This window comes from Pleuronectes platessa, chromosome 8 (genome assembly GCF_947347685.1).
Source record: "Pleuronectes platessa chromosome 8, fPlePla1.1, whole genome shotgun sequence".
Lineage (NCBI taxonomy): Eukaryota > Metazoa > Chordata > Actinopteri > Pleuronectiformes > Pleuronectidae > Pleuronectes > Pleuronectes platessa.
The window spans coordinates 26,850,991-26,985,470 of record NC_070633.1 but is presented as its reverse complement, the minus strand read 5'-3'; the positions used below and the strand labels follow the sequence as shown (position 1 = coordinate 26,985,470).

Here is a 134,480-nt window from a genome sequence, read left to right as displayed (position 1 = left end):
CTTCTTTTCCTTCCCCTGGACCAGTGGCTGCACCATGAGCCCGATGACTGATGACCTCACGACACAGAGCCGGCGTCACAAAGAGGTTTTTCCTTCTCCTCGCTGTCACTGGAGTCATGTTATCACAATTTCACGCTCTCCTTTAGGTCTTCAGATACCATTAGCGTTCCCGTGTGCAGACATCATGTGAGGACAAGCCGACATGTCAGCCGAGGCCGGCTCCTTGGCAGACCGACCCACTAACCCGGACCTGCCCTTGGCTCCACTCTCGGCTACTGATGAGATTTACAACAGCCAGAAAACCGGCCACAGCTTCTCGGCCCTGAGATCGTCGAGCAGATACTCGCGCTCTGAGTCACGGCACGAGGAAAACATGTTGATTAACAGGTTTCCTATATTTTCCAAATTAAGAATTCAGAAAGGAAATGTAATATCTAGATGTTTGAATACGGAGCAGAAGAATGTCAGGCCTGAGTCTGTGTGTTTACTTTTGACCTTATCTGTCACGCCGACATCTTAATCCACATGTGCGCAGCTGGAGCGACTGTTATTACTGCGTGACACAGCGCAGCCCCCCCCCCCCTTTCCCCCCCGCCCCCCGAGAACCGACTCCAGCATCTCTAAGTGAGAAAACCTGAGTGAAGGATTTAGCTTTAATGCACAGTTGCTCGGTTGTCATCCTTCAACTTGACAAAATATTCTCCTGCCGCAGAGGAATGCACCGAGCAGCACTTTGAGAGCTCCACGGCGGAGAGGGGGGGGGGGGGGTGGTTCTGGCGAGGAGCTGCGACGCCGCGGCATCGAACAGACGTGCTGCTCCGCACTTCACAGGGGAGGAGGAGTGAATCATAAAAACCCCGTGAAATTTCAGGAAGTAACGGTGATTTATCGGGACACGGAGCCCTAGGCGGAGCCGTCACCGATGGAATGTGAAGCTGAGTTCGGTGTGAAGAGCAGATCCGAGTTGGAAACCAGAGATCGGGCTGTAGACAATCTATTATCTCTGCCGGCGGGTTCACCGAGGCCCAGAGGTCAATCCACCCGACGGAGGGTTAAAGATGGCCGTCCAAAAAACAGGCTCTTAAAACAGATTCGCTTTTTAAGTCCCAGGAAACTCGGCAGCTTAAATTAGACGTTAGATTTAATGTGCAAAGATGGACGGGGGTGCTTTTAGAAATTGAAGGAATCCTCCTTGTATCTCAACCTCATGACTGAGATCTTCGGAGGTAAAAGAAGCTTCTCTAGGCTTCCCTCTCCCCCCCCCCCCCCCCCCCCCCCCCGCCTGCTCTTCTCACTAACGTTCCCCTTGGACATTCAGGGGGGAGGTTGTGAAGTTTTTCGTGGACTCCAGGGAAAGAGCCACACGGCCCCGGACAGGGGGTGGGGGGGGCTTCTCCAAGGTGAGGGATGTGATGCATTTCCCAGAAGTGATGAACTCTGAATTCTTAAAACAGAGACGCTGACATGTATGAGACGCGGCTGCAGGTAAAGACATTACCTGGGTCGTCCCTTGTCTTCACAGTGTGTGTCTGTGTCTGTGTCTGTGTCTGTTGTTTCAAAGCTGCTGCATCGACCCGTCCTCTTACAGATCATTTCATGTTCCCACTGAACTGTATCTGCACATCTAGATCAAGAAATGCTTCATTTCAGATTCTCTCCATCCACGTACTTCATGCATTTGTGATGGTTGGAAATTGTTCAAATGGAAAACTTTATACTCTATGAGATAAATACTTGTCCTGGTGTATTTTCTGTACTTCTGTGAATATTACGACTTGTTTTTACACTTCTACTTCGTCACGTGACAGAACAACACAAGAGAAATGTCTTAGAAGGATGAAAGACACGCCCCCTCCCACCATGTGTTGAAGCAGCAGTTTAATATTATTTTATTCTCACACAACCAGCAGACTGAAACTTTTAAAATCAAATAAATACTGAACCGTTTTGAAGTCTGTTCAGTTTGAGTTCAGCCCGTCACCTTACTGGAACAAATGGAGGTTATACAGTTTATATGACAGAAGTAGGGAGAGATGATTATGATCTGAAGGGAACACAGATCATGTGGAAGCTGAGGCTGAGGAGGGAGAGCTCGGATGATGAAGGGAGTCACATGATAACAGAAAAATGTGACAGCTGTCCGTCACTTTGACAGATTGAGACCGAGGGGGATCTTGTTTATCAAGTAATTGGCACGCACCCCCGTCAATAACCGTGTAGTACACCCCCCTGTCCTGAAGAGGGCGCTGGTAATTCCAATCATTTGGATTTAAGTAAAAATTATTACATCAGTGGCAGATGCAGGAAACAGCTGCTGATTTAAGAACTAGTTTAATTCACCTGAAGGACTTTGTGGTGCTGTTTGAATTTGATTCTATTAAAAACAGAACAGACAAATAAACTGCAAGAAGGTTTCAACACAAATAACCAACAACACAAACTGCATTCACCTAAAAGCTCTGAATCACAAACTGAACACTACAACCTTGGAGAGGATTTACTGACTCTGGATCAGTCATTACTCTTTAAAAACTCTGAACTGGCTGATATTAACTCAAGTTCTGGTAAATCCGGGCTCTGGAGTTCCAGGTCGGGCAGTGACGTCGGGCCGATTGCGGTTCAACCCTGGCAGTGTCGGTGGGGGGGGTTGGCAACCAGACTGGGACGAGCTCACGGTCTATTTTCTTTTCTTGCCGGGGTCATTTTGGCACAATGACGGTTCCCTTCAGCTGCTGAACCCAGAGCAGTTTACTTGTGCCAATTCTGGGGCGTCATTCGAACTGATTCTGGCAACAGAGTCATTTCTTCAGTCCGGCCGAATACGAGCCGTTATTGGGCCAAACCATTTTATCTACCCGGGTTAGACTGCGTTAGCGTTTAGCCATTAAAACAGCCTATTGAGTGTATAACCTTCTGTTTTCTACTAGTCTGGTTATTTTCCCTTTACCGAAATATAAGTGTAAGTACATTTAACGGTTTCTTTTTTAACTCTGTGTTCTGGACTGGGTGAACTGGGCATCGGTGCAACAAGAAACCAGTAGCAAATGTGATTTTTTACTTAAGATTCGGTGGTTTGAGACAAATTACTCGGGATTACACCGACGCTGCCGAGCCAATCGTGACAAAAGTAGATGTCAGCAAATGCAACCGCCAGCGTGATGGAGCACAGATGAGATTTTACTTCATGTGATTTTGTTTTAATGTTTTTTTTTTCTGTTGCCAGTTTGCGAAGCCAGCAGCGAAGCCTTGAGAGGCCGTTAACGCACCTGAAGAGAAAATCATCATTTTGGTATTAATAACTTTTCCACCCTGCAGAGATCCTGGAGAAAACAGCGCATCCACAGAACTTGATTTTTTTTTTTTTTACTGTGGTCAGGATCATCCAGAGGTTTGGCTCCGGTGACGAGCGCCTGGCAGCTTCCACCTGAAACTATCACCGTCGGTATCATCTTACTGAAGCTGTTGGTTGAGGAGCTACTGGCTCTAACGTGCAACTTTCCTGGGTCCCTCTTTTCTATTAAGTTCCATTATCACAGTTTGGGAGTTGGAAAAAGAGCAGAGAGGCTCATGAATCCTATTGGCCGGTGGCAGAGAGGCCTCGCTGACTCTGTTGTGCCACTATTTCAGCTTCCATTAATAGTGTGGCAGCACTTCCTGCGATTGTGTGCCAGGAAAACCGGGGCCCTGCTGGCTGCTCTCTGACGTCCTGCCTCTCGTGTGCCGCCTGCAGCTCCCGGGTGATGCAGAAGAAGAAGAAGAAGAAGAAAAGCTCACATACACACCAGAGCTCTCTTGGTGGAGTGCCTCTCACCGCTAACCAGATTTGTGAAGAGGGCTCTTGCCTGGACGCAGCGAACAAAGTGCTCTCTCAAGTCGATAGAAACCGATGTTGAACCACTCAGAATCAAACCAGCAGCCAGAAGGTCCTCGACCAGGAAGCGTTGGGATAGGAAACAAAACCCCCCCGGCGGTGGATATCACAGCTGAGCCCGGCGCTGTCAGGCTCAATGCAGAGGAAGCATTTCATCGCTGCACCTCATCAATGAGTGTCGATTACAGATCCAGACTCCAGACTTCGCTCCTTTGCAGCTTGGTTCCGAGGGAACCGGCAGCACAAGCTCCTTTTGTTCTCAGACGCCAAAGCTCCTGGTTTATGGAAAAACATCAGGACACACTGTAAATCATCTGGAGTGGTTGAGTGTCGGCCAAAGTGTCCTCAATTACCGGAGAGCGTATCTGAGGATCGGAGCTGCGGTCCACCTCTAAACTGTCCACGTCTTTTAACATCTCGTCTCCGAGCCGAGGATCAGGCCGTTAAGATCAAACCCCGATTTCAAATCTGATGATTTAATTACCGTCTCTGACCGTGGAGAGAGGAGCTTTGAACTAACGGCCAATTAAAATTAAAATAAAATACATAAACGAAACGACAGTGGAAAGTTCGTTAATCATCAATATATCAACGTGAAAACGAGAAACCATGACGTCATCTCATTTTTACTTTTCAAACCGAAATCTCACTCCATACTTTCCACAGGGCGGCTGTGGCTGAGGGGTAGAGTGGTCGTCCTCCAACCTGAAGGTCGGCAGTTCAATCCCCAGTCCGAACCAACTGGATCCCCGTGGGAACAATAATGTATATTTGATTGAAAGTCATTTCTTATTTAAAACAGATAAAAAAATACATATATATACAAACAAATATATTGTTTTTCCATATTGTTACAAGCATAAAATACTAGGAATATTTAATTTGAGTAAATCCTCAAACTGCAACTTTAAATGTTTCACAACTTTATGAAAATCACACACAAGCAGATTTGTATCTTGGCGAACTGGTGACACCATCGTGATCCTTCAGAGATACTGAGTCTATTTCTTATTGAGACCATTAGTGAAACATCGGCCTCATGTCTGGACGGTGCCGGCTGAGACGTCAGCCGGAGATGAGCCGACGTCAGCCGACCTCTCCTCATCGCTCCCCGGGCCGGTGGCTTGGCGACCAGTGGAGAATGTGCACAGCTGCCATGACTGCTGACGTCCTCCCTCCATTATTCCAGTGAAAGTATTTCTCATCCACTTTAATCCTGCGTTGTCAGGACAGTGAAGTTTACCGAGGTTTGGTTTGACGGGAGCTGGACGTTGATGCAGTTCGACGTCTCCGCTGTTGAGAAAAACCCATTTTTTGGGATCGATGGCGAATGTGGCAGCAAAACGCTTCATTCGGCTTTTTCTGGTTCCGCAGAACTAGACGTGGAGTCGCTGACGACAGCATCCACTGTCTCCAACTTTGATTACTCGAATATCTTTATGTCTCTGATGAATTGTTTTGTTTTGGCCAGCGGGAGTATCTTTCCATACGTTCAGCCAGGGAGAACTTTGGAGGACCAGTAAACCTTTCAGGACGCGTTAAACGTGCCCTCACTCAAGATAATGGCACGAAGCGCAGGAATTTACTGCTATCTGTTAACCCCCCCGCCACCTCCACTTGTGATGCAGTAAAAACCTCAACGTGGACCATCCCGACTAAATATTCAAGCTCGTGTGTGTTTGTGCGTCTGTAAAGTCGCCGACACTTCTCAGCAGAGACGGGAAACGTGTGAAGAAAACCTCGGTGCCACGAGTCCTTTGAACCGACTCATAAAAATACCTGAACTGGATCCAAGCTGGTCCTGTTGGAGTGGTGGGTACAAAAAAAGAGCATTAATAGATCCCATAATCGTTTCTGTGCAGACTGTAGGTCTGTCTGTCTCCTGTGACCGTCCACTCCCTGCTGCCAAATCTCCAGAAGTCTTATCCCAACGCGCCCGTCTCTCCATCTCACCTCGCCATCCCCGCGGACGGGTTCTGAGCATCAGCATGTATTTTATATCTCAAAGAGCTGAAATCAAATAAGAGGAAGACGCGGTGTCCAAAGAAAGCAGGTTGTGAGGACGGGATCCGAACCAGGTGCGGAGTCTGGAGTGTCTTCACAAGAGTCTCACCACTGGATTTAATTGCCTGGAAATATTCAGGCAAAAGCCTCGTGAGCTGACCCGCTTGAACTCTCACATGCTGCCGCTTACGCTCTATTCTCACAGCACTTATGAGTCGGGTTGACACACATTCTGCTCAGTGGGAGATCAGGTTACCGCGGCTGTGGCTGCACACTTGTGCAGGTAATTTGAAATCAATCACCGGACGCACGTGTTCAGCTGCTGCGAGAGAAACGATGTTCTGCGTCTCGCTTTTCAGACGTTAATAACCCAAATTACCTTAAGCTGTGCAGTAAACGCAGATATGTAATTTTCAGATTTTGACTGTTTCCAAACTTTTCCAAGCGTTTTGATTTATTACCTTTACTGCAGCACACCTGCCTCTGCACAGATTGTCAGGAATCACACCTGTGAGCGAACTTAACCTCTTTTTTTTTGTTCCTACTATTATAGTTTTTCAAAAGCTCTAACTTCGGGGGCCAGCTTTTCTACTATTTGGGGAAACTTTTCTTTCTCTTGCCATTGAAGAAGCCAAAGTTCCACAAAAAATAAAAAAAAAGTAAAAGAACTGTCAAATTTTTCCATTACTGGGGAAAAAATACAAGCAACATGAGAGCAGTGCTGCTCGGAGAGAGTTCTGGTCGTGACACCGCGCTGACCCCACAGGAGATTCTGGATCAATTCTGCATAAAAAGCTAAAGATAAATCCTCTTCGGTTTATGAGATAAAATCCAGTTTTATGTACTGGTTTTATGTGCTGGTCCAAAAGTCTGAGCCAGTTTAAGTGGTCTCAGACTTTGGACCCCACTGTACTTATTGTCATTGTGCCATTTAAAGTCAAACACCAGAGTTGAGCCGAAGAGGAAAGTTGTTTTATTTGGAGGCGTCAGATTTTTAAAAGGTGTGGAATCACAGTAAAGTGATTTTCTCTGTTGAATAAACAAAACATCTTTTACTCAGAAAATATCATAAAAGTTATTGAATTAAACCGAGAGTGCAGAATGAAATACGAGTAGCACATAAAACATCACCTATAAAAGCCTCCAATTACATATTCTTCTACATTTAATACTTTTGACAGACTATAAACTAATAAATATAATGTCTGCAGACTGTTTTAATATATAATGAAACAGATTTGATGTCATATGAATTGGGTTTGGGGAACAAAATCAGAAAAGTAAAAAAAGTATAAATTCTGACACTTTACAAGTATTGATTTTTGAACTTGGTATCGGAAAACATTTCAAACGATACACAACCCTGCAGATGGAGAAAGATAATCAGTCAAACTTTAAAAAGCTGAAAGTCAGAATGTTCCTATTTTTATTCCCACATCTCTTGTGCTATCAAATCCAGTTTATTTTATGGCTGAAGAAATAAGTCACGAGATCCAAACATGAGATGCTGGACACGGTGTTTTAGAGCAAACATCTCCGAGCTCATCAGATACTTCACGTGTTGAACTCCGAGTCGCTCTCACTCGCTCCGTCTCCCGTGTCCTGATTTTGTTTATTCTTCCTCTGAATCCCTGCGATGATCCTCTGGACGTATTCCTCTGATTGCTCCGAAAGCACAACTTTTGATTTATGGCTTGCTGCACTTCAGCGGATGAGTAGGTATCCAGTTCCAGGACTTACAAGAGACTGATGCCTCCTTTCAAACTGTAAAACCCTGCATTATGGAACTTGGGGGGGGGGGAGCTGCAGCGTCAACCGGGGGGCGGGGGGGCTTTTTTATTCTGGATGCCATTTTATAGATCTTTCCAAAAGCTTCCCTCACTCCCGGAGTTTAGAGGAGTGAGCTTTCCCAGCTGGAGATATAAAGAGCTCAATCCAGCAGGGCCTGCGGTAATTGAGCTAAAGCTGTCGTGGCAAACTGTGTGGGCCGCGAGTCGACGCTCGGCAGAGGTGAGCGGGATCAGCGGAAAGAACCCGGGTGGTAAAGTAAGAGGGGAGAGAGGAGTGCTTGTTTAGCATGAATTCCATTAGTTATTGACTCCTCTCTCTCTCTCTCTTGAAGTATCACATGCAGGATAGCACTATCAGCCCGTGCATAAATAAGAGAGTGAAAGCGAAGCCCGACGAGGCATCTGCTTACATTGGCCGCGGCTGCGAGACAGAGCGGGGGGGTTCAGTGGCGGGTCAGCCACGATGGGAGCTTTGGAGAAGCCGGGCTGAACTTCGGCATCTGCACGGAGTTGAAGAATCTCCTTCTTTCTCCTCTTTGCAGGCAGGATTTCATGGTGGCTGAGGAGGGGGGGGGGGGGAGCAGTGTTTGGTTTTCTCTGACTGATCAACACAGAGAGGTGGTCTGGATTCAGTGTCCTAGACCGAGACACAATCCACCTCACACTTGAACTCGCACTTGCGCTGACTTCAGCCTCTCAGGGCGACAGAGACAACTCTCTGACTTTTATTTTCCATCACACTGTGAAGAAGACGGGTTCTTTAAGGGTTCCTTAAGGGTTCCTTAAGGGTTCTTTGAGGGTTCTTTAAAGGTTCTTCAAGGGTTCTTCGAGGGGTTTGAACACAAACATTTTTTGTTTCATATATTTTATATTTTCTCATTTTATCTTATTCTTATATCCACAGATAAGATAAGATAGAAAATGATAAGATAAGAAGAGATAACATAGGATAAGATAGAATATAAGATAAGATAATATAGAATTTAACTTAAGATAAGACAGAATATGATAAAATAAGATGTAATATGATAACATAAGAAGAGATAACACAGGATAAGAAAGAATAAGATAAGATAGAATACACGATAAGATAATATAGAATTTAAGTTAAGATAAGACAGAATATGATAAGATAAGTTAAGATATGATAGAATATGGTAAGATAAATAGAAAAATAACTAGAACATATTTGTTGGGAGCAGAATAGATGATTCAGTGTAATCATATTTCACATTAAAGTGCATCACACACTGCCTGCAGCAGATAGCAACGTGCTAATGCACGTAGCAGACACTGGACACGCAGCCCGGACAGAAGAAGAAGAAGTCAGTGGAGTCTGTATCTGGAGACTGATAGAATTTCTCTGTGGGGAGAACTGAGTCGTGACATTACTGGAAAAAGTATCGTGTCGTCCAAGAAGTAGTCCCCGCACGTAACCCCCCCCCCATAAAAAGCTCAACAGGACCAGTTCAGGATTTCAATTCAGTTTCTCTGAGCAGTAGCTCAGCACAAGGCCCTTTACACAGGGAGGTCAGGACCCAGCGATGTTATAGAGAGAAACTCAACAGTTCATAGAGGGAGAGGAACTCACTTTAACTTTATCAGGAAGAAACGTCCGACAGAACCAGACTCCGTGATTTTATAGTTTGACACAGATTTCTCTAAGTCAAAAACAGCATTAATCTCTTTTTATTGCACCAAACAACAACTAAGTACCAAACCTATCAGACACATGAACACATAAACATATAAATGACAGTAATCATCTTTAGTTATCTCTCTGCTAACATGGAGGAGGCAGAGTTTATCCACTCCAGAGGGGGACATGTCGTCCATTTTGGCTCTAACGCTCTGTAAAGCTGAATGAAGCTGCAGTTTTCTGTTGTTCCTTCTCTGTGCTTGTATCAATAAAGTTTCCCTTTCACAATATATATAAGCATTTGAAATATTTATAATAAAAAAAATATTGATATATGCTCAGCTTAAAAGTCTAAGAAACCTTCTGATTTGATGCATTTAAAATGAAAACTGCCATTTTCATTTTTTTAATAAAAATAATACTTTCCATCCGAGAGTAAAACTGTCGCAGCCGTCTTTGATTCTTCTGTTGTATGACCAGAAGCCCGAGACACAGATTCTCCAGTTCTAAAGTTTATTTAGTATCAGAACTCATTTTTCATTTTTCTTATTCCTCCTCACTCGTGCCAGAACAGATCCTCCAGACTTCAGCGCCCGACGCAGCCGCTCTAATCTATCAGGACACCCATTGGAAACCAGTGAGCTCTCCCTCCGCAACTGGGATGGAAATAACAATTAAGTCATTTTTGGCCTTTTAACGAGCAAATGACATCAGCAGTGACCGAGGGGAAACATTAAAACTAAAGAGAAGTTATGGCTTATTATTGTAACCTTCAATAAGACTGAGCCTGGCAATTATAAACTGGAATCAGATTAACCGGATCGTGAAATAAAAGCCAAACTAAAAACCGCAGGAGAACAAAAGACGTCTGGAAGTCGAGCGGCAGCACCGACCTCCGGCCCGACGTGGTGAAAGCGCGTGGGGGGGGAAGACGGCGAGTATCGGTGTTGGGATTTTTTAACCCAGAGGCGGCGGAGAAATAAAGGTCGTTTTCATGTTGCGTGGGAACGCCATCTTTAAACCTCATTATAATCATGGTCCGCTGGTCGGGGGGGGGAAACGACAGTGTAACCGATTGGTGCAGGTTTGATTGCAGGCGGACAAGTCAACGGCTTCTCAGACCAAACAGATGCAGTCGAAGCCTCGGTGGAGGGCTAATGGAGAAAAGGAGCAGGGGTGGGGGGGGATAGTGTTTCCACTTCTGGAGGATCCTGGTTCCTCTGATCAAAAACAATGTTTTCAGGAGACGCTGGGAAAGAACCGTGATCCGTCCTGATCCTCGCCTCCAGACAGGCCGTCCTCTATGAGCTGGAAGACTGAAAGACAAAACCTTCCAGGCAGACGTGTGAAACTGATTCTGGCCCCAGAGCTCGAATCCCCCCCCCCCCCCCCCCCCCCTTCTGTTCCTCGCTTCAGAAAGAGCAAAAATCAATCCTTCTTTGGTTTAATTGGCGACTATGAATCAAAAGAAACGTTTCCCGGCTAAACTATCTCTGACCCTGACGGTCGTGACATCAGAGGTAAACTTAGAATCATTAGTCAGAGACGTTGCAGACGTGATATCTCGTGATATGGATTTAAACGTGGCCCTGGTGATATCGGGATCGGCTCATTTGTGAGGTAACGCAAAAATGCTTTTTTTTTACCGCGTCCAAATAAAAAACACACACACATGAAGAAAGCAAATATTTATGCACCAGTTTTAATTAGCAAAGCAATTTCACTATGAAATGAAGCACATCCATCATAAGTTATGCAGAAGCCCGAGCAGAGAAACATCCACGAGACGGGAAGAAAGAAACCGTGTAAAAATAGCAACAATGTGGAAGCAATTTATGCTAATTAGACCTTTATATGGTCCAATAATTGGGCGCATTTGAATTGTTGATGATTCTCTTTCTCCTTATTCCCCCCCCCCTCCCACTCAGTGATGATCAAAGCTCTGAATAGATGTTAATGGTGCATGGCGGTCGTCTCAGTCCTGAGTGGTGAGATCTCAAAGAGAAGCTGCCAACTTGGGGTCTACGTGGACACAATTAGCTCAAAGCACGTGAGTCTCTGCACGGCGGCGTTGAGGACTCGGCGATCATCTCACGACGGTGATTTTCATAACCTTCACCTCCTTTTTGCCTTTTTCACTCTGAGGACTTTGGATCAAATCGCTGGCAGATGCTGCAGAGCTGAGAGAGAAGCTTATATTCTAAAATAACGCGCAGGATTCGGTAGCGCTGCGTTGTGACATAATGAAGTGTGAGGGAGAAGCTGGTGTGTAGAGGGACGAGCAAGTTGACGGAGGAAGTTTCGTCCAACACGACGATAATCACATGCAACTCATCCTTCAGATTGTCCCACCGGTCGGCCCACCCGCAGAAAGTCCTCCTCCCAGGACGGGGAGAACCAATCCCTGTTTGGTTTTGAAGGTAGAGCTGCTTTGCCTCGCTTTCCCCCCGAGGCGTCGCTCTGGCAGACCCTCTCCCCCCCCTGAATTTGAATGAGCCAACATGGTGAAGCCCAGAGTGAGTGGAGGAAACAAGGTGCATTATGTAGGTGGGAGGTAACCGTGCCATTGAGAGACAATTAGCATGAAGCCCAGACCTTTGGAAATGGTGCGGAGGCTGCCGAGAGCCGCCCTGACAGAATGAAAAGATTAAGACTTGAGAAAAGATAGCGGGGCATGGGAAAATCCAAAGGGAGCCGGGCGACTGAGGGAGCCAATGAGCAGAGGAGGGACCACGAGGCCATGAGCGTTCCTCTTTCTTCTTCTTCCTTCCCCGGGAAAATGAATGTGCTCCCACGAGCTGCCAAGTGTGTGTGTGCATTCCTGCAGCTTTGAAAAGTGCCATTTGTTTGTACGTGACTTTTGTTTCCAAGCGCGGTGACATGGAGGCTGTCAGCGGCGTGAAAGGCGATTTCCAAACTATTCAGCTACGGAATTCCACCAGGTGTTTTTGCAAGAACTGGGAAATCTGGGACCGGGCGGCGGCTCAATGGCTGTCATGTGTCAACTCGGAGCGCCGCAGTGTGGTAATGCTTCTAATGAGCCGTCCTCTTGCTTGCTGATGCCTTCTCTCTCTCTTTTCCCAGATTTCGAGTTTGGTGAAGCAGATGAATTCAATCTGTAAAGTTCTGTAGCATCGCGACGGGATCGGCTCCATCGAGAAAAAAAAAAAGACTTTGCCAACTCCCAAGTCACCCGGAGCGGCCAACTTTAGAATTAGGAAACCGATTATCCACGCCTGTGTTGTGGATAGTGACATTTAGCCTTTTGCCGTTTCCTACAAGCATCACAACTAATAATCATCCAGAGTTACAGTTTGGAAACCAGCGCATGAGGAGCAACAGGAAGGTCAAAAGAAGCAGTTACAGCTGTTTTTGTGTTTATCAGACGTACACTGTGTGTGTGTGTGGATGTGTAAACACCTGGGAGTGTGAGAGTTTATGTTCGTGCTTCACACAGACACACACACAGGCAGAAACACTCGGGTTTCATAAACATCACAACAGCAGGGCTGCAGAGAAGTATGTGGTAATTACATGTGGTGCAGCTGTTTCTGTGCTTCAAAATAAGAGCCCTGTTCAGATAGGTGCTGATTGCTCGGCCTGCGTTAATCAGCTGGAGCTTTCTTTAGAGCATCACCCACACAAACTTCAAATCACACAAATGACCAAGTACAGAAATATACCACGTGCACGGAGAGGGAGAGTCGAACCCCGGGTCCGGCAGGAAGCTGGAAGAAGAAGATCCGTGTGTGGAGGTGTGGGGCTCCGGGTTTAGACATCACACCGTTTACAAGCAGTTTGAGTTCACATGTGTAAACTGTCTCAGATGTTATAACTTCCAAGGACTTGGCTTTTAAGTTTGCGAGCATGTGTGCGTTGTAAATCATCCGTTACGCTGCACATGTCCTCGTTGTTTAGTTCTGACTTCTCCTTCGTGTGAAGCAACGTGAAGCAAAGAGATGTTTGACGAATCTCTCCTTGGGTCCTGTTCTGTCAAAGTTAAAGGCTGTCGTCCCCCTGATGGCTGTTTTGTCCATTTGTGAATGATGTGTGAGAGCAGAGGAACTTTACTTAAAGTTTTTCAATACACATACAGACCGTTGTATCCATGTGTGATGCATGTTTCTAAAACCTGCTCAGGTCGGAGGTCAGCGATTCATCGATTATTCATCAGAAAGCTGAAAAGGACGCTGGGAAACGTGAAGGACGCAGGTTAGAGAGTTTTCATCGGGCGTGAAACACACGTGTCACGTGTGTCCCGCCCGGAGGAGTCACATGGTGCGGTGGTTTGGTGGGAAACGCTGAAAACTGTGTTTGTTTACAATGAGAATCTCCGGGGAACCTTTAACGAGCTGCTGAATCCCTGTTTCTGATCCTCACGGCTTCGGCCCCGCAGGGAGACTCAGCGTGTTACACAAAGACACAAGTTTGTGTACCATGCGTAAAAAGGATCACAATAAAGAGTATTTACACACAAACTACATCACTAGATCTAGATTTATGTTTGAATCTGCACCACGTTACACACACTGAAGATGTTAGTGCCCTAAACATGCCTGACGCTTTACCTTCTCTAAGAAATCAATGATCAATGTTGTAAAACTTAGTTTTTGCAACATATCCTGATATTTAAACATGTTCAGACGAAAGCCCCTCGTTGACTCGTCTTCAGGAAACTGTGACACGACGGTGACTCTCGTCTTTTCCACAACATGTGCAGGAATAAAACGAATTCCTCGTTACAGTGTGAGCGACGTCTCAGTTGAGCGGTCGGGATATTTTATAAATTTGAGGCGAAGTTTCCCCCTGCACAACAAAACTGCACAAATACCCCCCCCCCCCCCCCCCCCCCCCCCCCCCCCCCCACACACACACTCCCTCCCCCTCCCTGCTCCTCTTCTGATGGCTTGTGATTGTGGTTTGGACGGAGCCGCTCTGGAACAACCCGCCGCTTCGTGCATGTTTGTTTTTGCTGAAGTCAGATCCCTGGCACCGGGACCAGCATTGTTTTCAGTTCTCAGTAATCGTCTCTCTAACTCAGCACAATAAAAAGAAACAGCTACTGTTCTGACCACACAGATCCAGAGTCAGTCCCAACAGTCCCATCAGGACCCGGGGCCAAATGGAACCGAGGACGCACAACTCGACTTAAAGGTGAACACGTGCTGGTGTGAGTGGAAGATACAACAACCTGAATCTTATTGGTTTTTGATGAAAGTGAAGGAATTGGAAAAATGAAGCATTCAGTTTAATTTCCTCTAGAAAACAATCAAGATGCTGCAGAAGAGAAACTCAATAATCGACTTCCTCAACCAAAGACCTAGATAATCATAATTAAGATATTTTAGTGTTTTCCTTTTGTTCTTTCTTATTTTCTGGACTCAGTATCTTACTTTTATTCCTTCAGAACATCCTTTCCACTTTCTTTTGTTTATCTTTATTGTTTGATCTTCTTATTTCTTTTTGTACTTCTTCTCTATTGGTAATATATAATTTTATCTTTGTCATTTTATCTTGCTGTACTTACATCTCTCTGTTTTTTTTTCATCATAGCAAACGTATCAGATTTACAATAATGTTTCCTCAGTTCCTTTAAATGTTTTATTTTGGTTTAGTTTAAAAACAGACTTATATAAACGTGTGTTTTATTCCATAAAGCACTTTGTCTTTCTTGCTTGTATGAGAACTGCTTTGCAAATAAAGTCAAACTCTGAAGTACAGACATGCATCTTCAAGCCTTGGAACGATAATTGCTGTAACTTTTATACAGTTTTCAAAAATACAGTTTTTATTTATTTCCATTAAGCCGCAGCCGGAGCCTCTAAAGTGTTTGTGAGGACGAGGAACAGTAAACAAGTCGCCCACAGCCGCCATGTTCGGCCACATGGAGTCGTCTGTGTGTGTTGTGTTATTTTCTGCTCTTGAGGTTTGGACCCTGACTGTGCGATTTGCTTGTTGACCATTTATCATTTATGCAGCATTTTTTCTTTTTTTAAAAATCTGTTAGCCACAGATCCTGAGTGATTGTCAGCCGAGCGCCTCGCGTCCACTGCTCCCTGGATCCTGGAGCTGTGGTCCGACAGAGAGCGGAGTTCAAGAGCAGAGTTCAAGAGCCGCACACGCTCGATTTAAAAACTTAAAAACGAAGATGAAATCAACGTGGACGCGACCAAACAGCTCGTAACGCTGGAAACGCTGAGTCAGACCTCAGTCGTAGCCTAGGATATAATAATCATAACTAATCTTCAGTTTTCAAGACAAAATTACACAGAAGAAGAGACAAGGACCTGATGTTAAAAGATTCGAGAGCAGAAACGACAGAAACAATCAATGTGACGGGAGGATGAGGCTGAATGTGCAGAAATAGACTGATGTCATAGAGAGATCCTCAAATTAAAAGTATTTATTTCTAATGTAGTTTCCATTTACACTTGAACTTTTGACGAACCTCGTGTGATATTTTCCAGATCTCCTGAACATGCGTGTAAATGGAGCCTGAGTCAAAACAGTTCCTAAGGTTGAGATTGAACTTTAGCTCCGATTCACAACGTCCCGATTTGATTTGTTTTTCCGATGTGATTCAATTAGATTTCATATCGATCTGGTTTTGAGATATTTCAGTTTCAGGACCAGTTTCTCCTGAACATGAAAGAGACTCTCAGGGAACTAATGCTGCAAATTGAAGAAGGAGCACGGCCTCGGCCTTCAGGCTTGGCTCTGCCTCCAGTGGAGCGGCTGCTGCCAGGTCACGTGTCTCCACGTGGACGTCTTCTCACGCTAAGAGACCTGGACACGAGACAGAGGGACGGACGTAGAGCTCCATGCGTCCAGGGGAAGAGGCCAGAGACTGAAGGCAGGGATAGATAATGGCTCGTTTAAATAAAGATGAATCAGAAAGTTGATGCTACTTTGAAGATGAATCTTCTATTTCTTTACTTTACTGGAAAGTGTTTCTTTAATCTAAAGCCAAATAAACCTTCTCAGCTTTTATATGATTTCATCTTTATACGCCCCAAAATATCAGGAGTGAACAATGGACAAGGAGGAGGTCTGGATCAAACTGAGACATGGTTCGGTTTCGTTTGAAGATTGAAAAGCTTGAGGTTGGTGGTAGACTACAAACTCGTCTATAAACCAATCGATGTCGAGTATCAGCCCACGTAGGTGATGAAGGCAGAAACCAAAACAAACCACATCAAACACTTCAAAGACAAGAAGCTTGGATCAAACTTTCAGGTGTGAAAACTCTCTTCAAATTAACTGAGTTTAAGCTTTTCCTCCATCAAAGGAACAAGATGAAACATGGTTTTAAACTCAGAGTGCAGTTTATCTTCTGGATCCACTTTAGCAAACAGAGTGTCAGAGTCAACAGAGTCATTAAAACCAGAGTCATTTAAACCAGAGTCATTAAAACCAGTATCGACATCTGCTGCGTCAGAGTGAGAGACACTTCAGGGGACCAGCTGAGAGAATCCTCGGCCTCCCAGAGGAGCGACAGTTCCCCCTGTTGCCAAACACTCGGTGACTCAACCGGCAGTTAAGTCGGCGGCATCTCCTCGAATTAGAAAACAAAACAAAAAAAAGAGCCAGAAGTTGCTGAAGCGGCAGAATGTGACACGGGGGACCAGAAGCAGATGTGCTGCCTCCGTGGAGCCTGACAGCGCGGTGACACCAGAGCCAGCTCGCCCCCCCCCGTGACCGTGTTGTCTGTTCAGCATCGATCACACACTTCTGTGAATGTTCTCAAGCTGGTGAAGAGCTGAGCCATCGGCCGATCCAAGCCCCTCAGTGCTGGAGCAAACACCACAGAGTGGAGGAAGGGAGGCGCCGGTTCCAAAGAAGAGACAAGTCATCGTCTTCTTCACACACACACACACACATACACACACACACACACACACACGCACCATTCCCTTCTATTTCCCAACAGCTCGGACTCCTCGTTGAGGCTTTCATGTGCGTTGAGAGGCCTCGGCTGGCTGCACTACACACAGCATTAGAGAACACTTATCCTGCTTTGATGCACATGTGAAACGGGCAGTGCCCCTCGGAGCCGGGGGGTGGTGTTAATGTTGTCTCCCACACACACACACACATACACACACCTACACACACACACACACACACACACACACACACACACGCTGAGGTGAGCGCTGCACCAGAACCTGAGTCTCCACAGGGGAGTTGCCACCAGACCAGGGAGCTTCCTGGAGCACCACAGAAGAAGAAGAAGAAGAAGAAGAAGAAGATGAAGAAGAAGAAGAAGAAGAAGAAGAAGAAGAAGAAGAAGATGAAGATGTCCTGGTTGAAGATGATCACTCTTCTCTTTGCTTCTGGCTGAAAACACTGTGAATCAGTTGAGGAGTCAGATGCAAAGCGGACGAGAGAAAAGTGAAGAAAATGTTTTTCAATCGCACCAAAACAATTCAAATGATTTATTGTCATAAACGACTAAATAAAGTAAAAAATATAGTTATTAGTGCAGTTTTAGAAAATTCCTTCTTAGGTATGTTCCTCTCCCTGTTGCTGTCAGTTATTCTCAATATAAAGTAGAAACTAGCAGCAGAGAAAGAGCCTCTGCCCCCAAAATGTCTGCACACGGCCCTGCTGCACGATCACTCAGTATAATCAATCCTTCTATAAACAAGTCTTCGGTGAAGATTAACTTTATTTCAGAGTAACTTTCTGTTTCGAGAAAGTCAATCACAGCGTCGGTGCCGCATCCTTTTTCATAAACGCAGAAGAATCTCTCGAGTCAACATGGAAATCATCTTACTGGGAATTATGGTTTTAATGACACGTGTTGATTCAGTGGAGAGAAAACTGCGTTTGACTCTTTTAATAAGTTTAATGAGTCGAGTTTGCAGATCTGTGAAACGCATTACGATTTTACGAGACACGCTCTTGATCACTCTGCTGTGCGATGCTCTTTGTGTTTTTCATGTCACGTCATTCGTAACTGAAACAACAACCATGTGCATCCACAGGAATAACACACACGTTGTGTATTTTACGAGGGGTTGATGTCAAACCCAATGTTGGCACTTGGGATATATACATTGCAATTAATCCTTAAACACATCATAAGCTCCTCGGCCGTTTCGATGAAGTCCAGCAGTCGTCTGGAAAACCTCCAAAAACAGCACTGGTGGAAAAAAAGAGAGGGGGGGGGGGGGGACACAAACTCGCCCCAGCACCACCACCCTGCCCCCCCCAAAAGAAAATCAGGAAGACAGATTCATGTCAAGGCTCATGAGTGTTTTACATCTCAGCGCACTGTAGAACAATGTGGCCTCTGTGTATACAAGCTGATCCCAGTCACCTACAGGGAGGCTGGTGGTGGTGGTGGTGGTGGTGGGGGGGGGGCCACCAGAGGAGATAGATGCTGTGAGGTTTATTTGAATTCGTCTCCTATTTACTCTGCCCGGCCGCTCACCCACGCTCACTATCACAGTGTTGTCATTATCTCTGCATCAGCGTGGTGCGGCCGCCCCAGCGAGACGTCAGTCAACAACGGTACCGCGGGTTCGAGCCCCTCCACCCGCTCGGGGTGACTGACCCAGATCTGGGCCTGTCAGTCTCCGCTTGGGTTTTACGGCTCCCTGCGTTTTCTCTCGTGGCCTCTCTCTCCTCCCGATGACGGAGCAGATAAGCATGTTGCATACCGGATCACTGAGCTATGACAAAAAAGGTTCTGCTCAATAAGCCAGATGTAAATAATTGGTGAAAGCAATATCGGGCCGAGCGTCGCGGACAGCCGCGTGATGTTTTGCTTGGCTGCGAGCGCGGTGGCTCGGTTACACTCGGGTCCTGAAATGCCTTTTTAAATGTTTTGTTCGGACTGAGTGTTATTTAAAGACGGCGCACGGAGAGAACACTGAATATGGAATACCTTCAGATCTGGGAAAAAGAGGAAATCTGAGCTGGAAGGTGGCTATTTTTAAAAATAACCAATGCTTACATGCATTTCAAGAAGCTTTCAGACCTGCTCTCAATTCCTTAGAACATTATCTGGAGGGGCAGCATGTGAGAAATGTCTGAGTCAGTGGCTGCAGATATTTTCAGGAGCTGGGAAACGTCACAGGAACCAAATGTAACATGCAACAGATGGCAACTGTGATATAAACAAAAATTCAAGAACAACAAAAATATATAATAATGAGAAAGAGACGTCACATAAAAGACGAGACTGACCTGAAATAACGCTTCTACAGCTGCATGTAAATAAATACTTTTTTTTTATTCTGTTATTGGCTTTTTACAGGTACAAAGCATACAGCATGTTATAGTTTTATCAAAAGTGGAAAATACTGATGTTACATACGTAACAAATGTAAAAAATAAGTCTTCAATCTTACTTTCCCCGAAAGCAAGGACATACATTTCAGCATATGAAAATATCCATAAAAACACAGCTTAAGTAATTTAAGTTAATAAACAGTACAAAAATGTAGAAACCATACAAATGTCAAAATAATGGACGAAGACACCAACAAATGACTCCATGATTTCTCATGAATTAAAAAAATGTACACAAGTTCATAGTGTTTTTTAGTCGGGGTCATGTTTATACGATCATCATCATCATCATCATCAACATCATCATCATCATCATCATCATCATCATCATCGTCGTCATTACTTGGCTTTGTCAGAAAATGCTAATCTGTGACAGACAGCTCTCTACCTGCCCCCCCCCCCCCACCCAGAAACAAACAACGTCTTCTTCTACTCGACTCATGACGTAAACACAAAAGAGGAAGCTCCCCCCCCATCCCCCCCCCCCCCTGTACTGAAATCCTCAAATGTCTGTAAGGCAGGAGACTTCATCAAACCCTCCGTCTTGGAGCGTTTAGCCAGTCGTCTGAGGGGAAACACACCAGGGCAGAGACGGTCCAATCAGAATGTAGGTGCAGATACACAAGTTGCTTTCAAAACTGGGAGGGGGGGGGGGGGGGGGGCACGTCCTGTCGGTAACAGGTGCAGTCAGATCAAATACACACATGCTTCGTATTTAATTGAAAATTGAACCCCTTTAAAACACAGACACCGGGAGTTTGTCTGTGAGTGTTAATGTTACCCCCCCCCCCCCCAGCCAATCGCCCAGCTGTGGATGTTAGAGGAGGTTCTTGGAGAGAAGAGGCCGTATTGGTAACGCAGAACAGAAATGTTCGATCAAGATAACGTCTGCAGTCGCTAAATTGGATTCAGACGTGGGGATTTAGATTTTCGGAGCCGAGCGGCGTCAATGGATCCGTTGTAACGAGGCCTCGGAGATGAATGAACGGTTGTACAGTCGAGTTTGGACCGAGAAGAGACTGGTAAACTATTCCAAGGTGGACAACGACAAATTCTGTCGTGTTACAGGTGCTGTTTTTCTGCCTTACTGCATTGAAAGTCGTCTTATTATTCTTGAATAATGTAAAAAACAAAAAAAAACATGGAGTCCAATGCTCTCTTGAAATGTACAGTCTTCCTTTTTTCTTGTTTTTTTTTTCAAATGGAGAATGTCACCATATTGTACATCATAATAAATAGTCTCATACATATTGCTCAGCTTCTCCTTCGTTTAAAATGGTCACTGAACCGTCACCACTGTTCATTTCAATGTCTTTCGCCGCCGCGTTCTCGGGAAGCAAAGCTAAGTCCTTGAACACGTCAACATAATGTCCGAAGCCGGGGCCCCAGTTCAACAGATTGTCCCAGTTGAAGCCCCCAGCTGGCTGGCCCAGTTTGTGGGGCAGGGTGTAGTGCTGCTCGCCAGGGGGCATCTGGGAAACACCCGGCCCCCCCTCCGCCCTCCGACTCGAGTAACGCCGCTGCTTCAGCCTCCCGCCGTAGTCCTCGTCGTCGGCGTCTGACTCGTTGACTTGTGAGAGCTTGGGGACGCGGGAGCTGTAGGAAACCGGTTTCTCCCGGTCGTACTCCATCTCCGAGCAGGTGAAGGAGTCGTGAGAGTCACTTTCTGAAGAGGACTCCGGGGCCGGGATGCCGTCGGCGGGGTTGCGGACCCTGGACAGCGGCCGGCGGCAGTCCTCCTCCGAGCTGGAGCGCCCGTGGTCGGCGCTGCAGATGCTGGGGTTGCGTGGACGTGGAGTATTCAGACGCTCCACCTCCTCGATGGACAGCCCCACGGGCGGCCCCGTCTCCAGGGGGATCTGCTCTATCGGCTGCTTCAGCCGGCTGCCCGGCCTGGACGTGTGGCCGTGACTGGCCATCGTCTGTGGACTCTTGCTGCGCCTCCCCAGCCGGGTGGCGTAGTTGAACATGGGCGGTGGCTGGCACATGTCGTTGTGCAGGTCCAGCGGGCTGCCGTCACGGCGAGCCAGGTTGAGTTCTCTGGTCGGCGTGTTGCGGTAAAAGGACGAGGGCTTGTTGAACGGGGCGGGGGAGTGTCTGGACAGAGGGTTGGGGGTGGGGCACGCTGAGTGGGAGTGGCTGAGCGGCGTGGACCTCAGTGCTTGCGTGTACTGCGGCTGGTAGTTGTAGCTGGTTGCTCCGAGCGGTAAGGGGGACTGCCTGGCGAAGCCCAGTGGGCTGTGTCTCTGGATGGAGAACTTGGGGGTGTGGCTACGGAACTGTTTGTAGTGCTGGATGATGTCAGCGTCGGATGGAGCGATGCTGCTGGCGTTGTCTATGTCGTAATGTTCGATATCCGCCTCGGGGCCGTTGCAGGGGGCGCAGGGGGCGCTGGGCACCGTCTCATTGTTGTGGGAAATGTCTGTTTCATCGTAGATCAGGTACGGGTTCTCCCTCTCTATGATGTCCGGTTTGGGGTTCCCTTCCGGCTGCTTCCGTACCGTCATGTCGTCTCCGTACGGCGGGATGTTATCTGGGTCGTCGAATGCTACGTTCTCACTCCCCTTCTTCTTTTTCTTCTTCTTCTTCTCCTTGGGCTTCTTCTCCTTGGGTTCCTTTGGCACTTTGGTCCTGTTGCGGCCCCGGCAGTGGTTGCACAGGATCAGGCTGAGGACCACCAAGGCAAGGACAGTGGCACAGCTGCCAACGATGGCGGGCACCGCCCAGATGGGGAGGACCATGGTCTCCGCCGTGGGGCTGGGGCTGCACACAAAGCCGCCATTGTTGGCTGTTTTGCAGACGGTACCCTGAGGACACTGGACACCCAGACAGGCCACCAAGGTCTCACAAGTCCTTCCTGTGTAGAACTCGGAGCAGGCGCAGGTGTAACCCGAGTGGGGATCTGGCACACAGCTGCCGTGGTTCTGGCAGGGATTAGAGGTGCAGTCGCCGGGCGGGACACACTGGTACGTGTACCACTGGTTCACGCACATCAGGCCATCCCAGCACGGACTGCTCTCACAAAGGTTGGGACCCCTGCAGCCGATCTTGACCGATGAGCTGGTCTTGGTCAAGGTCACCAGGCTGTGTTCTCCGGTGAACGGCAGGTTCTCCCTGTTGTACTTCACGTAGGCCAAGCAGCCATCGAAACCTGCGGATGAATGAGAGAGAGAACTGGGTCAAATAAATGAGAAACGAACAACAGTGGCCGGGGGGGGGAATCTTTCCCAATTGATGGCTTTTCAAAATTTCTGCCAAGGTTGGAACGCTTCCTTGAAAATAAGGAACTGGGAGTTATAATCAGGGCTAAAGGAATTTTGTTTAGACGGGTAATTGTTTCAAGCTTCGGATCAAAAAAAATAACAAGAGAAATTTCCTTGTAGGAAGCACCTCTGCAAAAAAAAATCATATTAAACAAAATGGGTCGCATTTATCAGTGGCCAATTTGAGAGGAGAAATATGATTTTCTTTTCTCAAACAGAGAATCTATCGTCAGCGCCATTATAGCTCGGAGACACACATCTGGGTTGAGTGAGCGTCTCTGTGTCTAATTCGATCCTTCGCTCTGTGTATTGCCTCACAGCGCTGCCTCACCGATGTAAATAGATTTTATTGAATTTATCCCAGTGCAGATTAAATCCATTCGTGTCTTTTCATTAGCTCTCGAAAAGTGAGTACACAAGAGCACAGGAGGGTTGAGCCGCAGACGCAGGGCCCGGTGGACGGGCAGCCGGCCACGGACCTGCGTGCTCAGGATCTGTTTGTTTTGAAACACGCCCGGGTCCTCGTGTAAACCAGGTCGAGAAATCCTTCAAATTGCTCATTTTTACCTTATTAGTCCAGAGTATCGGGTTCGACTCCCCCCTCCCCTCCCCCGCCTGAATCTCTGAAGCTTACTGTGCTTTATGACCTCCCTGTGGAAACCGTCTCCTGCACCTTCTGCAAACTGTTCTCAACTCACATTTCAGGACATCTCGTCTGTGATTTAGCTCTAAACTATGACGAGAGCCGGTGGAAAAGAGACGAGTGAAGAAAGTCCTCAAAGGCAGCGGCTCCGAGACGAGGCCAAATCAAACGAACTCGCTGGTTTGTGGGCGTAGATGATTCTCTGATGAAGAAACATTTACTCAACTGCTGTAAATCCGAAGCAGGTAAATCTCAGCAGTGTCAAACAGACACGGAGTTCCAGCCGGTTTAATGGAGTCGTGTTGGACGGACACCAAACAGGGTCAGCGGTTTAAGCTGCAGACTATTAATTCGTTTTGGTGGAAGGAGTGTAAAAGAAAAAGGGGGTTGTAGAGGATTTATAAGGGCTCACAGGATCCTGAGAGCTGTGTCTCACATGTGCACTGTATGTGAGCGTGCAGGGGAGGTTTCCATAACATGTGAAAACCGCTGCGTCGGTAATTTACAGCGGGTGAAGAGTGGGTGAGTTTCTTGGTCGGATGCCAGTTTTTGAGAGATTCAGCATGTGTGTTTGACACGGCACGTAAATACACATGTTCGTCCACACATACAAACACGTGTGTAAATAAAGTGCACGTTCAACAAGGTTTTGGAGAGAGAGAAACTTTTTAACCCCTTGGACCTCTGGTGTTATTTTAATTAGTTTTACAGAACGTCTGCGTCACAACAAGGAAACTCATTGTGTGTTTATGTGGTTTTGGAATAATTGGAAAAGTTAGTTCCTGGCTGAGAAAATTTTATATGTCCACACAGATGACAAGTTTATGAAATGTTATGTTTTAGTGACTTTAAAACGCTGTGTGCTCAACATATCTGCATTAGTGTGGACAGGGTGTTAAATATGACAGATTTCTAGTTAGGGGTGAAAAACCTCAGAGACGACATTTAGATCATCATTAGACTCGTGTCTGATGAAAGCTGTGATAATGAAGTTCTTTATGGTTGCCTCAGTCAGCAGCTCCTTAAACCAAACACAACCCTCTCCCACCACATACGTTACATACTCCACATGACGCCAAGTGGATCGTTTGATCAAAGTTTGTAATTTCTTTGGACGGAGAAAATCTCTGTTGTGAAATCTTCGTGTCTGGAGCTGACGGGTATTAAAGGGGGGGGGGGGGGGGGGGGGGGTTTGCTCATAGGCACCTCAGTTGTGGTAATGAGGGAGTGGAAAACCAGTCTCTCACCTCCCCTGCCAAGACTCATCCTCCCAGTCTGCGATCAAACTGGCAATCTTCCAGTCCCAGGCGAGAAACTAACTTTTTTAACACTGGGTTGGAGACAGAAACAGCTTCCAGCCTCACCTGCTCCAGTTTTCTGCTGCGCAGGTCCGGGTGGGATCCCTCCCAGAGAGAAGGTCACGACCCCCAGACCTCCGAAGTCCTGCGTGGGATGCTGGATGACCCGGGGGTGGCCGTTGTCCACCTGCAGCACAGTGGTGGAGCCGTTCTTCACCAGCTGGAGCGTGTGCCACTGGCCGTCGGACAGCACCGCGTCGCCCACGGTCCGCTCCACCTTCCCACCGAGGCCGGCGTCTGAGATGTACTGGATGTTCCCGTTCCTCAGCTGCAGGAGAGAGAACAGAGGTGGAGGTTTGAGTGCAGTGGTCACCAGTCAGATGAAAAACATTATACTGGGTGAAAAACACAAGGAGAATGAGCAGGGCATCAGTTCTTCTGTGATATAACATGGAATCAGAAAGGATTTATTGCCAAGTAGGTTTACACCTACCCGGAATTTTCTTTGGTAAATAGATGCATACATTGAACATAAAACATAAAAACACAATAAGAACTTCACATAAGAAAGAAATAACTATATATAAAACAAAACAAAAATATATACAAGATATAAAAAGTTAAATAAAAAGTAAAATGCAAAACAGGAGAGAAATGTGGATGTGCAATATGCAATATACTGTTATGTGTGTTAATGTAACACAGAATTGAGGCGTGGGGGCGGGTTTATAGTTGAGATTGACAGCATCTATCTCTGCTAATACACATATCAGTCAGCAGATCAATGATGAACTGGGAAAATAAATAATAAATAATCTTCCTTGTGGAGCAAAATGCATTTTATCTGATCAGTGGATTATCTTGTCAGCGTCGGTGACAAGTGACGAGAGGAAACCTTCACTCGCTTTCCACAGAACCAAACACTGCTTCCTGAATCTGCTGCTGAGGTCAGAGATAGAAAAGAAAAATGCAGCTCGACGCTCGTAAATCTTTCCCCCCAGCGGCACACACAGCACTTAATCATGTTCTCACAACTTGTGTGTGTGTGTGTGTGTGTGTGTGTGTGTGTGTGCAGATCAGAAACTTGTTGACGACAAATTCACAGAAAAATTTAAACACCCACTGGAGGAGGAGCCTCTCCAGAAAAGGAAGCACGGATCTCCATCTTTAAAACAAATGAATCAGGCTCACTTTGACATTGGGAAACAAATTTGCGGTTTACACGTGTTTGATAATCTCCTGTGTGCACTCCCCACGCCGATGGAAAAGTAATCCCCATCCCCTCCCTTTCAAAGACCCCAAAAATCAGCAATGATAAGTAGCTTCCGGAAGACATGATTTAAAATGGGAAAAGCAGAAAGTCCCCCAAGCCAAAGAATACCGAGAGCGCTAAACCTGGAAAACCAATCACGGATGTTTATCTATTAAACATCTTGTTTTTTGTCTTCATATCTCAGTATATATAGTTCTCCCCCCTCAACATATGTACACATGCACGGTTTTGAAAGCACTTGGAACAGTCCCTCGTCTGGAGGATTCATGAAGCTGTGATGGTGAGTTGATGAGCACCAGAAGCTGCTCGGAGCTGGAAACCCCCAAATAATAAAAAATCTAAAAATCATAATAAGCGAGAATGTTTGATAGTGAAATGAAAACAAAAGTGGGAAGGGGTTGAAGGTGGTGGGGGGGGGGGGGAGAGGGAGGGGAGGGTCCTAAAAGGAAAATTAAAGAGGATGAATGAGACTGCAGGACTCTTTGGTCATCTGCCCAGGATCAGTCAGAGCGAGAAGGGGGGGGTGCAAGAGGAGAAGAAAGAGGAATGGGACGACTGGGAGGAGGATGAGATGCAGTTTGCTTATAGTGGGGGGGGGGACAATCTAAGTAGACAGCGTCCAGATATGCAGTCGTGTTTGTTCTCAATCCAATAATTACAACTTACATACTTATTCACAACGTCATCGTTCTTAAGACGTCTGACGGACGATTCGCTGAAATACACGGGAGGGTTCAGCGCAATGCATTATGGGAAATGCAGTTTTCCTCATCATGCTCATTCTTTTGAAGCAGATTACAGCTTAATTTCTTTTTACAGAGTTTTATTAACGAGCCTGCTTGACGTGCATTATCAAAGAAATGCATTTAGCTGCAGAACAGTCTGTCCCCACAAACAGGAATATTAAATCAAGTCCTGGCTTTTATTTTGAAATGTACCACATGTTCCTCTGTGCGCTCTCTCACCTTCACGGTGGTGTAGTTGCTGCTCTCCTGCACGTGCAGCAGCGTGCCGCTCTTGCCGCGCGTCCTGAACTTCACCTCCAGGCTGCTGGGCCCGGTCGGGTCCGGGGACGAGCCCTGCAGCGCCTGCCGGAGCAGGACGTCCCGCTTGGGGCCCGACTTCAGGGAGTAGTCCAGCCGGCCGGTGCCGTCCAGCGACAGGGCGGTGTCGGCCGACATGTCTGCAGGAGAAAGAGAGAGAGTCTCCTCAATCCAGCTCTGACTCAAGTTTTCAGAAGGCAACTTTAGAAAAATGTAAGAATATTAAAACTTTCCACTCTGCTGCTGCTGCCCAAATGACTTCCCTCTAATCTGACTGCCATAACCTCAAATGGGTTTTAACATTCTCACTAAAGATCTGTTTATAGCTGAGACATGCAGGTCAAATCCCCGGAGCGGCCTGTGTGCCCTTGAGCAAGAACATGAATGTACATCAAATACCATCAGCCTGATAGTAAACATAGAATAATCCACAGTGGGTTGTTGTAGAAGTTCCCAGATCGCCTCAGTAATGATCTTGTTAGTTTCTAGAAGTAATGTCAGGATATTGATTAATGGTAATAATTTACTCTTGAACCTTAGAAACATTGAATCTCATCAATTATTTAAACTTTGGCAGCAAATGTTTCCTGCCTCAGTTTCATAATGACCCAAAACTATATTATAACACTTATTTACAATCCACGCAGTCAGACCTCATAGTTTCAACTGCAGTTGTGCAAGTACCCACAAGTGTTATGCCATAAGTTTTCTCTCTCACTTGAGAACTTGTGTTTCACTTTTTATTACCTGTCAATCGACATCTGTGGCACGTGAGAGAGATGTTAGTGTGTGTGTGCACGTGCGACAGATGGCATCACTGCTGATTGAATTAATTTGGTGGGAAACGCTGCAGCATCTAAAAACGTGTAACTTCTCTCGTGTGTGTATATATTTAAAAACACAAAAGCTTTACAATAAAGCCCGGACTGCAGCAGTGTGGCCTGCATTAAGCTGCATGGTGCAGTTTGATGATTCACAGGGAAGCATCATAAATAATCATGATTCTTAAATAAGTGCCACCTCAGCATCACGAAGGCGCTCGTGCTTACATTTCTCACAGAATTTGCCGGTGAATCCGTCCACACACTGGCACTGCTGCCAGGACCAGTGGTCCAAGCAGGTTCCACCGTGTCGGCAGGGGCTGGCGGTGCAGGCTCCTTCCAGTCTCGGACATCTAACGACACACAAAGTGACAATCAGACAGTCGGTTTGACACACAAGTCAGCCGCACACAGTCGGCAGCCAGGGGGGGTCCGCCGAGAAAAGAAGCGGGGGCAGATGAGCTGTGATTTCTCTCCCTATACAACAAATCCCCCATAAAGAACCCTAGAGAATTAGCATATTAAAAGATCTGTCCGAGCCTCACTATTCACCAGCAGGACAGAGAAGTACACAAAAACAAAATCTCTGCATTTCTGCGATTGGTTTCCCTCGTCAAAAATCTGCCATTTGTATTAAAAAACATCTTTTTCAGAACTCTGGAGAGGGTTTGAGAGCGTGAACAGATGTCCCACAGCGAGAGAGGACGAGGTTAGAGAAGACGGACAGATGAGGCCGGGGGGGGAGGGCGGGTGAAAGGAGGGCAGAGGAGGGGCGGGGCCGGGGGGGGGGGGGGGGTGCCGACCTGTCAAGGATGCCACGCGATGCCAGCGCCTGACTGGGCTCCAGCGGCCGGCCGTTCACGGCGAACTCCATGATGCAGCCGACAAAGTCGTGGGTGGCGATCTGACCGCGCCGATGAAGGACGGGTTCTATTGACCTGACGCCTCCCACCGAGAGTCTGTTGGGCTGCACGTCCAGGATCCTACACACACACACACAGACACACACACACACAGAGGAACAGAAGCACACAAAGACTTGAACAGAGGGACAAAAGTACATGGACAGAAATCCACATGCTGCACATGCAGGTATTCAGAGCCACACACACACACACACACAGACACACACACACACACACACACACACACACACACACACACACACACACACACGTCTCCAACAGAACGACACTGCGGGTCAGTGAGTTTCACAATAACATGGTCCCAGGACATTTACTGAATAAACCCTCTGCAGACCTTTCTGGCCCTTTCCCGTCTGCTGGATCGATCTGTCTCACACACACACACACACACACACACACACACACACACACGCACATGCTCAAACACACAAAAACACATGCTCAGTCTCAGGTTCTCGCCCCACAAGGCCTGGCTCAGAGCAGGCTGTGCATTAAAGCTGTGACCATCCGGTAACTTTACGACACTTTACATCTCGTGTCGTATATTTGCAAACACACAACTTCATTTTGACTCTTTTTGTCAAATAATCAAAAGAATATGTGCAAGAATTCAATTTTGTGAACAATTTGTTTTCCTCCAGACACAATAAAGTCCACGAGCTCCTCCTCCAGGAATCTGCGTCTGATTTTGTGGTTTTCTTTATTCTATATATAGTGTCATACTTGAAATAACACTGTATTGAATAGATTCATTCCACCCTGCTGAAAGTCAAAGGAACATTTAAACCTCGGGGGAATATTTCGTTTTTACAAGCTTTTCTGGGGTTTAGAGCAGATTTCCGTCTCATTGGATGAGTCAAACTCAGTTGGAGGAACTTTCAGAAACCGGTTCCCAACCCGGGATAGAAAAAACAACACACTGTTTGGTTTTGAGCTGTCAAACGCAGTCGACATGCAACAGGTCAGAAGCAGACGCTGCTTCTCTCGAGGGACAAGAGGGTGGAACGTCTCTGCTTCTATGTTTTCTAACTAAAAACTACTTCTGATACTCTAGTGATTGTGTTGTTGATTCACTACACAAAGAGGATTGTTGTCGGTTCGTTGTGAAAAAGCAACAGCTGTGGGAAATTAGGGAAATATGTTCACAGCAGGTATCATAAAAAAACGATCAGCCCTGTATTATTTTCCATTATTTTGCAGGACATGGAAAATGTGAATTTTTTTATTTTTCCAGACCTTGGAAAAGAAACTGTCAACAGTCTATTTGTATAGTGTGTGTGTGTTTCAGTGTGTGTGTGTGTGTGTGTGATGTTCTTACCAGTCAGTGTGCACTGCCACGTTGCTCACAGCACAGTAGCCTGGTTCCTGGTCTTCACCACACAGGTCCACAGTCAGAGACGCAGCCTGCACGATGAGACAAACACACAAAGATACAGTTTGTTTGATTTTAAACAGATGTAAAGTTCCTGTATCTCCATCTATTGTGGTTTTGGGATAATTATTGATTATTGATTGATAGTAATCTCATTGGTTTGTGTCACTGTCAGTGAATGGAGTCATATAGGACATGTCCTCGTGCAGCTGCAGAAAAGAAACGTTTCTTCATGTCCACACGACAACCCAGCCCCAGACTCTGGAGTAGTGAAGATGCTAAAGGCGTAGACAAAGCACCACAGCTCCAAACTGCCCAGTGCTGCGTGTTACTGCCTAATACTGACGTCAGGAAACATGACAGGATCTAAAAAAATCATCAAAAGCCTATTGTTTGCAACATGATTGTCGTCTTAACAGAACTTCATTGTGTGCAGATCTGAAAACCTCTTCTCACGGACTGTGGACATAACTTTCTCTCCAGGGTTCTGGTTCCACCCAGTCATTCCTCACTGAGCGTTTGTGGAACTAAGTCATGTTCAATGGTTGGTGTGAGTTTCGTCCGCCCACGAGGCACGGAGGCCAATTATTTTTCATCATTCCCTCCCAGTGGTTGAGGGGCGAGTGGCATAAAAACGCCATAGATTACAGCAAACATTTCCTACTTCCCGTTAATGGCACTAAATCTTTTGCCCAGATGTGGGTCATTCTCATATTCCCTCCCTCCCTCTCTCCCTCCCTCCCTCCCTCCTCCCTCTCTCTCTCCCTTTGCCCTGAGAGCGAACGACCTTATGAGGAAGAAAAGAAATGAGCTGCGGAGGGAACTGTGCGGAGAAGTGTGTGAAAGTGTTGAAAAACCGGGTCGATCACGCTCCACCTCTCTCGGATGCTAAGTTAACATGGACCACACCGGCTCGGAGCTCATACACACCCACACACAGACACACACACACACACAGACTTTGTGTTAACGTGCATTCATGGTGTACAGCCTAACTAAAACCTTATCCCTAAAACTTTGACCATTACCAATTGATGCCTCACCACCAGTCGGACTGAAGTGTCATGCAGAGCTGAATTGCGGCCAGGACTCCCAGCATGAAGGGGGCGCTGGGGCTGGACTGGTTTTAGAAAGTCCAGGGACATTTTTCAAGTCCCAGTCTGTCCCCTGACTTTAACCACAACTCACATTTAACCGCTAACTTTAACCAGGATCTCAGAAATGATGATACGCCTTATTAGTACCGAGCTCTTGTCCTCATGAGGTCTCACAAGCAGGAAAGGATCCTACAGAGGCAACAACCACGAGTACACACCCTCCCTCTCTTTTGTCCGAGTCCGACACAAGGACACGCACTCAGACCCAAATCTGAATAAAACACACAAACCACACACAAACCACGCAATCACAACGAGACGAGCGAGAGACAACAGGACTCGTTCTCCTCCAACACATTCGTGACTCCAACTGAGGAGCCGTAAAGAACCGCATGAACATTCCATTAGAGTTTTGAGCTGTGATCAAAGTCCGTGCCGTCGTGCCTCTCGTACGCTGCCATTCACTGTCAAGTATTTCTCCAGAGAAAATAAAAACACTTAGAAAATGACTGTTTTGTGTTGTTTTTTAGTATTTGGAGAATTCTGAAGGGGAAATGTGACGGAAACGCCGGATCACTGTTTGCGTGGCCGTGACCGATGTGACGGAGCAGCCGTGGCATCGCCCTCAGTTGTGGTGAAGCCGCTGAGTCGCTGCTGGTAGGACGTTTATTTTCTGCTTGTTTCTAGGACAAATAATTCAGATGATCAGAAGCCGGGTGATTAGTCGCCGATGCTCGTGAGTTCCAGAAGAAGCTACATCTGCAAACCTCGTTCTCAGAATTAAAATCTGTTATGTGTTCTCGCTGAGCTGTTTCCTGGACGCTCCCAGCTGTGATCTCTTCATGTCACTGGGTCTCGCTATTTCTTATTTATACGACCTCGGCCTCCACACACACTCACTGCAGATGAATGGAATTTTAAGTTGTCCCCTGACATGCTAACCTTATTAATATGACTAAAGAACCAGGGAAGAAGCAGCCAACACCATGTCTGAGTCTTTCCACCTTAACGCTGCAGTAAACAAATGGACTCCAACAGCCAAGTTTGTGATGTCACCAACCTAAGAAACCAGGTCGGTGAGAAAATGAGGCCATGAGGGGAAAACAATGATGCAGAAAGACTCTGGCAGGATGAGAGGTTTGAACCCACAACCTTCTTGCTTGGAGACGACTGCACGACATGATAATATTTATTCCATTTCTACATTTTAACCTCTGATATCCAACAGGACTGAAAACTTCAGTGTGAATATCTCTTCTTCTTTTTATTTTTTTCGGGTGACAGCTTTTCTAGATGATTCTTGACAATATCAACATTTTCCAATCTGTGGTAATAGATTACTTTACACTCAGATGCATTTGTGTGACTCAACCCTGAGATCCTGGTGCTGGCAGTTTCCATTTCATTTACTGTCACAGACCAAATGATGCAGATGGTGAAGCTGATCACGCCGATCAGAACAGGATCCGTGAACCCTCTGCTCCCTCTGATTTCTTGGATCTCTCCCGATGAAACAGTGCATGACCGTGTCTTTCTGCTTTGGACTTTAACTCTTGACTCGGGAACGGGAACTGAGAACAGACTCTGGCCACTGGAATAACCCAAAGCACCTTCTACAAACACCGTGGATCAGGTCTCACTTACATGCAGACAGACTCAGGGGCTCTCCTCCTGATCTCTGCTCATTTCCATCCCGTCACTCTGCGCCATCTCAAAACGGATAATTTTAACGATTTTACCAGCTTCCTCTGAAAGTTCCCAGCACACGGGGAGAAATGACAGATTTGAAGTCCAGCAGGAGAGTTATTTCATAGAAGGTCTGACGGGGCCTGGTGGTTTTTTTCCACCTCTTTCCCTGCCACTGAGCAGCTGGCAGCGAGGAGCCTCTCATTCAGAGCTCAGGAGACAGAAACTCGACCTCCAGGGCCATTTGGGAATCCTCTTATTGTACTTCACAACGGGCAATGAAATATAATTACAAACCTTGAAAACCATAAACTGAGCTCCCCGTGGTTTGGGTTAGTTTAATTATCATCTGATGGGGAAAGAAAAAAAAGGATATAACGCCAAATTTGGATCCAGCTTTCTGGGATAAAATGCAGCTTTTGAATGTGAACACCTTCTCAGTCCACACCCTGTGGTTCCCCTCAGATTGTCCTCAGTGCTTATGCTCCTATAACCTTAAAAGTTACTGAGCCACTCAGTGAAGACTTCTGCAACGATGCATGATGAAAAACACTTAACATATGAGCTAATTCCTGCAATAAAAACAGGCGTTCTTACCATCCCAGCCCTCCTGGCGATGACCGTGTGGAACTGCCCATCTGCGACTTTGATCATGGTCATGAGTTTATAGGTTCCGCTCCCGAGGTTGAAGGAGAAGCGCATCCGTCCCTCGAAGATCTCCAGCGCCAGGAACTCCGCCTTGTCTCCGGTCTGGTTATCGTGGTTGTACATGAGCAGCGCGTTGCTCTGCAGGGTTGCAAACTTAATATATATGTAGTTATTGTTGGGATCCAGGGACGGAAACTCCATGTAGGAGAGCTCCTCGAAGCCGTAGCTGTTCAGCTCACAGTGCTTTCCGAAAACCCCTGAGGATGAAAACAGAGCGACGGAGGAATCAGAGGAAGCCAATGAATGATTCACGGTGCTGCAACGATAAAAATATCTGCCGATAAACTGGAGTCTCTACTGAGCAACATTATATGTTCTGTAATTAGATGTAAGAAAGCAGATATCAAGGCTTTGTCATCTCTGAAAAAAGTTTAAAACTTCTCATTAAAGACAGAAACAATACAAAGCATGAAATATGGAGACACTAAATGAAAAGTGCACATTTGCTCATGAAATCATGGGGTAATGTTCTTTTCTTTAGGGAGGGTTCACATGTGAAAATGTTCAATTTTGCACAGCTCACTAATTCCCTACGAAAGTTTCCGACCATTACTTACCGAACGCACAGTGACAGTAATATCCATCCACCCGATTCTGACAGGACCCACCATTAAAACATGGGTTACACTCACAGTGATTGATGATGGAGTCACACGTTTTGCCTGAATTCACAGAACAACACAAAATTAAAATGGATGGGGTGGCAGACAACACAGACAAAAGCCCCGAGGGGAACACAGTTCACTTGCAGGGTTTTCATCACCTCACAGCTGCAAAAAAAACAACACAACTGTGCTCGTACAAATTATTTCATCTAGTTTTGAGCCTTTAAGTCTTAGTGTAGCTCAAACAACACAAGCTGAAGGTGAAGTTTCACCTGATTTAGTGCAATTTCACTTTTTCTAAACACTTCTTGAAATCAGAGAAGCTATTTTGGAACGTTTTGGATCACTCGGTCAGACGATGACATCAGTTGATCCAGAGCAACATCTTGAAACTCTCAGAGGGAAGTGATCTCACTCAATTGGCAAAATCTTCCAACTAAGAATAATCAGATTTAAAGTCATTGCAAAATCAAATTACGTTTAGGAAAAGGTTGTTGTTTTTTTTGCAGTGCAGAGGGAAAAACAGTAATGAATGTGGATTGTCATCAAATAATACAATGAATGAGTTTAACATGATAAGTGATAAAAAACACAAACAAAACAAGAGGCTGGGGTATGAAAATACATATTTCAGGCTTGGAACAAAGCAAAAAGACTTAAAGGAGAAATATTCTGCTCAGATTCAGGTTCATACATTAATTTGTGTTGTCACTTGAAAGTATTAATGGCTCTAATGTTCTTAAAACTATGCCAATACTGATCGTGACATCATGATGCCCCAGAAATCGTGTTTTCTCCCTTTACAGCAAACTTTGGGCTTTTTAACTTTGCAGAAACCTTTTAAAACGACACTGGAGAGAAGAAACAGCAGAGAAGAGAATATGTCTCCTTTCAAACGAACAAATACACATAAATCCAGAGACACGTTGCCTAATGGAGACGGATCGCGCTGCCGAAAAGCAGGCGGGGAAAACAGGAAGTTGAGAGTTCACAGTGAGGGCATGCAAACTACTGTAAGTCAATAGGTGCATTTCTTCAGGAGGGTCATTTATCTTGATGAAACCTCGAGGTTTACATAATAAAAAGGGACAGTAATGAGTTGACTTGAGGCAAATCTCCTGCTTTGAAAATGTCTTTCAGATGCTGCAGTCGGCAGCTGGACATCAGACAGGATCTAAATGACTCTTCGAAGTAACTCCACTTAAAATCCACTCCCCTTTTATCAGGAGTAATAACGCTGTGTGTTCATTACGTTTCCAAACTAAAAAGCCTGATTGGATCTTTTATAAAGCAGCTCATTTGTCTTACAAGTCAAAAACGGAGCCAAAAACGAAAAATCCTTGATTAACAAATCCTTCTGTGTACAGTTGGATTAGAAATGCATCTGTGTGTGGTCATAGCTGCATGCACACGAAGGCACAAAGAGTAATGTGATACTGGAGAACTTTGTGTGGAGTCTACACTCACGGCCTGACCGGGGTCAGCTCTGCATCATCGTTTTTATTAAAGCAAACATGACAGGCTGATATACATCACAGCAGATACCCCCCAACGAGTAATCCAAAAACAAAACTGTATCTGGCTTCCATGCTGTGGCTACAACACCTCCCGGAGACCATCAGAGGCAAATATTTTCCTTGGACCTAAAGCTCTGTCTGTGACTTCATTATAATGTGAGCGTCTCCATTGTTTCTCCTTTTTTCTTTCTGAGCCTAACATGAGCGAGTGTGGTCAGAAAATAAAACCCGAGTCCTGTGTGTGCATTACCTGCGAAGCCGGATTTGCAGAGACAGTTGAATCCGCCTGGGAAGTTCTGGCACAGCGCCCCGTTCTTGCAGGGATTAGAGAGGCATTCGTTGATATCCCTCTCACAGGCCATCCCGGTGAAACCTTCAGGACAGGTGCAGGAGAAACCTCCCACCAGATTGTGGCAGGTGCCCCCATTGTGGCAGGGCGATGGCTGGCACTCGTCAATGTCTGTCTCACACAGGGCGCCTGTGTATCCCGGCCTGCAGCTGCAGGCATACGGCTGCAGGGGGTGGTTTGAAACAAGGATCACTGGGACACTTTCCTCTGTCTTCATATCAGGCCCGACACTGAGACGCCGCTTGCAGCTGCCTCCATTCTGGCATGGGTTATGAGTGCAAGGATCATGGTCCACCGCATCTATTTGCACCCCGCTCTGTCTATATAAAATGTCTTTGATACTCTGGAAGAATGTGGCCACGCCGCTGGGGTTGACATATTGTCCGTGGCCACGTTTGACAGCTGCCATCAGGAAAGTCTGATTGTTGAGCTCAAATGCTCCGTACAGAAGCACCCCGGTGCCCAGTCCTGCCAGCTGAGAGTTGGCAATGCGTAAAAAGCTGAGGTAGTGGTTGGTGAGGAAGTTGTTCACTCCCTGGGAGTTGAGTCGAATGAGAATGCTGTTGTCCACTGTGGCATTAGTGAAGCCCATGAAGAGGACTCTGGCCGTATTGCTAACTGAGCCGTGGACGCCGTCGCTGCTTCGGACGGTGAGTTCAAAAGTCCCGTCCGTTGAGCGGGCTTTAGAGTTGAGGTTGCAGGTTCCAGTCGGGACACTGAACAGACCGGAGGACGGAGGAATGAGGGAGCAGTGGAACCTGTCCTGAATGTCAGGGTCCTGGGGTTTGACGTCTCCCAAGGAACCTCCAGGAAACATGTTTCCAAAGTAGTGGACAAAGATCTCCATGGACCTCGGCCCCGACGGGTTGTCGTTCTGATCGTTTATTTTGACGTGGACGGTTCCTGTGGAGGACATCTGAGGCACGCCAGAATCCTTGATCACCACCGAGAGGTAGAAGTCACTGATCTGCTCTCTGTCGATCTCCCGACTCGTAGTTAACACTCCGGCTGGACTCAGGCGGAAGTAGCTGTTTGCAGATCCAGAGCTGAGGAGGCTGAATAAGAACGGGCCTTGGTTGGGGGGGAGATCCGTGTCAGAGGCTGTGAGTGTTGCGACTGCAGTGCCAGCTCTCTGGTTCTCCATGACCTCAGCGTAAGCGGTTGTCAAAGTTGGGCCGTTATCGTTGATATCTTCCAGATTCACAATAACTGTGGAGCTGCCGGTTGCAGGAGGTGTGCCAGTATCCACAGCTAGAATGGTCAGATTATACACAGGAGTCTTTTCTCGGTCCAGCTCTGCAGCCACAGACACTTGGCCGGTCTTCGGATTGATAGTAAAAACACTTTTATCAAACTCAGGAGAGATGGAGTAAGAAAATCTGCTCCAGCTCGGGACAGAGTCTGAGTCCTCGGCGCTCACGAAGGTAACCAGACCACCGGGAGAGAGACCTTCACTGACCTGCACGTCATACAGCTCCTGGGTGAACACGGGAGGATCGTTGGCGTCGAGAATCGTGATGTTCACAAACACCTCATCGATATCTGCTCCGCGGATGCTCCCCGCGTTCTTGGCCAACACCTTCAGTGAAATCTTCTCCTCTTTCTCACGGTCCAAAGTACCCGTGACGTAGATCTGACCTGTTTTCTTGTTGATGCCAAAGCCTTTTCTTCTGCTCTTCCCGAAAATGAGGTAGTAAACCACTCCATCAACCCCCTGGTCACGATCGCTGGCGAACACTTCCCCGACCACTGTGCCTCTTGGAGCGGCTTCAGAGATCTCAAAGTAGTACTGTTTGGAGACAAAGCGAGGGACGTATTCATTGGCTCCCTTCAGCTGAATGTTGACGTTGGCGAAGCTGCAGCGCTCCTCGTCTGGGACATTGAAGGCCTTCAACGTTAAATGGTAGACCTGCTTAGCCTCGTAATCCAAGAAGCCCTGCGTGGTGATGGTGCCAGAGTTTGGGTCAATAACAAAGAGGTCGCTGTCTGAGGACTGTATCACGTACGCCATGACCGCGTTCGCTCCTGAATCTCGATCTGTGGCGTTCATTTTCACCACGGTGGTGCCACTGGGAACGTTCTCCTGCACAGTGGGGAAGTACTCGTCAGGATCAAACACAGGAGGATTGTCATTGACGTCAGTTACGTGCACGGTGACGGAGACGTAACTGGTTTTTGCGATCCAGCCGCCGTCAGTGGCTGAAACTCTGAGACTGTGCTGCTGCTTCTCTTCAAAGTCCAGCGGCTGAGCGAGAGATAACATTCCAGTTTTAGTATTCAGTGAAAACAGGCCCTCGTCGTTACCTGACGTAATGTTGTAGGTGATAAGGCCGTTCATCTCTTTATCTTTGTCTCTAGCAGACAGGGTCCTTATGGCTGTCCCCACAGCGAGGCTCTCCGGTACAGTGGCTGAGATTTGGCTTTGTGAGAACTCAGGCGTGTGGTGGTTTTCCTCCGTGACCACGATCCGCACGGACGTCCGCGCCGACAGGGGAGGGTTTCCTCTGTCACTCGCTGTGATATCAATGAGGAAAGTCTTCTTCATGTCAGAGGTCAGGGAGGAGGCGACGGTAATCCACCCGCTCGTTTTATCCAGTTTGAATTTACTCGAGCTGTTTCCTCCTGTTATCAAATATTCCACCTCAGAATTAAGGCCAAAGTCTTTTTTGTCGTGAGCCACGACTCTGATCAGTCTGGTGCCGACCTTCACACTTTTGGTGACGGGGGTAAAGTAGCTGAGGGAATCGAACTCAGGCGGATTATCGTTACTGTCGACAATATTTACAATTACCGTTGTCTCGCTCAGCAGAGGCTTCACCGCCCGGTCGGATGCGGTGACAATGAAGCTGTGGCGATTGATATTTATGCTACTGGCACCCGTGGAGTTTTGATATCTTAGCTGTTGCTTCACAAATATCTCTCCAGAGCTGGCGTTGATTCTGAAATACTCTGACTGAGACCGGATGAAATAGAAAATTCTGCCGTTGGAACCTTCGTCGGGATCCGTGGCGGACACCCGTGTCACCAGGGCGCCCACGTCAGTGAGCTCAGGGTAGTCCAGGTAGTAAGATGGACGACTGAACCTGGGGCCGTTATCGTTGATGTCTGTGACGAATATGGTGACGTCTGTGCTCACCGTCCAACCGGAGTCGTGGGCCGACACTTTGACGATGTAATGATCGGTGTCTTCTCGGTTGAGCGGTCTGCTTATGGTTATATCGCCCGAGCTCGGGTTGATGTTGAATGGGAGGCTCGTGTCTGTGATGGAATATCGGCTGATGGCGTTTGAACCGGCGTCCTCATCGGTGGTGGTGACTCTGGTGACAGTGTAACCCGCCGGGGCGTTTTCAGCCACTGTCGCACTGAAGATTTTGGAAAACCTCGGGGCGTTGTCGTTCACGTCCAGAACGCTGATTATCACTTTCACTGCCGTGTTCTTAGGCGGCAACCCGCGGTCGGTGGCTTTGACTTTCAAAGTGTACTGAGCCACTTTCTCTCGATCCAGCGGCCTGGTGCTCCGGATTTCACCAGTCGCCCGATTGATGTTGAAACTATTCTCCTTGTTGCCGTCGATGATGGCGTACTCCAGCTGTCCGTTGGGCCCGCTGTCCAGATCGACAGCCGACACCATCAGCACCCGCTGAGGGGAAAGGCTCTCCAGTATCTCAGCGTGGAACGGATCCTTGTCAAACTTCGGGTGATTGTCGTTCACGTCCAGCACAGTTATTTCCAACTTCTCGTAGGAGGAATACGGCGGGAAGCCCTGATCTCGGGCCTCGACCCAGAGGACATACTTCTGGATGTGCTCGTAATCCAGTGAGTGTCTGATTGACAGCTCGCCTGAGAGCTGGTCGATATGGAAAGCGTAATCCAGGTTTCCGCTGGCGATGTAATACGACAGCGGTCCTCCCCTCATAGACGAGCCGGTCACCGTCGTGACCACGTGGTTGGTCGACTGGCTCTCGGGGAACGTGAACGTGTGCTCCTTCACCTTGATGACGGGGAAGTTTCCTCCCGTCACGAAGCGGACGGTCACAGTGGTCGTGTCCGTTTTGGGATTAGTGCCGCCGTCTTTTACCCGAACAGTGAGGGTGACCTCTGAGTTCCCCGTCAGCTTCTCGATGGAGGTGATGGCTCCTCTGACGGGGTCGATCTTGAACTTTTCAGAGTTGCGGCCCATCAGGGAGTAGTGCAGCTGGGCGTTGGAACCCGAGTCCTCATCAGTGACAGTCACAGCAAAGACCAAAGACCCTGAGGACACACACGAGAGAAAAGAGTTAGTTTTGCAATATTTAACTAGAAAAACTGCCCTACAGGTTTATTTCTTTATCAACCAGCACAGTTTAAGTCTACATACATTTTTATTCCAGAGTCTTGAGGTCACAGTGACTTTTTACCTTTGAACACTTAAATCTGTTCACTTCCTGCTCGGGGCCAAATGGCAATTTCATGAAACTCCCTTAAGGCCGGCTTGAGATGTCATGTTCAAAAAGCCCAAAACATGGTTTGTTAGGCCACCGTGACCTTGACCTTTGCCCTTTGACCGACCAAATCGAATCAGTTAAATTTGAATGAATTATCTTGAGGCCTTCTTAAGATAGTGCCTAAATAGGGTTTTTGCAAGATCACCTTGACCTTTGACCTCTGACCATCGATACCACTTTTGAAAGGATTCCCTGAATGTATGTTAACATCTTATAATATTGCACATGTAGAACAAAGGGCTAATTATAGATAAAAACCTATATGAGCATATTTCTGACTAACCTGCTGCAGTAGAGGCAGGGATGTGCGTGACGTAGGGGTGGTGGTGGAAGCGTGGGGGGTTGTCGTTGATGTCCGCCACCGTCACGGACACAGTGGCGGAGCTGGACAGACCCTCGGGCTGCCCTCCGTCCGTCGCCACCACCAGCAGCTGGTAATTGGCCCGGTCCTCCCGGTCCAGCAGCGAGCTGGTAATGATCTGTCCCGTGGCGGGGTTGATGGAGAACTGGCCGTGTCCTCCTGTCAGGCTGTAGCTGCAGGACAGAACAAAGAGCAACGGTTCAGCAGAAGCTCCACGAACAAGGGATGAATTCACTCACTGACTAATTGAATTTGTGTTGGCGAGTTTCTGATCCCAGTAATCAACTCGGGCTGGTGGAGTCGTTTCTAATGAACATCCTGAACCACAAGAACATTATTAAATGATCATTTTAATTTGACATTTCTACATTTGTTTTTGTTCCATGTCTGACACAGATTTCCAGTAATTATCAGGGCAAATAAATATCATCTTCCATGTCTTTGCCAATAGTATGTGAAGTGGTGAGTGTGACTTGTACTGTACAGCACTTTTCATGGAGGATAAAACTGGAAGATGTTTCTATCTATTTGTGAAGATCCTCTATAAACAGAAGTGCATGATAAAAAACATGTTGTTCATGGAAAAATAAAATCCAGAAAAGGTTATTACTGGAGCTATTAAATGGATTTTTATAACCACTGTATAAACCAGGGGCATTTTTGTGTCTCCAATAAATGAAACAGATTAGATTACATGCTCTTACTCTTTTAGTTCATCAAATCATCCAACTGAATATACTCAGTTCCTGTATAACGAGCACATCTTGTGTTACAATGAGGTGATTGTGTTGTTAAAGCTGTTTCTGATGTAAATAAACACAACAACTTCTACATAGTTCTACATATTCTCTGACTTGTTGAGCACTGTCACACTGTGGTCTATAGAGGGCACCGTTTCAAGCCTCACAGGAACCCACTTAACAGAGGAGCATGCAGACCTAGGATCAGTAATGGTCACCATATTGTGCTGGCGTGCCATCAAATTGGTGAGTTAAGTGACTGAGGCATCCGGCTTCGTGTTCTATCAAATGCAGCCACTGGTTTCTGCTCGGCTGCACACACAGAGCCCCAGTGGCTCAGACTGTCTCCTCCGCTGAAGCTGCACAGCTCCACACTCCTGGATTCCACTTATCTTAGTCAGTGGAACTCATACTATTGTGGGACATGCCACTCGTAAAAACAAATATAGATATCTAACACGTATGATGAATAAACAAAACATGTTAAATCCCATCAGGCCCGAGCGCTCTGTCTCTTCAGCTCACATGGAAACATCTTGTTTCTCCCTGTGTCTCTCAAGTCTCCAGCGGGACACAGATGTTAAAGTAAACGGACACACACACACCAGTATTTTGAAAAAGGAGAGTGGAAGAGATGGGACAACAAATAACAGAACAGAGTGCGAATGCAGGGAGGACGTCCAAGCGTTCACACAACGTCAACAACAGAAACTGTGCACAGATGCTCGTGGTCTCACATCTAATGGACTGTGAGAATCAAAACTGAAAACTGAAGGTTAGAGCCGGTTCTCGTCTCCATTAAGATCCTGGAACCCCCTGGAACCCCCGATGGGCACAACTCGTACTGTCACGGACAATTAACGTCCTCATTACGATGTTTTGGGAAACTGGAGCACACTCGGGTACCCCCCCCCAACGTGTTCCCAGTGGGGCTCGGGAGGAGAGAGAGAGAGGCGGGGTCACACTTGCGTCGGCGTTCGGGCTTGAGAGAGAGCGACCAGAAGCTCTGACAAGCTCCCCTGTGGAGGGGGGGGGGGGGGGGGGGGCTGCGAGTGTGAAGAACGCTGTCGTCCAGCTCCAGAATGGCAGCCCAGACAATGACTTTGGGCTGTTGACTACAGCTCTACGCTCTCCCCATGAACTCTTGTCATCGATTGCCACATGGGCCTGGAATCTCACAAAGCTGGCGATGAGGTAAAACGTTTTCGCCGGAGCCGCGAGCCGAGCCAGAGCCCGGCGACGTCCTGAAAGGGTTTTTTTATTCTCACCAGGGAATCAAAGCAAACTAACACTGACCTGATTACTCACAGTAGTAACCGGACCTGCACAAAGCCTGACAAGACTCCACTCAAAACGGCCTAATTAGTTCTGTGAGGACAAAAGATGTTATTCCTGCATTAATCTGTTTATTTAAAAGTTTTGAATAAACCTTTAGTGTGAATTACAGCATCTTCTGCTGCGTACATGGATAAAGGGGAATTTGTTATTGGTCGGATTTATCTGCAGGAAGGACGTTGTGTTTTCATGTTTATTTGTTCGTCAGCAGGATGACGTTAACACTACACAGCTGATTTCAATTAAACCTGGTGGAGGGGTGGGGCATGACCCCAAGGAGGAACCAATTAAAGTGTGGATCTGTATAAACAGGTAGATCCAGGATAACCTTCTTAAACAAGGCGACATAACACATTTACCAACGTTTTAAATAATGAAAAGTTTGATGTGGACTCTTTTAATTACTCGTGTTATTGGTGTCCAATGTCATTATGGGGTCATTTGATAAAAATGGTCCATTGCAAACACTTTCCCAACTTGAATGGACAGAACAAGTGAATGGAAATTCTCAAATCTTATGTCTGATACTTGATGGTTTAAAGTGTTTAACTGAGCAGCGAAGCCATGAATACACGTAAACATGAGCATTTGTTTTTTTTTGTCACCGCATCTCAACTCTCTAATTAAAGCATTAAAAAGGCCTCTGCACAAGAAAGTGTATGTTTGTAAAAAAACCACAAAACAGGGTTAACTGAGAAATACAATAAACAAATCGTTTGTTTTATGAGGATCAAATGGTTTTTAAAACCAAAAAAAACGTCCATAGCGATTTTCCATTAGTCCTCAGAAGAAGGAAAGATGTTCCGTCCGCCAAGGCCCGACAGTCTATTACATTGAAATCAAGCTGGACCAAATTTCACACACTTATAGAAATCACTTCTCTCAAGTTCTCTCAAGTTTTCTTAAGTTTTCTCAAGTTTTTTTCGAGTTTTTCTTCGAGCTCCATGACTTTCTGATGGTGAAAATGTAAAAAACACCCCATCTCACTATGTCAAAACTTAATAGATTCTTTCTTGGCTCATTCCACTTCCTTCCACCAAGTTTCAAGATAATCAGTCGAGCAGTTTTTCTTTTGTTAATGCTCATCACTACCTTATGACTCCATTGACGCCCACGTCCGCGTCCGAGCTGTTGACCAGCAGCACGTCCGTCCCCGTCGGGGCGTCCTCCATGATGGTGGTGTGGAACGTGGAGGACGTGAAGACGGGGACATTGTCGTTCACGTCGTCCACCAGAACCGTCACCGTGCCCGTTCCGCTCAGAGGAGGAGAACCTGAGGATGGAGAGGAGGGAAAGGAAAATGAACCACCAGGGACAACAGCAGTTTACTTTTCCAGGACACTTTCTTTCCGTGCACGTGACAGATCTGAACGTGGAGGCCGGTGGAGGAGACCCAGGAACACGTGAGCACCTTTCAGACACTTATTGCACACGACCTGTCAGTTTGCACCGGGATCCACACTGAACCAATTCCTCGGCCCTGCAGAGGTTCACTCACAACGCTCCTGCTGCATTCAAGTCAAGCAAATATCTCTTGCCACCGGTTTGGGTTTCCATCAACACACATTAGCGCAGAACACTTCAAAAGGGCTCAATGTCTCTGAAACCAAATCTCTCAGGCGTCCTTCCTGGGGTCTTGGACGCACGTAGATCTAATCTCCGCAGAGAGGCGTCTATTTTAAGGTGCACGGCACAGTGTGTCTGTGGAATCCGAGCGAGCAGAGGTTCTATTTTCTATTTTCAGCTAAATATCTAAGCGTTTTCTCTCCCGGCGCGGTGACGAAACAGGGCTCGCTAAGGCCCTGGGGGGGGATTTAAATCAAGAGCAGATGAAAACATGCCGCAATGCAGAGGAACCTGAGGAGAAAAAAGGGATTCAAACATCTGCCTTCCTCACGCTGTCCTTTGTGATCCTTCCCTAAATGGCACAGTTAACGGCCTGAGCTTTATACCAAACATAAAGTTCAGCTTGGTTTCTGTTAATCACAAGAAGAGATGCGGGGGACGTGTTTCAGGGGCTCGGAGCTCCGGTGTTCAGGGACGTTGGAGAAACGCTGAGACCTGCAGGCTGCACGAAAACACTTTTTCCAACCTCTTCACTTGTAGTCGTTCCCTCCTGCGGCGCCCGACAGGAACCAGTGTGAACGCGTCAGCTACAATTCACCAAAACAAAAACATGCAGGATCCCAGAGCTCGTGCCGCCTTCGCCTGTGTACTCAGCTGCGGAAAACATCAGATGCTTGAACTCGCGTACCATCGGGGGGGCTGGATTAATAAAAGATAATAAGAAACATTTGGACGAAGGCCAAGCACCAAAAAAAAATCTCTCCTAACGCAGAAAATCTGAATTTAAAGAATCCGGGAAATGAGGGTGGAGGCTCGGAGAGGAAAAGCTCCGGTGACACCTCTGGTTCTGTGGCTCGGCCGGCGAGGATTATCATCTACACGTGTGAGAATCACAGCAATAAGCTCATCACACTTTCGTGCCAGTGATTCACATTTGAAAGTCAGATGAATCATCTTTCCTCCAGTCGTCTCCCGAGGTGAGACGCGAGTAGAGCTGATAGAATCACTCCCTCTCTAACGTGATAGTATTTCACCACGAGGTGGGAAAAGGATCCGGAGCAGCGCTGGGGAAACTTCAAACTCTGTGATCATCTATCGTTAATAATTTGAGAGTTTTGTTTGAAAACTAGAAGGTCTATATGTGTGTGTATGATGAGTCTGGGATGGTGACAGACAGATCTTTACTTAAAGCTTCAAAAGAGGTCATGTGATATCAGGAGGTAGAGCAGAACGTCCACTATCCAGAGGGTTGGAGGTTTGATCATTGAGTCATTTACTTTGAAAACTTAGTGTGTAGTTACTGTAACTGAAACCACAAGATCTTTATTGATATTTAGTTTTGAGGATTACTTACAGATTTTTTACTCCTAATCCATATTTTTCTCATATTGTGAAATATTGTTCCAAGATGCAGAAGTTGAATTTGAACCAGGAAAAATCCTGAGTAAGAGTAAATAAAGAAGATTATGAATCTGACATGAAGACTGTAGATGAAGATGGACGACGTACAAATATGTTTGGTGTCTTTTCTGGACAGTGTGAAGAAGAGGAGGCGTGTCGTCCATCTTCAGAGACAGTCTATGATCTGAGCAGCTTTTATAAGGAACTATAGAGTTGAGTTTCATACAGTATATGCCAGCATAGAATGAAACAGTATTTAACCCCCCCCCCCCCCAAACAGTGTCCCACCTTCTGAAAATGCCCTTGAGAAACAAATGAATCCCCCCCGAGCTCTGCAGCTGCTGCAAACTGCTGAGGCTAACCTGTGACCTCCCTCGAGGAGCCGAGTGGAGAAAGAGACGTTTTCTAAATGTGCAGATCTTCTTCTTCTTCTTCTTCTCAGGAGGACAGAGACATTCCTCTCAAAATGAGATTTGAGCTCGTTTACTGTCACATCGCTTCACTGCCCACGGCTCCGTGATGATGAGCAGACGTCCGACCTTAAGCCTGTCGTTTCAGTCCAGGTTTTTACTGGTCAGAACAGAAGTGGCTAATGTGCACGTCGGGGATAAACACAGCTGAATTCCAGAAGCTGAATAAATGATATAAACTGAGGTAACGATAAACAAATTTTCATCCCAGAAGAGAAACCAGACGACGCCGATCTTCAGTGACTCATTTCCCAAAGTGAGTCATGTCCTCTGCAGCCTCGGCCGACTCTTTAAGGATCCTCGGTTTATAACTTAATACAGGAACTGTTGCATTTAGAGCCGAGTGTGTATTTCCACCTCGGTAAATATTTATGCATAAGAGAAAAACTGCTTATGAAAGAACATACAACAAAATGATTGAGACGTCCGAGCGCAGGTCTGGTGTCAAATCGGAGAATTAACGGCGGCTGTAACACAAGACACGCAGAACACACAAACTGTGGTTGTGTAGCTCAGCATCCAGTCTATGCTCCATGATGAGGGGGGGGGGGGGTTGTTATGTAACCAAAGGCACCACAACATGTGGCTCTGATCCCAAACAAGCTCAGTCAGCAGGATTTTTTCTTAATCAACATCATACTTGATTGCGGCTTTCGAATCGTGCAACACACGAGCTCACCGTGTCACAAGTTCGAGTCCGCAGCGAGAATGACATCGCCGTGAGTCATCATTCGGGGGGGGGGGGGCGGATTATGGGCAGCTGATCCTGTTTAATTGAGCAGCGACCTGAGTCAGCAAGGTGTCCTCCTCGCTCCCTGCTCACCGGCGCCGGCTGCTGCTACTCGTCTAAGACCTGTTGATCAAAGATGTTCTGTTCTGGAGCTGCCCGGCCGATAAGTGGCTCTGGAGCTAAGTTTCTTTGTCTGCAGGAGCCATCACAGCCGAGGGGACGGAGAGAACCAGGGGAAATATTTGCTTCTAAAAATGTTTCACTGAACTCAGATCACCTCCTGCTGCACCGCGAGCTCGGTGGCTACACAAGCATTGTTTCCAATAGGAGAGCGGAAGCAGGCCGAGCTGCACGGCTAGACCAGTGTGTGTGTGTGTGTGTGTCTGTGTGTGCGTGTGTGTTTGTGGAGCACACCTCCCTCCTCCTCCCAGGCGTTTCACTTTTGGACAGGACGTGATGTCACAACCTGTTTACTGCCTCGGGAGGAGAACAACCAGCCTCCTCCTGCCACCATTTGTGCGACCTTTGACCTGCAATGCCTCTGTCACCAAACGCATCACACAGGACGCCGTCACCCCGGGTTAATCCCCAGTAAGCACAAGGCAAACTTAACCCCCCCCCACCCCCCCCCCCCCCCCCACACCCTTCCTTTGTGACTATGCTTAAAATACTCCGGACCCCTGGATGCCTCCATCCTCCTCTCTGAACCTGTGCTCACCATCGACGCCTTAATCTGAGCATTTCTCTCGGTGTATCACGTCTCCCAGCGCCATGCGCCCGAGTGCCGGCCTCTGGACGTCTCGTCTTAACCTCCTGGGGCTCCCCGATATCACATAACCCCTGGCAGCTGTTCCCCCCCCTGAAAACCCTGCTGTGCGACGTGTAAATAGTTCAGATCGATCTTGTTACAGCGCGTGGGCCGACAGACGCGGTCGTTAAGGAACCTAATATCTTGGCAGGTATGCAAATGTATGTAAATGACAGTTGTTTTGAATAGCTCCGGTCTGGGTGAGACATTCTTCAGATGATTCTATGGCGGCTGCTAAATAAGCCGGTCAACATCGCAGTCGGGAACGTCGTGTGTTTCCGATTCTTAAATTACTCCTGAATACCGAACCTGTGATAGTAAGAGAAACTTTCCCGGCTCAGATTTTCATGCACAAAATAACCTCCATCTCCTCCTCGTCTTTTAGATTTGTTTTTTTTTTAGGCGGGGGGTGACTCAACAGGAGAGGAATGCTCTCCATGAGTGTTGAGAAATGCCATCATCATCTCCTCCAAACAGACTTCGCTGGAATCTGGCAAAGCCGAGGGAAGAGTGTCAGGGTCAATGATTTAGACGACTGCAGCCGACGCGGGTGTCACAACCTCGTGCGCTGCGGCTGCAGCCGGCGAGGAGAGGGAGGAGAGGGAGGGGGGGGGGGGGGGTTTGCCTAAATCTGGAAGAGCACAATCTGGCTCGCCGCTACACGACTCATGACATCATCTTGCCATGGAAAGAGAGCTGGTGGAAATTTGCTGCAGGAAGTCAGCTGCCTACCGACGGCTGCCATGCACCGCGGTTAGAAACAGATTCTTTCCAGTCCCCAGACGCTTTATTCTTTTTCTTTCTGGCGTGGATGAGTAAAATTCAAAAATGTTAACGAGCCTGCAAGTCGCTCTTTTTTTTTCCAGAGTTCCTGTCTTCATCTAGTATCCAGAGACATTTCATGGCACGGCCCCTAAAGTCTCAGCGGGACACAAACATGTGAAAATGAGATAATAAGAGGAGGTCACTGCTTGTGTGTGTTCCCCAGAAAAAGAAATGAGACCCTGAAATGTTTGCATTCCTATAAGCCTTATGCCTAAAGACCTATAACCAGTGGATCAGCCGTCGGCCAAAACAGATAAGGCAATCAAGGCACTACCTCACCTCCGTCTGAAGTTTGTGCCACGGGCGTAATCTTATTTCAGGGGGTTAATCTCAGGTCAGTGAGGAAAGCAGAGTAAGCCATGACCTGACACTGACATTACAATCTCTATTTACCTCACGCCAAGACAACACCATTGTTCAAAACTCAAAATAGAAGTTACACCGGCTAGAAATAAAAGTCCTGGAAGCAAATAGCACTCATTGCTTATTGTTTTTATAGATATTTGTGTTTGTGTGCGGGTGTGTGTTTGTGTAACTTCACCCAGAGAAATGGGGTTTTGGTCCAGAGACGCACGCTCCCTCAATTAGTAAAGAAAATAGAGTGAACCTTCTGGTCCCATGTTTCCATGAGGTGGTTTTACCCCCAGAGAGCCGCGCTGCAGTCCCTGAGCTCTGACGTTATATGGTTACCATAAAGAATAAGTCCCAGCTAAATCCCGGCGATAACCCTGTCTCCGAGACGGACTGCTAACCTAACCCTTTCTCCGTGGGAAGACATCAGCCTGATGGTATTCAGATATCTGCTTTTATCCTGCGAGGAGCCATTACCCCGCGGGATGAAGACGCTGGCGTCAGCTCACCTCGCTTCGGAGGACGCAACCCAATCCTTCAGGGAGCTCGGAGCCGGGCGGGGATTCCTTCCTGCTTTAATTGAATCTAGAAACACCATTACCGTTTAATTAAACACATTCCCCATCAGATCTGAGAATGACACACAGTCGGTGAGGAGACAACCGAAACACAGCCCCCCCGGTGGATACTTCACCATAATCCCACAGAACTTAAAGTGGTTGTTAAAGCGAGGGTGGGATTTGACATTCAATTCTTCCTGCTAATGTTTCACGGCTGCGTCTGCGCTCGATTCTGAGCCGCTTGGATCACGTCTCGGGAAAAAACCGGAGAACCCAGGATAACCCGGCAGACCCGGCGTCGGAAAAACAACAAGCTCTCAGGACCCTGAGACTAAACTGGACCATCTGCCACCGCCTGAAGATCCACAGACTGTTTCCCCTGTAAGCCTCTCAACCCAGAAAGCATTGTCTAGCATGGACATATGGCCGGGTCTAAGCACCTTATTAGTGTACATTACCGCCGGACAAATCACGTTAACCTCCAGGAAGGTGCAGTGGCCATACTTTCAGAGCCGGAGGGGGTCCAGAAACACGTGTTAATGACCAATAAGCCGTGTGTTTTCTGACCACTGCAGCTGCCGGGGGGGGGCGCACGCCGCTGTGAGGGCCTCGCGGGGGGGGGGGAGATTTGAAGGAAACAGCAGCACCCACCTCCTGGGAAAAAAGCTGCGAGTTGCCCCGAGTTGCCGGGTCTAATCCGCGCTAAGAAGCAGGTTTGAGTGTCTCTGCTGGCACAAGAGATAATCTCCTACTTCAATAATGTTTATGATTGACTCATGTTTCCTCTCCAAAAAAAAAGAAAAACAGAACTGAGCCGAGCTTCAGACGGGGGAAAGAAAAAAGGACAAAGCTTCGGTGTCCAAACAACTGGGCTCATTAAAGCGGGAAGTCGAGGACAGGTTGACTTAGGGAAGACGGATGAATGTGTAAATTTATGAGACAGCCCATCTGTAGCCTGAAGCTTAGGGCTAAACGGTTAATTACGGTTTATGGACTGCAGCTAGATTGTGCTCTTAAGAGACAGCGTAAATAAAACATCATTACTCGGGGGGGGGCAGGGAGATGAAGGGGAGTGGGGGGTGGGGGGGTTTGTAGAGAACTGGCCGCGATAGAAGCAGAATTGACATTTTTGTGCCTCTGAGAACCTGTTGCTTTGCGACAAAGCTTCTTTTAATGCGGTACCCGTGAATGGCCTCGGAGGAGCCGAGGGTGCGAGCTGTCCCACCGCCCGTTTGCCAAACACACCCGAGCAAACAGAGGTTTTCTCACAGTCAACAGGCAGCGCGGTGAAAAGGGATAAATCAGCAGAACGCTGCGAGGGAACAGGGGCACAGAATATTTATAACAATACGGAACTCTCAGGAGGAATTCGTCAAATTAAACCTAAACGTTACACAGCATGCAGGTTATTTATGGAGACCTACATCTGAATACTTTTGCATAATTCCTTCCACGTATGTTCTGCATAGGGCTCAGACATGTACACTAACACACAAGCAGTGCGTCTCTTTGTGTTGCACTTCTGAGCCCGTGCTGAGATTCAATGAAGCAATTTGCTTTTCGGGATTCAGTGACAATGGAGTTTGTTTATTTCCCGCATTGTTGCATCTGTCAACGCTTCAGCGACTGTTTTTCTCTATTTTAAGGGGTGACAGAGAAATACCACCATAATAATCACAACCAGCGCGAGAAGGGGGGAGGGGGGGGGGGGTGACGTACTCGTAACACGGTGCTGTAATGTTTATACTCGGCTCGTATTAATGTGAGATATGAGACAAAGTGTTAAAGAGAAAGCTTTGTCTCGTTATGATGAGTTTTGCTTTGTGAGGGCGAGATGTGCAAACCGGGTCCTGAGAGAATAAACATCATTAAAAAGTGGATCCTGCCGAAGCTGAGGCACTAATCATCCAACCCACACCACCTTTTTTACCCCCCCCCCCTCCGCCACGCCATTACTCACCAGAGCTATTTACGCAAACATCCAGATCCAGCAACTGTTCAAGCGTTTTTTTTTTACCAGCGAATGGAAAAGAGAAAACAGGCGATAGGGAAAAAAGTAGTTTTTTAAGAGCTGATCCAGAATGTTACTGCTCTGTTAAAGCTCATTTGAGGGAACCTAATGTTTTATTTGGCCGAGTCCTTTGCTGCCACTAGAAACAAACTCGAGCCCCGTAAAGTGTTTACTGTGCCGAGCGTCGGTCGGCGATGCAGAGACGCTATCGGTGCTCGTGTTGATGTGACCGAGGTGGATGGATCCGTGCAGCAGCAGATCTCAGGATCGTTATTCAGTCAAAGCTCGAACCCGACTCCACTGGAGGGTTTACACAGCAGATTCATGGCAGCCGTTTGAGGGAATAAGAGATCCTGCATTTCAAACAGGGACCATCATTTAAAATTCTTCATGTGCTAAGCGTCCGTTTAGCCTGGGACACTTCCCCCCCCCCACACCCCACGGTCTGAGGAGCCGTCCACAGACAGACAGGCACTTTGCAGAGACGCTGCAGGGATGTGGGAGACGTGGGATCTCTGCACGGCCGTGTCCATTATACCAGAGACGGGCCGGGGGATTTACTGTGCCTCCTGCTTTAATGAACGTGACCGACCGCCGTGCACGTCGGTGCACCCCCGAGGACACGCTCAGCACCACACGCAGACTCGCACAAACTCCGAGGGAACACCACGGAGTACACAAGAGAAGAAATGTTGACACAACCTGATATGCAGTGTGTTAACTTTCATTAATTTAATCAGACGTTCCATCAGTTTGGGCCAATTCAACTTTATCATCACCCCCCCCCCCCCCCCCCCCCCCCCTTCTCAAACTGAGCTCAACTACTTTAATTACCCTCTAATTTGTTTTATTAAATAGTTTATGTAGCCAAGGGAATATAAACGTGATCCAGGATGTATAAAAAACAGACGAGAAATTAGGGAATACGATTCTTAAAACCTAATTTTCAAATATAAAAACACAAAATATCCATTTAGATCCATATCAAAACAAGAATATAACAAATTTAAATCAACACAACAAATTTGAATCCAACAAACTTCCAACTGATCCATTTGTTGACTTTCTTATGGACAGAGTTTTGACCTGAATCGACTTCTACACACGAGGACACCAGAATGAAAAAAGAGCTTCTGGCTATTTTCCTCCTGCAGAAAACATTTTAATCAGAAGAAGATGAACTCAGTCTCTTTGTGTGATGTAAAAGTTTGTAAACACTGAAGAGTCGAGACGTGTGTAGATAACGGAAATGATGCTCACAAACATTTGTAATGCTTTTTAAAAAGATTGATCAGCTGCAGACACTCCACAGCTGAGCAGCTGCAACGTGTGTAACATCATGTTTGCAACAAGCACGGATGTCTGCTCAGAGTCATCCAGCAACAAGGCCTGGCAGCAGTGTTTTATTGTGCGACTCTGTTGGAGATCTCATTGTTTTACATTCTTCCGAGCAGGCATAACTTGGAAGTTGCTAAGAAGTGGCATAAAAAAATCTGATTTGCCCGAAGCTGATCCAGATGTTTGGCCGACCGGCGAGATCGGCCCGGGACCCTGCAGACCCCCAGACACCCTCCTCTGTCGGGAAGGCAAGAAGAGCTGCAAACAACTTTCCATAAACAGGAAACAGAAAAACTAAGATAATAACTACAGAAGCTAAAATTGTTGTGAGGAGAAAGTCAAGTCTACCTCATCACGTGGTCGGCTCGTTATGACCTCATGTCAGTATATTACATGTGGTGTTTGCGTGATCGTGTTCAATTTGAACTCAATAAAAAACAATAATAATTACATCATTCATTCTTTTGCAGCAGAAGGTCAAGACATCAGTGTTTTACATCATCACTTTGTTTGTGAGGACATCTGTGTGTTTTGTTACGTGAGGTTAAAAACATGTTGATAACACCTGGTGGCATCAGGCGGAAAAGAAGTTAAAATCGTTTAAATAATAATAGTTTTGTTCATGTTTCTCTATATTTAGAAATGATTATTTTTATTTGTCTTATCCATTATAATGGTTAATTGACTAACACAGGCTCAGAAACAAAGGCTTCATCAAGTGGATCCTTCTCTGACCAACCTAGACAAGATGCCCGATGCTCGAGTGTCACACTTCATCTCAACCTCTGAAGGAGCCGGCCCCTGAACTGGGAGACAGCCTCACCACTCCCCCCCTGGCTGGATTCATTCATGTAAACATTAAAAAACGAGGGTTAAAACACATTCAATTGTCTCTTTTGGCTGCGATTAAGTGTTTGACAGTTTAACTGATAAATTAAACCCTTGGCTGGCAGAGTAACACTTCTACAGATTAAACTCTCTGGATGATAAATCGTCTTTTATTCTCTTCTGGTGTTTCACGTGTGTGTTTTGGGGAATAGAAGCAGTGCAGGGAGGATACAGGCCGATGTTAACATGTAGGGATGAATGTCTGTGGTTGAGAAACAGGTCATGGTCGACAGCAGACTTGGAGACAAGTCTACACCATCCACCTTCAGCAGCTCCTGCCAGATAGGGCCTGGGAGAACCATTCCCCCCCATTGTCCCGGGCCAGGCCTCAGAAATGTGAGAAAACGCTGCCGGGTACTTTGGCTCGTACGATGATTATGGGGTTTTCGATATTTTGATATTCGACCCCAAGTCCCTCTCTTAGCCTCTCACCAACATCGTACTGAAATGTCCTGTCAAAATATTTTGGAATTGTTGTCAGAGATCTAAATATGGACTCCCTGTGAAGCACACAAAACGGGATCAAATCCTAATTAGTATGTTGGGTAACTTTGTCCATGTGGCACCGACCTCTAAACAGCATATGAGGCAAGAAAACCTTAAACTGAATTTCCTGAAAAAATACACAACATTTTCTGTGACATTTATCATCTGTTGCTCAGTCACTGAAAATACATCTCTCCCACAAAAATGAAAATTATTCAAACTCCGACCCGCCCCAAAAACAAGAGGCGACACGCAACGTCCTCCCGAGTCGCACCGAAGCTCGTCCACGGTCAGAAATACTCCGGCGTTATGAACGGTCACATGTCCGGACCAGGAATGACACAGAGCAAACCCTCAGACCGTGACGGCCGTGCCAGAGCAGCTCGGGGGGGGGGAAACGTATACTTAACTGGCGTACCATGTGATTTGGCTGCGACGGGGATACGCATGTACTCCTTTAACTGCACATTAACCGGCCTCCATGCAATAACAAGTTAACCTTTTATCTGGCTATAACGAGCTCTACCGCCGTATCCAAATAAACAGAGGATGCTATTCAATCGAACCCGCTGAGAGGACTTCTGGGGAATAAGTTGAAAAACACCCACTATTTTGCAAGCTAAAAACTCCTGAATGTTTGTGTTACCGTGCCACACAAAAAGAGAGCGCGGCGCTGCAGTATGAAATCAAAATGCTGTTTGTTTGCTTTCGGCAGCTTGGTTTTCGAAGCCTGATTACCAAATATTTTTCTAGCTTTGCTGGGATTCAACAAAGCCCATGAAAGGGCAGATCACCCGGTGCTGAGGCCGCACCAGAAACACCAGATCCTGGATGAGAAGTCCAATGTGGTACCGGGTTCAGACATAAACAGCCGATCCGGGAAAACCCTATAAACAGGAACATGACACCGAAGAGCCGAGCGTCTTTTCCTGAAATCATCTTTTTACTTTCAAAACATTTCAAGATTCGTGGCCAGCTTCCAGACTGCGGTGGTACCTGAGTCGGTGGCGGTGACCAGCAGCACGTACTTCCCCTGGGCCTCGCGGTCCAGAGTCTGCGTCAGGCTCAGCTGGCCGCTGGACGACAGGCTGAACGCCGCCTCGTCGTTCCCGCCGCTCAGCATGTAGCTCAGCTGACTGTGGGCGCCCTGGTCGTCATCTCTGGCAACGACCTGGAAAACACAGAAATCGTGAGAATCCACCGTTTGTTAAGAAGCTGGTGGAAGTCGTGCTCGGGCAGAAGAGATGGAAAGAAGCTGAGGACATTATTATAAAGTCCTGGGCTTCAATACAAATATGAGCTTTTAATTTCCTGCTTGTGTTACGTCTGGTGCAAATGTTGTACTTTTTAACTCAAATCTCACAACTTCAGTTTCTTGTTTCTTTAAACAAATATGCAGTTAAAGAGTTATCACATGTATTTAAATATAATTATTGTCATAAAGTAAATCAAAGCAACCCTAAATTGGTAAAGTAGCTCTCCTGCAGCCACGTTATAAAATCTGTAATTATCGTACAATAAACAGAAATATAACACCGACACGACCCATTTCCCCTGAACAGTGAGTCAGTGAAGTGCACTTAGCAGATTATACTTTTTTTACAAGTAACTTTAGAGTATTTTTGACTTACGATATTTGCTGGTTTACTTTGCTGATGCACAAGCTTCATATTCACTTTTAATTTACAAAGAATTTAGGTTTAAGCATCATAATTTGTACATATTGATTAAGTTGCTGCCACACAATGGCCACTTTATGGATATTGTTGTCACATGTATCAAATTATTTGATTATTATTGTTTGTGTAATTGAATTTTTTGCATTGCAACCCGTTAATGTCAGGCTATTTTAACTTTTTCATACAGTCCAATGTAAATGCAGAATATTTAATGTAAAATCTTAATGTGAAGTACCTACTACCAATAGAAGTGTAGCAGTTCAAATGTACTGCAAAAGTACCTTCAATTAAAATACTTAAAATTTTATTACAATAAAATAAGACTACTTCAAAACTTTCCATCACCTGAGACAAAATTCTGTCTTTAAGTTTAACAAGGGGCGTTACCACGACCACATACATATAAAAGGAGGCTGTGAGAAAACCAGTACAACCACCACCTCCCATTTAGAGTTTCCACTGAGGCAGCCGAGGCTTAATTACCATCACGGTGCTCCGCGGCACCATGAAGGTAATTGTTGAGGGGAGGCAGATCATTACTGATTCACTTTGTCTAATCAGACTTTCCCAGGGAATCCACACAAAAAGGAAAACCAGAGTCCAAGAATCATCCTCTGGTCTTCAGGCGGCTCCCAGTACAGACGTTTATTCAGGAATCAAACCCTTAGCCAGTCTGATTCTTTAGTTAAACTACTCACTGGTTTGCCAGAATGCATTGTGGGCGCCACAGCCCTTCCTGCCGTGAGCGCCGCAGACAAGCAGATCCAGGTTCGTGTGCAGATGTGAGCTCTTGTGTGGCAACCCCCCCCCCCCCCACACACACACACACACACACTCCCCCCCCTCACATTACTGTTCCCTCATTTCCTCACAAGGTAAGAAAATGAACCGGCCACGTCACATGAAATCAGTGCTTTCCTTTCATTTTTTAAACTACACACACGCCTCATTTAGTCATCAAGGTGGTCAGAGGTTTAATTCTCCTCGTCCAGTTTCATATTTCGTCGAAGCCCAAATCGTGCGCAGCGGCTCGCGGCAGAAAATTAATTGTTTATCATTTCAGGCAGGTATCTGTTATGGCATTTAGTGAAACAAGACCACCGTGCAAAGTGGTTTACTGCTCACATACCTGCAGTTATTACGTTAGTACTCCAATAAATTTGGTTAAGGCATTAGCCTGTTTGAGGTCTCAGGACTGTCATTCAAAAACAATGGTGCTCTCTTCACTCAGCAGGGCCCGTCTGTGAATGTTAATGACATCCGAACCGCTTGAGTTTCACTGAACAGAAAGCAAACACACTGACCTGCAGGATGTTCTTCGGCAGGCTCTCCAGGTTCTCCAGCACGTTGACCGTGTAAGGCGAGAGCTCGAACGCCGGTGAGCAGTCGTTGACGTCCAGCAGCACGATGTTGACGGTGGCCCGGTCCACCCGGGGGCTGCTGCCGCGGTCCGCCGCCTGCACCACGAGCGAATACGAAGAACGGACTTCGCGGTCCAGCTGCTTGGCGACTGAAATCACCCCCGTGACCGAGTCAATCCTGAAATCGGAGTTGGCGTTTCCCGCCGAGACTGAGAATCGAATCTGGCCATTGGTGCCATCGTCGGCGTCGCTGGCGAACACCTGGATGACATCGGTCCCCGTCAAGGTGTTCTCCTCGATCTCGATGTCGTAGATGTTCTGTGAGAAGCTTGGCGTGTTGTCATTGACGTCCAGAACCATCATGGTCACGTCCATGGTTGAAGAAAGAGACGGTTCTCCTTTGTCTGTGGCCACAACTGTGAGGGTGTAGTTGGAAAGCTCCTCCCGGTCGAGTTCCCCAACCAGCCGGACGTCTCCGTCCACTGTCCCGATGCTGAACTTGTTACCGAAGGGTCCTTTGAGGGAGTACTCCACGTAGCTGTTGGGCCCGCTGTCTGCGTCCACCGCCTTGGCGGTAAACACCACCGTGTCCACAGGCGTGTTCTCCTGGATGTAGGTCATCTTCTGGGAGGTGAAGGTCGGCGAGCAGTCGTTGACGTCCAGGAGGATGATGGACACCTGAGCCGTGCTGGTGAAGCGGGTCATGGGAGCTGGAGCCAAGTCGTTGACGGTGATCACCAGGTTGTAGAAGGATTGTGTTTCTCGGTCCAGGACCTTCTTGGTCTGGAGGACTCCTTCCTTGGTGATGATGAAGTGACTCTGAGGATCGCCGGAGGCAATTTTGTAGAGGAGCTGCGCGTTTAGGCCTAAAACACAGAGACACACATTCCCAAGAGTGAATCAGGAGAGAAGGAAAACTGAGACATTCCAGGGTTATATTTAATTCACAGTAAACTAGGTAAAAACAAGTTGATTAATTTCCTTTAATTAAAATGTAGAGTTTCAACAACCTAAATCAACTGATCTTCCACTTCTATTGAATTATATACAAAGTTAAAGATGCAAAATCTAATGCAATTAACTTTCATTCAAATGTGCATTTGTCTGGTGTTCAGTTTTTAAATGACAGTAAAAGTATTTTGGAAGTTTGAACAACTTTACATTGGAGGTAGACGTATTTATGATTCCAGGTTTAACTTTGTAATTTTTCTCAGAGTGAAGGATCAACCAACATTTAAGTTGAGGAAAATGTGAAGAATTTAACTTTCAGCAGACGTTGCATCTTCTATTTTTGTACATTGACGCTGAGTTATGATGTTTTCCTTTCAATTTTCTATGACCTTGCATTATTAAAAACAAAATGACTGATAACTCCAGCGTATAATGGAGGTCAACTGCTGATATCCTTTGACTGGAATCCATTGTTCCAGATGCAATTGTTAGACTTGCTGTGTGTGTCTGAATCAGGCACCTCTGAGTGTTATCAACATCCATTTCCACAAATTGTAGGAGAGCAGCAGCTGCAGCTCAGGCTGCCTCTCGTCCTCCGAGCGGACGATTCATTCACGCAGCGTGACAGATCGCTATCGGAACAGAAAAACCACAGAGAACCACTTCCTGAACTGATAGCGCCATTGTGCCCTCGTGGAAAAACCCTCAAGGCTGAAACATTGATATAAATGACATAACTGCAGTTTGACGGGAGTTGGACGGACGCAGTAAACTATCGAACCTTGAAATCTGGACTAATCTGCACCACTCCGCTGCAAGTGTGTGTGTGTGTGTGTGTGTGGGGGGGGGGGGGGGGGGGGGGGGGGGGGTTGAAATGAGCTTAAATTGAGCGTCTGTAATGCAACTCAACGGGGTATTCATGTGGAAAGCGCCGGCACCTTCCCACACTCCAGCGTGTATTTACAGTACACAAGTAATCCCTTATCAAGGGCCAGAGTGCTACGCCGTCTCGGGACAGAGACAGGGGTCAGAGGTCAGGGCTTGGGAAGTGCTAACAATGGCGGTGTCTTGTTTTGACGCTGGAAAGCGGCAGCTCTATATCTGAGAGGATGACGCGGTCAGATTGTGTGGACGGTGGAGCCAGACTCTGGTCGAGCACCAGGCAGCGTAGTTTCCCAGGAATGTAGGTCAATATAACCACATTAGAACCCGGGTGAGCCGGTAATTACAGCGGGGGGGAGAGGAGCGGTGAACGTTCAGATGCCGCGCGGCACTTGACGGACGCAGCAGCTCCACCACCTGAGACGCAGAAATAACTCCGGCCACTTAATCACACGCTGAGGACGCTTGTTTTTCATCAAGTCGTTCATGCGTAGCGCGACATAGAAATGAACAAAATAAAATGCAGGGTTGGAGAGCTGCTGTGTAACCGACTCTCATAACAAAATGACAGGCCTCCATTAAATGGATCTTCCACCGATTCGCTCACACTTGATTTATAAACTTCAAAAAGTACATTAGTGCTTCACTTTCTCACAGAAAGGTTTTCCTTAGATAAACCGACATCTCTGGAACACTTCACCCGGATTTAAACGGGATTTAACTGGGATTTAAAAACACAATTTAGAACCTGACGTGAGTTCTTTGCCTTAATGCAGCTTCATCTGGATTTTGCAGACAGGCAACATGTTTCTAAATATGATGTGTTGTCAAAGATACGTCCAGAGTCTGAGTCTCCTTAAATCTGAGAATATGGAGTGTAATCAATTAGCAAAGTATAACTGCAGGTTATTATAAGGCGGCGGTTTTATTTTTATGTTGTCATCTAGTTAGCAGCATTACACAACTCTATCGGAGGGATAACCACAAAACCTAGTGGAAGGATGCATTGTGGGTAAGGAAAGAACACATATAATTTTGGTGTGGATCCGCTTCACGGGCTGGATCGAAGAATTTGGAACACAGCAAGATTGGGCTTTGGGATTTTCCCAGGAATTATTCATGGCTCTTGATTTAAAAATACTTTTATTTAGAGTGATTCCAGTTACATGTACGTACCATCATCGGCGTCACTGGCCCCGACAGTGATGATACTGGACCCAGGCGGCAGACTCTCAGAGACGGAGGTGCTGTAGGCCGTGGTGTTGAAGATGGGCGGGTTGTCGTTCACGTCCAGCACGTTGAAATACACTCTGACCGTGCTGGCCTGCCCGCCGCCGTCCTGGGCCCTCGCCGTCAGGATGTAGTACTGCTGCAGCTCGTAGTCCAGAGGACGCGTCACGTTGAAGACGCCCGTCACCGGGTTCAGCAGGAACGTCTCGTCCTCGTCGTCTTCCTCCAGTGAGTAGGTGACCTCTCCATTCACCCCCGAGTCCGAGTCGCTGGCCAGGATCGCCGCCACGATGGAGCCTGCGAGAGTCAGACCAGAAGTTTGATTTTCCCTCCAAATATAAGTAAGTTACTTTATTATATCTGCAGGAGGTAAATACGGCTCTTTAATAAAACCAGACACCCAGTGATCAAGTTGCTAATTGCTAAAATGACATTAAAATAATGGATGTTTTAGGGATTAAGATATCACAGATTTAATCGATTAAACACACAACGAGAGAATGTTTTTATTTGTACTTTCTGAGTTTGATTTGATGCATGATGATCAAACTCCTCTGTAGAAGTTCCAGACTCTTTTCAGGATTATTGTAAATCCTGCTGGCTGTTGATAGATTTCCACATAAATCAAATATCAGCCTGTTGAACTCTTAATCTCCCCCTTGAGGAACGCAGAGATGATTTGCGAGAGCTATGACCGTCTTATAAACGACTACAAAGAAGCTGCTCCCGATAATTCGATGCTTCTTGATGATCTTAACAGAATCGACAAACGGCTTTTGCAGAAGTCGGAACGCGGGCCTGTCTGAGTCCTGTCTCAGAGATTTACCTGGTGCCATGTCTTCAGGAATATCAAAGGAGTAGGTGGAGCGGGAGAACTTGGGCGTGTGGTCGTTGATGTCCTGGACCGTGATGTTCAGCCTCATGTCGGACGACTGCTTCCCGTCGTCAGCGCGCACCAGGAGGGAATATTTGGACCGGCGTTCCCGATCCAGTTTCTTGGTGGCGATCAGATCCCCGGACTCCGGGTCGATCCGGAAACTCTCGTCCGCCCCACTGATGATGGTGTAGGTCACAAGAGCATTGGGACCCTGAGGTGGAGACAATAATATATATCATTAGCTATGGTAAATCGAACGTGGTTTTCTAGTGAATATATTCTAGTTTGTTTTCTAAAACATCTCAGTGCATACATCTGGAACCAGTAGGTTAGAGTATTTACCTTCTGAACCTTTTACTAACAGGTTCAAACGTATGTTCTCAGGTCACGAAGAGGAAAAGCTTCATGATTACAAGCATCAAAGCAACTGTATCTGGTCGGAAATCAGATTTCTCACCACATGTTCGTGAGTCACGTCTCCAGATCAAACTACCTTCTAATTCAGCATGAATGAAACCCTTCACTGTGCGCCTCCTTCACAGGGACGGCAGACAGGTTTCAAACAGGACCGTGCAACAGATGGCAAATCAAATTAAACACAAGAAGGAGGAGGAGGAGCAGGAGAAGCAGGAGGAGCATGAGGAGCAGGAGGAGAAAGTGACTGTGACTCTAAACCCTGAACAAACAGGAAAACTTTATGAACGTCCTGGATTGAAGTTATATTGAGCTGCAAAAATATTTGAACAAATAGAAAATATCCATAAGAATCAATCAAAACATTTTAATCAAAAAAGATTCCAGATATTGATTTGTATTGGAAAGTATGATAAAAAATATGCATCTAAATTACTATATTGCTTTGATTGTTTTTAGAAAATATCACTTTTACTGTGTATTCTAGTTCTTTATTTTGTGTTTCATTTACTTAGGGAGTATGTAAAATTTTAAGTACACACCAGTATTTATTTAATTTTACAAAGATGTTGTTATCAAACTCTCATATATTTATACACATTTATCAATATAGTAACTCTAAACATTTCTTTCAACCAAACACACAAAGATTTCTTTTTCACAGCCTAAACCTCATAGTCTACATGTCATGTATCGTTGGTCACAGTGGAGGCTGAGAGAGAAAGAAGAAGAAGCTGAATGGTGAGACTCCTCTTCCTCTTTGAACTTCGGGGGGGTGATTGTGTTCCTCTGTAAATGCCACTAATAGATCCCCTGTTACGCCGGTCAAGTACAAGTCCCGTGACACATGTGATGGCTGTAGCGTGAGGCCTCGGAAGAGGAAAGGGGGACCGAACCAGACGTGACAACTGAATGAGGGCGACGACAGAGCTTGACATTTATATTTGCGCCGGGAACAATAAGAGATCAGACAACTGTCTGGCTCTCTGTGTCTTCTGCCAAAAGGAAGAGGCAACATCAAAAAGCCACGGCTATTCACAGAGATGAAGAGCGAGCTCTGGTTACAGCTGGTTAAAGCTAAAAGAGACTCTTTCACATACGGCTGATGCTTTTTGATCCAGCAGGACAAAGGGAAGGTCAATGTAAAGACGGGAGTTGTATAAAGTTGTTGCTGTATTTGAAAATTAACACATTGGTGGACAATTATGCAAAATCTGTATCTTAATTAAATGATACTCAAAGATGCTGAAGGGTATGAGAGGCTGGAAAGTTGTGTTTCTCATTAATCTGTATCTTTCAGGATTGTGTTTGCTGAGCACATTTGTTTTAATGGCTCCTTGACAATAGACAATGTTTTTCACTGTGGTAATTGTGCTAATTTTGGAACGTCAGCATGAAGCTAAACTTTCATCCACCAAAATAAAAACTGTCTAATCAACAGTATTGATGCAAACAGTATATTACAAGCATACGGCTGTTCAGTTGCATCTATATACTGTGAAAGTTATACAGAGAGTTGGGATCCTGCTGGCAACAGCGTGAGAATTAAACGGCCCAGATTCCATCTCTATTCTTTTCCCCTTCTGTCTTTAACTGGCTGAACCCGGTGGCCTTTGCCAAACGCTTTAGTCGGAGTCAATATCATGAGGCCAAGTTCACGACTCGTCTCTTATCTCTCTTCCCGTGTTCTCTTTTCACAACGGATAAAACCTCTGTCTTTTTGACCTTGTCCTTCATTGAGTTACCAGAAACCCGGTCTGAGATCCAGGCCCGTAAAAAAAAAAGAAAAAAAAGCAGGGGAGGCCGGAGCAAGGCTCTGCTCATCTAAGGACCCTGCTGTCATCAATCAGAGGCTCCAGATCTGGCAATCCCATCAGCCACCTGGGCTGCGGTCCGGAACCCAACACCCGCGGTTTGCCAATTAATTTTCTGATAGGGTTCAAAAGCCGAGCATGGCAGGTGGGAGACGCCGGGCAGGGGGTCCGCCGTCTAACACACACGTTTTAAAAATAGTTTACGTACATGACAAAAAGTTACACTCTCTCATTTAAATGCACTCGTTCCTCCTGCTGCTCCCTCGCTTTCTCTACATTGAACCGATGCAAGTAATTAAGATCGTACACACACTCACACACCAGCACTGGCTGCCCTCTTGACCTCCACTCAAGAGTTTGACTACTTTACAACTCTCCAAAGACACAACGGGTTGTTGGGGCGAGAACAAAATAAAAGAGGGCTGACCAATTAAACGGCAGCGTTCCAGGGAGCAGAGTGTACCAGACTGCAGCAGAAGGAAACTCATTTAGCAGATGAGTGGTTTTTGGGAGCATGCAGTTCCTATGAGAAGAGAGAGAGGTGTGAAGCAGACAGCGCCGGCGGGGATTGCGAGCTTCCTGTATGCTATAGCACAGAGCCAGCCCGGCCAATCATAACACAGACTCCTGAAAGACAAGCAATGTGTTGTCTTTGAGATAAAGTCTTTGAAAGTCAAGAGATGGGCCAATACGCTGGGACGCTGGCGTGTAAATCTGTTTCACAACTGCAGAAATATATGTGCAGTAGGTCTGGCGGCCTCTGGAACCCATTACAACTCATTTGGAGGCTACGCTCACTTTCAAAGACCTCTCCTAAAACACCCATTGTTTCACTTTTCTTCATTAAAAAAGGTTTTTCACCTGTGACATACTTTCCACATAAGGTCAGAATTCCAATAAAACATTCCCAGCCTTTCCAAAAGCACAGAAGGCGGCATATTTCTTTCAAATGAGGCGAGAAACATTTTCTCAGAGGCCCCTCTGTAGCCCACGTTAGACACAAGAGCAAAGTTTTATATCGATTTCCTTTCAACCCTCATGCAAAACCTCTCTCTCCATTCAGGGTGGAAATGGGTGTAGCAAAAAAAACGGATGCGTAGAAACAGCATTTTAATACCCTCACACACGAATCCCACATGTAGCACTGTAAAATTGGATGGGATCACTGTGATGTCTGAATCCAGCCCGTCAGCTGGCCAACAGCTTGCACTCTTGGCTACGCCGCGCTGGCTCACACATGTGGCTTTCTCAGCAACGGCACCAATGCGTTCCGTACGCTTAGTGTCAGCGCAACTTAGGTTTCCTGCGTAAGGATGTGGGCACAGACTTGGCCGGAGTCATATCTGGCTCAGACCAGGAGCTGGAATGAAGTACAGGCTTCTATTTAGCAAACCTATTCATGGCAGCGCTGAAGTTTGGAGTAAACATCTCCAGAATCTGTAATTCCTAAAAAGACTCGTCTGCATTTGTTTTAGCTGTCCTCTGTTTCCTTTACATCCCTGACTGAAAGCAGAAGAGACGGTTCTTTAGTTTCGTGCCTGTACTGCAAGTGCACGTAAAAATTAACCCTTCATTTTGTTCAAAAAGAGTCTTGAGTTTCATCTCATGCACCAGAGCTCCAGACCCCGTGAGGAAAAAGTGACCAACTGCACCGTTTGATTTCAAAACCATATGTTAAACCATTGCAGGACCAAAGCTGTGAATACTTGGTGCAGGAAAAAAAGAAAAATAATCAAATCATGTCCCTATATTCCTTGACTGGGAAAGACGGACATATTTCCAGGGTCTGAGATTTACTGGCAATACACAATTTTGATAAAAGAGAAGTGGTCAGACGACTTTTCTCACATTCAGAGGGAAGACACGGGGGTTAGGCAACAGCTGTGCAATAAAAAACATTAAATGTGAGTCCATATTCCTTCTTTCTAATCGCTCTCGCTTCCACGGCCCCGACTTTTTCCATTCAGTTCAACTGTGTCCTTTGGCATGGCGGAGGGACCGCAGCACCGGGACAAGCTGCCAGGGCCTGCGTTTCGCTCACTGCAGGATTTAATGTCCATATCCTGTCTAAAGCAGCTAAAGATGAAGCTCTTAACTAATTGAGAGCGATGCTGCTGATGTAATGTGAACCGTGGGGATTCTGGAGAAGACTCCTCGGAGCTGCAGGACGAAAAAATCAATTTGCTGGCCACACTCCTCCGAACTCTGTGACTCCAGTGGCCTCAACACATCTCGGATTGTGTCAACACAGGAGCCAGAAAAGGACAAATCGTTCAATATGTTTATTCTGCCGGAGAGTGTGAGAGAGCATGAGAGTGTGTGTTTGCACCAGAACAATGTATGAAGATGAAGTATGAAGTTCTGTGTGTTTATATCAACACAATCTGCCTTGTACTCTAGAGCAGACAATTCTGTTATGTACTATAATGCTGTTTTATTTTTAAAACGCTTTTCCTAATTTCCTTTTTCCAAATTTTAAGTTTAGCTCCAATGGGAAAAGCCTTAACTGTGTCTTTGCTTAATAAGCAAAGTCAATGAAAAATCGATTAACAGATTAGTTCTTGATTAATTTCTGTCAGCAGGTTATTGATTATTGGTAATTAAATTACCGTTTCATCGCTTATCTCAAGCTACGTGATCCAATTCATCAAAAACTAAAACTTCACTCTCTACTCTCTCACGTCCATTATCACCAGGTTTTCATGGACATTTGCTGGAGTGTTATTTAGCAGCATTACACAAAAACTACAGAGTACATTTTGACGGGATCCGTGTCAGGGGTGGTGGTTTTTGTGGCGTTTTTTAATCAATTTACCAGAAAGTAATTCATGGTTCTATTAGAAAAATATCTGGCATATAAAGGTGATTGATATTTATGTGTAATTGGGTGAAGCTTGAGTGAATGGGGACTGTTGGGCCCTTGGTGCAGGTGTCCGCTCTCTAGCTAACTCCATTGTTTTTTACTACAGATTAATCTTGTGCTGTTCACACTGAGAGAATTAGGACTAATCCAAATAACAGTCTAACAGACTCTCAGTGAGGCGGGGATCACCTTTTCAATGCCAATGACGTTTATTACATCCCATCCAATCATTGGCACAATAAAAACACATTGGCTGACGGGGGCCGTGGTTTATTATTTAAAAAAAGTTTAAGAAAGGTCGTAGGTTGTGTAACCAGTAAGAAAATCTTCTGAAAACTCCAATATATCCTCTTAAATTACTGTTATTTCTTTCTTTATAACGTTCGGCTAAATATCTTGAGTGGCTTTAATTTTGGAAAACGCTGTTAAAGTATATATTTACCTGCATATTAAAGTCATAATGTATGCTGCACTACTCTCTCCTTCATAATAAATATCACAGGTTTACAGAGGTTCCCCGGAGACAGGCAGCGTTTCCTGCCTCGGCTCCTCTGCCATGAATATCTGCATAAGAAAGGTCCAACATAAAGACGGTAAATGTTGACTTAGCTCAAATTCAGCTGCATTAGCCTCATAAAACCATTTGAATCTGCAGTGGTTTCTACACCACGTAGGAAGAAAAAACGTAGAGCATACTTTTAATGCAAATCACTCCCTGGATGTCTATTCCGAGAGCAGTGGAGTGGAAAACGGACGCAGGAAAGTAGAAAAACACTGTCAGACCAAATAGAAACTTGGGGAGCTATTACCTGGTCTGCATCCGTGGCTGTTAGCTGCATTATCTTGAAGCCGTCGCCGACGTTCTCCTCGATGGTCACGTCAAGAATATCGTTAGGGAAGACAGGCGGGTTGTCGTTGACGTCCTGCAGCGTGATCTCCACCTGCAGAGCAAGAGTAAACACCACAGTTTCCGTCAGAGCTCGGTCAAACTCGGCCTTCCACAGCTGTTAGGAGGAGAAAGAACACAACATGTGGATCCGCTCGGATTCCAGATGATGGAGAAGCTGCACGGTGAGTGGAAAGTTCTCGCTCCCCGACTCACCGAGGGCACGAGAGGAAAATCAGTTAAAGGACGAGGTCTCGTACGCTAACGTGAGAGTTCAAATGACTGAAGAGATTGAATTATTGTTTTATCAAGAGGTCGTTTATTGACATCACATTGTTGAAGTAAGTCTGCATCTGTTAAACTGCATGAAAATGATTCTGCAGCTTGGATGTAAATTTAGAAAAAAACGCAACAAGTATACAAGAAAAATCGATAAACGCTCTGTTGGCACTGTAGCTAGTGCTAGCTAGTGTTGTCTGCTGCTAATCTTAGCTGCTACTTCCTGTTTCCCGACAGTGAATCCAAGTGATGCTCCAACACGTGAGTAATTTAGTTTGTGAACCACATACAGACAACAGATGTAGTTATAACACAGGAAAGTGTTAGCTTAGCAGAGCAGCAGGTTGGCTAAAGTTAGCGTTAGCTTTGTCTGACCGGTGACATTCACATGGTTTTACATGGTGAGGCTAACTACAAATCACTAATTTAAATATATCTAATAAAAGATAAATTCATAGACCTTGCTCATTGGTTCAAATGGTCCTGAAAGCTTAAAAGGGAGGACACAAGTTTGCTTTTACTGCCGGAGAAAACAAAAATCAAGTAGCTAATAAGGTAATAAGTTGAAATACCAAAGCTACTTGTGTATTAGCATGTAAAATTATGCGTTAAGTATTAGGTACTATCGCATAATTTCACCACAAAGCAGTAAATTCACAAGAGCTGGAAACAAACAAACAAGTTAAGCTAACTAATGCTAGCTTGGGAAAAGATCTCTGCCTTTTACAGCTGAAATCACAGGAATTAACGCTAATGCTAAATCTAGATAGCATCATACACCTTGAAGATTTATCTACTAAACTGTCTCGATAGTAATATAATTAAATTAGCATTTGTTGTGTTAGCTGTTGTATCGTAGTGATGGTCGCACACTAGATACTAGATAAACTAACATCTCTTCAGAGCTGCGGGTCTATGGTAGACCTCATTTACCCCCGTGTCACGGGAGCTTATGGAAAATGTACAGTTTATAAAATGACTGGAGGCTTGTTTCCACGCAGACGTACAGTCAGTGTAACAGTAGAGAAAACCAACTGCAGCTCAGGGATTTTCACTTTCATGTCTCAACAACCTAAATAAACACACATTACACTGTCGACCGCAGACCCCCCATGTGGATCAGCTCCGTCCCATGAATCGCTGATAAACCAAATCTAATACAGTCGCAGCGGTGGTGAGAATGAAAACTGGGATCAGATCATTTGTTTGGATAAGTTATGAGACATTTTACTTTTTTTCTTCTTAAGGATCATGTGGATTTTCATGGTTATGGCCTTTAAATTTAAATTAAGGATAATTTTAACGTCAGATAATACAATATTTTTGACAAATTGTGTTTCCTCCAAACTTCCAGTAGAGTATAGTTTATGACCAAACATTTGCTCTTGAACCGAGAGCATGCGTCATCAATCAGTTGGACGCTGCTTCATGTCGATGTTGCAAAATACTGTGAAGATTCCAATTGGACGTTATAATAGGAATAAAGATGTCTACATAATGGAACTCCAGGTCAGAATGCTACAAGTCTTGATTTGATTATTTCTTATTCCAAGTATGACCTCACTCTAGTTAATACGAAAAAGCTTTTCACATGTCAGTGTCTTATTCAGACTTTATTGACATCCATGAAAACACGTCTACTGTCCCTGTGCAAACTTCCCTGTGTTTTACACACACATATATAAAAACTAGCACAAGAGCACTTGAAAAAACATTATTACAGCAATAACCTATACATATAAATGTGTTTATTGCTGCAGGGAATCAAGGAAGCTACATATGGCAGCACAATGGGAATCAGTTACACAAGCTGGGCTTCACAAATGTCTTAGGGAAAGTGAGACATTCGTAGTTTCAGATGTTCTGTGTCTACTGTGGCAATATTACATTTCCACTCGAATCCCCCAACTTACACTCATCCACTAACGCAAATATGCATTTCAAAGCAAGTAAACACGACTCGTTTTGAATCATAACAGACATTTTGCTGCGCATTCTCTGTTTATTGCTTCTATAAATATGGAAAAGCTGTGTTTAAATTCTCCGGTGATAGGATCTCCATTAATGTTGACAGTGATTATGGTAATTCTTGTGCCAGGCGTCACTTGATGCCCCCACCTCTCTTCCACAACCCCTTTAGAAACCCAATTGTGCATTTGTCTGATGAAACAAGAAAATGCGGAAAGGAAAGGTTGTCAAAGGTCTGTAATGGACGCTGTTATTAAAAGGACTGAGCGTTTCCCAGCAGGCATCTGTGGAGCAGACAATAGGCTTCAAGGCCGTACGACCACCAGGGTGGAGGGTCAGATACAGCGGCCTATTCATACCCCGGCTATTAACAGGAAAAGCAGACTCCACGTGCCCCACAGATCTGCTTTGCAACAAACAGAAGCAGGAAACTCCTCGAAACAGCTGCCACCGACTCCTTTTTAAAGAAAAAGTTCAGTTCATTAAGGATGACCCAGAACAAGAGGCTTGAGGGAGACATGGTGGAAATGGTGTCACAGTCAAAACTGAATAAAATATGCCTCTTGCTGTTTGCTACTCGGAGGCCACTGCTGCAGCGGGGGGGGGGCAATGTCACAATTACGAAAAAATCTCATCAGCGAAAACACTCATTCATGTGTGATGCGCTTGTGCCCCGGTAAAGATGTTGTCCACTTATTAAACCGGCTCTGGGTCGGTGTCTGTGTGTCTCTGCATGAGCGGAGATAATTACAGAAGAACAAGACAAATTATGTCCCGGGCAGCCGGCGATGCACAAGTCATATAAACAAGTTCACGATGGCAGCGGCTCTCGACTCAACTTGCGCCCGAGCCGAGGGACCGGGGCCGAGTCAACAAACAATGAATATTTATCTCCCGCCCTGTGTGTCCCCTTGATGTGTAAATAATGCAAGGCCCACTTCTGAGGAGGGAACTAATTAGGGCAGAAGTGCAGTTTTGAGAAATAATTACGCCTCACGCTTCAAGTTTGCATAACCAATGCTCCCACGGGACAATAAAAAATTATCAAAGAGCTTCGGTGAAAAATTCATCAGAGGAAGAGGAAGCGAGGTCAGGGGGGGAGGAGGGGGGGTGCTGAGAGCGGCAGGGAGAGAGGTTCTACTCCCTCTACCTGCGAGCCGGGGACCCAGACGCCGAGGCAGGTGAAACACATTAGTTTACAAGGTAAAAGATTGTGTTTCACTGACTACTGTTTCGGGTTGCAGGTGCTGCTAACTGGCTGCCAGGGTTTTATTATTTATGGAGACGGATGAATGATTCACGCGTCGAGTGGTTTCCCCGAGCGCCGACGATTATGAGACCTCACGTGATGGAAGGTATTTGTCCAGGAGCTTGACCTCGGCAGTGATGAATTCATCTTGTCCCTAAACTGCCAGAGTGTAGACGAAACACGAAGGAGTGACAGGTGCGATAGTTTAGACGTCTGAGCACATGGTTTGAAATCTGCTCTCCTTTCTCACGCATGGAATTTAAGATTAAAGGGTCAGTTCGACTATTTCACCAAAAGAAAAACTGTATTTCTTTCACAGCAGAGTGTCTGCAGCTCTCTGCAGTGACCCCAATATAATGATGGAGAATATTAATGTGTTTGTGGGGCTAAAAGTGGGGAAATACATTTTAAAGATAAAAAAAACAACTTGTTCCAATAAATATTGTCCCAGTTATATTGGATAATCTGTATAACTGTTTTCCCACAAAGATATAATCCCAATGAAATCTGCTCATAGATGTGCAATACCATTAATCTCCATTGAATAGGGAAAGGGGCGGACTTTTCTATACACTTTCTGCAAATGAGGCTTGTTGAGATAATACTGTATCGCTGCTTTCAGATGTTTATCTGAAATGTTCTGTATACAGGGGCTGTTTGTGAGAACTAGTGTTGAACAGCAATGCCTCTGACGAAGACAATTTTCTGCTCTACTCTTCAAACACTGGAAAATGACCTGACCCGCCTTCCTGGACATTTTCCGGAGTTCGTCGCTGACTCTGACCCTCCACATTGACCCATTCCTTAAAAAACAGACTTGCTTGTAGAAGTAAAAATAGTCTGCAGACATCAAAAGCACAGACCTTCACCTCAAGAGCCACAGAATATACCGAAATATGTCTCCCGAGCTACCGTTAAAGGAGAAACCAGAGTTGCGGTTACAGCTGAAGGCAAAAAGCTTCACCTGTATCACCGAGAGCAAACAACCTTTGCCATTTTACCCACATCTGAGAAGTGGAAGCAGCACTGGTTTTCATGTTTCCTACTCTGAGACGTCTCGTACTTGTCGTCCTGCCAAATGCTCTGCAGTCAGTCAGACACAGGGGGGGGGGGGGGGGGGGGGCTCACTGCAGGAGCCGGAGACGTATTATTTGAGCACAGTCCCGTGTCGGCTGTGCACATATTTTGTCAGTTACCGACTCAGTTGTTTTTAATAACCGGTAGAGAGTAGAGATTAATTAGGTGAGCGATGGTTTGCATTACGGATGAGTAATACAGTGCATGCTTCCTCCACTGAACACCGCGAGCCTCCGAGCGAGAAGGGTAAAAATCACATCATTAGCACTGACATTTTTTCCTCTTTCCAAAACCCAGACCTCGCTGAACCCCCCCCCCCCCCAAAATAATAAAAAAAAGCGACCTCTGAGTGCAACTGATGCAACAGTTGGCCTGTAAAAGCTGAGCTCATCTGATCGTAAAAACTGGAGCAGGGTGCGTCTCCTGCAGGAAACAATCATTTCAAAATGATTAAATGTCTCATTAGATGCTGTTGACGAGTCGGGGTCAAGGGCTGGAGGGGCGGGGGGGGGGGGGGGGGGGGGAGCACAGACTTCCAGCTCTCGTTATATTCTGGCCTCTGAGATTGAACGATTCCACTTTGCATCATCCCTTCTCACTCATGTGCTCCTGAGCCCGGACTTGGACCTAATTTGTTAAATAAAAATGGGATTACGAATCAATTCCAAATGTAACACTTCATCACTGAATCACAGCCAGACTTATGCGCTGTTAAAAGTAATGACCCAGGTTTTTGGGCAAAGTACAAACAGTTAAATTGCACAAAGAAATTGTTGTAATGCCACGAAAGAGAGTCAGCGACCGAAATCCCTTTGAAACATGCCGACTCCATTGAAGTATGATTAATAAATAAGCAAAACTAATGTGATCAGAGGAATAATGCAGAGTTTGTGAACGCTGATATGATGGTTATCTGAGGGGACGTTGGTCTGATGCCTTCGACTTTGTGTGAGAGACTGAGGAGAGTGGAAGGCTGGTACAGCTTGGGCTGGTTAGCAAAATATTCCAACAGAGGCAGAGAAATACAAGGAATCCAGCTGCTGCATTTCCCAAAAGGAGCAGGAGAGTCATCACACAGGCTTCTCATATTCAGACAGAGAGGGTACACCCCCCCTCCCCCCCTCCAACCGCTGCCTGCAAAACCTCTCGAGAAACCGCACCCATGCAGGTCAGCAAGGACGTCCCAATGCTGCTTCAACACCAGGATCAACCTTCCAGGGGATTGTGAAGTCCATGCATACTGGAAAACCTTTATTTAGCCAAAAGATCCTGCACTATTTAGGAGCCACTGTATCGAATGAAGGAAACTGTCATCCTGCGAGCTTTTGGAAATGGATTACTGAGCGTCTAGAAGAAGCCCAGACCTGTGTCTGTGTTTTCCTTGCTTAATCTGAAAACCGTATGGAATGATCTGTGCACGTCTGACGAATGCCCTGGCCATGGGTTGATAGAATTCTGCTTTTAACTGCAGCTCTTGAGACCATGTTGACAAGACCCTCATTATTTGACTTCCCTCGCTGCCCCTCCTTGTGGTCGTTTCAACTGTTTAGACGAAACGTCGTCGACCCTTGGCTGGAGATTTATGAGCCCTGAGGACTTGCGGGCTCTGGGGGTCAAGGACGTTGGTCAAGATGCCATCTCACGCCTCTGTCTTTTAATAGCGAAAGTAAACACAGCTAAATAATTAAAAGACGAGGTCAAACTGATCGCTCCTGCGCGGCTCCTTGAACGTGTGTACAGATGCGACTGCCTCGACCTGTCAAACAATCTCCTGCAGAGCAATTCATCCTCCGACCGCAGTCGTCAGGCCCGGAGAAGTGCACGCGCTCTGGAGACAGGAATTTGAGCATACCGGAGATGGGAATGTGCCCGGGAAAAAGCAGACAAAGCTGGACGCCAGCCAAACCTCAGCACACGGTGCGAGAGTGAAGTCAGGATACGATCATATCCCCCCCCCCCCCCCCCTCCAAATCTCCTGCAGTCCCATGGAAACAAGAAGGAAAAAGCAGCAAGATTGAGTTAGAGAAAGAGACAGACAAAACAAAACAGGAGAGCCTGCAAACAATCACAAAGCACCTCGGCCTTATGTGAGCACCGAGGGGAGAGACATTGTTGGACAAGTGGTTTTCATAAAGGGGATCACTGTCCTCTCAGTGGACCACTTCACCAACTGTTAAAAGAGTGTTTGTCTACAGCCGGCCCCTTCAAGCCCCCTGCAAGCCCCTCGCCAACCGAGGTTCCCTCCGAGCGTTTCTGGTGGGTTATATAATCCAACAGAACTAATAACCCACCGGGTCATCTGGACCGGTGTCCGGTTTCAAGGAGCCTCTGGGCTCGTACACATCTCCGCACACAGGAGAGTGGGAGCAGATCCTGATGGATCGCCATATTTAATGGTCCCGTATCCGGCCATGACTGGTGCGAACTGGGCTTCTTCTTCTTCGCTATAAACAGCCATAACTCTTCCCCCATTATTCCTACCTGGGAGAGTTGGATGGAAAGTTTAATTAGACCTTGTGCAAGATCAGAGTAGAGCTAATGGAGGCGAGACATGATTTAGCTCTCCTTGAAGCCGGAGCACAATTCAAAGCTGTCATCGGAAATTACCATAGCCTATTAAACGCAGCGTGTTTCTGTATCCCTGGATTAAAAGGTTAGACGAACATCAAAACAAGCATTTTTCTCCGTCTTGTGAGATGAAAGGTAGAAAACAAAATAATTAGCCTGTTTGTGAAAAGCATGCTTTGAAGATGTGAGGGGGAAAGAAATGGATTTCCTTGTTATCAGTTGTCTGTCTTTTCTGAGGACATTTTCTTTAATGGAGGGAGAGCAGAACCGGAGTCAGCCGTCTATCAGTCTTCAGGTCGCTGCCACTGACGCTGCGTGAGTCTGCGGCCTTATCACGGCGCCCTCACCAGAATTACCTCCAATTACGTCCTTCAAGCCTCCAGACCATGGAGAGGAGAGCAACTCAGAATTTTGAGATTGCTAAAAAAGAAACTCAAAATATATCTAAAAAGAGCTTGATTTTCAGATTTTTAATCACTTCAGGGATCAAATAAACTTGTAATAAACTTCATCCTTCTCGGTTAAGCATTTCTGTTGATATTGAAAGTTTTAAAAGCTTTTCGCTGCAACTTTCAGAGCAAAACTATTCTTCTACTTCTTCTGGCTGCACTTACTCTTACTTTGCTCAAACACACTTTGTATTCAACATAAGATAAACTCATTTGTAATTTTCTGATAACATCAACTTTTCAAGGGGCCTGCGTTTGCATTAATCCTGATGGAAATAAAAAACTTCAGACAGTTTTACAAAGGACAAGAGGTTAGAGAATGTTTTCCAGCCCGTAGATGAGTCTGTAATCCGTCAACTGATATGAAAGAGAGGAAAAATCCCCACAGTCGGACGCCCAAGCTTCGGCTTTTATCCCGAGAGCGGCAATATAACATGCCGCTAGAAATTAAACACAGTAGTCAGAGTCATCGCCACCTGGATCGCTGACAAATTTCAAAACATAGCTTATAGGTTAAAGCTCTGAAGGGGCCATTCTTCACAATAAGTACTTTTGATTTCACTGCAGAATCTTGTTTTTTTTTCCAAATGCAGTGAAGCTACACACTTAGAAGTACCTCCTCAACGTGGTTATGTCCCAAAAAGTACAATTATTGTCTTATTCTGATTGAAATTGGATCTGATTCGTCGAATATACGTCTTGACACAGGGAGGATTGTTCCATATGGCTCAGCTCCTAACGTCAGGCTTCACATTAAGAGGGATTTAAACAGATAAAAAGTGAAATGCAGTAAATATAAGATATCATTTTATGGAGCCGGTATCTCTTTTCAAAACTTCTGGAAGGTCTGCGAGAGGCTTTAAAGACGACTGCGGCTTCCATTTCACAGTCGCTGTCAGCCACTGATAAATGCATGAGATTTTCAGGAGCTGGGCCGGGACAGAGAAATGCATTAGTGAAAGAGATCTCTCCGGTTTGACCTAATTATTTACAAGTCACATCTGGGAAGATAGAGTCGAAACATTACGCTAATTCTGCGACCTAGAAATCCTGGCTGCTGGGTTTGGCACTGATGGGATTAAGAATTCATTAGACTTGATTTGCTGTTTGAGAATTTATCGCATCAAAGATGTGTTGTTCCAGCTACTTCAATCAATCAATCAAATGTTATTTGTATAGCCCATATTCACAAATCACAATTCTTCTCATAGGGCTTTAACAGGGTGTGACATCCTCTGTCCTAACTCTCAGCAAGAGTAAGGAAAAACTACTAAAAAAACTTTTAAATCGGTAAAAAAACTTGTTTGTTGGTGGTTCTGAAATCTGTGCCCTTTCACTTTTCAGGTCAAGAACAACAAAATCGGTTTCCACTGTTTGTAAAGTTGTTTTCTTTCACTTCCATCATATTTTGGAAACTACATCAACACGTCCAATCTTATGCTGTGAATTTTTACTCTTAATATTTTCCGGACATTCCACCAGGGGATAGACAGGAAAGTTCCAGAAGAATTCCAGAGTAACACACTTAGACGTTTTGCCTTTTCACACACATCCCCCTCTGGGAAATTTCATGTGAAAGCAGCTTATATAAGAACGTAAGTAAGGCTGCTCTGCAAGTGAATGTGTGTAACATCAGGATGACGGAGTTCAAACAAACAACTGAGGTCAAGATAAAGAGATAAACTTTACTACATCTGAACGACCGTGAGTGGAGAAGTGGAGCATGGTGAGACGGGAATGTGTGTGTGTGTGTGTCTGTGTGTGTGGTGCCGAAAAAAAAGATCCTTTAATCCAAGACAGGAGTTGTTGTGTGAAAAGATCCAGGCCCCCCCCCCCTCCCCTCGAGCCCTTGTGTATGTGAACGACCCCTGAAAACCTCAACATTGGGCCCAGCAACAGAGAGAGTGTGTGTGCGTTTGTGTGTGTGTGTGTGTGTGTGTGTGTGTGTGTGTGTGTGTGTGTGTGTGTGTGTGTGTGTGTGTGCGTGTGTGGCTGACCTATGCTCTGGGATGAAACGCGACAGCCACCCACAGCTTCATGCTGACCAAACTAAAAATACAATAGTGGCTTCAGTGATACCGTCAAACAATGGATAGAAGTTCAGATATCTCTACCGGTATTTATATCTAATCCACCACAGCTCAGACCCGTCTTTAGATCACTATCACGTATCTCTTATCAGTGTGTTTAGAGTGGAACTGTGAGTGGGAAGTGAGCAGCTTAGCTGGGCATGAAGACTTAGACACAAATGTAAGAAATCACAATTTGTGGTTGTTACAACAACATGAACTGAGATGACTGGACCTCTGGAAGTCAATGCAACGCATATAAATATTGCTATCAATGTCTTAAAAAACTAAAATTGTTGTTTATACATTTTGTCCTGATTAAAGAAACTAGAGCTTTGGATTTTAGCTGCACTTTCAAACTTTTAGAAAGGAGCCAAAAAACGTCCTTCTAAGCTAATTGCCTCTTGGCTGTAGCCCAGACATATTATTATATTCTTAACAAACTCTTACCAAGAAAATTATCAATCATCTAACTATAACTGAATGCTTGGAATAGACCAAACCAGACCAAGAAAAATAATTAATATTGGACTCAGATTTACCAGGTGGACAGAAAAACACAACATAGAAGGAATAAATAATGTTTGTCTGAGTTTTTAAATAAGTATGCGATAGAAATCAAACATAAAAAATCATAATGACATTATTTCTTCACACCGAATATTCCTAATGCATATGCTTGATTGCCATGCATGTTAAACTTTTTGTGTTGGTGCACAATACATCTGCCGCGGTCATTTGGACCTCAGCAGGAAACAGCTTGGCAAGAGAACCTGATCCGAAGCCATTCTGAGGGGCAACAGAAGAAGAAGAAAAAGAAATTGACAGAGAAATGTTGATGAATTTAACATGAGGTGCCGTAAAAAAACGACTTCTGCCAGATAACTTGACAATGAGGGACAGCCCCCCCGCTGCTGAGGCCATTCAAGCTACCAGGCGACAGCGCCTGGAGATAGCTCGGCCGCTTTCCTCTCACACAGATAGACAAACGGATGGAAATGCAAACTGTGCACCAATCACACGGCGGACATTCATACATGTGCGTCGGTATAAAAAAGGCACTTCCTCGCTACACGGAGGTCTCCCTGCGCTTCACATGTGCAACTCTCTTATTATCATGAAGATGGGCCTTTTAAAAGTACCATCCATCTTAATTAACAAGCCATTTGTATGCACTTCAGCCCCCGAGCATGGGAAGAAATTCTGCGGCCAAGGACGAATTCTCGGGCTCTAAGACATCATTAGCGGATTAAAAAGAAACAAAACACGACTTCAATAGCCTTCACATGTTGCCTGCACATTTCATTATCTCCCACTGTTCCCAGCTTCATCCTTTTAGGGTTTTTTTACGGATGTGCACCAGAACTTTGCTCGTCATTCCTTTAGAGTTTCACATAATTTGAGGCACTCTCTCCTTGATTTAGGGCTCGGGCCTGTAACATCAATGCCTCACTGTCTGAGGAGTAAAAGCGAGTGGCGTGTAGCATGTCCCTCTGCGGCTACCGAAATGAGCGAATATAATTTCTGCCTTCAGACGTCAAGCGCGAACAAACAAATGTCAGCCTCGATATGATCTGTTTTCTCTCACCAGTCCCGTGGCTAAATGGTTCTCAGTGCGATGGACCTGTTGAAAGATCACTACTTTATATACGGGCTCTGTTTTGGCAGATGTCTGGCGTTTTTGAAATGGTCACTTCACCACCGGGTGATGTGTACGTGTGCGTGAGTGCACACGGGAGTGAGAGGGGGTCTTCCCATAGGGCCTCTGTCTGCCAAACAAAAAGGAAATGTTTCAAAAACAGCCCAATGGCTAACTCGCCCTCACAGTCGTGGGTTTTCTCCTTTTTCTTTTTGTCTGGCGGCACGCTTGAACGCAGCTGAATGGCCGAGAGACAATTCGTCTCAATTCCCCATTCAGGAAACCTACAGAGACTATTAATTGTCAACTCATAAAGGCTCCATAGACGCCCCATGAGAGAGAGGACGCTGCTCAGACTCTCTTTTCGAACACTCCTTTTTCCTTTCTCTCCGTCTCCGCTATCATCCATAACACCTTTAGGTTCTCTCCAGGGTTTGCAGGGTCAGCGTGCGAGGTCAGAAGGTGGTGATTTATTCCTCGGAGCAGTTGCATTGTGGGAGCCCTCGGTTTGCTCGGGGGTCAGAACCCCGGTTCAGCACAAGGGTGTGATTTGTTCGGCGACCTCTCCTGCAGCTCTGACATGTACTTTGTGGTTCAGCAGAGACAGACAAGAGAAAGCAGGCGTCTCCTGCTCTTCGTTTCTATCACTTTTTTTCTTTAAATAAAATCCTCCAGACTTTTGCCCCAAAACAGAGACGGGCCGCCCGAAAAACAAGACTTGTGGGTATTTGGGAATGTGACAGAAAGAAAAATACTCAGACAACAAAAGAGCGATGCTGTTCTTCTCCGACTGCCTTGGGAAGTGAAACCAACAATCAGCAATCACTCAAACAATGGGCTTCTTAAAACCCTGAACACCAAAGTCCGACAGTCAGTCCGTGTTTACTGGCAGGGGGGGGGGGGGGGGGGGGGGGTGTTTAGTCTCCGAGCAGGAGCGACAACAAGAATCTAAAGTCATTATCAATATCTTTGGAAAACAACATGGGGAAGATACACAGCGGATCACACACACACTCCTCACCCAGGAGAACACACAAACACAGCCCTGACGTATTAATTCAACATTTACACAACATTATAAACAACACGTCCAGAGAATTGCATCTTTAAGTCTTTAAGTTTAGTCTAAGAGTCTTATCTAGGACGTTAGAAATTAAGATCTGCTTTTATTTTCCATGTTGGTGTCCAGGACGTCGATGATGAGTCCTCATAATGAAAACAATATTTACCCCCAAACTGTCAGTCACCACTTTCATGACTCTTTTATGGATTCAGGGAAAACGTCCGTGTGACCACAAACTGTCCCAGTATTAAAACAATGTGGAACCTACGCCAAAAAATATCTAAACACTGGTTTTGGCCGTTGCACGTCATCATCCAGGGAAGCGGGAATAAAAACCCAAACATTAAAAAAATATAAACTGGTGAAGTCTGAGCCGCCGGACGTCTGGTGGACGTCAGTCAGTGCAGAGAGGAGGATTTCAGAAGGGCTGCTCCGGGTACAGGGGCTTACAGTGTCACATATGATCTGCTCACCGACAGGACCAGTCACCACCTTCACCTCCACAGAGTCTACCCCCCCCCCCCCCCCCCCCCCCCCCCACCGCCGCCACCACCACGTCCCGGCATGCATGGATGAAACCCTCCACTTGGCACGACGGGACAGAGAGAGAGACGGGGGTGGGGAGCGGGGTGGGGGGGGAGTGGAGAAGGGGAACGAGGGCAGCAATTGAGAGACGAGAAAAAGACAAGTGAGGCCCTAAAGTCAATCGGGCCTCTTGTCTTTCCTCTCTGCTCCTTTTCTCTTGTTATTCTCTCCTCCTCTTAACCTCTCTTGTTTTTCTCCTGAACCCCCCCCCCCCCCCCCCCCCCCCCCCCCCCCCCCAGTCCCACCCCCCCCCCCCCCCCCACTCTTTTTGTTCACCCCCACTCAGCCGTGCTTCTGGTTTTGTTCCACAGAGTCAGACTGATGATGTTGTGCCAACACTCACATCATATTCAAACATAGATAGATATTCTTTCACAACCGCACCAACACACAAACATCTGTGTGTAATTTTTTTTTTGAACTTAAGTTTTTATTGAACTTTTTTCAGGCATGGTACATGACAAATTAAACATCTTATCAAATTAAACATCATTCTTTATACAGGAAAAACACAGCAAAAAAATAAAAAAATAAAAAAATAAAAATAAAAACAATAAAACAATAAAACCAGGGTCCTAGTGGGGATCATTATTTACCTTTATGTAATTCCAAAACCTGTCCCAAGGAGTCACCCCCTCCTCCCTGTCATCACTCAATCTACTAAGCATACATTCATAGGATGCAGTTTCAGTCATTGCACATACCCATTCTTTCACATGTGGAATTTCTGGCGCCTTCCAATGTCTTAAAATAACTCGGCAGGCTGTTGTTGTACCCACCGAAATTACAGAAAAATTACATTTGGTTATGTTGGGTAATTGAGACTTGTCCCCCAGTAAACAGAGCTCTGGACTTAGGGGAATTTCTGTTCCAAGCCAGTTACTTAAAATATTTAGAATCTGAGTCCAGAAAGGTCTAATCAAGACGCATTCCCACATACAGTGAAGGAAAGTACCAGTTTCCTCCTTGCATTTCCAGCACAGATCATCACCCAATAGTTTCATCCTATACCATCTGTGTGTAATTAATTATAGTATTAAAAAAAAACAACCGTACCAATAAAAAGCTTTTGCCTCTTTCTTTAGAATCTCATCCTCCCGCCTTCAGCCATTGTTTTAAATCCTGGCCGCACATCTTTTTATCTCCAGGACATAAATAACGTACTTTAGACTTTCTTTCTTGTGACCTCAAATGGGCACTCGGTCAAAACATCCAACTTTACACAAAGTCGATTTTACTCTCTCGCTAGAACAGCTGTCGAAAAAACCTGAGGAGACATCAGCGCGTTCATAAGTCAAAGTTTGAGATTTCTAAAATATTTGATAGAGAACCTGCAACCTGAGGGTATGAGGCTTGAAAGATGAGGGCATCTAACATAACATGACGCGCCAGATGGTTTGTTACAGGAAACCATCTGGGAAGACTTTGTTAGAAACTGGAAAAAGACACAGGTTCTAAAAAAAATACTTGGCAGGTGATTGGACGAACCATCTGTCCATCACACGGCTAACAGGACCAATCGAGAGGAGACAATCATTTACATGCCTCCTGTTATGATATGTATGTATGTAAGAGCTGTAGCTAACCTTACTATTAGAGGGCATGCAATCTAGCTGTAGCGGCTAGTTAGCATGGTTAGCATAGACGTAGCCCAATACGCTGTATGTAGCTGCTACATCTAAAAAATGTCACTAAAGGAAGAAAACATAGCATCTGTGTTTGCAGATCATCTCAATGTATTCACGTGCACACGGAGAGTCTCATGCTATAGCATCCACGTGCACTGACGTGAACATGAGCCCGGGTTCGGCTTCTGAAACAAAGAACAAGGCCTCCACCGCTCCACTGTATCTCCTCATATAGAAAAATCGTTGTTTGCCGCTACGTTAATGTTCTAATCTAATAAACCTTTAACAAGCACAGAGGGCCACATGTTGAGCTACAGACTTTTATTAACTTTGACTCATCCTGGGGAATAAAAGTCAGAGGTTTTCCTTTAAGAATCCCATGATGGGTCCGTTGCAAACGCTCGACAGGAGAATCCCAGAATAGAACTCGATAATGAAAGCATGGCGCAGAAAATCCCGGCTCTTGGAAATGAAAACAGGTTTAGAACCAACATCCAGCGTCACCGTCAGTCTGACTCGTGTCTTATCTCTTTTGACTGAGTCCAGTTTGTCCTCCGGCCTCACATGCACAGTCCTCCTGTCTGTCCCCCTCTGGGACTTAAGTCCTGTTGCTATTTTGCCACCGGTCGAGAGGGCTCCTCTTTCATTTGAGATCCCTCTGACATGTGGCTCAGGTTTCAAGTAAATCCAGCTCTGGGCCATCACTGTTTATAGCTACCTGCTCAAACAATAGCCTGAGGGTTAAGAAAAATAATAAAATACTCTGACAAAACTGTGCATCTCCACTCCCCCCCCCACTGTGTAATTTAATGCACCAGACTGTCACACAGCGAGAGGTTTATTTTCCATTGCGGTGATATAATTTCCATCTGACACGAGGCTCGGTTCACCGGTGGTCCAGTGAATTCTCGTCTTTCTTCACAGAGTTTTTTTTTTTGCTGAGGACGCCTTCAAGTCGTCTGTCTCACGTTCATACGGTTACACAGTCTCCCCCCCGCTGCTCGGTGCAAGGTCAGCCGTCTGCTGCCGGCGACCGGGAGGCTTTGTTCAGGCAGTCGTGGCTCCAACAAGTGGTTAAGTGCCTTTTCCTCCAAATGTTATTTATTGAGAAGATGTTTATAATTCACGATCGCGGAGCTCAGGTTCAAACTGTGGACTCGGTTTATTGTCAGTGGAAATAAATCAAAACTGTTTTTTTCATATCCTTAAAGGGAAAGTAGCATGAGCCCTTCTTTTCCTTTTCCCTGTTTCAGCACTTTTTAAGTACTTAGAGAAAACAGGGTGGCACTCAGTGGAGCACATACCACGGCTAAGGCCCAACAGTCCCCTCAAATTCAAAAGAGCTGCACCAAATTCCACAAACTCATAGATATCAGGTCCTTTAAAAGCTCTTTCATCATGATCCATGAATTCTTCCCCGACCCAAACTACACCCTTTCAAGTTCCGTGGTTTTCTGTGAAGTAGTTCTTTGCGTAATCTTGCAAACAAACAAACAGACAAAGAGTTCTGTTTGGTTTAATGACGGTTGGCCACCGATATCAAGGTGCATTATTAATAATGAGTTCTGTCTTGGGTCAAAAATCGGTAAAGTAGTTTTTTGAGTAATCCTGCTAGGAGACAGACAAACAAACAAACAGCAATGAGACATAACCTCCTTAGAGATAAAAGAGTAAAATTGTTAATAAATTCAAATCATGAAACCAGCGGTATTGGAAAAGCCTTGCTCAAAGGCCTGCGGGCGCTCCTCTCCTCACCTGTGAAGCCTTTCACTTCAACGTCACTGTTGCTGTACAACACGGCTCTTTGTCTCTACACATAAAGCTTTAACTCAAGCACATGAGAATGCATACGTCTGAGGAATGTTTTCATAGTTTAGACCCCAAGCTGCCTTTCAGAGAGTCTCTCTAACGGTTCCACCGCCGCCGCCGCTCTGTGTGTCTCCACATTGTCTCCAGACGCCTTCACATCGGTAGCCCAAAGACTGGGGAGGCCAAAGGAATCTCTCCAGGCCAGATGGTTTGGCCCGGACAGCCGAGGCCCTGGATTCCCACGGAGGAAACACACTGGACTTGGAGCGATGTCAGTTGCGCCCCGAGCTCCCCGCGGCACTCAGTAACACCGCGATTCAAACCCATTGGGCTGCGTGATGTTTAATTGAACCACAAGCTGTTAATTCAGGGAAAGAAAATCAACTAATCCAGATTAAGGTCAGTCAGACGGGGAGTGGAATTGTCCAAAGCACTCCCCCCCACCCCACCACCCCCCGCCCCGGCCTTGCTGGGTACCTTTAAGGATCGGGCTCATTACCCGAAAGCCAAACATGCTCACGTGAAACAAACACCGAGCGGCCTGGACGGGTTTTTTTTTGTGGCGTCGTGAGAAGATTTTGACATAATCTCACACCAATGGCTGCTTGTTTGTTTGTTTTCTGCCATTGTTAAGGATCAAAATCGGGGGGGAAAAGCCCCGGTGTGAGAAACGTGTGACTGGACTGATCCGCTGGTGGAATTCTACCAGTTTCAACACTACGACTGTTTTTCTCTCCCTTCTTATCTGAACACTTTCTCACTCAGTGCAACATCTACGTTTGTATCAGCATCTCTCCTTCGCTCTTATCGTTTCAGCGCTGACAGGCCAAATATGAAAAACAATATATTCTCTGTTGCTGTGGTGTAAATCCCCGTTTCTCTCTTTCTCAGAGCAAACTGAGAGATTGTGTAATTTCTGCTCGTTGTGTGAATGCATCAGAGCGTTTACACAGCTGGAGCGTTTCTTAATGCACTTTAAAGAGAAGGAATCGGCTTTAAAACACAGAAACGAGGGAGTTGATCAACAATGTTTCTGTCGTCTTAAGTGAACACTTTGTTTTTTTTCGGGGCTTTTGTTCCACTCTTATCAGACGGGACAGTTTTTCAGCATCAAAGAGGGAGAGAGCGGGTTTATGCAATAAAACTACAGAAGGGATTTCCATGATATTTGGTGGAAGGATGGAACATGGGCCGAGAAAGAACCTGTTAAATGTTTGGCAGTATTAAATTTCTTTTTCACCGATTTCTCAGGAAAAATTTAATGAATCATGATGAAAAGAAAATCTGGCATATTTAAAGGACTGATATTTACGAATGTGTGCAAAGGTACATGCTCCGAGTGCTAGTCTCCTGTGAGGACGTATTTTATATAACTAATATCCACAAATAAACACTTGAATCCCAATGATTAGTCAGAGGTCCATGCAATCAATGAATACGCTCGGTTTACTTCCCTGTAACTGAGGACCAGTGTAGTTACACTGGACTACATCATGCACACTGCCAAGTCTGCAGAGGTCTCGTGGCGCTGTGGGGTGTGCGCTGGATTAATCTCTCAAACAATGACAAATGGCATCAAGCGCTGTACTTTACATTCTGTGGCTATTACTGCATACCAGAGGGGACTTAACCGGTGAAAGCATTCAAGTGTGTGGAAGCGAGCCCATATTAATGTAACACACAGGAAGCCTATATTTAATATAGCACGTAGGTCCACTTGCAACGTCCCGGAATAATAGATTACACTCGTTTCTATTATGAAAACTGAAAAACAAGCTCGTATTTTTGTTTACGCATCTCTGCCAGATAATAATTTCAAGGCTTTGAGGTTTAATCTGTCAACGCGTGGGACTATTGCTTCATAATTTACAGTTGAGAACGGTCAAGCTGAGTTCCAGGGCCGGACGTGGACAATGCGTCCCACACGGTGTCCCACTCGCCCCTGAGTGATCTCAGGTGGAACTGGACTCTCACATTTATCCATAACGTCTTTTTCTCAGGGCAGTGCAGAGGACAAAAAAAAAACTAGGGACCTGAATTTGACGGGGCAGCTGTGTTTGGGGAAAGAAACTATATATCACAAAAAAAACGTAGAGGGAGTGATATATGCCGTGGTCTCTGCGCTCGGTGCGTTGTCTCATCTGCGACAGGTTTCATCTGCAGCCGGTCTCACAGATCCATCACGGGCCTCCGCAATTAGTGCATCAGCAGCTGGAGAGACCATTAGACAATCCCGCCTGTTTGCTTCATCTCCTTTGTTTAGAGAAGAATTGACAAATAGAGGGTCGCTGATGGATGGTGCGTGTCACCGGAGCAGGAGCGCCTGGTTCTCCGGGGCACGACGGGAGTTTTTGGGGGCAAAAAATGGCCGAGAAAAGTGGGCTGAGGTGACGTCAAACCCAAACTGTGGAAGGGGCCACTTTGGTAAATGTTATTAAGATGTGTAACCTCTGCAGATGTTCATTATCCTTCAGCCAGGGTTAAGAAAACAAGTGGTAGTACAGATTAGTAATTTGTCTTTGGAGGATAGATGATCGAGCCATTTGAGCCCTTTGCACTGCGGCGCATGCAGAGCAATTAAACCCAAATGTGAATGTAAAGCAGGCGTGATGAATACTTTATACTCTGGTTCTATTAAGGGTCGCTCCGGAGACTTGAAGCAGCTCATTGGGTCATGTCAGAGATGTGTGGCCGCTCACAGGACCTCCGAGCCCAATTATCTGCACCGATCCCAAAATTCCCATCGCTGACTTTCATTCACATGCAGGTGGGATCGGACGCGCGGGGGAACCCGGTGAAACAGTGAGAGTGTGGGAGTCTGAGAACTGTCCAGTTTATCTGAAGAGAATTAAGATAAGGCCGGAGTGAATCACTCAACGTGGTCTGAGGCTGATCTGAGCTCTGCCTGACGTATTCTGCACTATCTCACCTAAACACTCACACACGTATGAAAACAAACACAGATTACTGATACCAGTTATCCTCCATAAGTCAAAGCGAGTGCAGGGTACAGTGTATATGCACAGATGATAGAAACCTTTACCCTAAATACTCTTAATTGGGGGTCAGGTCAGCTTTTAGGAGAAGCCGGGAGAGATGAGATAAAGGCCAAGTGCTGCAGCGGCTTCCAAAACGATGACGTCTCTATTGGACAGAATAAAGTAAAGGTTGTAAAAGTAATCCATCCAAAAAGGAGTGCTCTACTTTCTGCAATAGACTTCTATGTTATCATTGGCAAATACTCTGCAGCTGAGTGATGCTATTTTCTGTAAAACTCTCTTTAGTTTATCCTTTTTGTGTGTGTGTGTGCGTGCGTGTGTGTGTTTGGTCTCGTTTCTCATCTATTCCCGAAATGTTGTACAGTAAATATGTTGATTTTCTTTGGTCAACTGTGGGCACGGAAATCGAAGGCCTGTAATCAGGTTTCCAAAAACCTCACCGCCTTCGCTCGGCCGTGATGTTTATTTCCATCTTGATGACATTGTCCAAAGTCGGTTCGTGTTTTAAGCAGGAAAAACATTTCACCCTCAGGAGGTTCTGATCACAGATCACGTGGCCGGCTCAAGAAGTCACAACGTAAACACCGGGACACGAGGTATAAATATGAAATTCTAAGAAATTCTAAAACAAGTTCTGTGTAGAAAAATGGATTTACATGTGAGTAAAAGTAAGATGATGCAGGAGTTGTTGCATTTAACTTAATATTTTTGTCATTTTTTGTCGTAGTGAGAAATTGGGAAAAAGGGGAAAATTCAAGGAAGGGTTGTAGAATGTGAAACTGAGCAGAGATCAGTGAGAGAAGGGGACAGAGACGAAAATAACGTTTGATTTTATGCAAGTTTGACCTTATATTTGTTATATTTGTATTATTTTCAAGACAGACGGGTAAAAAACGTCTATAACTAAACCAGTCTTCCTTCCAAATAAGTGTAATTACTTGATTTTATATACATTTTACAACGAAATTACATTTTCAAATTTGTTTTTTGTTGTTCAAGTCCCCCCCAAAAACTTTTTGGATATTAGATTTTAAGTTTTTGGTGTGTTTTGGGGTCAAATATGTTGATATTGTTTGTCAAAGTGAAAAAATGATTATCTGATAGTCAATGTTGTGCTGAAAACAAAGCTAATGGTAAACATCTGGTATATAAAGGCACATTTCACAGTTAAAAGAAGCTTTCAAAGCAACAATGCTGTTGTGTTATGATTAAAATCTATATGAGAATACTTCTGCTGTTTGTATAAATACAAATTGTAAAGATCCTTGTCTCTCTGCACGATCCAGATTTATCCCCTGAGTGCTGGGAGGTCAGACTTTAGCTGCACTACATGTTGGTCATTTTCCATGCATTCCACAAGTGTAACACAAGTGTATTTACACGGCACAACACGCTGGACATAATCTACAACACGAAAAAACGCACACGGGATAATTAAACCACTATTGACACTAATTAAACGTTCCCCAGGATCTAGATTTAGAAGACAAACAGAGCCGAGCCAGATTTAGTTCAAACTCGAACCCGAGCGCGGCCGTGGTGTCGGTAAATCAGCTTTACAGCCGCTGCGTGGGATTTACAACCCGACCCACGTTACTCACCACCGGCGTCTGCAGTAAACGCTCACACAGGACGTGCTATATGTGAGAAGGTTAACAGCAGCGGGTAGAAAGGTTTAATTCTGCAAAATATGATTTGAAATCCGTGGAGAGAGTTTTCGCAGACAACAGCTGCTCGGACGATCCATCACGGGAATGTTTACAGGAGACGGACCGACCCACTCGCTCACTGTGATGTCATGAGTCATTTCAGCCGTGGAAATGTGACAGAGTTTTCAAATAAATGGCGTCTTCCCTCATTTGAGAACAAGACGTTTCAAAAAGACGCAATAGATTTTAGCAGACGGCTTTTTTTTTTTTTTATATATACAAATGACTTGGACGAACTCCCCTGCGTCTGACTCGAGGAGAGAAGACCTGAGATGGTCCCGAGAGTTTCCGAGGAAAAACCCGACTTCTGCATTTGCAATAAGTTATCACAGAGCACAGAGAGGTGGGGGGGGGGGGGGGTGGGGGGGGGGTGGGGGGGGCATCATGACAAAGAGCAGCTGAGAAAAAAAACCAACACAATCCAGACTACAGATATGTTTCCTCTCGGTTTTATTGTCTTTTGTATCAAGAGCTCGTGCAGAGACGTAAACCGACTCCCTCCAGTGCCTCTTTCCCTTCTTTGGCGTTTGCTTCTAAATTCGTCAGGAGCCGAAACAAACGATCCCCGAGGCTCAACGTGAGAGAAACAATACCCAGAGCCACTGCTCAGTGTCAAACGGCCCCGGGGCCAGAGTCTGACCGAGGCCACACGGGGCTGGAGGAGGTCGTGGAGTTAAGTCAGCAGCAGAAGGGAAGGAGCGAGACACAAGGGTGGGGATTGTTGGAACTCTCACGGTGCAGCCAGGGCGGCTTCCTGTTATTTGTTTTGTAGTAAATGTCGCCTCTCGGGGGGGATATGACTGACCGTGCTGCTGGACACAAGTCGCCGTCTGTCCGCCGACCACCTCTGGTGTCTGTGTGACGAGGTGTGTGTGTCTGTGTGTGTGTGTGTGTCTGTGTGTGCAAGTTTCTGAGGTGGTTCACTTTGTTTGTTGGTGCTGTTTCTGACAGCTGGGTTACAATTAACAAAAGATTAACTTCAGTCACTGAATTGATGCAATTGTTCCTGAACCTGTGTCTCAGATGGTTAAGGGGGGCGGTTGTGATCAGAAGCACGGTGGTTTGATTCCAATTTGCATGTCAAAGTTTTCTTGGACAAGATATTGAACCGCAAAGTTCTACAGAGACACAGAATGTGAATGTGACACATGCATATTTTACTTTTACTCTCAACTGCCAGATTCTGATTCTGACAGTGTTTAAACTGACTAAATTATACATTCTAATCCTCATCCTTCTACTTTCATGGTGCACTACCTTGTTCTGTATGTGCAGCAGAGGTCAACTGGAAACTCTGGTTCCCATTGCACCAAATGTAAGTTCCCCAAACCTGCATTAAAATGGTTAAACAGAACTGTGGAGCCTACAGACCTCCACCTAATATCCAAATCTCTGCAGGAACACTTTTCTAATGCACTGCTTTCTATCGTATTTCACAGAAAGCCTATTCAGAGACATAAGAACATGTTTCCTTCCTTTCAGAAGAAGCCATTTAATCACAGTCACTTTCCTGTGAGAACAAAAGCTCCCTCCGCCCAAAGAGAAAAAGCCCAAGATGAGAGTAAACATGACTTTTATCAGGTGTGTGAGTGGTTTAGTGTTTCAGAGAACATTTGTTTTCCAGGGAACTAGATTAAATAACAACATTGAGCCACCGCCTTTTACAAAGTGGAAGAGCTACAGACCTGAAATGAGGAAACCTCTGCAGATTCATATAGAATAAAATGCTTGAGGCCACATGAGTCAGCGTCATCAATATGTTTACCACTGAGTGATTTGACTCAACCGACGCGGCACCAGAAAAACAAGAGAGTCATTCAAACCCGCCGCTCTCCTCCATCGGACACTAATGGTCCGGGACCTCTCCTCGCCTCATTATCTGGTTCTGCTCCTTCTTAGCAAAATACTGAGAGAAACAAGGAATCAAAACTACAGAAAGAGAAGGAGGGAGTGATGGAGACAGGGATAGAGGGAATACAGAAAGGTCGCAAGAGGTAATAAGGGGAAAGAGTGAGAGAGAAGGGGATTGCATACGAGGGAAATGTGTAAACAGGCCGAGGGGAGATAGAAAACAGAAAGAGAAAAACAAGGTAAGAAACTACGTGCAGTGTGAGCGGCCGTGAAGGAGCGAGCAGACTCCGTGGCGTGAGTTTTATTGTCAAACTAGTTAATGGTAAATAACAGGCCTGGGCGATGTGAGCGACCATTCATTCGTCCAGACAGAGTGATTAATCCATGCTGGGCTTCGCGAGGGTGTGTAATGTGTGTGAAAGAGAGAGAGAGAGAGAGAGAGAGAGAGAGAGAGAGAGAGAGAGAGAGAGAGAGAGAGAGAAGGCTCATTCTTTCCTTTTCTTGTCTGTATCTCACTGCCCTGCAGGTCCTAATTGGTTAATTTCATAAACTTCTCAAAGGGGGCGCTCACTGACGCCCCCCCCCCCCCCTGTCTGTTGAAGGAACAGGAGCCAGTTTCTAGAGTCGCTACCTGCAGCTCCTCTGGTCTCTGCTGCCGAGGGGGGTGAGAGTCAGACGGCGGCCGCGGGGGTTCCCTAACTGGGAAATACACCGGTGAGATAATGGGCAGGCCACTGACAGGGAGCTGGTCACTTCCCAGTGTTTTGTCCTCAGGGAAGAGACTCTGACCTGCTCATTATATCATTCAGGGGCGGAGCCGGGATCAACAGCTAACAAGCAGAGCGTAAAGAAATTCGGTAAAGAGACGTGCAAACAAAATGATGACTGTTATTAAGACGATTTTCTAGTTTTATATACTTTGATGTTATCCTGAAGCTTAAGAACTGGTCCGTCCATAAGTTCAGAATTAGCCTGGGTGAGTTATTAAGTGTAGTTTGTAGTTGTGCTTTATTTTTGAAGAAATTCTTGTTGTCCTGGGTTTGTACCCTCGGGGCTGAATGCACTTATTGTAAGTTGCTTTCGATAAAAGTGTCAGCTAAATGAAAATGTGTAGATTTAAAGGTGCAGTGTGTACAATTTAGTGACATCTAGTGGCGAGGTGGCATATTGCAGCTGAATACCCCTCAACTCACGTCACAAACAAAAACCGAAGCCAGAATACAACTATATATGGCAATAAACATGGCTAAATGATGTCTATCATTCTTAATATTACAAACACATACAGGTTTATAAAAGAATCTCTTGTTTAAGATTTGCAACCAAAACAAAAGGATAAAGTTATATTTATACTACACTTGATTTACTGAAATGTCTCAAAGTCTAATTGTGGTACAGATGTATTATGTTCATGCGAGGGAGTCGTTTGGCTTCGTGCACAACAGTGTGAACGTTTCTCTGCCAGCTGACCTGCGAGACTCGTTTCTTCCACATGAGGCTGAAAATAGAGTTGATTTGCTCGAGAGAACTTTCAATGAGTGAACGATAATCGAGCACCACCGACATTAATCACCCTGGAACAACAGGATTAAATGGCCCGCCTTCAAAAATTGGTTTGGTCCAGACAGTGAAACGTCCACATCAGTTCCCCACTTTCAGGAGTCGCCATGTAAACTGCCGCTCTCTCTTGTCAGAAAGGCATAATGGAAACCGCTCTATCGAAGCTCGGCATCAGGGACTTTTAAGTGTTTTGCCCCTAAAATGAGCGAGAGAGCCGGAGCTCCGAGGCTGTGTTTACACTCCCCCCCCCTCACGGCAAAGTGGACCCTGCATGTAAGTCTGGTCCTGGGGCCGGAGATACCATCGCGGCTCCTACTTGTTGCATGCGACGGGCGCACCGCTGCCTTCTCCTACCTCCACCGATTATTCCCACCATTTATTTCTCCATGTGATTTTACGCTTTCACTATCGAGCTTTTCACGAGAGGAATTCCAGCCTTCGCAGGACGGAGGGCCCTTCTCCACAGATAAAAACTCAAACGTATAAACAAGCTCCCATTAGGGAACTGGCGGCCGACCAGCCCTCACCTCAAAGGGATCTGTGTTATCTGCAGAGCTGCCGTGGCCGGAGCCCGAGTGATTCACTGCAGGGGCGGCTGCATGGGACTTTGAGATGAGCCAGGTCTAGGTGCAGCCGGGGCCCAAAGGCCAATCCGTCTCTATAAAGTGGACTTCTTCGCGAACAAAGGGCGTCAGCGTGTTTGGATCCATGTGAATCGTCTCCCGAAGCAAAATCCTGCACTTTGCTACGTGTGAACTCTGCGTTTAAAGAGTGTATTAAATCAACAAGTATGAGCCTCACGGACCATTAAGAGTTCAGCGTTCTCATGAAACAGCGAGACGCATACCTACAAGGAGTGGATTTCCCTCAGGTGGCGTTTGTCTCTGGGCTGCTTCACTTATAGGTTGATAAATATTGTCTCGGGTTTGGTATTGAAGGCGATTTTAAACCGACAACCCCCGCGGCTACGTGCAACACTAGAGGCAGTGTGCGCCCGCTGCCATCCATCAGCATCGCCGGAGCAGTTTACAGTTCTATAAAAGTGTTACTGTGTCTTTGCCTGTCTGTAAATCAGGTGCACAGAATACTGACATTAAAAGTAACATAAGACTAATAAACCAGAAACTAAATCTGGAGCAGTTTCATAAATAATCTATATTAAGATGGTTGAGTGGCAATAAAAATGGAGACTGGTGCACCACGGGACCGGTGCCCTGCTGAGGAGGCAACTTTTTTTAATTCCTTGCAGTGTCTTATGGAATGATATTTAAAGATTTCAGTAGCACGGTTGTTTGAAAAGAGACAAAGTTTGAGACTAAACTGGAGCGTGAGCGACCAGAAGAAGAAGAAGAAGAAAGAAGCTGTTTGCAGGAAGTGTTTCAGGGAGCGAGCAGAAACACAAACATTCACATCTGCAACTTTCTTTCATCTCAACTTTCCGTGCCGTTAGCCATGACCACTGTTCACATTTGCATTTCCATATACGACTCTGCAAAAGCCCTCTCATTTTTTTGCTTATTGAGGCCGCTTATCAGTTTGCTGTTCCCAACCCGGCATAAATCCTGAGGATTAAAGGACTTCAAAAAAAGACGTTTTGGGAGGGCGGGGTTGGGGGGGGAGAGAGAGAGAGAGAGAGAGAAAAGTGGGGGTTTCTGGGGCGGCGGAGAAGGGAGGGGGGCGACAGGATGAAAAGAAGTTGGGGGCCCATAGAAATGCTAAGGAAGTGGCCCTCTTCCACCCCCCCCCCCTTCCAAAGTTGCTTAGGGGTAGGAAGTTCCCAGCTCCGCCACTTCATTAATTCATGCTATTTAACAAGCGGGATTGTGGTGGGGCTTCTTCGGCCCCCTTCACACTGGAACCAACAACAGTGCCATCAGTAACTGACAACCCCCCGGGCGGAGGTGCTATGGCCTCCGGGGTCCACGCTGCAAACAGAGCCACGGGAAGCAGAACCTCGCCTTTCAAGAGTTCAGCCTTTATTTGTCATCCCTGGTTTCTCCCCACCATACACATCCCCAATCATGGGCCTCCGGGGGTGGACGGCAGATTGGAGGATGAATCTCTCCTGTTTCCTATTAGGACGGAGAAGAATGAGATGGGGAAGAGGAGAGGGGGGGGGGGGGGGGGGTGCTCATCAGAGGAGGAATCAGTATGCTCATCCATAACTTCTTAACGTTCGCTGACCACAGGGGTTTGTGAGATGCTGCGAGGAGAAGAAGAGGGCGATGAGGAAGAGGAGGAAGAGGAGGAAGAGGAATGCTGCAATATCGTCCAAACTTTTGTGGCAGATTCTCTGTTTTGTGTGTTTTTCTTTTCAGGGTAAATGATTCACAGCGTGTTTTTCTCTCTCTTAAATAAACCAGAACTCCGTCCAAAAAGAAATTCCTTCTGTGAGAAATGCAACAGCTCGGCCTCATTCAGATAATTTTTCACAGATAGAGCTGATTATGTCTCACATGCATCTGCTTAGAGAAAACTGAATCCCCCACTTGTCTTGCCCTCCGGCATTTCAGGCCACAGTCATGCTATGCATTCATACGCATTTAGAAAGATATACAAGAGAGATGGAAGTAAAATAAACTCCATAAATTATCAATTGAAATCTACGAACAGACGCTGGATCGGGACCATATACTGACTCATTGTTTCCCAGCTCGGGCGTCGGGGGGGGTCCCAACGACAAAGTCAAAGTAGAAAAGGAAAGAAAAAACATGTTTGTTCTGCAGAATTATCTTCGTCATTTGTTGCACTTTACGAGCGAAACACTGGATAATCAGTAAAGCTGATCTCAGACCTGCGCTGAACTCGTCTATTCCACAGAGGCTGAATGTGGGAAATGCAAATGTCCGAGTGAGTTGCAGCGGACATTTTCCAGAAGTTGTCCCGCCAGCCCCCTAGTAAAATGTCCAAGTGAGCCCATGTGAGGACACAGCAGGGAAAACGTCTGGAAACATTCACAGTGAGCAGGTGGTGAGACAAACACGGGACTGAAAGACGACCAGACTCGAGAGCTCGAGACGATAAGTGCCGACTCCGGTACCAACTCAGATCTGTCAGCAAAAAACTACCTCTTCTCTTCTATGACTGAATACACTGTACAATGCTGCTGCCTAATAATACACTGTACATGTGGGTCTGTTTCTGCCAACGCGCCAAGATCCCCTGTGAAAACCCTCAAGGACGTAAGCCGACAGATCCGAGGTCTGCTGTGATTATGGAATTAACGCTGGGGTTTATTCCTCTCTGAGAATTTGTCAGAAATTAAATTCCATTAATGCCCGTCTGAAAGAATGTTACCCAGAATCCCTCAGGAGACTCCGCCCGGGCCCCACATCACTCACCGGGGCCTGAAGGTGTTGAAACCCGGGGGGGGGGGGACGAAATTCCCATATCTGAAACCTCCACCTCTGAGTTTCCGTCGCCCTCAGCTGCTCCACAATCAGCTCATTTATTATCTTACGCAACCTTCGAGGGACGGCGACTGAAAATAAACACGGCGCATAGTGTTATACGGTAAAGTGACATTATCTGGAGTCTGTTATCTATTATGGTGAGAGCATAATGACTGACGGGTACAGGCCGCATGGACGATGTCTTCTCACAGCCCATTAAGCCGGGGACACGCTCGCCCCCCGAGACATGAGGGATGGGACAATCTGCCAGGGCGGCTGCAGGCTCCGATCGAGACTCGGCCTTGTCCCTTAATTGCTAATATAGTTATTAAAGGACGCCAGTGGGGAGACCACCAGAGAGGGATTGTCCCTGAATTATCACAGTCGCCTTTCAGGGCCGTGGAAATCCTCTAAAGGGCAGAGACTCAGCAACACACAAGGCTTTTATCATCTTCCCACTGGGGCCCAGGGGATCCCCACTAACACCCACAAAGCAGCACATCAGTCTCTACACACACACAGACACACACACACACACACACACACACACACACACACACACACACTGAAAACACTAAGAATCACTTTATTTACGGATCAACCACAGTCATCACGGGTCTTAAGGATGATATAATGTTTTCAATCTGGAGGTTTCACTTTGTTTGTATAATAATATGTTAACAGTGTTATTTTTAATTATTATAGCATCAAATGAATACTTAAAACTTATCAGGAAAATGGAAACTTGAACACATAGCGTTTCAAGAACAACTTAATGTGACAAACAATCTTTAAGAAAAATGTAATGGTGTCTACTTTGACATTTTTAATTTGGTCCATGTCCCATCTGCTAATATGGAGGAGGCGGGGGCTTATAACCTATTCTGCACTAAGCCACTAGCCGTAATATCATCTATAATTTTTTTTTTTAAATTGTGTTGTTTGTCCCACAATGCATTGCACAAAGGACAAGCAGCAGACGTTAAAAATGGCTTCGGGGCGTCTTAGTAAACCAGTGTCACAGTTTGACGGATGAGTGTCTTTGCACATCGTGTTTCTCCTTCTGCTGAAAAACAGTGAAAGTGCTTTCATGTCTTATTTTGCCAATTTCAAAAACCAGCATTGTACAAAGCTGGTAGAACAGTTTATACAGTGTCTCTGTGAGAAAGTGCAGTTATGACATAAGCATCAAAGCTCTCATCCAAACAAAACCTCTGATACGTCTCCGGAGAGGACAGCTGAAATTAATAGCTCAGTTTAATTTGAAGAGAGGGTCACCTTTTAGCCGAGGTGGATCTGAGCCGAATCAAAAGTGCTGTTTATATTTCAGACGTGCACGAGGCTAAATGGAAGCGCCGGCTATTAATACACACACACACACACACACACACACACACACACACACATCTCCTCCTTTAGTAAACCTTATTCCCACCGTATCGTGACAGACGTAAAGATGAATGCAGCATTTAGACGTCAACCTCCTCTCTCTCTCCCCCCCCCCCCCCCTTCCTTCTCCTGGTGTCTGAGTTTTAAAACACTTCCCAGGATGGGACACATCTTTCCTGAATGAAGTAATGAGCATTAAGGAGGCCACTGCGCTCTGCGACCTCATTTCTTTCGCTCTTCTTTTTATTTTTTCTCGCAAACCGGCTGATGACTTAAACACACACGGATGGGTAGACTGGGTAGAAGCTGCTTTTTTTCCCTCCCCCCCCCCCCCCCCCCCTCTTAGCCAAACAAGGGGAAATGCCTGGGAATTACCTGTTGGACCCAAGAGATCTTGGCGAGCCCCCATGCCAGGGCTAAAAAAAAAGGGGGGGGGGGCGCTGCAGTGAAAACACTCACTTTAACAAACAAAGACGGAGGCGGCTCAGGTCTCTGGGGCAAAATTCGCTCATTAATTCCACTTAGCTCGATTCTGCACGGTTCTCACTGAGTGACGGAGCGGCCCACAAAGACAGCATTGAGACATCTTCACTTCTGTGGGCAGTAGACGTTAGATAAGGCTCCTGTCACGCTGATGGAGCAGAGAAACGGAGACTTTCAAACACCGATTTGGCAGCGGGGGAAGTTTTCCGATCCCCCCCCCCCCCCCCCCCCCAACCCCCCCTCCCCCCCCCTGTGACGACTTAAAGCTCAACAGAAAGTCCTGAACACACTTTTTCCGAATTAAAAGCAATATGCCGTTACATCTGATCGCTGGAGCCAGATTTGCTCAGCTGGGTTAAGTTAACCATCAGAAAACGGGGTCGTTGCTTTTTGAATGTGATTGTTTTGCCAAGTCGGACGACAGCCGGCAATTAATTATCAAAGGATGAGAAGCGGAAAATGGAGGAGTAAAGAGTTTTCTGGGACGGTCCTGTCAATAGTCTGGAAAAGAATAAAGAATAAAGAAGATAAAAAAAGGGGATGCGTCACAGTTCATGACTCTGCCTTTCATTCACCCGAGTCATTTTGATAACTGACGGTGGAAAAAGCCGAGGAGGAAACAAAAGAGTTCTCGCGGATTGTGACGTCTCCGCCTGGCGACACGTAATCTCCGCGGTCCCAGGCTGTGCCGCCGTGAGCCGTGGTGGTTTGAGGAGAGAGCCCACCCGACCTCTAGTCTGATTCTCATCAAACACTTAGGGGGTTGGAGGTGGGGGGGGGGGGAGCTCGAGCCTAGACTCAATACAGACACTGCACCACACAACTCGCCTGGCTGTCAACCGTTCAGTCGACTCCTGGTCGCTCCCTCAAAGAGACAAGCCAGCTACAACAACAGTCTGGTGCTGCCTCGACTCCGGAGAAGGAGCGAGGCCGCGGAGAGGAGTGAGGTCATCTCCAGCTAATGGAGAAAGCGATAAGGAGAAAAGTGTCCCGGGCATCGAACGGCTCGTTTCAATGGGGTTATCTCGACTTCTTCCAGGGTGGCGGCCGTGGTGAATGTCTGACCTCAGCCTTCTGCAAAGCTTCATCTCGTCTTCTGCTCAAAGTTGGACAAGATAGGTTCTGTGCCCCTTTCTGTGTGACCCACTTTACCAACTTTATCCCCCCCCCGACCGCTTTTGTATTTTTACCACCGCCGCCGCCGCCGCCCTCCGCCCGCCTCCTCTCCAAGGGTTTAACCCCGGGTCACCAGCAACTTCTTAATCAGTTCAGCACATGACCATTCCTTTCAATCCCCACATACCAGGAGCGGAGCACTCCCTGATACAGTTTATTACAATAAAGAGCTCAGGACCCAAAAAAAAAATCAAGGGACCATATCCCCGTAAGAAAAGCCGGGGCCCTGATACATCAAGAGGCAGATTTGGGTGCAGGGCGGCTGGGAAGCACTTCTCCAGAAAATCCACACTTCAAAAGGAGCCAGTATTAGACTGAGGGGGGGGGGGGGGGGGGGGGCTGGGTGTGTGTGTGTGTGTGTGTGTGTGTGTGTGTGTGTGTGTGTGTGTGTATGACAAAGTCTGCCATGCCAATCCACTGTGGTCACCAAGAGGAAAGAAAGAAAAGGGGGGGAAAGAAAAAATCTGACGGGAACTGAGACGTTAATGTGTGTTCTCGAAATTCTTTGAAGGGTACGGGCCCGACTTTCAAACGGCGTAATGGTTACCAGTCGTCTTATCGTCGGTGGTTTGATGTCTTAAACCCCCCCCCTAAAAAAAAAGAAACCTGGAGATCTCCCTCTGTCGGCGCTGCATGATTTCTGAGCGTCGGGGTTCTCGAGTCCTGATCTCATTATGTCTCTTTCAGGCAAAAGTCGGAAAGATGTTCCTGAGGGCAGCCTGGACTTTCTGTCAAAGGATGGGGGGGCCGGGGGGGGGGGGGGGGGGATTTCCTGGGTTAGCCAAAGAGCCCAAAGGTTAGAGGTCAAAAAGCGCTTGAAAAAGGTTGGAGGCCAAGTCAGGGAGGGGGGGTTAGAGTTCAGCCTCTTGCGGTTGTATTTCTTTTTCCTGCTCATAAAAAACCCACAGAGTCAAACACCCCCCCCAACCCAACACTCCCCCCCCCCGACAGTAACCAACAGCTAACCTCCCGGGGTCACCTTTTGTGCAGCATCGTCTTTAATCATATAATTCCTTCTGTTTGGAACGCTCCCCTAATATGTGTGCAAGATTACAGATTGAACTGGGAGAGGGCAGCGGATGAATTAAACCAGTTTGCAAAAGACAAACCTCAGGATAATGTCACGGTGATGACAACCATTGTGGGTTTTATTTCCTTGATACCGGATTAAAATTGATAATTTAATACGGCAATTTGAAGTGAGTTGAAGTATAGTTAAGTATAACTAAGTACAAATAAGTTATCCTTCTTTTAGACAATGTCAGAATCCTGTCTCGTGAAATACAAATACAAATACGGTGATGTTTATGTTGCTTGTACCATATTTAATATTTCAGTTCATTGCTCAGGCACCGAAACCTCCAGTAGGAACCAGTTCCTGATCGGCACTGGGTTTCAGAACTCAACCCTCGTGAAGACAAGTCCGTTAAAGGTTTGTAGAAAAACCGATGAGGTCAGAGCTCACACCTTAAAAAATTCTACACTTCATTCTTCTGCATCGAGTCACGTTTAAAATAAAATTAAGTTGGCAAGCGTTGGCAATATTTTAGGTTTGTGTTTTGGAACGGGGTGAGACAAATGATTCCATCCCTCACACAACCTGGACGTCTGCCCAGACCGAGCCCACATCCAGGATTTATCAGGAGGGAAACAGAGCTCAGTTCAAAGAGAAGCTCCGATAAGAGCGACCCGACGACCTCGGACTCCGGCCGCTGAACTACACACTGCGTCCTGAACCCGTACAAACAAAGTGTTTGAGAGCAGGAATGATTTAACTTGTGTTTTAGACAAATTGTGTGTTTTTTTTCTTGGTGAATTTGTGTGGAATAGATTTAATCTGGTGAACTTGTCCAGAGGGTGAAAAGGGCTGGATAAGTGGAATGTGATGAGAAATACTGAATACTGCTCATTTATTCAGTTCTGTCAACGGCATTTATATGAGGATGAGATATTTAACCACAGAAACAGTCGGGATAATGAAAAATATGGTTTTAATTTGCTGATAGGTGCCAATACGTGAAACCAAGACGTCCTCACACTGAGGGAATGTTTATTTTTTTGTTTTGACACAAAGACGCCACAGGAACTTGTTATTTCATTATGTCACTAGATTCCATGACTGTTTTCAAAGTACTTAAAGTTAATAGGGAACTCGTAGAGAATCAAATCATAACTCCATCATGAAGCTGTGATTGTAGTGATGCAGAAATATGATACGCTGGAAAGTACCAGAAGCAATATTGACCTTATTCAATGAATCAGATGTGACAGAACCAGATTCAAGAGCAACAATATGTTATAAACACACACGACCATAGACTGTTTATAACACAGACATTAATTAAAGATGGACGACACGTCTCCCCCTCCTCCCATCATCCAGATATGAAGACAAAATATCTCACAAGACGTCATATATCACAGAATGATTATCTGGAAGTTTGTCGCCCAGAGCTCTTGATAAGTACGTTTTAAACCAGATGTTCTGGAGGGAGCAGTGGTTTCAGATCGATCCTCAGAAAACACATACTGGGATAGGTTGTTCTCAACTGGGGGAGGAATGATGTGGTTAGAACATCACAGCAAGAGGCCGATATCCACATCCTCCCTGCAGCGTCCCCCTCACAGAGGATACAGGAGGACGAGCGGCCTCCTGTAGATGAAGACAAACCACCGCTGCACCCGGAGGCACTGGCACTCGGGAGGGGGGGGGGGGGGGAGTGTCAGGGGTCAGGGAATGAAACGGCAACACCTCTGCAGCCACTTGACAGGATGAAAAAAGAGCGGGAGCCCGGGGTGCGGGGTTGTTTGAGAGAGGGTGGGAGCAGCACTTGAGGCCAGAATGGAAGACACAAGCCTCCCGGCAGCAGCAGTCAGAGGCATGGGGGGGGACACAGGGGCTACTGTTCCCATTGAGGTCTTTGTCCCCGCAGCCATCTCTTGTTTTTCCTCAGCAAACCGTGGGCACAATGAAGGCGGCGTGCTCCCCTCCCCTCGCGCGAAGGGCTGTCAATACCGGACCTATCAGACCCTGAATGGCCAAATCAGCCTTCCATGAAAATCAAGTCAATGACCTGCTTCCCCTGGCTCTCCTCCTTGTGAAGTGGGTGACAGCTATAATTTCAATAAGTGAAACAGAGGGAGAAAGAGAGCGAGAGGAGAGAGTAATGGAGAGAGAGAGAGAGAGAGAGAGAGAGAGAGGGAGTGTTGCTGAGGGGACTCTGCCTCGGACTCGGCATCCTCATATAAAATGCATTAATTCCTTCGCTGTGAGCTCGGCGTAAATGATTTGATTGTGGCCGATTCGACATAGTTTTTTTTCCCGAGCTTCCCTCAAACAAAAATAAAATAAAGAAATAAACACGATGCCGGGAATGCTAAGACAATTTCGAACCAAACATTTAACTTCAGCCTTCTGACCCAATCAAGTGGAAGAGAAGACGGGCTTTGTCCACGTCGGCCCATCCAAGAGAAGTTAGGAGGGAGGGAGGGAGGGGAGGGGAGGGGAAGAGGAAAAGAAATGTAAAGATTTTGCCAAGCTTTTGTCACGCCTTAAGGACTGGCTTAGTCAATTGCTGTCAGATCAAGAAGACAGAGAAAAACAGCCGTGGTCGCCTTATATAAAAAAAACACCTCCTCTCGCCGCCAAGTCGGGAGAGTCCCCATAGACGGAATTACACAGTTACTTTTAAAGGATTTGCATTTAAAAGATTGCGTCCCGGCCCTGAATGCGGGTCATTTCCCCGTGACCATAGAAACACTGGAAAAGGTGGAAAATTCAGTCCGCTGAACTTTAAACGACTTTATTAAAGTGTCACTAATCAGACGTGAAAGACACAAGGTTTTAGTGTTTGGGCAAACGTACAGAAAAACCAAAAAAAAAGGAAAAAAAAGCTTAATGACCTGTTAAGAGCATTACTCTGAAAAGCCTTGTTGATGTCCCCGGTCCGGGATAAAGAAGGGACCACATCGGGGGGGTGGGGGGTGGAAATTAATGCCACAAATATTCCAAGAATTCGACTCGAGCATTGTGTGGTGGAATTCCGATGTCAAGGCCAGCAGTGTTATAACAACAATCCTCTAATAACTCCTCATTTTCATAATGATTTAAGTGTTTTTACATTAAAATAACACAGAACATCAACTTCTCTATGAAAACTCATATTTATCAGCGTCTCATCCTGGAGACAACGGAGGGATCTGAAAAGTCTCTAATCCGTGGAGATGTAATCTAACATTTCTCCAGATTACAGATGATAAACGCTTGATTCTGAAACATTCTGGCATGCAATTCACCCCCCCCCCCCCACCCCCCCCCCCCTCCCCAGCAGAAATAATCAAAATTCCTAAGCAGAAAATTGCAACCATTACTGCGTAATGGGATAACAACCCGAAGAATAATCCCTCACTAACAATGGTGAGGTTTGAAAAGACTCCTGCGAGTCCTGTCGGTGTCGGCCAGTGGAGCCGCGTCCTCCAGCCACCGGCCGGCGATGTAATCTCAGCTCAATGGAGACCGGGGAGAAAGAGAGAGAGAGAGAGAGAGAGAGAGAGAGAGAGCCTCCACGCCGGGGGTTCGATCCCTCCACCCGCTGATCCACCCGTCCCCACCCAGACAGAAACGATAGACCTAATTTACATTCAACACAAACCGGTGCAGGGGTTGGCCGGGGGGGGGGGGGGGGGGTCTTATGATTGCAGAGGATACAAAAAAAACTCCAACAAGACAAGAAAGGTTCTGGAGGGGGGGGCGGCAGGGTTGTTGTTGTGGTATTGGGGGGGATGGGGGGGGGGGGATGAATTAGCATCGGTGCTACAGAATAAAAAAAAGGCGCCTCTGATCTCCGCGGCTGGTCCTAATCATATACACGCCAAATGAATCATCCCGGGACTTCTCCCAAGTTAATTTCAATGAGAGCATTAATTAGAGCCAGAGCGAACTGATGTATGCAGATCAGCGGAAAAACAACAATGTAAACAACACCGACAATGGGGTTATGAATGCGGGGGGGGGGGGGGGGGGCTAATTTGTGTCATGATGCTATTTGATTTTGAGAGAAGAGCAAGATTAATGAGGGGGAAACAAAAAAAACACTTCTGTTTTGAAGATGAGAGGATTTCAAATGATGAGGAAGAGATGTTGGTTCTCATTTTGTCTCCTTGGCGTGAATCCTGAATAATTAGGATCACGATGCAGCAGCCGCTCGGCTTCACTTCGAGCTGCAGCACCAGCGTCATTCGGTTTTATTACTTCTGTGAGAGACTGAGTCCAATATCAGGGCCAGAATGATGTTTTATGACAATGATGCAACAACCAGCAATCATCTAAAGAACGTAGAATTAACGCCCTGTGGTTGATCGCTCCGCCAACCAGCCAGTCTACATACTTTCTTTACAGACTCATTTTCTAACCTTTGACCTCAAGATCCAATCAGCTCGTCTTTAAGTCTAAGTGACGACTGGTCAAGCAGGAACTTGAGATGTCATGTCCGAGAGACCAAATACACGTGTGAAGCCTCCGTGACCTTGACCTCAAGACCTCCAAAATCTAATACGGTTAATCCATGAGTCCAATCTGCGCTCTTAAGATAACATGCTTACTTTTGTGAGGTCACCGAAACGTTGACCCTTGACCTCCAAACTCTAATCAGGTCAGAAGCGATTGGGGGAATGAGGTCCTGTCGATATGTACTCGACCAATCGGGAGTCAGTCTCAGCTGTCAACAACAGGACTCCACTTCCTCCCACGATGCAGAAATGAAGCCAAAACATCCTTAAGATCAACGCCGCCATTTTGTGCAAATGAGGTCATCAGAGCCAGAGTCTGTCCAGTGTTCTCAGCTGTCAATCATGACGTCTCACCAAACATATCATAAACATAAACACATATATACAAACTACCTAAAATGACAGAAATCCTCTTTGAGAAAAAGGGTTTTCTTTTTAGTCTCATCCACTAACATGGAGCAGACAGGTTTGGGACATGTACCACAGGCAGGCACCAGGGGGCTTCACTTCAGGGGAACCATCATGTCCCCTGTCTTTATATAGAGTCTAAGAAATTCATTAATACTTTGATATGTATAAATGTATTTTAGGCCTGAGAGGGAAAATATCTCGACTCCAGCTGAAGTGAGTCGATCGGAGCGTTTCAGCTGAAACCAGCCGCCCACATCTGGACTTCAGATCAACAAGAGCAAGCGACAGTGAAGTGAGTCAGTTAAAGTCAGAAACCCACAACAATAAACTGCAGCAGAGGAAACGTGGACGTTTGGTGATAATCCTCTGTGGCCTCACGGGGACGAGCGTCACGCGGTCACTTGATCGATGGCGACCATCGATCGACTCTTTGAAGATCATCGAGTTCTTTGTTTCTGAGCTCAAACCTCAACACGCAGCTGGAAGCGATGACTTTTATAGCTCATTAGCATTAGCCATGAATTATGTTGTGTTTTGGTATTTTGTTCGCATTGTTTTTTCATCATTATCCTTTATTATTCTTGTGTAATTGTTTCCATTCTGTATTGGAGGGTTATTGGAAACGAGTTTTGCTTTCTTCACCTTCCCCACGGAGGTTATGTTTTCACCCCCGGGTCTGTTTGTTTGTAAGTACAACTACACAAAAACTACTGGAGGGATTTCAAAGAAACTTTGTACAAGGATGAAGTAAGGGTCAAGTAAGAATCTATTACATTTAAAACATTTTTCACTATCTTTAACATGTAAAATGAGAGTTTTCCAATATATTTACCATTTTTCTAAAGAACAATTCATGGATCTTGATTTTAAAACATTCAGGGAACTGATATCTACTAATGAATGACATTAAATAAATATGACAGAATAAAATACACATTAAAAAGTATCCCAGTCCGGTAAAACTCAGTAATATGTTAATCTCCGAGAGGATGAAGTGATGAAGGTGTGACAGTGAGAGTCTGAACGCTTCATAAACAGAGCCGCAGAGCGCCGGCCCCCCCCCCCGCTGGCAGCCGACGAGGGACAAAGAGACGACACCGCACTGGTTTAACGGCCCGGTCCTGCAGCGAGGCATGATGGGAAGTAATAACCACATCATTACCAACAGCGCCTCGGCCTTGTCAGACGTCACAGGGAGAAAGGAAGCAAGCGGAGTTCACGCTCGGGGCTGCCAGTCCGCCGCGCCGCACATGTCAACATGCTCACATACTGTACGCACAAACATTCATCGGCCCCGGTGAAACACAATCGCGGGCTTCTAAAAGAGGAGTTCACGTCGACACACAAACTCACACATAGGCTGGTTGTTCGGCTGCCAAGACGAGAGGCAGCGCTTCCGCTCAAGTGCTGCCAAGTGGGTGTTAAAGGTCACGTGATCCAGTGGGAAGAGTCCTGAGAGTGTTGCTCTCCAGTGGATCCCTCACTCATTATCAAAATAAATGCATCAAGTGGCGTGAAGCCTCCGCAGGCTCATGTGTGAGTCTGCATGTGGAGGGATTAGCGCCCGAGCTCGCTGGCGTGACTGAGGGCGGCGGCGGTTTAAGAGGGAAGACGCACACACACACCCACAGACACACAATCCACAGACAGGTCTCACTCCTCACTCACACACGACAGCTTCTCTTCTACAGCTGCTTCTTTCTCTCAAGGTTTTAATTTGATTCATTCTGTACAGTAGCTGATTTAATAAAGTAAGTAAGACTTTAAATAAGAGTAGAATTAAATATCTGGCTCACTGCAAAGAGTTTAGTAAAGTTTGAGTTGCTTTCATGAATTTGTGCAACTTTTTTGAGAAAGTTGTAGATACCGAGGGATACTTCAAAAACATGACACTTCCCACAATGCATCACTGTTTGGATACTGATAGACAAAGGTTTTTAATTGGTTCCAGTGATGGAAACATAACACTCGCTAATTACTGCTGCACAAATTAGAAAACAGTGTCCCGCCACAGACAAGATAATTAATAGGAAACACTAAAAAAAGACAAGGCCAATCCTCTAATATCTTAAAAACTCATTATTGTGATGTCACAGAGGTATCAGTGTGTCCTGTGACCGTCCATGGGGTCACGACCCCTCGTTTGGGAACCACTGGTATAAGTGACCATAGATACAGACCCGTCAACGATCTCTCTGCTCACCCTGCGTGTGGAACCATGAGAGCACGTCATAACAATCTGTCTGTCGGAGCACAACAGCCAAGTTTAGACGAAGTTTGGGATGATTCATTTTTCAGTGGGTTGTTTTTTTTATCCCTCTTCTCGCTGAGCTACGTGTCAGTGCCAGAGGCGCCAGGCAGGATCACATGAAATGAGGAGAGGGCGCCAAAAGAAAAAAGAAAGCAGGAACGGTGCTGTTTAAGTCTGAAGGCATGTGCTGTTATAGGAAGGCATGCATGAGAGCAGGCACACACAGACACACACACACACACGCACACACACAAACAATGCATACAAAGTGAAAATAGCTCTGGGTATGAAAGCACAGACCATCGGGTCCACGGTGAGGACAACACTTTGTGAAATTACACCTTGACATCCCAGCACAATGGAGCCTGCTGAAATCAGGCCACATCATCCGGCTGTGCGGAGACATCTCCGCGGTCTCAGGAACAAAACACACAAAAAAGAGTCAGAACAGCACGTTGTCGAACGAGTGTAATCGAAACCAGAGCAGCCGCTTTCTCTTTTGCCATTTAAGAGCTCAAAGAGTCAGACTTTCCTTTCGCTTGCAGCTTGACGTATCACCAACTTTAATAAAAACATAACTTTTGTCTGACAACGGAGCCAAGCGGGGCAGCTCAGGTGCCCGATCCGGAGCCGGAGCCTCAGTCACGTTGACTCGAGCCGCACTCCACTGCCCAGAACGCTCGGCAGCTGCTTCCAATTAAACGGGCCCAACCGAAGGAGGGGAGAGGAAGGCCGCGCTCACCAGAATGGTTAGCTGTGTGGAGCCAGGACTTCTCTCTGCTCTGTGTTTCTGACAGCGGATCAGTTGTTCAGAGATTCGTGTAAACACACTGTTTTTGTTTTGCCGCTGAGGGGCCGGGCTCCGCTCGCTGCCACGCAGAACCATGCATACACAGTGCAGAGAGGGGGGGAATGTTGCAAGAGACTTTATGATATTTCACCGAAGAACCAAAATACTTTGGGATTATTGCCTTGGAAACAGAGGAGCCCGGTGCCAACACGGGGCCGACTCCAGGAATCTCCCTGAATGAGATAATAATCCCCCGAAGTGAGGCGAGCGCTCTGCCCTTATTGTCTCGGTGACCACAAGCTGTTTTCCCCCGGGAGCGTTCCACTGGGCTACGTGCTCCAACGACCACAGCCCATGAAGACGACCCACGGGAGGAGGATGTGTGAGGCCAATTTAAATGGGGGGGGGGGGGGGGGGGGGGTTGCGTCACAGCCGACACCGCCGCACGGAAACACCCGATGAGAAGCACCTGTCTGTTCAGTCACAGCTTACGGGGGAATTTCACCTTAATCCTCAACAAATACATAAAGCAAGTGATGCACAGCTTGTTTTATTTGGCCTGTTTTGGAGCCTCCATCGTACGGGATCCGATGATATATCATAATGCAGAGGAATAAACCAAAAACTGTCTTTATAAGTGCACCCGGGGGTACGTGAGAAAATATTGTTTTTTATGGTGAACTGATCCTTTAACCACTGGAGCTCTGGTTTCCCCTTTTTATTTCCCCTACGGACGTTTTTAAGTTGTAAAAATGGGATTCAAACCTTTAGTGTATATGCTGGAGTTTAGTGTAGATGAGTATATATACAATATGTATTCTATTATCAACCTGTTCCAGAAATGGGAAACTTTCCCCGACTCTGGAATAATCGCGTTCTGCCTGTTTCCAGCGTTTGCCTTGCAGGAGATTGTGTTCCTCACAAACTGCCCCTCTGGAATATTTCAGGAAATTATCCAGAGTTCAGTGCATGTGTGAAAGCAGCTATGATCACATTGGAATAACTTGTCCTCTGCTGAGTCAACAGGGTTTTAAAGAGCAAATAATGGCACAAGATGACTTTAGAGAGAAATGATTGGAAAACAAAAAGCCACAAATATTAGAAATCAGCAGAGAAAACCCATCAAATCCCAGAATGTAGGTCAGAGGATCCTCCACGTCCAACAAGCTGTCACAAGAGGAGCAGGAACAGAGTTACCGCTGACACTTTCAAAAATCTACAAACTAGCCTCCAGATTAAAGACCGGAAAGCAAAGTCACGCGGGGACATTTTCAGAGCCCGAAATCTTTCAATACTCAAAATCAGAAACAGCTGCTGATCGGCTGCGGTTTGGCTTTTTGTGTTTCCTGAGTGAGGACCTGCACGGACGGAGGATTTTTTTTTTTCCGAGCTTGAAAAGTAATAATCACAACAACAAAGTTAGAAAACATTCAAAAAAGAACAAGTTCCAATGTTAACTCCCAGCGGGGTTAACCTGGTAACAGAGTGGGAGTGAGGAGCAGGAGCTGCAGAGGATCTCCTGATGGAAAACTCATAAAATAAGAGGGGAGATAACAATAACACCGGCTCTGGCTCTCCGGTGCCAGTCTATCTCTGCTTGTCTCTTGTCTCTGACACTAAAGCTTCTACTCCGGCTCTCCCTCGCTCAGACCTCATCGCCGACCCCCCCCTCTTCTTCCTCCCTCGTCTTCCTCCCACCGTCTCCCATCTAGCTCCTAAATTATCTGTCCGAGCTGTGGGAGATACCCCTTCCTGCCCGGGGTCGCTTGTCTTACCACAAGATGGCGGGTGGGGGTCGGGGGGGGAGATGAGGTGTGTGTGTGTGTGTGTGTGTGCAAGTGTGTGTGTGTGTGTGTACACGTGAGAACACTGCATACGAAGCAGAAACACACATCCCCTCTCTCCTTCTCGTTTGATGTCCCAGGAGGAGGGAGGATCTGCGGCCGCACTAAATGTCGCTCTGGAGGTGCCGGTGATGGACGGCCGGCGGGAGCTCTCTCTCTCTCTCTCTCTCTCTCTCTCTCTCTCTCTCTCTCTCTCTCTCTCTCTCTCTCTCCTGTTTGTTTGTTTCGGGGGACAGGTCGACGCGGCACCACGGTGATGTCAGAGAAACAACAATGGAAATGTGCGTCCCGGCATGTGGATGTGTTTGAGGGTTTGTTGATGCAAAGTCACGTGGAGGAACAAATCATTCTGAAGCTGGGATCCATTATTACAGCCGAGGAACCGGCCAACATCAATCCTCCGCTCTGCCTCTCTCTCTCTCTCTCTCTCTCTCTCTATCACTCCAACTCCCTGTGTTTTACAAGGGAAAGTAGTGGAACATTATTTTTCCTATAAGCTGGACACATATTTTACAGTCCCTTCCCAGTCGGAGCTCTGCAGAGGAGAGCGGTGGAGGAAACCTCTGGGATGTGGTCAAGACTCAGGCAAAAGATCCCCCGCGTACAACCACCTGATCGCTCAGCGCTACACAATCAACCCGGCTGTGGTCGAGTGACTGGAAAAGCTTGGAAACCTCAGATCACAGCTTCTGAAGGACGGCTCTGATTGCACTTGAAGAAATACCCCCCCCCCCCCCCCTCCCCTGCGTGCTACAAAACGAGTCTCATGTGCGTTTAAAGACAGAGGAATGCCCCCCCCCCCCCCCCCACACACACACACACAAATGTGGCGCAACAATCAAAGTCACAGAACGAGAGAAATTCATCTCTGACGCAAGATATGCAAAACTCTGCGGAGCTCAAACGGCTTCATCTATGATCCTGCATCGACAACACGAGGCAGCAGAGGGGCTTAAAAGAAAAAAGCTAAACGTTAGGGGGACACTGAATCTCAGAGGTGGAAGAGTTTCTCCTTTAATACTCATGTAAGTTCCCGTTATAAACACAACTTAGCGGCGAACCGAGAGTTTAAGAATAGAGAGTGTAAATAAATTGGAGTTTCAACCTGTTTAGAGAAGCAGCAGGGTGGAGTCACCACAACTGGACAATTCAGTTTGCCACAAGAGACGAGAAAGCATGAGTGCGACAAAGTTAAAACGATCTCGAGGTAATTCAGAGGATTTTCTACTTTAGTTTACTTTGACTTAAATCTAACAAATCTGCAGTAAGAGTTACTCCACAGCCGGGAATCAAACCTCAAACCTGCACGGGCCAAAATGTGACTAAAGCTGGAACTGAACCTGGTTTAGAAACATGATCTTTTTTTAATTTACTATTTAATCAGAAAGCTCCTCATTTAAATCAATTTCACACTATTTTATCAAGGAAAATCCTGATAGAATACTGTTTTTTAAACATTTGAAAACTTTGGACTTTGGGGAAATTCATGTTTTTAAGACGTCACTTCTTTCTCAAAACAAAATCAACGAGATATTTGATGAGTCAGTCGATGTTTAACAGGATAAAAACTTGTATATTGATTCAGCAACAGCAGATAAACGTTAATTTCTCAAGATTAAATTAAATATTTTCCTGTTTTTCTTGTGAATTATAAGAAATACTCTATATTAGGAATATTGGGAACCAGCTTCCAACCATCATCTGGTGTGTTTGTCAAAAGCAAAAGCATCAAACCAGGAAACTTTTATAAACCCAGAGACGTGAGGAGTCACATGACACCAGGGGAGCAGCTCAGTGGACACAGGTGAACCACATCAGGGCGGAGCCTCTAATCACAGGGCTGCGTTCAGCTCAGACGACACGTTGCTCAACGTTTATTCAAACCTAAACACGGACGTGATTCAGGAGCTTTGCAGCTGTGGCAGCTGAGAAAGTCATTTGATGCAAAAGCTGAGCAGCAGCAGAAAAACCCATCATGTATAAAATATACATTATACACGTGTTATTATACACAGACTTCTGTCACGCCCACAAAACAAGAGAGAAGGGCCTGTTCCGCCAAAAACTGCCTATCAACCCAGAAACCAGGGCAAAGACAGGAAGTAAAGGCAAGTCATTTCAAAATAAAACAGGAAATGTAAATTTGAAGTCTTAAGACCATAAATTCAGATACATGACTTTTCAAAATAAATCAAAAGACAAAAACTGATATAGATGTAGAGCAGCTCCAAATCATTTCATTAAAAATCTCACAACCAGCAGCAGAATCACAACACTGAATCAGATGTTGTATTAAAGTTGTGTTGACAAACTTCTCACCTTGGTTATGACAAATCTCACAGAATTTTTTTTTATATAGGCCTGGAGGATATGACCAATAAGTTAAAATAATTTGATATTGATAATCATCATGATAAATGTCACAATATTTCTTATGGTTTCCTCCTGGGTGAAGGTCGTGGTTTTAAACTCTTTTTTTAAGAGCAATATAGCAATAGAAACACCATGATATATATTATATACAATTATACTGCAGTATTTATTGATATTCTTAATTTCCCAGCCCTATCTCTGCACATTATTATCTCAAACTTATGGATTAAAAGAAGGTGAAATCGACTGAGCTGCGTCTCCGTTGGTATAATATTGAAAGTGTCTGGTGAATTGTGGGAATTCACAGCGTCTGTGGCTTGTGGCCAAAAAGAGAAAGTTGGTGTGGCTCCTTCATTCCTATTACACTTGGCTGAACTTTACAGAACCCGGCACGTCAGAACAATCTGACCCCGCCTGTGACCCCGCAGCCACGAGGTCGTCAAACGTGCACCGTGCCAGTCGCTGCTTCTTTCTGATGGTGAGACACTCACAGTTAAAACATTTTACAGTCTTCACAGAAAAGCACAAAGCACCAACACGTTAATATTCATCTATTGTGGTCCGACGAGCTGCCGAGAAGCCGTAAGAGCTCAACACTCAAAAAAACAACTTTCAAAACAAAGTCACGCTCGACCACAACTTAAGTGGGAGAAAACAAACACGACAAAAAACTTCTTTAAACTCAGTTTAAATTAGAAGAATAGAAATTACTGTGTCCAATTATCTTATTTGACCGAAACATAAGCATAATAATCGAAAATGGAACTGAATTCAACATTTCCCTGCATTTGACCAGGAATTTGAACTTGTGGTCAGTGTGTTAATGTGTGTGCGTGTGTGTGTGCACGTTTGTGTGGTTTTCTGGCAGCGTTCTGCTCACATCGCATCTATGCACGAGCGAATGTTTACCCAACTTTTTTATGGCGATTGTCTCATAAAGCGCTGGGAGAGAACCCGGCTCTCCGCGGCACCGGCTCAGCCGCGGGTTCCCCTCCCAGCGACCACCTACCAGGACGACCCCCGGCAGATGTGTCACCTCCACGATGACCATTGCAAAGCGGCGTGTCGAGGCAGATTACCGCATGAATTACGACACCGGTTACGACCGGGACTAGAGCGACGCCGCCTCCTCTCTCAGGCACATGTGCACGAGAAATGACGCAATCCAAAATATCACAATTAGACCATGAATAACAACACAGGGGGATGCAGTTGGTTCTGCATCACTCCTCGGCCAGTTCTTGTAAAATTCTGCAGAGTGTGGAGTTTTAATATGAAGCTTGTTTATGATTCGAATTGAATTAAAGCCAACAACAGTGTTCGACCTTTCTCTGGAAACCTGCACTCATCAGAGTTCTATACTCTCACAGATACACAAAGAAAAACCAGGATCCGTATCGTATCACCCGGACACACTTGACCTTCACTGGTTTTATATTTCCTTGTGTCCTCTACAGGCTCAACAACGCTGCCTCTGATTCGCTGACTCATCACATTTCACTCCGAGTTCACGTTAGAGGAGTTTCAGCATCGCCGAGACAAGGAGGAAGAGAAAGGAGGCAGCGGGTGTCAGACGGAGGAGTAAAGAGAGTTTGAAGTTTGTTTTTATGAATAAGATGGATCCACAACACAGAGGGAGACACAAGTATCTGCCCCCGAGACACGGAACACAGAGAGAGACACCCCCGAGACGCAAAGACACCGAGATGGATGGAAGAGGAGGATGGATGTGACGGAGATTAGGGTATCCACAACACCTGAGATCAAAACTCATTTCTATATCTGACTCTGATGAGCAAAACCTCTGCCACCACCTCCTCAGGACATGATCTGCAGCCCTCGCCTCTTCCTCCCCACGTTCCCTGGCTACTACCCCTGTTCTGGCACCTCCACCACTCCTCTTCCTTCATTCCCACAACTCCCAATAACACCGTTTGACACGTCCAGAACCCTCCCAAAAAACATGCTTTTCTTTGCTCAATCTCACGGGTCCACACAGCTCCGACGTACATCCCTTCACCGGCGAGGAGAGGGGGGAGGAAAGCCGGCTGACAGGGGCGTCCACACACACACACTCCTAAATCTGCCGAGGCAAGACGCTGGCACAGACCAAGAAATAACAAAAGTCTCCCGAACTGCGGTCGAGGGCAGCGCAACACTTTATCTGCGAAGGCAAAACAAAGGAAGGCCCTGTTGAGCGCTGGGACTGTGTTTACTTTCAGAGGAGAACAATGCTCTGCGGGAGGGGGGGGGCAAGGACTGATGTGGCACTTGAGGGACGAAAGAAAAAAAGAAAACGCTTTCTCTGTTGAGAAAACAGTTGTAGAAGTCCGTTTGAATATGAGGAGGAGGAGGAGGAGGAGGAGGAGGAGGAGGAGGAGAAGAGGGGGAGGATGAAGGGTGGGAGCAGAGAAGAGGAGAAACAGAGACAGCTGACGTGACAGGGATCTCATCTGTGTGATGTCTTTATCATTCTGGCCTTTTCTTCTCAAGGAAAATCTTTTTAAATCTAGAAGCAAAAATGTAAAATATAAAAAGAAACTGAACTTTCAAACTATATTCATTTCCTGAGTCCACTCACAGTAAAGATGCGGATTAAACTGGAAACTTTGCACTTGTTCATTTGTCCACTAACGTTTCAAATTGAGGATGAAGCTGCATGTTGAAAAATGTGTGTATAAAAATAATAACACAGAACGGAAACTTTCCCTTTAAAACAGAGGAAACATCCAAATATGAAGCAGGACTGGAGACACCTGCTGTCACATCCCTGATCAGCACTGACACACACAGACGTCTGTCGTTCACTGTGTGAGTTATTCAGCAGCGGACAAAACAGGAAGTGACGAATCAAAACATGAAGTGAAATGAAAAACATCCTCCGTTAAACTCTGGATTCATCAACAATGCAGGAATCTGTTGCCAGGAATTGTGTTTTTACTGCACCCCCCCCCCCCCCCCCCCCCCATACACACACACACACACACACACACACACACACACACACAGGCAGTTTCTAAGAGAGATTCTTGGGTAATGAAGTCATTGCAAACAGCTACGAGGAAGCTACTGAAGTAAAACACCCAGATACCATCATCTGACTTCCAATAAGCTGCTGCAGGAACCCCCCCCCCCCCCCCCCGCACATCACACCTCATCTATCCCCCAGATGTGACACCAAATGATCTCATCAGCAATCAGAGATACTTCCAAGATCAGCTCGTATCCCAGAATCCTCTCCTTTCCCACAGAAACAGTTGTTTGAGATCACCCCCCTCGATAAAGCATGCCCAGCCAAATTCTCTTTGTTTCCCCAAAAACACATCCCACATGGTGCAGAGCGGAGGGGAAGGGGAAAATACCAGCTCTCCCTTATGCATCCAATCAATGGGGGAGAATGGGAATTGGAGAATGTGAAAGGGTCACAACCCCGGGGATGGAAACGATCCCCCAGTTGCTACCGGGTATACGGTGTGTAAACAGTGAACTGGAAAAACATTAGTCTAAGTCTGGAGGTTTACACTATTGTACCACTGAGCGCTTTGAGGCTCCTCTAACACAGGAGAAGCCGAGAGCACAAATGAGGCCACGAGTGAGAGCCGGCTGCATTTCTAAACGTGGAAGGTCAATTAGCCTCTTCCAGGTTTTCTCTCTCACGCGTCTCCGAGTGGAGCGAGCGGCTCCTGCAGCCAGGTGGGCTGGTGAAGCCATCTCCCCCCGGGGTGAGAAAGTTCAGGCTCTGAGCATGAAACCAATCTAGAGTCTGCAGCTTTGGAACCCGGAGCAGCTACAAGCAGCGTTCCACTCCCTCATTAGTCCGACAGTGGAGTCTGCAGGAAAACAGATTGCCATCTTTCGCTGCAGGCAGAGAGAGAGAACACTCGATATTCCCATTTGGGCCCCCGAGCAAACTTCTAAGTTAACTTAGCTAACACGATTTTGCCAAGTAATCCTTGATTTCAATAATGTTTGGAGTGTGTCCCTGAATAACAGATCGCTGGGTTGGATTTCAGGTTCAATATGTGCCGTGGATGAAAAGGCATCAATGAGAACTGTCACAGGAATCCCACTGATCTTCAGCTCTCTCATGATTTCACATTTAAGGAGCGGTAACACAAAACATCTGAAGAGGAGAGGGAAGGTCACACCTTTTTGTTTTTGCTCTGAATTCATAGTTTGAAGTGTGTGCCTGTAAAAACATGGCATTTCCAACCCTGGTTAAAAATTCCAAAACATATATATAGAATCACATGTTTTTCATTTGACTGGTGGTTAAGCCTGAACCGCCCGAGTGCAGGCCTCAGAGAATTTAAATATCTTTCAAAAGGTGCATCACAGAATGCAAACTCAATGGGCGGCTCGAGTTTCCCTCTCTCTGCCCTCAGCGTCTTTTCACAGCGTCTTAAGAGGTCACCCAATTTTAATGGTCACTTATTGCCTGTGGAGCCGCGCCTGGTGGTATGAAGGTACCTCAGGACCACCCGAGTGCCAGAACAGCCCCGGGCTCAAAGGCTCAGGGTAATGCTGGCACTGATGATGCAGCCCTGCACCGGACGACCGGATGAATTACTCTCTTTTTTCATTTTTACTTGAGCCACCGAGGGAAAACCTTCGAGGGCTTTGAACCTGAAACAGCAGCCTTGAGTGGTTTATGTCTGCGGAGGGGGGGAAATTAAAATGTGGTGGCTTTTCTTTTTCCTTTTTCGCTGATAAGAACGTTTCTGCTCACGAGAGAACAAGAGGAGCTCGTGCAGGAGACATGCAACACTCATTTCCCTTTTCCCAGACCGCTCACTTATTAGAGGAGGCACATTGGAGATGAATAGTTACGGCTCGTCTGATTCTGGACATGGGAATAATAAAGTCGCGATGCCAAAGAACAAGGCCTTCCTGCTCACGTCCAAGACAATTATGATTTAATATAACACAGAGGAGGAATTTAATTCATGAGCAGACAAATCCAATAGGTGGCTCTGTTCTTTCTTTCTGTGTGTGTGTGACTTGGAAGGTTTCAATCCCCTTTTTTCTCCAAATCAAAACCTTGATCTCATTACATTTATATCAACCAAATGTTTCCTGCAAAAGCCAAAACAGATCAAATAGAAAACAACAGTGCAAAGATATGAGGGGGCGTTCCAGTACCTGTAGAGAGAGAGAAGAGGTCAGCAGGTCACTCACCTCAGCACGCTGTGTCCGGGGCTGGCTGGCGTCCGTCTCGATGGCGTACACATCCACCAGGTAGAGGTCGGAGCCCTTCTCGCGGTCCAGCTCCGCGGCCGTCTGTATCACTCCAGTGTTGCGGCCGATGGTGAAAAGGCGCCCCACGGCTTTCCCACCGCTGCGCACCGCCACGATGAAGTACTCCACTCTGCTGGCAGAGCCGCGCGGGCTGGAGGCGTCCAGGGAGATGACGCTGGTGCCCGGCGGCTGGCCCTCCTTCAGGATGGTGATGTACTTGGGCTGCGAGAAGACCGGGCCGTCCATCCCCTGGAGGAGGATGGTCAGCTCAGTCCTGGAGGTCTTGCGGTCCGTGCCGTGGTCAGTGGCCGACACGGCGAGGGTGTACATGAGGCGGGACGGCACCAGCTGGGAGGCCAGGCGAATGTCCCCGCTGTACCGGTCCATGATGAACGTGTCCGAGTCTCCTTCCACAAGCTCGTACTCCACTTCCCCGTTCGCCCCGTCGTCGGGGTCAAAGGCCACCACTGTGGTCAGGATGGAGCCGATGACGATGTTGGGCTCGGCCACGAGAGCGTTCTGGGACACGAAACTGGGAACATTATCGTTCTGGTCCGTGACCCATATGGTGACATTTTTCAGGGCGAAGCGGCGGAACTCGGCCGGAACCGCCTGGTCCGTGGCCTTCACCGTCAGCTCGAACAGGTTGGAGAACTCCCTGTCGATTTCCCTGTTGGTGTATATGAGCCCAGTGCTCGGGTCGATGGTGAAGTGGCTCCCCCGGGGAATCTGCTGGACGATGGAGTACTCCAGCTCCCCGTTGATGTCTGCGTCGGTGTCGTGGGCCGTGATCGTCATGACCGAGGCTGAGATGGGCAGATTCTCTGCGATGGATTTGAAAATGTCCCCAGGTGTGAATATGGGGGGGTTGTCGTTGAAATCCCTGACGTGGATAACCACAGGGATGGATGAGGAGCGGGGGGGTCTGCCGTTGTCCTTGGCGGTGATGTTGAGTTTGTAAAACGACTGAGTCTCATAATCCAGCTTCTTAACCAGAAAGATGCTGCCGGTGTTGGGGCTGATGCTGAAGGTGCCGTGGTTGTTTGTGGCGGTGATGCTGTACGTGATGTCGGCGTTCTGACCCGAGTCTGAATCCGTGGCGGTCACCGACGCCACCAGCTCTCCGATCCTCATGTTCTCCAGGACGTCTACGGACAGCGAGGACTTGGGGAAGGAGGGGGAGTTGTCGTTCTCGTCCAGGATGCTGATGCTCAGCATGCAGGAGGAGGACAGGGGCACAGCTCCGGCATCTACAGCTAGGATTTTCAAAGAATAGGAGGATGTAGATTCATAGTCCAGCTTTCCCACTAACGTGACCTGTCCAGAGCTGCCGTCGATAGTGAACTGCCCCTCCTCGTTGCCCTCTGTGACCTGATAATGCACTAAACCGTTCTTGTTCTCATCCACGTCAGAGGCGGAGGCTCGGAGCAGCTGGGTCATGTCCTGAGCAGACTCCGAGATGGAGGCCTGGTAAATGTCTTTGGTGAATTTAGGCGGGTTGTCGTTGATGTCTTGAATGTAGACCTGCACTTTGGCCTGGTCTCTGAGGGGCTTGGGGAGACCCTGGTCTGACGAGACGACCACGAAGCTGAACACGGCGGCGCCTCTTTGTCTCATGAGCGTCTCGCGGTCCAGCTGCAGCGTGCTGGTCAACTCCCCCGTGATGGCGTTCAGCTCGAAGTTGGGCTGCGGCGTCTCAAACGTGTATCTGACTTCACTGTTCGGGCCAAAGTCTTTGTCCTCGGCGAAAACCCGCCCGACCAGCGAGCCCCTCCCCTGCTCCTCCTCAAAATGAAACACGTAATTCGTGCTGTTGAACAGAGGACGGTTGTCGTTGACGTCGTCCAGAATCACGCTGACGTTGACGCTGGCGCTCAGCGGCTCCACCGCTCGGTCCCGGGCCACGAGCACCAGGTTGTATCTGTCCTGTGTCTCTCGGTCCAGCTCTGTTTTGATGTACAACTGTCCGTCTGGAAAAATCCCAAACACGTCAGCTACGTTTCCACCGGTGATGTCGTACATAATCTCCCCGTTCAGACCCGAGTCCTTGTCGGTGGCCGCCACTTTGAAAAAGCGGCTGTTGACGGGCTCCGACTCCAGGATGATGACCTCGTAGGAGAGCTGGTCGAACACGGGCGAGTTGTCGTTCACGTCGTAGACGCTGACGATGAGGACGAGGGTGGAGGTGTGCTGCGGCACCCCCGTGTCCGCCGCAGTGACCTCCACCTCGTAGGAGCTGGTGGTGACCTCCAGCGGCCCGGTCAGCGTGATGAGGCCGTGCTTCTCGTGAATGTGGAACAGGCCTTTGGGGTTTTGCTTGAGGCTGTAGACCACCACGCCGTTCAGGCCCTCGTCGGGGTCAGCGGCTCTGGCCTGGAAGATCACGTGACCCGTGCTCCAGTTCTCCACCGCGCTCACGTGCTCCACGGCGTGGATAAAGTGAGGCGCGTTATCGTTCAAGTCCTTCACGGTGATGTTGACGAACGCCTCCCCGGTGATCTCCCCGGCTCTGGCCACGACCTTCAGCTGATAGAATCCCTGCTCCTCTCTGTCCACCTGGCTGGACGCTGTGATCTGACCGGCGCTGTTCACCGTGAAGAGCCCCCGCTGGTCCCCGGAGGTGACCAGATAAGAGATGTTTGTGTTCAGATCTACGGTGGTGGCGGACACTGTCCCTATAACTGTGCCCACGCCCACATTCTCAAACATGACAAAGCTGTAAACCGTCTGGCTGAACACCGGCGGGTTGTCCTGTGTGTCTATGACAGTGACAGTAACTATGGCGTGTGTGTGTGAGCGCAGGCCGCTGCCATCTGCTGCCGTCACCTGCAGCTGGTAAGCAGTTTTCTCTTCTCTATCCAGGGGCACCAGAGTGGTAATTTTCCCCATGTTGCTATTAATGCGAAATTTGGATGCATCTCCAGCCGTAATTATATACTTGACTGTGCCATTTCGACCTAAATCGGGATCTGTGGCTGATACGGTGGTTACATAGGAACCCGAGGGCTCGTTCTCCTTCACGTTGGCAAAATACTGCACTGGGTAGAAGACTGGCCTATTGTCATTGATATCCCACAGGGTGATGTTGACTTTCCCTGCAGAGTGCAGGGGGGGGCTGCCTGCGTCTGCCGCCTGGATGTGGAGTAAGAAGGAGGCCTGATCCTCCCGGTCCAGCTCAACGGCTGTGCTCAATCGGCCTGACGCAGCGTCCAGGCGAAACAGCTCCTGGACACCGGCGGGAGTCTCGGCATCAAACGAGAAGCGGATAGTTCCATTGGCCCCGAGGTCGTCATCCGAGGCGGAGAGCAGCAGCAGCTCGGTGCCAGCAGGAGCGTGCTCCACCAGGGAAACATGATACGTGCTCTGTGTGAACGTGGGCACTTGGTCGTTCACATCAGTGATGTTGATTATCAGTTTAGTGTAAGACATCTTGGGCTGCAGCCCCTGGTCTTTGGCACTAATGTTGAGCACAATTTCAGCTGCTATTTCCCGATCCAGCAAAGCTGCACTGGTAACCAGACCACTGTTCTCACTGATGGAGAACCAGCCCAAAGCGTTTCCAGACACCAGGGAGTAGCGCAGGTTGGCATTCTGCCCTGAGTCACCATCTGTTGCTGAGACCCCTTTAATGTAGCTGCCTTTTGGAACGTCCTCACTGATATCTACTCTGTACAGCGTTTCCTGAAATATGGGGGGGTGGTCGTTGATATCATTCACAAAAATGACCAGACTGGCGAAGGAGGAGCGGGCCACGGGTTTGCCATTGTCGGACACAGACACGGTCAGGTTGTATGAGGAGATCCTCTCCCTGTCTAACACGCTGGCGACTTTGATCAGACTTAAATTGGGCACAGGAGACGTGTGCACCTCAAAGTGCCGCTGCTCGTTGCCTCCTAAGATGGAAACAGATATGTTGCCGTTGGCTGTGGGGGAGTCTGAGTCTGACACGGTGAGCAGAGCCACCACTGTGCCGATCTGTGCATTTTCATCCACAGACGCAAACTTAGAAGTGGTGGGGAAATACCTGAACTTCACCACAGGGTCGTTATCGTTCACGTCTAAGAGTTTAACGGTGGCCTCGGTCCTGCCTGACAGGGCGGGCACCCCGTTATCCACCGCATGGATAGTCAGAGAATACTCTCTCTTACTCTCAAAATCTAAAACCTCTTTTATGGTGATAGTGCCAACTTTGGGGTCAATTTGGAAAGGGGTCCCCTCATCTAAAAAGTACCTGATCTCAGCGTTGGCCCCCTCATCCTGGTCTGAAGCTGTGATCTGCAGAACACTAGAGCCCACGGCTGCGTCCTCAAACACACTGCTCTGGTACTGCTCCTGGTCGAACGCAGGGGGGTTGTCGTTTATATCTTGGATGGTGACGTTAACTTGCAAGTGGCCAAACTTTTTGGGGTCTCCTTTGTCCTCCACCTCGATGAGGAGCTGGTAGAAGGGGGTGACCTCCCTGTCCAGGCCCCCGGTGGAGACCAGGTGTAAGAAAGCCCCCTCTCCACTGGGATTCACTGTAATATCCAAGCGGAACCTCCTCTGCTCGTTGCCCCTCACGATCCTGTACGTGGTGTGGTCCACCCCGTTGCTCCCGATGTCCGAGTCCGTGGCGGTGTCCAGGATCACCTGCCGGCCGCTGCTCGCGTCCTCCTTGAAGGACACGACGATGGACGCGTCCGGGAACACCGGCGAGTTGTCGTTAATATCCAGCACGACGATCCGGACCTCGGTGGGGTAGGTGGGCTGACTGGACAGCACCACCACGTTGATCACATCGCTCTGCAGGACCTCCCGGTCGATCACGGACGAGGTGTAGATCACCCCCGTGGTGCCGTTGATGGCAAAAAGTTTGTGGTTCTCGCTGAAGCGGTACGTGAAGCTGGGCTTGGTCTCTATCGAGCCCACATAGGTGCCGACGGGCTGCTCCTCCAGGACCTGGAACTCTTGGCGGACTTGGCTGGACGTGGAGTACTGCGACAGGGTCCACAGCACCAGGAGAACCAAATGGAACCGGCCCGAAGCCCTACCTGCGTGCGCCATGGTCAGTGAGCCGGTCCACCTTTCTCAGACAGAGTCCATGCCGCTGACGCATCAACTTTACTCCGGTTGTGCGAGTCACTAAAGCATCGTAGAAAAGTGCAAGAGAACAAAAAAGTCAGCGGGTGAAACAAAACAGCAGCGGCTCGTCCTGTGTCCAGACCCCGCTCCGGAGGTGTCCTCCTCTCCTGCGCTGCGCACCCGCTCCAACTGTATCCAGTGAGGGGAGAAGAAGGATTCCTGCAGGACCAAGTTCCTCTGCAACTCCTCCAACTGTCTCTACACAGCAGAATCTTAAAAATCCATTAAAGGTGGGGAAACAACAAAAAGAGAAGTTCCTCGCGCGCCTGGAGATGCGTAAAAGTTTATCCAAAGTGGGAGCGCGGGTGTGCGGTGTCCAGCGTGTGCAGGCGGCTGAGCGCACGCACCGTCCCGTGGAATAACGGTGCAGGCGCTCCAGTCATAGTGAGTCCTAGCAAGTTAGAACAAAGCTGGAGTTCTGCAAACTCCCTCCCATCGCCGCTCCCATTGGACGGCTGCGCTCCTGCCCGCCCCCCCTCAGCCCCGCTCCCCGCTCCTTTGTGCCGAGCAGCCCCTGAGTCCCCGCCTGTGGACCAGGACGTCAATCTGATGAGACAGGTAACGATGCCCGGATCCTCCTAATGACCTCGATCACAGAATCAGGAGAATAAATACCGTCTCCATCACAGTGAAGTGACTCAGAGGGGAAAGAGAGTAAAGTCATGAGGAGAGAAATGTCTTCATGAGGCAGAAATACTTTAAAACAGAGTAAAAACACCCAAACATGATCAAAATAATGGAATATAATAAATACTGGTGATATATGTAGTACAACCTTGACTAATATATGCAAAAGTTACTGTAAAACCATATTTCAATACCAAAAAGTGTTATTAAAATATTACACTATCAAAATAATACCACAAATTATCTAAAATAGCATAATATGATATGATTCTAAATACTATAAACTGAAGAAACAGATATTAATGATATTAGCTCTTAAAGTTGCAGGATAGAAGCATTAAAAAAGTTAAGAGTTTATATGAAAATGTAAACAATTCAAAGGGAAAACTGGTCAAAGAATCGTTTCCTGTTTCCTTCAAAGTTTGCATTTTATTTTATTGTAAATTCAACATGTCATTTATATTTTCTTCTTCTTTCACATGACTGTATAATACTATGTATTTATTAAAGTTAATGAGGTGGATAATGAAGTCATATCGTCCTATGAAGTTCAGAACTGTGGGTGAGTAGCTCCATCTAGTGGCCTAAGAGCAGTAGTGCCAGATTTCAATGACAGAATAATCATGTGTTACTAAACTGAAATATGGGATTTGTAGTTTTTAGACTTTAAGGAACTTGTTTTTTATTTTTAACACATGTTAAAGGAAGTAAGCACAAATCTGTCAGGAGGGAATTTTACAAGAATTGAAGTAGAATGTATCCGTTAAAGTATTTTATTTAAATGTATATTCTTCTGAAAAGTATGACAACATAATTGTGTTTTTTCGAAATTGAAGCATCAACACAAGAACAAGTCAAACTCAGTTTTTATGTGTAATTGGAAAACTTTTACATTTAAACATTTACACTGAGCTTCACAAAATATAAGAAAATAAAATAATAACTTGAGGTACATAAGTGTAAATACTTAAATTCATCTAGGTAAAAACATTGAGCTACTTTCTGTTTGTAGTAGATGAACTGGACTTTTTCAAATTGGGGAACTCTTATTTGTTATGTTATCATCTAATCAACTAATCAATGCAATCAAACAGGAGGTTGCATGTTTAAATTAATTATTATTATTATTATTAATAATGTAATGATTGCACTGTGGGAAAACAAACGTCATCACATAGAGCAGAAGAGATTGATCATTTCCAGAATAAACACATCTAATAACTGTGACCCGGCTCAGTGAGGAGGTCGAGTTTGGGTCAAACCAGGTCACTGACGAGTTCACTGCAGGAGGCCGAGCTGTTTGTGTGTCGCTGATCTGAGGCCAGCACGTCGTCTTCCTGTGAAACAACATCACAGAGGATAATTACAACCCTCCTGCTCTGCACAGACGTAAACGTTCATTCAGGTTTTTGGTATTTGACAATTTGTGGCTTCTGTAATCAGGCCGGCGGCCGCCTGGAAGCTGAGCAGGACATGAGTCAACCGGGGTAATTGAATTAGAGCCGTGGCCGGAGCGATGGAGGCTGCTGACACAGATTCAATGTTGTGGCAGCAGACAGAGCATCAGAGCAGATTAGCTAACCTGATTACACCGGCTGAGCCAGGAGCGCTCAGGATGCTTTCCATAGAAATATCAACTTGTTGTTGTGATGGAGCCGATTCTCCTGTCGCTGATCCCAGCTTCTGCTCTGAAGGAGGAGGAAAGTGGAAAGAAAACATGGAGACACAGCAGCAAAGGGAAAGTTGAGACTATGGACTGTGTATTAAGATGTCAGGTCTCCGAAAGGGATCGCCCCCTGGAGGCTGCCTGCAGTATAGGTCAGAATCCTCAACTCCTCCATCGACCAAAGTAAAAATGTCGAATATGTTTTTCTAATGATGGTTTCTGTCGTTCATTTGATATTTAATTGAGTTTAACGTCATGATTGACAGCGGCGGGACCTTGACCATCAGACTCAGCACAAGATGGCGGCACCTGTATCTGGGTTATTTAGTTTTTATTTCTTGCAACAGGAGGAAATAGAGAAGTGTCCTATTACGTATGAGCTCATTAACTAATAGTAAGAGTTAACCAGAAAGTGAAGCCAAATCATCTGCCCACATCTCGAGGAGGAGATCGAACCACCGACCTTTTGACCTCCTGAACCAACGCCGCCACAAGTTTGTGTGACCACTAGCATATTGCACTTATAAATGTGATTTTATTCTATTTTTATTAAGATAAAGTATATATATTAATGTTGGGAGGAGCTCACTTAGATGACAAGTTAATGATGCTTTGTCACTTTCATCCCTGACTGTTATAAAAAGAAGGGAACACCTGGAGAACCTGATGGACTGAGACGTTTCTTCTTCCTCGTTCACGTCCATCTCACAAACATTTTGTTTCAGGCGTCTCTGCTGCAGATCGTGTTTTGATCCATTTGGATCACGGTCTGATGTTCATGTGGAAACAGTCGTCGGAGTCTAGATGACCGACCGAGCGCCAAATGAGTTTTTTCTAATTTTGCTTGATGATTCTTGAAATTTCCCCTGTGGGCCGAGCAGAGACCCGAATGCAAAACAAGTTTACGAGGACGATCAAATGAAATCGAAATGAGATTATCTCTGACTCTGTTGAGGACCAAACACACGCAGGATGCAGACAGATGTCAGACGGAGAAAAGCGAACCCCCCCCCCACCACCACCACCACCACCACCAGCGAGATTACTCCAGAGCCATCAAAGGCTGTTTCCTCCGCGGTTAGGAAGCACAGTGCCGACTCTCATAAAATCCATCAACATATTGTAAAGTCAAAGCTCGGTCATGAAGATCAAATGTGGGAGTCAATGAGCAGATGAAGGGCTGCGGTAATCCAAAGCAGCCATTCATGCACCATGTCCCCGGTGAAGTGCACGGGAATGTGACCCTGACCTGAGTGAGCCGAGGCAACAACTGAAAACCACAATCAAGTTTGAACTGGAGGTTGAACTCAATACGAGGACAGATCATCAGAAGCTCATCGTCACCTTTGATTCAGACGCACTGGAGAAACAGTTTCCAGGGTTATTGTTTTCAGCCTCGAAGGCTCGTGGAGTCGTTTTCTGATTTGAACTCAGAGGAAAGTTCAGAACGTTTTTTCTTTCACGTATAAAGAACCCAGCAGGAGATCGACTACGTCAGATGTGTTCACAACAACATAAAATAACATATCGTTATCGTTCTTCATTGCCAGAAACTGATCTGGACATTTATCTTTTCTAATAACGACCGAGCATTAAAGCCGAACGTGGATCTGTTGCGTCTGTGTTTGTTTAACGTGCTTTTTAAAAGTGTCGTCCTGGTTTTCGGCAGCGGCTCCTTCCCAGCGACCCCTCGTTGTCTAATGTGAGGCCCTGCTGTTTCCCAGCATGCTCTGCTTCTCCCGCTCTCCATCTCCCTCGTCTGCAAGGAAGTAAACTATCAATCGGTGAACTCCAGTGTCGGGTGCAGCAGGCGGGTGTTGTGTGAGACCAGCGTTTGCCAAACAAACCAAACAAGTCATCCACTGGAGTGAGTCAGAGGCCAGAAGGGGGGGGGGGGTTGGATGATGATGACATGTGATTTGTCATGTTTACACGGATCCTGGCAGTTAATAACCGACAGAGAACTCACTCGTTAAATCCTCCAGCGCCGGAGGAGTGAACGTCTGCTCTGATGACATTAAGTCTAATCACTTTGCACTCGGTGACAGTTGAGGCAGATGAATGAAGGGGAACGGCCGGAGGTACGTGGACGCTCCGGCTGCTGCGTGTGGCTTGTTTCCTCCTGAGCTTCCAGTGGAAGGAGTTGACTTCAGCTGGATCAGACACATTTGGGAGGAACTGGAATGTCTCCTGAGATTCAGACCTTATCATCCAACCTCTGAATTGTAGATTGTGATCAAATGGTTCCTCGAGGTTTGTTAAAGCTAAACTTCAAAGTTAAAGTTCTTCTTTTCTCCCTCACACAGCTCACATGTTCTTTCTATCACATTATTTTAATGCTTCACCTGAAAATGAAGCTTCTCATATTCAGCTGTTATTACTGATCGTCGTTGCTGCTCTTAACTTTGTTTTGTGGCCGGAGTTGTCAGCTGTTGTTGCCTCATTTAGCGGCTGATGAAACTGGAGGAATATTTATCTGCTGACCATCAGATATTTCAATCAAGACTCTTTAGAGAATAAAAACTGGATCGTTAAAGTCTAGTTCCTGTGGATTCTTCTTTCCTGATCATTCTGTTTGGGGTTTGCATGTCCTACTCTGCGTTTTTATTGTTTTCTTTTCACCTTTTATTCCCTCGTTCATTTATTTTTATAATCATTTTAATGTATTAGTGTTTACTCCTCCTCAGAAAAGTACTGTCTCTTGAGCAGTGACATCTTTACCACCTGCAACTACCACAGAAATATGTGGTTTACTCCTCGTTGTATTCATATGAGAAGCAGGTAAAGTTAACAAAAGTTTTTCAGGGAAGTTCAGGTTGAAAAGGAGACAAATCAAGCTGCCAGGTCATTAACATGAAACAGGAAATCATCTACAATCAGCTGCTGTGATTGTAACAACCGAGTTGTGTTGTTATTTAGTTTCATCAAGTCCCAATAATCACATATTCAATTCGTTTATTACTGTACAGTTAATTTAAAAGATGTGACATCATGTTACCACAAGTCAACACATTAACATTTATAAACATCACAGTTTTAACAAGCAAAATAAATATGAGAGGTTTGCGAGAAGAGGAAATCAACGTACAATACCTCATCTTGCCAGCAGGTGTCGCTGTGATATCATTAAAATAAACTCCCCTGAGCTCTCCTCAGGAGCAGTGGAGATTTTGCAGAGTTAGATTTGTATTCACAACAAAAAATAACCTTCCTCCTCAGGACACAGGTCTGTTTATAGCTGCTGATGGAAATCTGTCAGAATCTGAGTTTATTCGAGGGGATGAAGCCAGTTCTCTGTTTTCATCTCTCCACCTCCTCACTGATACTAAAGTGATGCACAGAGGCTATAACAATTAATTAACCGTGTAATTAGTGAGTCAACAATGAGAGAGCATGTGTCGTACAAATAATTAGCCCGGTTTAATTGGCCTGGTTATGGGCTTTGTTTACATTCACACTGTGTTGATGGTGCTTGTGTCCACGGCTGCTTTGACTAACATCCACAAATAAATAAATATATATATATCTATACAGGGAACTGTTTGTATAATGCAGAATGTTACCTTATTAGAATAGCAAATGCATATTTATATATATATACTTTAAATTAATTTTCACATTCTAGGTATGAAAATACTTAAATCCTAAAAGCTACACAATGCTCTTCAAGGCGCAAGGCTCTTATTTTGAAACATAAACAGGAAGAATTTGTGTAAAGCTCAGGAGTCATGTCACGTTTTGTCTTTTGATGCATCGTCCATCTTTATTTACAGTCTATGGTTTGAAGATCTAATCTAAAGTAAGTTTTCTGTGACATCTGTCGTTGCCACTCGTCAATAAATGAATCATTTGATTAAAGAGGCATCTAAATATTTTGTCAGCTGAGCTTTGATCATATATATTTTCCCTCTGCTATCATTATTAAATGTTTCCCACAGTCAGGTTACACACAGAGCAAACCATCCAGAAGTAATTAAAGCTATTTTAATAACGCTGTGAGCTTCGATGACACACACTGGAATCAAACCGCCGAGCAGCTGCTGGTTGTTTCTGTTCACGCTGCTCTGCTCCCGATTCCAGATCAGAAGGATGAAGAAGACTGAGCCGGTTGAATCCTTTGAAACTAATATGGCTGCAGAGACGAGAGGAGGACAGTGAAGAACGGCAGCGAGTGAAGTGTGGAACTGTTCATTAGACCCATTCTTCTGTTTCACACGATCACTGGACCCTGATGTGGTCTGAGAAACTCCCCGAGCTGCAGGAGACAGATCGTTAAATCTTTTGTTCTTATGTTTTTACTGTGGCCCATGTTCCCATTGCTAACATGGATGATGCAGGGTTTCTGACCTATACTGCAGCCAGCCACCAGGGGGAGATAGAGACACTTTGGCTTCACCTTTGAGGAGCCATCGGGTCGTCCATTCAGTCTCCATCATGTGATAGCATATAAATGTAAAAGTCACATTTATACAGAAGGTAACCCCCTCGTCTGTTATTTTTACAAAACACAACATCTATATTCACGTATTACTTTTTATGTCTGAATTAGGAAATGGAAATACAAACGTATTACCTGGTAACATTGGTTAAAATCCCTTGTGAACAATAAAGATATTGACTTGGCAGGAAGTGAAATGAAGGTATTAAGTTCCCCATCAGCAGGGGCACGATTCTCTGAAGCCATAAAAATATTCAATCTGCAGGTAACTGGACTTATGGGGGTTTGAACTGCTGCTGGTTTCCTGACACCAGCTAAGAGGAGACCTGAACACCACACTGGGTTTGTTGTGGGACTGATGGCATCGTGGGTTAAGCACCAGTTTGAATCCGGCCTGATTGCCTTTCCAGATGAGTTCACGTTTAAATGAGAGAAGGATCAATACGTGTCGGCCTGACTTTGGATAATTCAGAGTTTCCTCCAGGCCTCAGCTTCCACGACAGGGTTTTACTTAAAAGGTACAAAAGCAATTTCTGCAATTGTTTTAACACTTGACTTGATGACTACGTCCTCCTTGTAGATGCTTGTAAGATGATTATGGTTATGGCTCAATAATCTACAGCTCAGACTGTTCCATTGACAAAAACTGTCTAATAACTGTGCACAAAATTGCGACTATAATTCTGTTATTTCTCGTAGTATCCTCCATTACCAGTCTAGAAAACGCATCTATAATAAATAATCAAATAATAATTTATCAGGGATCAATCTGTTTTAAAAATTACAGTGTTTGCTTATTTCCCTAAAACAGTGTTTTTGGAGTTTATGTACATATGCAAATAATAATAATGAACTTTACTTGTATACCACTTAAAAAAAACATATTTAAATTCTCTACATCAGGCTTTAAATCAAAATTTCAAATCCTGAACTTTTACTTGAAATTATCAATCATTCATTACGATTTTACATTTAATTAAAGTCATCCTTACTGATATTATGGCCACTTGGGGGCAGCAAAAACTATGAACACCACATTCCCCACATTTTAACTTAAAGGCTGATTTATTAAAAGTTACCCATTAACCCAACATGCAGGCAAGTAGCAAAGCTATTAGTCTTATGGAATCATGTTTCTGTCCGAATGATGAATGCAAAGTCAATAGTCACTGTTGTTCTTGCTCTGTTTTGGTCTCCACCAGCTCCCAAGGAAAACACTTGGTTCTCCAGCTGCCACATGTGTGTTCAGCGTCTTTCTGCAGGGTTTGTGTGTTTGTTATCCAGAACTAAGAAGTAGTTGTGTAGTTTATTCGATTCTGGTAAAGCGATAAAACTATAAAACAAAAGACAACGAGCTGAAACACGTGAAACCTGCAGACTCAGCTGAAATTCCCTGCAGCTTCAAGTGAAGGATTTGAACTTGTGTTCTCCGCTGCACGCTGTGGAACGGTGGTACGACCGATGCGTCACGCAGCAGAGGTTTGATTCTGCTCTTATCTGTTTACTCAGATGTGAAGTGTGCGATTTCCTCTGTGGCCACGTGAGAGCTGTGTATCACACACAGATAAAAGTCTGAAGCCGTCCAAGGAGAAGTGAGTAAATCTTGAGCTGTACATTGAGCCCCCCCCGACCCCACCACCCCCGCGCCCCCCCCTGCAGCTTCTATTATTACCAGGGGATAGATTTCAAGTTTGTCAAGGCGGAAAATAATAGCTTTGACAGTGTAACGCCCCCCCCCGTGAAAGATGTGGAGAAGAAAAGAAAAGCCCCGCTGAAATATGCTGAGTGTTGGCGATGCCCCGTGCTCCGCCTCCCACGAGCGAGAGGCCAGCGCTTGATTTGTGTCCCTCGATTCAGTGATCACATGTCACGGAGGGGGCGGGGGCGGTGGTGGTGGTGGTGGGGGGGGGTGGAGACAAGAAAAGAGAAGAGAGGTGCACAAGGATCCTTGAGGCACCCCATTAAGCAAAGTTTAACCTCGTAAGCATTTCTTGAGTTACACCAGTATCAAATGCCAGGGTGCCATCGAAGGGCCCCGGGGAGAGGGGGGGGGGGGGATACATTCAGACTCTGGCCTTGAGTTCATACTCCTAAATGTGTGGAACCTATATATATAACATCACTTCTCCCACGCGGCTGTGCGAAGTGAAAATTAAACATCCATCTCCTGCACAATGAGCCAGAAGCGACAGGACAGAGTCGTGCTTTTAGTTTGAAAGGGGAAACGGGAGCTTCATTAGCCGGGGCCCCTGGAAGTTGGCTCGGAGACTTCCACTGAGGTCGGGAGATGTTCTGTAATTTCCGACCCCGAGCTAATCTGTAAAGCATGCTGTGCGGTGAGAGTACGATTTCCCAGTCATGGCGGGGGGGGGGGGGGGGGGGGGGGGGGGGGGGGTGGTGGTGGTGGGGGGGGGTGATGGTTTCGTGAGCGTCTCTACTCCCTCACGTCGTCCTCGTCACCTCTGTAATTACAAAATGTGCTCCCCGGGAGACAGTGGGCTTCTGGGTAATAAAACAAAAAAGGAGCTTCCACCTCTCCCTCTCTCTCTTCTGCTGCTCTAGTTTGTGTTTGTCGGCTCAGTGACAAAACTCCCAGACGTGTTTTTTAACGGGGGGGGGGATTTCAACAGTCGATCTTTGTATCTGCCAAAAAACGATATCTGCTGAAACCAGGCCGACCGCACGAGCAGAAGAACCTGGATCTTCACAGAACGAGTCCAACAGACGTCTCCTTTCACTCCAGGAGCATGTGGAAATATGAAGGCAGGGGGTGATTTCTATTTTTACAACTGACTATTGTACAGTTTGATGACTTTTCTTTTTATCACCAAAGGTTTTTTGGATTTGCCAACAACGTGGTTTTAAACTGCAAGAAGACCTCGGGGTGACTCACGGGTTCTTCAGGGTGTCAGCTCCTGTGATTGGCTCCTTGTGTTTTCACATCGTGTAACTTCACACGTCTGACACACTGGATGTGTGAGAGCTGACTTTTTCTAGTTTGTGTGTCGAGTTGTGTTACGTGTGTCTGGTTGGAGGAAAGAGAGCAGATCTCTACTTCGTCTATTTCAGTGTGAAACTCACAGAACAGAAATGTTTCCTCACCTGAAAGTTTGAACTGAAGAAAAACGATCTGGTTGGTTTTGGTTTCACGTCGTGATTTAGGGAGAAAACTTAAATAAATCATATTTTTGTCTGACATACGTTGTGTCGCCATCACCCACGTGGGCGGGGTTTTACTTTACTCAACACCGATTGGTTTGTTGACGTCAGTGTGTTCTCAATTCGGCGGGTGGAAGAATTTTGTCCCTTAAATTGAGGAAAGGAAAGAAGCTGTAATATCATTATGGTGTTAATAACTTCAAACTAGTTTTTAATAAAGGTCAGAGGACACCAGTAAGTTTTCCTCCTCTAATATTGGAGTTCACATGATCTGATGGGTTTTCCTCTCACAGTCCAAACACATGCAGATCTGGGTTCAGATTCATAAACTGTAACTTGACCATAAGTGCGGATGGTTGTTTGTTTTGTTTGTTGCCCCTGTGACCTGTCCAGGGTGAACCCTTACCTCTCGCCCCAATGTCAGCTCCCTACCCCCCCTCAGAGGAAGAGAGGGGGAGATGATTGATGGATGGTTCGTGGTCAGACTAAATTGAAAAGGTCAAGGGTCAAACAACGCTGGAGTTAAACTGTTAAATTACCACTGGTAACTATTCAACCATTATTCTAAGATTCCAACTCCCTGGTTCCATTTGATACCGAATCTTCTACTAGATGAAATCCAGGGGCAGTTTAGAGCCACTGGTTTAAATGGAGCAATTTCATTACATTAATAAACCTAAAAAAATAAAATGTTCACTTTCCATACCATCTCCTTTCAGCTCCTCGATGTAACGACCAAGAGGTTTTATTCATTAATTCACCCGCGTGGAACAAAGCGTGAAACTCCATCCTAGCGTTACATGCCTTAACAATGGAAGTAAATTAAGTTGCAACAATATGTGACTTTTTAGAGCCTCCAGCGAAACATAACTGGCCATAAATCCAGTTTTTATCGCCGCTGCATTCCTCAGGATGAATGTCCCCTGTACAAAGCGGTGTTAGGTATCGCTGTGCAAACACTAAAGCGATGATATCTCCTCCCTCACGTGCTCCTCGTACAGTATCTGTGTGATCCGGGTGGAGGGGTCGCTCTGCTCACAGCGTTTATCTTAGATTTCATCCGTCTTTTCCAACGACGCAGAAAGCAGCTGGTTTCTGATTTGCCCCCCCGAAGCAGGTTTATCATTACACCGATGTCAGCAGTTCCATACAGTCCTAATTACCATGTTAAGCTACTGTACTTCTATGGCATGAGGAGCGTGTGCATGTTCCACGTCCTTGAGATGTTTGAAACGTAGAGAATCGAATCACAATTTCCATCAGAGTGGAAAATGAATACCGGCTCTGTTATTGTCATTTTAACATAGACGGTATAAATCACATATTACACATGTTAGCCCTCAGTGTAAATGACTCTACAGTGTGTGCAGGCGAGTAGAAAACAATCTCCCACAAACTGCCCACGCTCGTCTCTCAGCTTCCATCCGACTGGATAACGAGCTGTGGTTCCTCTCTGATGATCTTCAGACGACGGTTTTCCAAGAAGAAGAAAAGAGCAGAGCGGTCCGAGGGAAGTGTTTATTGTGTGTCTGATGTGTTGTGTGTCGGAACGAGGCTCCCGTGTTTCTCCCTACACACACTCGGGGTTGTTTATTAAACGTGTGACGATGGACTTGGGTTTGTGTTGTCAACCTCGCAAATGATCTGTGACCGAGGCTCAGACCCTGAACGTGCACGCACCTCAGCAAGCGCACGTTTGTTACTGCTGGTTTATTTTGTGTTGGAATGAAGGTCTGTGTAGACTTTGAATAGTTGTGTGTGTGTGGGTTGAGAATATTTATAACAAGGAGTATTTTTCTCTGTCTGTTTCAGAAAGGATGTTTTATACTGAAAGTAATAGCTACTGGGTTGCTCGGGCATTAAACATTATTTTTGCAGTCTTATAACTTTATTCTTGTAATATTACGACTTTATTCTCTTATTATCTAACAGCTTTATTCTTGTTCTATTACGACTTTATTCTCTTATTATATAACAGCATTATTCTTTTAATATTATGACTTTATTCTCTTATTATATAACAGCTTTATTCTTTTAATATTATGACTTTATTCTCTTATTATATAACAGCTTTATTCTTTTAATATTATGACTTTATTCTCTTATTATATAACAGCTTTATTCTTGTAGTATTATGACTTTATTCTCTTATTATATAACAGCTTTATTCTTGTAATATTATGTCTTTATTCTCTATTATATAACAGCTTTATTCTTGTAATATTATGACTTTATTCTTTATTATACAACAGCTTTATTCTTGTTATATTATGACTTTATTCTCTTATTATATAACAGCTTTATTCTTGTAATATTATGTCTTTATTCTCTTATTATATAACAGCTTTATTCTTGTAATATTATGACTTTATTCTTTATTATACAACAGCTTTATTCTTGTTATATTATGACTTTATTCTCTTATTATATAACAGCTTTATTCTTGTTATATTACGACAGGGAACATAGAGTTGATGCAGGATGAAAATTGACACTGAAATAAATTGAAAGTAACTTTGTTTTACAGCTTGAAACTTCTGTAACTATGATTTATTATTCCGAGTGTTAAAGGGCCATCATTCAAATAAACGTAA

At 46.1% G+C, this 134,480-nt stretch overlaps 3 protein-coding genes across 3 annotated transcripts; all 3 read right to left on the bottom strand.

The window, feature by feature from the left end:
* Positions 1-20,847: 20,847 nt before the first annotated feature.
* LOC128445644 (protocadherin Fat 4) lies at positions 20,848-52,382 on the bottom strand. Its single transcript, XM_053428386.1, has 13 exons — positions 52,287-52,382; positions 51,021-51,150; positions 44,220-44,400; positions 40,975-41,225; positions 36,109-40,458; positions 34,294-34,398; positions 33,626-33,933; positions 30,192-30,277; positions 28,751-28,930; positions 28,176-28,300; positions 27,049-27,266; positions 24,877-25,138; positions 20,848-22,757 (listed from the first exon to the last, which is right to left on the bottom strand). The coding sequence occupies exons 1-13, from the start codon at positions 52,380-52,382 to the stop codon at positions 20,848-20,850; spliced, it is 8,202 nt and encodes a 2,733-aa protein (XP_053284361.1).
* Positions 52,383-55,510: 3,128 nt separating this feature from the next.
* On the bottom strand, positions 55,511-112,688 carry LOC128445643 (protocadherin Fat 4). The gene is made up of 6 exons (XM_053428385.1): positions 112,647-112,688; positions 67,442-67,636; positions 61,491-61,752; positions 60,611-60,961; positions 57,545-58,467; positions 55,511-55,732 (listed from the first exon to the last, which is right to left on the bottom strand). Exons 1-6 carry the CDS (start codon positions 112,686-112,688, stop codon positions 55,511-55,513), a joined length of 1,995 nt encoding a protein of 664 aa, XP_053284360.1.
* A 4,010-nt stretch (positions 112,689-116,698) lies between these two features.
* On the bottom strand, positions 116,699-121,918 carry LOC128445642 (protocadherin Fat 4). Its single transcript, XM_053428384.1, has 2 exons — positions 116,816-121,918; positions 116,699-116,713 (listed from the first exon to the last, which is right to left on the bottom strand). Exons 1-2 carry the CDS (start codon positions 121,916-121,918, stop codon positions 116,699-116,701), a joined length of 5,118 nt encoding a protein of 1,705 aa, XP_053284359.1.
* Between the last annotated feature and the right edge of the window lie 12,562 nt (positions 121,919-134,480).

Excerpts from the sequence above, each read along its gene's own strand:
- LOC128445643 (XM_053428385.1), bottom strand. The coding sequence starts at position 112,688 with ATGGTCATCGTGGAGGTGACACATCTGCCGGGGGTCGTCCTG. Across the intron at positions 67,637-112,646 it reads ATCTGCCGGGGGTCGTCCTG|CTGTGGAAGGCCGAGTTTGA; the intron begins GTAGGTGGTCGC and ends TCCTCCTAACAG. Across the intron at positions 61,753-67,441 it reads CAGCCACGGATGCAGACCAG|GGTCCCAATGCTCTTGTGAC; the intron begins GTAATAGCTCCC and ends TCTCCACCTCAG.
- LOC128445644 (XM_053428386.1), bottom strand. The coding sequence starts at position 52,382 with ATGGACACGGCCGTGCAGAGATCCCACGTCTCCCACATCCCTGCAGCG. Across the intron at positions 33,934-34,293 it reads TTACTGTCACTGTGCGTTCG|GGGTTTTCGGAAAGCACTGT; the intron begins GTAAGTAATGGT and ends TTTCATCCTCAG. Across the intron at positions 22,758-24,876 it reads GCAGCAGAAAACTGGAGCAG|GTTTCGATGGCTGCTTGGCC; the intron begins GTGAGGCTGGAA and ends ATTCATCCGCAG.
- LOC128445642 (XM_053428384.1), bottom strand. The coding sequence starts at position 121,918 with ATGGCGCACGCAGGTAGGGCTTCGGGCCGGTTCCATTTGGTTCTCCTG.